Source organism: Trematomus bernacchii, unplaced genomic scaffold (assembly GCF_902827165.1).
Source record: "Trematomus bernacchii unplaced genomic scaffold, fTreBer1.1, whole genome shotgun sequence".
NCBI lineage: Eukaryota > Metazoa > Chordata > Actinopteri > Perciformes > Nototheniidae > Trematomus > Trematomus bernacchii.
Genome location: NW_022987720.1, coordinates 17,633,040 through 17,749,083, shown reverse-complemented (window position 1 = coordinate 17,749,083; position 116,044 = coordinate 17,633,040). Strand labels below are relative to the sequence as shown.

The window sequence follows — 116,044 nt, the reverse complement described above, 5'->3', positions numbered from 1 at the left end:
AATCCCATCGTCCTCGTTAATTCAAAAGCACAAGCCAGTTGAGCCAAATGAGCATTATGTAAACGCCCCGCCAGTGACAGGAAAATCTGAAGACCGTCCGCCTTTTGACATCTCAAGACCCTTGAGGGCATACCGTAACATGATAGAATTTAAAGCATGTTGTAGAGCTACAAACGCGAAGGCCTCGGAGCACTTCGCCTCTCCTCTCTGTGAGGAGCAGATTTCCTCCATACCAGGGGAAGTGAGTTCGTGAAGGTTTTTGAAATAACAACCAACATTTAGTGACTTTATTTTTGGTTTCTGATCGCTTAAAGGTGGGGTAGGTACGTTTGAGAAACCGGCTCGAGATACACTTTCTGTTATATTCCATGGAATGCTCTTAACATCCCGATAGCAATGAATATCTTAAGTGCTTTGACAAAAAATCCATAAAAAAATGTCATCTGTGGAAGCCGTAGTACTGTAAAAAGCACGACCAATCATTTTAGCCGGCCCGGCTAAAATAACTGGATGGCCTACCTGCCTGTCAGCCTTCCATCTGTGCACAAACTTATCTCGTGCCCTCATTGGTCTTGTGCGCGTTCGTGTGTGTTGGAGGAGGGGCTCTGTAAGGAAGTGGGAGATTTTCTCCGGTTGTGTACGCACTCGAGCTGGTTTCTCCGAAATTACCTACCCCACCTTTAAGTGGTGCTGGTAAGTCCTACGGGTTTAGCCTTCAGAACTAAATTAAAACATTTTCATCTGCTTTGGTTGTTTTGACATGAAACATGACAGCACAGTATGTTAGTCTTTTCTCTCCGTTCCCTTATTAAGTCTTGTTTTGTATATTAATAATAAAAAATGTCTCTATAGAACCAGAACTGGCACAGCAGGTGGTGTGTGGGACCCAGGGAGGCGCAGTTTGAAGTTGTTTGGATGAATGGTTTTTGAGAAAGCTGAATCATGAGCAGTCGGCTGGCTCTGAACAGGCCCATTTTGTAACTGCAATAGCGATAACAAAAAAGGGAAATATCTGATGTTTTTCGTCCATTTATTGTCATGTACAACTAAAGACTGTGATTCATTACATGCATTGTGTTCTGGCAGATGGACTGACCAACTGCAGAGCCCTTATTAGTTCTTACGGCACGGTGTCCTCCTACATGACGCTCAGCTCGGGACAGGGTTCTGGTGATGGAAGAGAGGGGTTAGAGTTGTGTTTGTATTGTTGACATTTATGTTTAGTGTTTCTTTTTTTGTTTTTGTTCTATTATAACGCCTTGTGCGGAAGGCTTTGGCAGTACTATGTTTAAAATGTGGTCATGCCAATAAAGCCCCTTTGTATTGTTAACTCAGTCCAACAAGGTGAAAAACACAACATTGTAATTGTTTGTATCTGCATAATTGTTTGTATATTGTTTGAAATCCTAGTTACCTTGGTAATCTTCCTTGGCTGGGAGACTTTCAGCCAATCACAAAGCTGATTCCTGTGGGTTCGTACTGTTTCAAGGTCGCTCTCCCTGGAATAAACACCAAACACATCAATGTGTCCTATACATACCAAATGCATTTAACAACACAAGGATATGTATTAATCATCCAATGTGACCACTCACCAGTTAGCATCGCTGAGCAGAGTCATGACATCATCCAACACTTCTGGATCTATGACATCATCGTAGGTCAGCAGCATCTCGTACATCTGGCCGGCCGTCGTCTTTCTGATCTACACGTGACAGAGAGGATGTTATTTTTTATGTTTTTTTAGATGTGGTTACAAAAAGCAAACCAGACTAGTGCTGTATCTCAGTTTGGATAACTCCGTTAGCACACTTCCATGTGATACACCATGTCTCAAATCGAACACATCTGGTGCAAAATGTACCAGTTTTTTCTTCAGTAAAGTAAAACTTGCAACGGGATGAAGCCTTTGACCGCACTTGGCGACCATTGAAGTTAAGAAGTGTCCAGCGTTCTACACTCACCTTTTTAAGCGTCATGAATGCACCATGAAGGTACTCACACCGTGCTGCATTTTTCATAATTGTCAGAGTTAACACACCTGTTCACTCAAGATAGCGAGAGTTAATACGGATTAACACTAAATGAGACACGGTAAGCCATGCTGGTGGTTTTGTACAGTTTTGTAAATGCCCAAAATGATAATGCTAACAGTCTCATGTAAAGCAGTTATACTGTTTACCATGTTCACTATCTCCACAACATTAGCATTCTTACATTTGCTAATTAGTACTATAAACAAATTAAAGCTAAAGGAACCAGTTGACAAATTAAAATCTGATGATGGTGCCCGGTGATCACTTAGGATGGGGGTTTATTTAGATTTTTTAAGAAAGATTATTTTAGATTTTTTTGCTCAATGACGCTAAAAATAACCTACTCCAGCTTTAAGGCTGTCTAGTGAACTTACCACGGGGAAGGGGTGGCAGAGCAGCATCAGCAGCTGGGCCAGAACTCTCTTCCTCACCTCCCCTTGGAACTGGATCAAACCACAGAAGCTGGGAAACACAAAATAGCTTTGTCAACACGGGGGGGTGATTTCTTCCTCAGTCGAGTAAATAATGTGTCACTGAGATGAAGACTTACACAGATATAGAAATGCGCAACTTGGCGATAACTTTGGACTTCTTGAATTCTTTGCAAAGATCCAAAATGTCCACACAGAACTGATGACTGTTGAAAAGAGACAGAAAAGTTCAGCCCTCACATCACATTCAAACAAACAGTACTAATGGAAGCTGTTGCATTACTCACTTCTCTTGTGTGGCGAAGATTTCAAAGCAGCTGTTAGCAAGCATCTGATTGAGCATCCCAAGGAAAGGAATAGACACCCTGCAAAAAGGAAAGGAAATATCAGTTACTGAAGGCTAAAGACTGTTGTGAGAATATTAAACTATATCGCTGATGGCTTGCGAGAATACAAAAAAACCTAAAATATTGCAACACATCTGGCCAAAGGTAAAACATAATAAACCTAAAAGACACAAAACAATTGTATAAAAGTTAATTGACACATTATTCCACAATCTAACACCAGGTTTGTGTAAAAGTTGACATCTACAGACTACAGTAGGCTATTTAAGGCATTACGTTCCTCAGCAGCTGCCAGCTGGTACTGGCAATATAAACGCCAACAGGGTGATCAAGAACCCAAAGAGAAAAGCCTGTTTGATAACAAATAGGTCAATACGCTCTTTTTACTTGTATGATAGAAAACTATATTTCCAATAGGCTGATTTGCAGCCATGAAGTAATTTCCTGTATAGCGTAGGATCTATAAAAAAAAAGTACATATACAGTATAGACACGTTATGAAGAGATCTCTGTGGTGCCATTTCTCCCCTGACTGGAGCAGCCACAATGCTAACGGTCCGCATACATGTTCAATGTAGCCTGAAGTCCTGTAGCAAGGTGAAGAAGAAAAGGATGTTTGTTTGTTTACATGTCATTGCGGAGATTGTCTCTGAAGACGCTCAGCAGCGTGTCTCCAAACTGTGTCAGGGCAGCATTGTTCTCCTGGATCCCTCGCAGATATTCAAACAACGACTGGGAGGAAAAATGCACCTGGAGGGAAGCAGCGGAGAGCAGCAGTTCAATAAGAGCAGCCGGATGTTGAAACAGAGGACTGAAACACTGACTGGAGGTCAGTGCTAGCTATGTCTGGTAATCTAATTCCATGGTTTTTAAGGACATTTGAGAATTTCCCTCAACAATAACGCTGCAATGATTACGAAGTGTGTCCATGTTCTTTAATACAAAGTCAGTCAGTTTTAGTATAACATTCTGATAGAAACATAAAACCAGTCTGTGATAGCACAAGTTCATTATGCCTATGAGTGAGTGAGTGAGTGTGAACCTGAAGGGCCTTGGAAAAACAAAACTGTGAAAATGATATAATCAGGCAACAGGAAAAAGAAAGTGCTGAATCTCCACATCTGCAACATAGCAACGAACATAGCAACACAATGTGCTATGGGTAAACAAAGTAACACGGAAACCACTTTCTCATATACATTAACAGGAACATTTTATGTTTTAAGTTGTGTGTTTAAACGGTTTAACGTTATTTCAAGCATTTAAAATATGCACATCAATAAATGAAAGCATCATTGGGTTATCAGTCTTGGTACTCTCGGACTGAATAACTGTAAACATGATAACATCAAGCTGCTCTGGTAATATGTAATCTCAAAACTTGAAATAACCTTTAACCATAGAAACACACACACACACTATTTTCCATGTAGATGAGGAAATCATTTTGTTGCCATGTTTGACACATAAACACTGTGATGGAATGATGTTTCTTAGTGTTGTGACTCTGACAGGTTCTGCTGTTTTACTTTGGCACGGCCTTATGATCTCTCTACACTGAGGCTGGCCTTGAAGGCAGTTCCTGGAAAGTCAGTGTACGCTCCGTCTCTCTGGCCTGTGTGAATATATGCCTGTGGTGTGAGAATGGTAATCTTGGCTCACGTATTGATGCAGTATTGGCTCAGTTTCCTGCATGCAACCCTGTACAAACAGATCAGTCTTCCCGTCTCTGAGGATGTATCTGGGGCAGAGAGAGGCTGGAGGAGGTAAAGCAAGACGAGAGCCAGGTCGGGGGAGGGGGGGAATACTGTCTGCAGCAACCTCCACTGGCAGAGGAGCTCAACTTCACTGCTGCTATTTTAGGCTTTAAACTTATTTTTCTTTTAAAACATCCAAAAGCCCCTAATGTTAAAAATAACCCAATCATCTTGTGAGTGATTTGTTTTACAAGGTTGGGTCACAGCAATGCAGGGAGAACTTGACCAACCCTGATGTTGTTAGTGTTGAGCCTCCTGGGGGATGGGGTAAGGGGTCAGGAGTGGAAAATATCAGACACGCTTTTTAGCTGTTATTTAGCAATGGATTGCAAAGATTCAACTGTTGGAAACTTCTCGCATGCCAGGACCACGAGGGACCCGTCAGATCAATTTGTTCTGGATAAGTCTGATCATAGCCTCAAGCTAGGGGGGTTGCCAAAGCATCGCAAGCAGGGACAGGGTGGAGATAGGCCAGAGTAACAAAGCTGATATTTGTGATATTGTGAAATAATTGAGACTAAGGCATTCTACAGAGTAGGAGGAAGATAAGGGATTAGAGAGAAGAGGGTTGCGGTTGAATAGTCCATTTAGCTTAGGAACCTTCCTAACGCAGTGAAATGACCCGGAAGTACGTCAGTGGCAGCCATGATAAGTGCCGTTCGAATTCTCTAGTCTAGATGATAGGAAAGGAGGTTTCAAACTTCCTTTATAACCTCCTTTAGCTTAGGAACCACTGGACCTTCCTTTACGAAAGGAGAGGAGGAAATGCTGCCCCACAATGCCTTGCGGCCGCGGCATTTGCCGTCACACAACAGTCGGCCGTTCACGAAACAACCGATTATGACCGAGAAATGATATCATGAAAGTTACGGTGCTTATTAAGCATTTAAAAACGTATGTGGTAACTTGCCAAAAGTGCTTTGTTTTGAACGTTCATCAGTATTATAATCAAAAAGAGAAATATGAACGTTACTTTTTACTGAAATGATCAAATAAAGTCAACATTTCACAGTCTTTACTGAGCTGTGTGGGGTTTGTTCAACTTTTAAAAGATGTTTGAATGGTGATATACACAGTGATAGATGTTAAGGACTAACGTTTATAATAAATACATTTGTATTGATTTTAAGAGCTTTTCATACAATCATACGTATTGGGATCATTTGTATTAATGTGGACCGGAGGGAGAGGGTGACGAGCATAAGTTTAACTTTCCTTTTTTATTTAAATTCCAACTTTGGTCATGAAGAATATGTTTCTCTGTTGTCCACGTTCATAAAGCATAAAACAACAGCATCAGAGCACGGTGCAGAGTCTCTAGATGAGTTTACAGTAGTCCCTCGTTCTTATTATACATCCCTGTTGTAGTCCGCTGTATAGAAAACTGTAGTTTCCATAGTTTCCCCACAGCAGCAGACGCACATTTATGACCTCCGCTGGCGCATCATAAACACGTCGGATAGTGAAAGTGCAGTCGGATTCTCAAAGCACCGCAGTCTCTTCTCCTAAAACCTTTTGAATTCTCCCATCCACTATCCCTTAACCCCGTGACGTTTCACACAGAGGTTAAGGAATAGACGATAGGGATAGACGTTAGGAGCTGATTTTTGGACTATCCGACTGCAACCGAGGATTGAGTAGACTTCTCTGGACTAATGGCTCCCCCTGTTGGCCCACACTGCTCCTCAATAACAACCTGACTTTGCAGACTGATGACTGACAGCAGGATTTACCACCACCCAAATAGTCTGGCTCTATTGTGTGATAAATATGTTATTTCTACAATGACATTTACATAATTGGGATCAATAAAGTACTATCTTATCTTATCTTATCTTAATGCATTTCGATTCTGTAAATACTTACATCCCAGCTGTCTAAATAGCAAAGTACACCGTGAAGTTTTGAATGCACCTGCCAATTGCCTGGTCAAGTTAGATGCTGCGTATCACAGTGCACTGAGATTTGTGACAAACTGTAAAGCATTAACCCATCACTGTACCCTGTATGCAAGGGCTGGTCTGCCTTCACTAACTGTACGGAGGCTCAGTCACTGGTACATTTTTATATACAAAGCCATGTTAGGGAAACTTCCATCCTACATCTGCTCCCTGATCTCACGGCGAATTGTAAGTGGCTACTGCCTGAGATCGCATGCTGTGGTTTTATTAAATGTGCCAACTGCTAGGACTGTCTTAGGGAAGATAGCATTTAGATGCGCAGCTCCACTGTCCTGGAATAGTCTGCAATTAAAATGGAAACTGAGCAATCTGGTGCCACTAAATGTTTTTAAAGCTTGGTTGGATGCTACTGAATCGGAAGCTGTTGGTACCTGTGCATGTGGATAGTTATGTAAATTGTAATCCCTGTAATGATACTGTATGATGTCCTTTTTGTTGCTCTGTTTATGTTTTTAATGTTTCATGTGGAACCTACTTGAGCAGGTCTCCCTTGAAAAAGAGATCAATGATCTCAATGGGATACAACCTGGATAAATAAAGGTTTGAAATGAAATGAAATGAAGTGTCTCTATTTAATTGAATTTTTAGAAGTTCTTAATTTAAAACCAGCAGTAAATGTTGAAACAACATCCTTTTTAAGAGCTGTGAAATGAACAGATTAAGTTCTTTTTTCATCTTTATTCCATGCACTAGTGTTTTATTCATGTTCATCATTATGTGAACTTCTTATAGCATGACATTTGAATATATGTATGAAGTGAGAGGGAAGTTTTCTAGAATACAAATAGGTAACAAACATCGATTGTCCTAATAAAGATGTGGGTCAACCATGCCAGAATACATTCAGTGCCTTATCATAGATTTTACAAGCAACTGGAAAGATGGAAAACCATTGTTCACATTTTTCCTCATTTAGTATTTTGGTGACGACTGTGGAGTCCTAAATCACCCTAGGTGTTCAACTGGGATGAGATCTGATAAACACAGAAGCAATAGCATATGATTCATACTTGTAGTATTCAGTAACCCTTGCGTCTGCTTTTGGATTTGTTTTCTTTAAAATGTTTCACCTATCTGTACATCATACTGCTCTGATTTGTGAGATGACCTACTGTGGACTCGGTGATTCCTCCCACTGACACGGTGAGGCCCAGCAGGGTGTGGTACTGATACTGGGGCAGTCCCAGCAGCTGGGTGATATACTGGAAGGCCTGGGATGGAGCACTCCAGTTCAGACTGGTTGTGGTCTCACTGAAAGACATATAAAAAGACTAAATATCACAAGTTGTTCAGACAAAAGTGCCACATCAAACAGTCCAGCATATAAGTTTGCTTCACTTCAGCTGTTGGAGCTATTAATGCAGGGTGGGGGGGGACACTCACAAAGGAAAGATGCGCAGCAGCTCCTCCTGGTGGGGGATGTGAGGCACTGCAGGCTCTTTGCTGTGGAGGAGGCAGAGGAAGACGTTTCCAGCGTGGGCTCTGTAGCGGTCGATCTTCTCGGCCGCCTGCTGAGCCAGGCAGCACATCACTCTCTTCACCCTGCACAGAGAACAGTTAGCACCTTGTTAGCTAGGGTGCTGGAGTCAAATATTAAGATATGTCAACAAATGTACATAAGTAAATCACTCTTGTAGTTTGAATAAGCCAAAAGGCGACATTGGGTGTTCATTCTAGCATGCTAGTGTTAAAGAAAATGTGACGCAATGATTACGTTTTATACTGTTCCTCTATTATAATAACTTGATCCAAGCTGAATTGACTTAGGCTGTAAGTATTGCAGCCACACCTTGAGATATCCAACACTAAAGATTACTCAGACCAATGGATAAACAACAAGTCTGAGACTCAAATTACAACTTTTTACTTTGTTGTGAAACACAGTGTGAAATTCCTCTAGATGTGTATGGCAAAGTAAAAAAGAAAATGCAGGATTTAGTGTTAATCAGAGTTTTCTGTTTGCTACTCACAGGTCTGGGAGGAGGATCTCTGGAGCGCTGATGGCCACCAGCAAGGTCACATCCATGATACTCGTCATCGCTGCCTCTCTCACCCTGGGAATATCACAGAGGGTAAAGACTTGGGTTTACCTTGCATACATTAACCCGGGTCATTAACAACCTCCTGAAGCTCCTTCAAAAGAATCCTTTGAAGCAAACATATTAAATGAATCAGGATCAGAATCAAGTTTATTAGCAGGTCAAATACACATACAAGGAATTTGCTTTGGTATCTGGTGGTGCGAACATAAACAATTAAGTATTAAGTAAAGAATATGTATTTTTAAGAAACAATTTAGCATAAGAAAAGGATGCTAAAGACAAGTATTTACAACTTATTTAAATGTAACTATACAAATAACCTTAAAAGCTAAACAACTAAAACACTTAGTGCAAAAAGCAGTCAGAGAGTTGAGCATGAACAGTAATAAAAAAGAACAAGGTGTTGTTCACATGATGTACATTTATGCAATGACTAATGTTTTTGGGGTGGATACAAAGTTTCACTTGTACAAATTAAGCACAGGCTAGAGCTTGCCATCCTCTGAAGATTGTATCTCAGTGTCACTAGATCTGGCAGTGTTATAGTCAAATGAGCTTCATGGCTGCAGGGCACAATTTGTTTAATTGAAATAGTAATGCACATATTCAAGAGTCACACCCTAAAAACAGGTGAGAAACATGTCCTAGTGTGGGTGTGAGCTTGACAAAAAAAAGACAAAAAGTCTGGTACAAAAATGAAAACAAAGAGTCGAGATAATAGCATGTTAAAAAGAAGAAAAATAACTAGATTACTAGAGTAGACAGCGTACAGGAAGCCGCCTGGCCTATTGTGAAGACATGTGACAAGCTTGGTGACATTCCTGGCGAGACGGTAAGCATGGCCTGGGGATACTAGTGACACAGGCACGCATGCCATGTCTTTGTGTCCCTAGGTTAAGCGACAGAAACACACCAGAGGCCTCAGGTCGGGGAGCATTTGTAATCCTTGAGGCGAATTGAAAGGCTGCGGGTGTATTTTTGAGCTTGTTTATTATGTGCGGTTACCAATAAGTGAACTTACCAAGCACCTACGTCCCCTCTGCTGTCTATCGTGTAGTCAGTCATGCAGTGGAGCAGAACGCCATACACCTCTGCAACATTCTCCGAGCACAGGGCAGAGTCAGGGGAGCCGTGGGCACAAACACCCACCTTCAGACACACTCTGATGGAGGTTGGAAAAGAAATACATGTTAAAAAAAAATGACTACAAGAAGAGCTATAGTAACTGATGACCTGAGATAATAAGAACTTATTTTGAGGGAAAATGCAACAGTTGTAAGAAGACCACTAATCGGACTCGTCCTTCAGGTCGTGCAGGTAAAGTCAGGAATGTTTATTTTAGCATTACACAACACCGCAGATAAGCTAACAGAGGAGGCCTTCACACATCAGGCATGAACGGTTGCGTAACAACTTAATCAAATAAGAATATATAAGAAAAAGGCAATAGAAGGAAGTAGTTCCTTATAGCGTGAAGCTTTAAAGCTCAAAGCAAACATTAAAATGCTTTTCCTTTAATAATTCTCTTTATTCTATTTACACCCAGTATGTCTGCACAGTTGCAGATAAAGGATACAGAATATAATCATTCATTTATACAATTCAACTCCTGTTGTGGCTGCAAAGTAGTGATGTGCGATCCACCCACCCACAGTTTGAGCAGGTTTGGGTAGAAAATATCTAAACATTTAAAATATATATAGATACTCACTGAGATATTGCTTTGACTGCATCTCTCCGTGCCTCTGTAAATTTCTCCTCACTCTGGCTGACAGTGCACATCTGCAGCAGGCCTTCAAGGATCTAACGGACACATGCACACAGGTACACTCTGGTTTTTAAACACCGATGCAGTGAGATGTAAATTGTCTAGAAATTGTACACATCCTCCACACACACACACCTGCTTCACTTTGCCATGGATCATAAATCTTGGCAGACAGCCGAGGGCGAGGGCCGATCCGCAACGAGTGAGCATCTGCGGACTCTTCAGCCCCTCGATGTACTGAGACACCAGGACATCTACACACAACGCCATGCAGAGGTTACCTTCATATTCAGATCTACAGAATAATTAGCTGAACTATATACTGTATGAATTTAAAACTCACCCTGAATTTGTAAGTCCGCTTGGCCCGGTTCGGCCTGGTAGAACTCATCACACAGGGCGGACAAGGCCGATACCAAGGAAACCTGCAGACAAAAGAGGATGAAGATCATGACTAGTAAACTACAAAAGGTGTTTCTGAATGAAAAGCAGCATGTTATATAATATTAGTGTCAGTCTTTACATTAACCTTTTTGAATTTGTTAAGAGCAGCCACTTTGTTTATGCATTTGTTTAACTAGTGTTTAATTTGCAGGAGAAAAGGAAATTTGGCACACACTGTGACCCAGGATGTGACACCCATTTTATAAATCTTACCACAATGCTATCCTTCACACCTCTAGAAACAAGATGGAGGGTCTTTATAGTGTCGTCAATCAGCCACTGCCAGCCAGCTGAAACACAATGTCACAACATGAGAGACGTTAAGCTAAAGAAGCTGAATGAAACACAGAAGTTTCAAAGCACAATATCAAGAATGAACTTACTGATCACAGGGTCGTTCTTAAAAGGCATTTTGGAGAGGGACAGCTTTTCAATAAGACAGCACACTGTGGAAAAGACAAACTGATCACATCTGCTGTTCAATGAGAAAATAGCATTTCCTTTTACAGAATGTCTTCTACCATAAACTCATGAATAACAACCACTCTTAAATATAATGAATTGCATTGCTTTTTGATCTGCTCTTAGACTTACCTGCTGGCCTCATTAGCGCTCCACCAAAACCCCTACAAAAAGAAAACATAATAATGATAAAAAGTCAAGAGTATTTTTGATGTATTACCGTACTGCTTCAAAACACCACCTCTCCACCTACCTGTACTGCTTTCTGTCATTCAGCTGAAAGTAAATAAACAAATCAACATCAGCAAAAGAGAACATTTGGATTACAGTTAATCGACTACACATGTTGTGCTCACTTACCTTCTGGTGGATGTTTTTTAAAGCATCAACACATTCTGAAGAAATCATGTCCACCACAGCCCTGTAGGACAAATGCAGGAGGAAAACATATGAGATTCATACACGGACAAAACGACAATTTAGAAAACAGAATTATAAATGACCTAAGAATGCACCTTTTCATTTGTTTCCTATAGTAACTGCATGATCAGTTCAGTTGACAGTGTTCTCATACAGTTCCATAATGTTCTCATTTCTAAATCAACATTTAAATAATACGCAACTTTTTTGTGTGCATGCAGTTGCAGAAAGGTTTAACTGTATTATTACTTTTACTTCTTTCAATTTCACATCACACAAATTGCTAAAGAGAAGCTCTTCCTCTGAGCATATCACCATTGTTAAGGTTAAGGTTTAGAACAATTAAATTCAAAGTTTCATTGACTGGGTATGAAAGTCTACCTGTTGGTCTGAAGGCCCAGTTTGTGGAGAGCGTGTGTAATCTCTGCACAGGCCAGGATGGCTCCATGGCGACCATGAAGGTCAATCCCCACTGCAATGGGCAACAGCTTTGGCAAAACTGTAACCAACAAAGAAGAAAGTGCATGGTAAATCTACTCATGATCAATAATTATAGGTTTCTGGATATTCCCTAAAGGCATTTCACATAAGCCATTTTCTTTCTCCCTTGCATGTGAAACAGGTCAGGTGACATTGTTTACCTGTTGTTGCCATATAATCGGCGGCCTGAGGCGTCAGGTTGTGGAGCGCTTTAGTGGCGAGCTCTCGGATCACACTAGAAAACAAGTCAAAAATATGGTTTTGTGTTTAAAAAGTTAGTATACATATACCCTCCCTCTTATTTGTCATGTATGAAGACCTGGGACCTGTTCTTACCTATCCCAGTGGTTGATCTTCATGGCTATCAAATGATCTATCATGGCCTTGGTGTACTCCGGGAAACTGGCTATGAAGACACTTTGAGCACAAAAAAGAAAGCTTTAGCTGCTTGTATGAACAGAAAATGAATACCAGTTTCAGACTTTCTCTCAAGTGTGTGTGGGGGGGATCCATTTCAGCGAGCTTTTTTCCATACATCTTTATTCTGTTGTCCTTGTTTTGTTCAGTTCTATAGTCAGTCATATCCTGAGGCTAGCATCTTGAATATTTGCTCAGCTGGTGGTGACACATTCCTAAAACGTATGTCTGTGTTTGTTGAGACGCACACATTTCTTTTCTTACATGGCTGATGTGTTTACTAAAGGTTAAAAACATTCATTAATTGAATTGGAACACATGTCCTTCTCAAGCGGTAAACTACAAATATATACCAGCAACATAACGGCTATATTCTGGGAGAGATTTAAAATCAATACCAGATTTTAAGAGTTTTATTTAAGAACCACATTACATTTTTTTTAACCTTATGATTTTTTTATTAAGTTGAATCAGTTAAAAGCTGCATACTTCTGGGTACTTGACTACCTAGAATTCAGGATGGGACATTACCTGTCGTTCCAAGCATTTGCCAAGTGCAGCTTCACTTGAGTATTGTGTGGCTAAGAGCAATGTGGCTGGGAAGGGCAAGGCCTAAAGATCTGCTATTGTGTAAAAAAACAGTTTTTCTTACGTGATGTTTAGATAGCAGTTGCTGATATTCCCAACAGCAAAGTAGTCTGCTGCAGTCAAGATGTCAATACCATGAGGAAACGTCCCCTGTTGATACAAAAGCAAGCAACACACAGCGTTGTGCATTGTGTAAGACTTACCATTACTGAGCAGATAAATATGAGATGGATACAATTCTGATTTAGCGTGAGGATGAGTTATGGCTCAATGACTGTTGGCAAATCACTTGTTTGCTGGTGCCCTGTAGCTGCACTTGGAGGCAATTTCTTTGTTTTAATAAGCTTGGAAATCAAGGCAAGTTTGAGCAAGAAATAGATGATTGGCAGCAAATATACGACAAATCACAGTCATTTTGTTACTCATCATACACAAGTAGTCAAGGCTGCGGTGACAAACCTGTCTGCCGACATTCTCCTGGAAGGCAGCCTGGGACAAAATGAGACAAATTAACTTCTGTCATGTTACTGAAAAACTTCAGAAATATTTGGAGGGTGTTGTCCTGAAAATCTTCAGTATTTCTATGGTGTTGACCGGAGGACTTACAGAGGCGGCTCTGCGGCAGTTGACATTCCGGTCGAACACAGCAGTGATCAGCAGAGCGCTGCAGAGAGAAACACAAAGAGTGGGTTGGAAAGGAGACATTCACTGAGCAAAGAAGTCAACATAACATTTCTCACTGAATGCAATAAAGAGAGGATTAGACAAGGATTACACAATAAAAAAACGTGTTATGGTTTAGACATGATACTGTACAATTTGAAAAAAGCAAGTATCAGTGCTTCCACTAGCTTTGTAAGTGAAAGTTTAAAACTTGTTTTCTGATATTTAAAGGTTTCAATATTTCATTTTCTTATTCTGTTATTATAGTTTCAGTAAAATATTTATCTTGGTTGTAGGAGAAAAAATGAAGGGAAGAAGGTGTATCACATTTTGCAGCTTTAAAAACATATTTACACAACAAAGGTTTTTAAAACCTACATAGTAAGGTTTCACTCACATTCTGACATTCACCAAAGTCTTTTTACGGAACTTGTGCACACTCAAGCACACCTATGCACATTTCAGTGCCGACATGTTTGTGCAAAATAATAGTTTATTGCTTTTTTACATTTATGGAATAAAGGATTTAAATATTTATATTATTTTATAATTTGTAATAATTCATTATCATTTTCTTAAAAAGCATTACGGTCTTTTAAAACCATACCTCGGAGAGCGAGCCCCTCCACTTAGGAACTACACACTCTCAAAAGTCTGGGCATCCTTATCTTAACTTTTCTTCATCATTTCTGGTGTGCACACAGCCCGGCCGTCGCATGCCCTTTTATAGTCAGGATGTCTCTCAAGAACAATTTAAGAAAATAATTACATTTGGAAGACATGGGTAAATGAAGCCCATTGTCTTCGTCTTTGAAACATTTATTTTACTGAGATCCTAACTTTGTATACCTCTGTTCTATTAGTATCTCAACATCTCAATAGAGTCTTTGACTCAGATTAAAGTAAGTTCTAAATCTAGATCACATCAACACCACAACACTGATTTTAAATGAGGTGCACAGGTTCCTGGAACAGTATGTAGATTCAGCCAAAACATGAATAACAATGACTTTCTTACAATGCTGGAAGTTATGCCTGATTATGATTGTTACCTCAATAACCCTCACACTGCCTCTACAAGTCTCAAGGGTGTGTGTGAATATCAGTTGTTAGAGGGGGGCTTTGCCAACTGATACATCATACAGTGACAGCCTCAGATTCTGTTTGCTCTCTTTCCAGGTTCCTTCCCTCCCACAGCAACAGTCAGGCCTGGAGCGTTACTAACTGCCCTGCTATGGCTTCCCTAATTGCCCCAGCCCTGAGGGCTTTGAAACATAAACAGCGCTCTCTTGATAATACAGGAAAGGATATGATGAATTATAAGTATGGCTACTACAATTAAGATATACAGTTGATTTTAACTGTGAAACAGAAATACAAAGGTTTGTGTGTGGTCCAAAGTCACACTATCTAAAAAGTGTGTTTTCTGATAATGTCATCAAGCTGTGATGAACAGAGCAGGAACCAGCTTGTCTGAGCTCTGCTGCCAAACGGCGACCGAAACCTACAGCAGCAGGCGAAACCTGGCAATCCTGTAGGCTAAGGAAAGGTAGGGTGTTGTCACGACTGCTGATGATATTGGTAGTCGCAGGGGTTCAAACTGACACTGCAGAGCTGGTCTGCACAGTCAGAGGGCGCAGGTTCATACATGCAAACCGAGAGAAGAGAGATCAAGGAGGACGCAAACCGTTACTGTTGACTAAGACTGAGCGTAAGTCACTGGATGATGTTGCACCTTAGTTTCTATACACTCTCTTACAATTTACTAATTGTTACGTACGTTAGCATTTCTTATGCGCAAATTCTGGGAACATAAGTTGTTAGATATTCTGCATTATAGCATAGGCCAAAATATATGTTTAAATATGTTTTTTGACCCTAATAAAAAACTAAAATGACTGAGTCAGATCTCAGACAAGACTGGCAATTGAACCTGTCTGTCTCATGTCTGAAAAAAGCAACCTGGTCACTTTTACGCAATAGTCTTGCAGCAATCTAATATCATGAACAAGTGGCTGAATGTGCAAATAGGGCAATACTCTTTACTCCAAATCTCACTTCCCATTTTATGCAACTGTTTTTTTCTAACACATTTTTAAAACAATGTAATCATGCAGTCACCACACTTACTGTAGACTAAAAAACACTCCCTTCTAAACTTAAATAATATTGTCTTCACCCCTGACTTAGTTCACATCTTACTTTCACAACATGGAGACCTTGGATTTAGTCCAGTATTGGGGCTCTATGAAATCATTTGGTATATTATTACAGTGTCAGACAGGGAGAAAGGGAACAAAAGAACAACTGACACTGACAGGGTGATCAACGGTAGGGTTTGGCAGCAGTAACAGTTTTGTAGAAAGAGAAAATGTAAACAAGGAAATGTAAGCATCTCAAAATGATTGTCATTGAAGAAAGCCTTTTCTATGAATTACCTTCAGACAATTGTGTTAACCACTTCACTTCCTTGTGAAAATATAACCTACTGAAGCCTAATTCAATATGTAGGCCCGAAAGTAGCACACCCATATATCTGCTGGTTGTGTGGGGACATGTATGATTGAAAACTGGTTTAATTAAGCAGTAAATAACTGCTCAGAGGCAAACCATGCAACTTCTTGGCAATTCAAAATGTTAATTTAAAATCAAGTGCTCCTATTGAAATCTCACTGACTTACAAAACGTTTCTCTCTCTCCTCTTGATTTTAGCGGTTTTGAATACAGGTTAGGAACACATTCACAGTATGTACATATTGATGCGTTTCCCCTGATAGTAGGCTTAATGTAAAAAGCTCTTTATGGGCTGCAACTCCCAGTTATCTTCGTCAGTACAGAGAAGGGATATTGTTATGGGATAATTAACATGTACCTGTGATGTTATGCTAATGTGAATAATGCTCAAAAAAATATACGTGATAAAACATACATAAGGAGGAAATGTGTTTGCACTATAAACTAACAGCAGCAGCAATTAATGAAATCAGTATTAATATTCATTTCAGCCACTTTTTCATCACAAGTTTCACCTTCATGTCACGAAAAGGGTGAACTTGACGGATATAAATATGTCATTGGTGTGGTTTTATACCTGTGAAGTTTTCATAGCAAGGAGAGGGAGGTTACCTGGAAATCTGAGTCACATAAGGCTCGAGCTCCTTGGGTTCATAAGCCCGGGCGAAGGACCAGCACACGTAGCAGGCAGCGTCTCGCACATTGGAACCCACGCTGCACGCTCCTCGCTTTTCCTCGTAGGTCAGGGATTTGACAATGAGTGGCACAACTGCAAGTAGACAACAGAAACAGAAACGTGGTTTGATTTTAAGAATAAGAAATACAAATGTCAAAAACATATTACATATACCGTTTGCAATCTTTGTGGTGAGTTCATGTCACAATTTAAACATCATTGATTAATCAAAATCATTGAACTGAAACCAGTAACAACTAGCTGCATTATAGATTATGTGTGCTCAATTTATTTACTAAAGATTAAGTCCTTTTTTTCTCCTGATGGTACAGCCAGTACTGGCACTTTGCATATTTATAACCTATTTGGTGTGATTTATGCTAAGTAGGAAGTGTGGTTCCTGAAGTGAGATGGGCCACTTGAAGCCCATACCCATACCCATACCCATACCCATACCCATACCCATACCCATACCCATACCCATACCCATACCCATACCCATATCCATACCACTTCCTGGTTAGCTTCTGAGGGAGCCTGATTGGAGCGGCAGGCAGTCCAGTCCTCCAATCACAGAGGTTCAATTCTGGCGGACAGGGTATAAAAACTTGGCCAGCTTTTTAGCCATTGGTGTTACTATTTCAATTGTGAAGCATGGCACCCGGTTCCTATTAGTGTTCAGCCCGATACATCTCAACCCATGTAGAGTTTGTGTTCATACCAAATCCAACTGGTTTTATGTTTGTTCCCTTTCCACATGAACACATTTTAACTTGAGCAAATAATGGAGTGAAAGTCTGAAATAACAGGTGTCAATTATAATCAGTGGTATATATAATAAGTGGTTAGTAATAAAGTCATCTCAGTTAAGTTCAAGTCAAGTTTTAGATGTGTAACACTTCTTTGAACACTGCTCTAATTGACCAAGTTCAGCTAAATGTTATCTACATGTGTCGAGCGTAACACGTTATTGACAGAAATGATGCCTGTGTGGTCATTTCCACAAAAGACAGAGATAAGGCACTTAAGTGGTCGAAGGAGTGAGAGCCCCCACCCCACCCCATCATGTAAATCATCGCTCGAGGCTGGACTAATATCAGGTACATCGGTGTTGCCTGAGGGCCCTGCTGTTGGAGCTGAAGCCCCGCCCACTGGTGAGACAACATCTTAGAGAGAGAAACTCACCACACAACTAGCATTAACAAGAACAGCACACACATGCTTCATCACACACATACTCTGAACTTTTAGCACGTATAGGAGAGACATCCTGACTAACGCTGGCTGCGGACGGTGCAGCAGCTCTCTGCAGGCTGAACACTCAGGAGACGACACTGTTGCTACAACCAGAGCAGGTAATTTGAGTTTATTTAAATTCTCCCTTAATTAAAAAGGAAGCTGCATTGAGTTACATTTGTAGCAGTCGGCCAAAGCCGGAACACTGTTCTGTGTTATAGGACATGTCTATTTAAAAAAGTACTATTGACTATGTAGTTTGTAATATTAAGGGAAGCTATAAGCTACGTATGCACCTGTTACCTATTGATTTAAATGAGCTCTAACTTGAACTGCAATGACTGATGCACAGGAAATGCTTAAAGCACCTGGCCTCTGCAGACCTCTCAATAAGTTAAATATACTTTGTAAGATGAATTAGTTGGATTAACTACTTTTTAAAATTAAAACAGACTCTCAGTGAAAAAAGAAAATCATCATCTGAGCTCAAAACAACCAATAAAATATGTTTATGACAGAATAATAAAAGGTTCCTGGCTTAATATTTTCAAAGTGAGAATCATACGATGTTAAAAATGGATTTTCAAATGAATTTAGTTCTTAAGAAAGGAGTGGCTTTGCATGCTACAACAGTTGGACAGAAACTTGAGTGACAACTTCTTGCGACAGCGCATGACAAGCAGGTTCCTCGACGCGGCACCCAGCTACACTTAACTCACAGCTTTAGGTGATGTTTCATTGAAGGCGAGCCTGCAGTGTTTCAGATCAAGTTTACTTCACTGTTATTTCCTTGAAAAGGCTTTCTACAATTACTGCTTTACACTTACAATTATTAAAGAACAGCTCATTCTCATGCATCTACAGCGCTAGTGAGCTCATGAAAAGATGATTTGGGAATCGAGTGCATCCCGCAGGTGTAGTCATGGGAAGCAGGTGGCTTGTGGTTCCCACGCCGACAGCAAAGAGTTGAGTTGGGTTGATAGAGAAATCAAGTCTTGTCATGCCCTTGAGGTCTGCGTTAGTAAGCACCACGTCTGCCCAACACCTGCCTGCCTGGTGCTTTAGCAGCTCTAACAATACAGGGCAAATGAGCGATATCAAAACAAATAGTCAGGTGAACAGGCAGGTATTGTAGAGGTGTCAGTAAGCCGCCGTCAATGAACCAAAACCATACAGAGACAGGAGTGCACCCCTGCAAAAAGGTCGGTACACTTTTGCATACAGTGGACGAGTTTTCATATTTAATTATTTATCTTCGGGGTCCAGTCCACTGTGAAGTAACAGTTGTGGAAATACATTAGCCTGAGGGTGCAGTGTTTTGTGCAGATAGAGATTTTTGTTGGCGCAAGCAGTTCCAAAAAAAACGTTCCAAAGAGAGAAACTCCCCACCTGAACCAGTCAAACGACTCCAACAGCCGGATGGCAGTCAGCTCAGTGAGAATCTGCTGCAAAAGCTGCAATGATTCATGAGATTCTTTACAGAGTCCCTAGCAGCTTACAGTATGCGACTAGAGGAACCTTTAAAAACCTGAACTTCTACTAATTCCTTAACTGTAATGCGTTTATTTTTCTATCAGATAACAGCCGTTAGAATAAAGATGGAGACTGCTCAGGAACGGAAGCCAAAAAGGCCCCACTACATTCCCCGACCGCCAGGCAAGCCTTACAAGTACCAGTGTTTCCAGTGTCCTTTCACCTGCAACGAAAAGTCCCATCTCTTCAACCACATGAAATACAACTTGTGTAAAAACTCCATCTCCCTGATGTCGCAGAAAAATGGACAGACAGCCCGACAGGTCAAGGCTGTAGTAAAGGGAGTCCCTGCCAAATCTAAGGACTGCCCAAGCCCCGTGCCAGCAGCTGAGAACAATAGTCCTGACAAACAGGAAAATGAGAAAAAGGCTGAGAACACAGACACAGAAGAAGTAGATGTTGGGTGTGACAGTGCGGTCAATAAGGAAAACCAGAGTGGGACAATATCAAATACAGAAACAGAGGGAGGGAACAAGGAGAACACTGAGGGCATGTCTCTGCCACGCCCTTCTGCCTTCTACCCCGTCACACCCAAAAGTGACGGAGCAGAAGCCTTCGAGTCGTCTGTGCCACAGTCAGAGGATTCACAAGCTGCTGCTCCCACTTTCAGCCACCCAGGCTTCCCATGGGGTACGCTTTCATCCTCCATTCCCCTAAAACCATTCCCCCCTCCCATGGTTCCTGAATACTCTCCTTATCTCCTTCATGACCGACCCCTGTATCCTCCATACTACCTCCCAGCTAACCACCCTGCGAGTGAGCCAAATTCTTCTTCTTTCCGGCCAGAGTTGATCAATCCCCAAAGGCCTGTGGTTCCACAACCTATTGCCCCACATTACACTTCTCTCTTTCCCTCGTACCTAAACAGATACTGCCTCCCTATTCACCCGGGCCCCCCTCTGCATTATACTCTGTACAGACCCCATGAGCTCTCCATGCATATAAGGGAATCAAGATATCTTCCTTTGGATCTGTATGGCCCGGCCCCAGGGCCAAAGGATTATGATTTATACATGCATTCACAGCCCAGTACCAACATCCTCAACACATCTACAGAAGAGGGGAGCAACCACGGGCAAAGGGGAGACAAGGAAACAAGGCTGAGTCCTAAAGAGGGCTGTTCAGCCTTTGGGGTCCCCCGACAGGCCTTGTCCAACACACAACATCCAGAGAGACGCAGAGGCCCCACATTACACCAACAAGGGAGACTCACAGACAACAACCCGACTAGGACCAACAGCTACAGCCGTGCAACCCTTCAACTGTGACCAACGGCACGAAGAGTCTGCAGAAAGCTTACTGCAGTTGAAACACATTAATGTGGATGGAGGGTATGTACAAATCTGTCTTTCTTTGTGTGATTGGGCAACAGTTTATTGTTCTTTAAATGTGGTAATGTATGGTAGTCAGTCCTTTCATTCTTTATTTTGTCTGGTCTCTTTCAGATTAGCTGAGAGCAGCAGATATTCCTCTACACCACCCCAAGATGAAGAGGACAACAGAGAAGACCTGGCCCCCCTCAACCTCTCAACGAGGAACCAGGACAAAGAGCCTACAGACCACAGATTGAGGTGGTCAGACAATCAGACACTAAAGGGGGAAGAGTTACCTCTGAACCTCAGCCTACGAGCTTCGTATAGCAGTCCTGTTCCCATCTCTGCCCCGAGCACTTCTGAAGATCTTCAGCAGAGGCCAGACACTGAGCTGGACGAAGAGCCATGTGACCAGAGGCAGACTGCAGCACTGGCACTGTGTCAACTAGCCATTGCTAGCTCTGTTGCCTCTTCATGCAAATTCAGCACTACAGAAAGGCCCTCAGAGGACTCAGACAGCTCTTGCTCTCCAAAGAAAAGCAAACACATAACTGAGGCTAAAACAACAAGCAAGAAAAGAGCAAACCGCAGTGAGGCTGAGAGCAAGTGCCATAAAGCCACCAAGAGGGCAAAAGCATCAGGGCGGGCTCTCAGGAGGAGGCCTCGCTGCTGCTGAACACTGACTCTTATCATATTTGGTCACTTTCGCCACAACAAGCATCAACTGACAAAGATCAAATGATTGAAAATGTATAAAATGTATATTGCAGTGCCACAAGTTCAACATTAAAATAATTGTTAAATGTAAAGATTATTTGCATATATTGTATATATAAAACTAAACTTTTATAAGGGCTGTTTATATTTAAACCTGGACATTCTTTGCAATGTTGACAATGTGACAATGAAATGTGGGGATGTACTGTAAATGTCAATATGTTGAATAAATAAAGAAGTCATATTTGATGGTGTCGTCATTAAATGAAAACAGACTGCAAGAAAATCCTTCATTTGAATAAAGTGCTTAGTCGAATAACAAGAGTAAAAACATTTCTTTATCAAAACAATATATTTAACTTGGTAGTTTCATCAACATAACTATGTGGTGGACTGAGCTCTGTTGCGTGTGAGTGTTTTTTCTAGTAAGCTTACCCAAACTCGAATCACTACTATGCAGCCACCACTGAAATCTTTCGCCTAAAAGTATAAAACTAATAATAATTTAATGTAGCCTACTTTCTATCTGAAATTCGGCAGCAATATTGTAAGTTCATTTTAAGTTTCAAACAGAATAAAAATATATTTTATAGTAATCATTCAGATGTTGATAAAGATTCTGAATGTCGATGTTATACTACTCTGAAGCTTCCAACTTTTCCGTGCAGCACTACCAGCGCACAACAGTCCTGTAAGAGTATCTTAGGATAACATTGTCAGTGTTAGATGTTGTCACATACCATCAGTAAGCCTTGAAGGCAGCAGCAGGCCTCTCCTGCCAAGCTCTGCCAGTGCCAGGCAGCCTCCATGCCAAGCATTGTCAGTTTCCTGGAAACTGGAAACACACAACACAGCATAGCATTACAAACTCAAAGTATAAACTTAATTAGTTAAAGGAGCATGAAAATGTGTCCCTGTGTGACAGGTGCTTTGAGAAAAATAAAATAAACATATAAAGAAATGATGGATGGCATAGTGTGACTGATGGAGAGCCAATGTGCCCCCAGCAGGAGCCTACCTGAAGCAGTCCAGCACTGATCCAACCACCTCATCTGCCAGCTCCTTGGGAAGCCTCCCAGTCACCCTCCCAATTCTGAGGGAGTGAATAGAAAGGATAATTATTGCAACGCTGAAACTCTTTTGCCCGGAGATGTTTTTGAATACAAATAAAAACTAAAACTAAAAGCAACAAGGACAACTTTTCACTCAGATTGTTACCCCTTCGCTGCAGACCAGCGCACAATTGTTTCCTTATCTTTCAGTCCCACCAGCAGATACTCTGTAAAGAGAAATATGATTCAGATTAGATTTCCTTAGCAGAGGTAGTGCAATAAAACACTTTTAGAAAAGAGTGGAGCCTGAAACTGACCAATAACCGTCTCCACTTCCTCAGGAATATCATAGTCTTCCTCCAGTTCTTGTATCTCCACTTCAGGAGTGGCAGCCGTGGCAGATTGGGAGGCGGACAGGTTTGCTGCAAGGGAGCGGTTGCCTCTCTGGTACCTGAAGAAAACATGGATATAAACCTTTTTTAAGGTACTTAACTTGGTGCTACAAAAGACCCATAATTGGATTGTTTTGTTATTAACAATATTATTTCAATTGCTGTTATGCATGCTTAAGGTTTAACAAGATGTTCTAATCTGTACACATACATATTGGAATTCTGCATCGATGTGTTGGACAGATAAAGATTGTGACAGCTTATTTTAGTAGGAAGCATAGTTTTCACAATGTTGGATATAATTAGCTGTTCTTATGACTGACCTCCAAGCAGCCAGACGTGGCTTCAGGAAGGTGAGGCCGAGCCTCTGGGTGAGTTTGACGCCCTGCTTCCGCAGCTTGGCCTGGTTGCTCTCCGAAAGATGTTTCTTCTCCAGACACTGCATTATCGTAGGAGCTGAAACCAATAAAGACATCAAAAGTGTCAACACTTTTATAAGAAATACATTGATTAATATACTAAGGAATACATTATATATATGTACATACATTTGATATTTTTAAAGGTATCCTGCTAGAGGCATAAACAGATAAATGTGACTCATCTCATTATGCTGACAACTCTGAATTATTCATATTAACAGTGTTTTTTATATCACAGGTAGGACACAATAATTTGTAAAGACAAACACTTAAAGCTTGAAGTTGCATTTGGTAAAATATTTGCAAATCATTTTGACATTATTATGATTTTTGAGAGGATTTGTACCAAACAAAGAGTGTTTTCTTAAGACACACAGTTCCCTTTAACAAGTATTGTGACTTCTGCGATTACATAAATTGTAGGAGGCTATGTTGTGATTTTGACAACATTTTGAATGTTACCACCTATTTCCAGGTAACTTAACAACACCCAACTGCTTTTGACCAGGTTCACATGTCAGCTATGACTGAACAGTCTCTACCTAAGAGAGTTAGAAATGTGCATTGGAAAGCTTATATATTTATGTATGGAAATGCTCTGTTTTCATACTAAAAATGAACATATCCTGCATTCAAATATCTCCCCTTTGGCAAAGGACATTTAGATAATGATCTGTAACAACAAATAATGATGTTACCACAAGCAAAACTGACCAAAAGCTACAAATGCAACAATTATTTCATTACTTGCTGAATGTATTAACAGGGGAAAGAAAACCTACCATACTGCAGGAGGTCATCTCTTTTTCCATGTTTGAAAAGCTTCCCCTAGGTGGACATTAAAAAGATGACCAAATCAATTCCAGATACTGAAGGGGAACCATGATTGCACTAACACTTGCAGCATCACGCAATGATTGTTGCACTGACAAAACACACATTATTATTATCTCAAAAACCAATGCGTGTAAGTTAATATTATTTTTTGGAATGTCTTGATTCTTTGCAGCACTTTACGCTGAATCTACAAACACAAACAAACAAGCAAGGGTCCCGAAGCTTGTTGACTGAACACACCAGCCAGTTTTAAACGCCCTAAGCACCACATAGGCAGGGAGCAGCTTCACATCACAGAGTAAGTACAAACACACTCTTTCTAAAACATGTCATGCAAGTTTATGTGCCAAGGACATGACTGTAATGTTCTTGCTTGAGGGCTGCATAACTTTACCTTAGTTAGGAAGTGATTGATAAAGATTTATAGTGAGAACAGGTGTATCTAAGAGTCTTCCAGTGGAAAAGGAGTTAATTAAAACCCCTTCGTTCAAAGTCCCCTCAATGTTGTTGTCATTTGATAAAGAACCGTTTGGCTTAAAGCAGTGGATAAAACTGACGCAGGTGACTTGAAACAGCAGATCGCACACACGCAGCAGGTGCATTACACACCTGCCAAAACCACATGAGGCATTGTGTGAGGCATACCAGTCATGTCAGCTCTTGTAAACTATCACCTGCAGGCTTTAATACAGTGGTGAACACAGATTACACTGGCTTTTAATATACACACACAGGCAGTCATGAATACATGCAGGTTTGAGTGGGATAGGGGAGTGTGTGTGTTTACCAGAGACTGCAGCGCACCATCCAGCATCCCAATGCCTAACGGTGACAGCTCATTAGTTTGGGTTATGGTGGTCAGGCTATAGTCCAAAAAGTCTCCAAGGCGCTTCATTTTGACATCAGGGCGTGTCATGAACCTGTACAGTCACGTACATAAGACAAAAAAAGGTCTCTTGTGGGTAAACAAATGCAGACACCAGTGAAGACGCGGAAAGAACAACAATGCCCTCTATTGACTGGAAAACTAATTACAGTTAATGACCTAATAACTCTATATTGTACCTTGTCTTTACTGCAAGTTGCCATATTTTTTTAATAATAACACCAGTTTTTGGTCATGGTTGACACAGGCTTTCCTAATAGACATACAGTAGACATTGTGTATGTTCACCATGTATGCAACAAGATTTTTTATTTAAAAAAACAACAGGAATGTTGATGTTTTTTCTTTTGTTTTGTATTTTAAAGCTTTTGGTTTATGTACACTTCATGGCAATTGTAAACATGAAGTAAAAGAAAAAACATGGAGGTGGATGGCTACATCAATTTATCTGAGTTGAAGACTCTCATCACACAGCAAGTCTAAGAAAACCTGCTCAGTTTCTTTGTTGTCCAAGACTAAATGATATGTAATAAGTGTAAGAGCTGCCAGCAGGAGAGTGTTAGTCAGTTACTTACAGCCGTCTGGATTCACAGACACAATGACTGAGACATTAGTGACACTGATGCAGTTCTCTTGCAGTCCGAAGTCTATCCTGTGACACTTATTTGCTATTTGTACCTGATTATTAGTTTACAAGGACTTTGTCGTGAGATACACCCAAAGTTCTGTGTGATCAGTTTCTTTCTCCATACTTGATAACACTGGTTTGTTGTCATTTCTTTCATTGAGAGGGCCTTAAAGAGACAACTATATTCAGGCAGATAGTATTAGAATAATTAAGGCTTTTTTGAACATTGCAGCATTCAAAATGACCTAAACAGTGGCATAATATATCATTTTTAACTAAATATTGGCCTGTGCAGTATTCACCTGTTTAATAATATTGACCATCTTTGCCCCGTGGAAAAATTACATATGTATTTGGCCATGTATGTATATTGAAGTTATTTTTTTTTTTAAATCGAACAGTTTTCATGACAAACTGCAGATTTCTTTTACAAAGAAATATGTGTAAAATAGAAGGTGGTCTAAAATCATATCAAAGAGGTGTGTCCCACTCTTGTGTGGTAATAACACAATGCTGCATTGAGGAGGAGTCATTGGGCCACATGACATGGAAGCTATTGAAAATAAATGTGACTTTTAAACAACAACAAAAAACTGCTGAATTGAAAAACTTGAACTTTTCTTTTGTAAGGAGCATTATTATTCAATTTGTTCAAAGGTTATACAAATTTGAATAAAACCACAAAATCAAAATACAAGGTTATCGTTAATAGGAGGGGGTTGAGCACTTACTTTGATACCAGTACACACGCTGCATCTCTGGAGCTGTCAGAGACCAGAAGATAGGACTGGAAAAGAATACGGTATGAAAACATGACTGCACAAGATGATAACATTCTTAACACTAGATCCGCCACATCACAATCGCAACAGCGTCATCACTCACAGAGATGTAGATCTTCTTGACAGATTTTTGTATTAAATACTGGCTTTTAGCTCATAAGGAAAAACCCAAAAGAGCCAGCTTACTAGCTGTTACCAAATGATTGTCTTTTAAGATTTGTCTTATTAGAAAGTGCTTCATCAAGGGATATTAATGGGGTCCCAAATTATAGAGTATCATAACCTCGTCACCTCTCACAACATGTTGTTGAACCAGGTGGCCAACCTATTTTCTTAACTTCAGCTTACTCTCTCTCGACCTGATCTCTCTCCCTATTCTCATTCTCCTCACCACCAACAGCGTCCAGCTGTAGATGGCCCTGCACCTGCAGCAAACATGTGTGTCACTTTTACACAATCGGCAGCATCTGCATGAAGGGCCTTCTTTTTCTTCGCCCGCAGTTTCTCTGCGCCTCCTTTACACTTTGACTTCTTGATTTCTCACTCAAACTTTTTGTCGATGCACAATTTAATGATGACGCAGGAGCCCAAAGGGGAGGTGACAGATTGTGTGATTTGGCCAGCCCAGCATAAATTAACAAAAAATATGAAAACAATTGGCAGGTCTACCTGAACGGGCGTCTTTAAGTTGTGTCTGCCCACCGGGAAAGTGCCTGGTATGCCAGATGGCCAGTCCAGCCCTGCACACTAGCTAGTTGTTGATGTTATAATAATATAATGTATAATATGTTACCTTTGTGCCGTAATGGCATGTGTGAATGTGTTGCACGCATCGCCAGCAGGTGGTGCCTTTGGGTAAATTTGCAATTTGGAGTGTGCCCCAACAAGGGTGACTGAGTCAAACGTAGAGCTCCGCCCACATTGAGGTACGCCCCGATATTGCACACTGATACAGATCTATATCTCTTACACAAAACTGCTAAACAACACCAAAATAATTTGCTATACTTTACTTGCCTTTGCAATAGCTAGAATACGGTCCATGGTGGACTCTTTGGCCTTGCCGCCGTCTGAATCCAGATGACCATCCAGACGACAAAGGTCAAAGGGTATGAGGCAGGTCATGGAAAGCCACAACAACAACATGTAGCGAGTTTCCCAAGTCTGGAAAAAGTATGGAAAACACACTAATGTTAAATAGTTGAAAAAGCCAACAACAAAAAGATTATACATTCAACCAAATAGGAGGTCAATGCAGAGAGGTGTGGTTGTAAAATTCCCCATGAGAAATAATATCAGTGTTACCGCAGTGTCTTTGGGATCCTGCCTGGACAGCAGGTCCAGTACTGGATGGACATCTGCCACTTCATGGGGCAAAAGCTGCATGAAGATTTTATAGCCTCTGACCTGCCAAGAAAAAGATACATTACGCAATTGCCATGAATGTCATATATATATAAACTATAGGGCTACCACTATGGGCCCTGCCTGTACCTATTCGCTCTGCCATCGCGTGAAGGGTCTGCTAACAAGCGACCAACAGAAAGGTTAATGTTAATGTTGTTGCACGTCACAAAGGCACGTCCCCGCTACCACCACCCCCCAAGTATATTTCAGATCTGTGGGAAACACTGTAAACCATTTCTGATAGCAAACAAATGACACAATTCAGCCTTTTGAATTCAAACAATAAACACAATTCTGTTTATATTCTTCTCTTTAGTGCAGTCTGGTGGGTTTTCACTGACATAGTAGTGAAGACACCGCCAATGTGAACACTGACCTTACAGATGATGTAGAGAAACTTGAAACTCAAATGAACTAATGAAGGCGGGGACGTATCACTCCTCACAAACTCCAGCATCATGTTAACCATCCATTCTGAAACAAAGTATGAAATATGTTATCATAAATATATTCTTCTATATAGATTGTGTGTGTGCTGTCATCACAGTGCACGTTACCCAAGTGAGGGTCCAGGAGATGAGGCTGCTCTTGGTATCTGTCCATTGTCACTGTAGGAGGAAACAGTGTGAGGAATTGCGAACAAGCCACGGTTAAAATGACATGCTATGCTTCATGTTGTCTGTGGATGCCTGTCTCACCTAAGAACTTCTCTGTGGCGCGCTCTATTGTCTTCATGTCCCCGTGGACCTCAGGCAGGCTGGCGATGAGAGCTTTGGTCTCGCTGCTATCACTGAAGCCCTCCAACACGCACAGTTTTACAAAAGACTCTCCTTCTTCACCACCGGGACACCCACTGTCTGTCTCCGATGAGGCCATCCTGTCAGACTTCTCACGTTGATGCAGAGGCTAACGTTAGCGTTATAACGGTTCTAACACACTTAGCTAGCTACTATTAGCATTCAACACAAGCAAAAGTAACACGTTTGGCATACAAAATTGCTTGAGAAACGATGTAATGTATTGAACTCAAATAGCTACGACACGGACTTGGATAGACGGTAATGGCGTGAAAAAAGACTACACAAAAAATGAATTTAATAGCATTAAACTAAACCCAGTCATTAGTCTTCAGCTCTTCTGTTGTGATGTACGCAGTCAAACACAAACTCGCGCCCCGCCCCAGAAATGCTTCTTCTTTGGTTTATTTCCGGCAGAGTAGACACACGTTGGTGTATTGCTGCCTCTCATCGGTGTAGAAACGTCATTGTTCTTGACCTTTGTGGTCTTGAGGAAGTGTATTACTTTTCCTTTGAATCGATACAGCCGGTCGCCAAGCCGTGTTATAAGGGGAAAACGTTTTAATCCCAGTTTTCTTAATTATATGAACAAAATCCTCCTTTCCCCGGCCTTGTCAATGTGATTTCATCCTTCTGAGGGATGTTTACATACCGACAGGTTACACTTGTGGTTGGATGTCATTTGTCATTTGTCATTTTTCACTGCCGTCTGCATCCCACTTTTTCTTGCTATTTAAATCAATGAAAAGCAAACTAGCCTACATGTTTCAGGCGTTGATATCTTAGATGTTATTCTTCATATTTTATTGATTATGTTTGGTTTATGTTAATACGTGCATTTGCTAGGAGACTAGACAAGACAGTGAAAAACAGCCTGGGAGAGGAGATATAGTTGATTCTGGTGGCGCTGGTCCAACAGACAGTAAGAAGAGCTCTTTATGACGAGTAAGAGGAAAGTGTTACAGTCAACTTTAATACCTTTCATTATCAGGTGGATAACAAATACAGCAGCTCAGAGCTAAGCATTTGGTTCATCCAAGGATTAATTATTGGTTTAGCAGTGGACATATAATATTGCAAGAGTCTATTAAAATACAGATTTTCTAGTGAATGCTTCAGTCTGCATGTATCAACAGTCAGACTATAATGATATTGACAAAGTATAAAGCATTGCAAACTCTGGGAATATGATCAATTCAATTGATCGTATGCAGGCAATGTTAAATAATACTTAAGAAGAATTAAGAAAAAGCTAGCAGCAGACTAAAGAAGCATATAGAGCTTTGGACCAACTTGAAACTTCTAGGCATATATAATTATAACTCAAAAACGATCTTAAATACCCGGTACTCGTAGCCTGCCTTTATACTTTAAAGCTCCCATGTCATGCTTTTCCGGTTATTACCCGTCCCCTTGTGTGTTATGAAGGTTTTTATGCATGTAAACGGTGTGCAGAGTCAAAACCCTCAAAGTACACCCTGTAGCGAGTAAAACTCTAACACAGAAAATACCTCCCCAAAACGCCTCGTTGGAGATACGTCACTGCCCATTTGAGTCTTCCATTTAGTTCCGGGTACCGCCTGATGTCATGCCGTACCCGGAACGAAATGGACCAATCCCGAAGAGCTATGGCCACACCAGCAGCGGCGTGTTCCTCCTCCAGAGGTTCGAAGAACCGGCATTTCACAGACGAAAGCTTCCAAAACATTGCCCAGTTTGAGGCCGGATATGCACAGCTTGTTTGGACCGTTTGGAGCAGGGGAAGATCTGGGTATACAACCTGTAAGTTTGCATTGTTATTTGTGTATTTATCAAACAAGACTGTTTAAATGTGTAAACTGTGTTGGACTGCTAAGCCATTGACACAGTGCTAACTGTGCTAACTAAGTTGCTAGAGTTTCCATATATCAACTCTAATATCAGCAGATGGCCTTGCATACATGTATCTCATAGCAGGAGAATGTCTGCATTCACACACAAAATACCTATTGACAGTATACTCCGGGTGATTTGCCGGTCAGTCGCGAAACGTAATTACATTATAGCTGGCGTAGCGATCTAACACACGGAGCTAGAGCTAGTTTTGGTCAGAAAAACATTTTTGTGATGCTACGTTGCTAGCGTTTAAATATATCAACTACAATGTCAGCAGATGGCCTTACATGTTTGTCATGGCAGGAGAATGTCTGCAGTCACACACACGGAATACTCATACAGTATACTGTACTGTGATTTACCGTACATTGTGACCGTACATATACTGCATGTAGCTAACGAGGCTAGCTGTATGCTAGCGCAAAACAATGTATTCATGCAAGTTACATTGTATGACCGAACGTAGCAGAATACCCGTATACGATTGCAATTATAAACACGTTATTGCTAGCCTAATATGAACCACTAGCTTTTGTTCATAGTAGTTTTATTACACTGCATTATAGTTGCCTTTCCTCCAAGCTAACGTTCATATCGTGTTAGCTACCAAGGTAAACAAAGCTAGGTTAGCATATTAGCAGGCAAGCTGTTCATTACACAACTACTACTAACGAATCTAAAACAACTAAGTTTCTCTAATATTTTGTGATTTGCATTTGATTTCGTCCAGCCAGATCCTGGCGGACAATCCATGACGGGGAAGGGATTCTACTACTACTGAGGGTGCTAAAAGGCACCGCACCGACTGTGCGCAGGCAAGATGCGAGGAGGAGGAATGGATGATATACCGTGTATATATGTATATTTATGTTCATTTTGTACATTTCTAAAATAAAGTTTAATGGAAATACTTAGTAGGCCTATCCTTTCTTCCCTGAATTCATATATAGCAAACCATGATTTGATTTCTCATCAAACAGTAGTAGTTTATAACGGGTAAAAATAACTTACTCTTTGTTATGAGAGTAGCTCGTAGGCCACAACGGAAAGACAAGGAGACATACACGAGTTTACAAAACCACGGCACATTTATTGTGGTAAATGCAGAGACAGGTGGTTGAGAGGATCGCAGAGTTAGTCTTCCTGCAGCCGCTTTGGAGAGAGACTGTGTCCGGAGGTGTCCGTGATCGTGCTGATTAGCCTCTTCAGCTCCACCCCATCGTAAGACAAAGGCCCTGGGGCCGTCACACTCTTCTATAACAACAGTTAAAAATATATATGTATATAAAATATACCGCTGTACCGACGCCATGATAAGACTGATGTTACGCTGAGAGCAGCCGGGAAAAGCACTGACATGGGCGCAGCCTCTCTGGTGGTTGACTAATCAGAACGAGTGGCCGAGCTGACCAATCGGAGCACACTAGGCTCACAGGGAGGGGGGGGCAAGAGCTCCAACGAGTCGTTTAGTGGAGAAAGTGAATACTGCTGAATACACATGCTTGACAGAGATGCTGTATGCGAAACCAATGTGAGTTTGGAAAATTGCACAGTATAAATCTATTTTAGTATACCTCAACAATGTAATTATGATCAGTGGAAATGGCCATGACATGGGCCCTTTAAAGCAGGGGTAGCCAACACGGTGCCCGCGGGCACTTGGTCGCCCGCAGAGGCAACGTGAGTCGCCCGCGGGGCATGTTCTAAAAATAGCTCGCCAAGCAAATCCAAAATGTATAAAATACACAAAACAAAAAAGGAAATGTAATTAAAAGAATCTACCCTATGCATAAACGAAACCTAAATCATAGCGAACTCTATCTACTTACTACAACTCTATATCTATCTAACACCCCTCCTGCCCCCACCCCCAAAATTAATATCTACCAATCACGTTCTTGCTTGATTTGCGGGACCAGCGTTGCAGTCTGGAAGAAAAGCAATGTGGCACCTCCCCGCTGATTTCCCTTCTGGCAGAATCTACACAACATTAGCCTATCATGCCAGCCTATACAACACATGGGGGGCAGAGTTTTACTCTGTGTGTTGCAACTTGCATATCTTTATTGCACTTGACGCACACACGCATGGCGTAATTTCCACCTGGGACAGGGGGGAAATGTCCCCGCTCTTTTCGAAATCCCGTTTGTGCCCCCCCACTTTAAAAATATGTTTATTTTTATTTTTTAACGCAAGCCGTCGATCGCCACGGAGGAGCTCACAGCCTCTGTGAGCGAGCGAGACAGAGAGAGAGCGAGCGAGAGAGCTAGGGAGGGAGGGAGGGAGGGAGAGGGGGAGAGAGAGGGGGAGAGAGAGAGAGAGAGAGAGCTGGGGGGGGAGGGAGAGAGAGAGAGCTAGGGAGAGCATACCTTTATCTATTTAATATAGATAAAGTAAGAAATCATTCCAATGTGTACTAGGACAGTACAAAAAATCAAAAAACAGTTTGAAAGGGAAGTGATCAGTAAAATAAGCATACATAAAAAGAAAAAATGCTAGGTAACATAAGATAAGAATAAACCAGTTTAAATGATTTGTTATTGGTTGTGATCATATTCTAAAGATGTTTGGATTATTGAAAAGTATACAGCTCTCTTTCATCTGAGTGTTGAGAGCTGTATCCATCAATTCATGTTGTGCTCAAAGTGCTCCAGATTGATGCATTTCACTTCAACATTAAAAAATAATCTTCCTGGGGGTGCATGCCCCCCGACCCCCCTAGAGGAGGTGAGGACCCCCCTGGAGGAGGTGAGGCCCGTCCACCCCCAAATAAAGCAGGTTAAAATAATTAGATTGCATACATGTTCTTTTAGTAAACACTGAAAACGGGTACCACAGACCCAAACAGCAAACAAAGGTTAAAGGTCAGAATATCATAATGTTAAAATGTGCTAAATATATACACTGCAAAAAAAGAAAAGAAAAGAGGAGTAAAAGTAGCCCCCGACTTGTTTTATTTTTTAAAAGTAGCCCTCACCCTAAAAAAGGTTGGTGACCCCTGCTTTAAAGTATACAGTATATTCTTGTTCAAACATACAATGTAAGATAATTAGAAGATGTGAATTCTGTTTGTCATATTTTGGAAGCAGACTGGTACTGTAGGTGTAGCAGGCAAAGCAGAATTGTTTTGTGTTGTTGGTTCTGTATTGTCTACACACAATATAAACATTGCATTGTTTGAATATAATGTATGTCTCAACACTTAGCCATACAAGCTCTCTTAAAATGTGCATCTGTCGAAATACAGTAGAGGGACCAGTGTGAGTTTAACACTAAAGTTTTCTACAAGTTATTGTTAATGCAGTTATTTCAGAAGGTCCTTCATAATACTTATTGCAGAGCCTCTGTATCCCCCACCAAAGTGGTTCCAGTGATTCAGATAGTGGAAGAGTTGGTAAAGCTGGTTTCTCTTTGCAAAACCTGGTGCTTTAGGAATCTTTTCATGGTAAGCAGAGTAAAAAGAGCTGTCAAAGCCACCAAACATCCCGGCAATACCCAGCTCATATTCTGAATGACCATAGAAGGAGGCTGGGTCAAAGATAACTGGGTCTTCTCCACACTGTGCCACGTTGCCTCCCCATAAGTCTCCATGGAGGAAAGCAGGGACAATCTCCACATCTGTGAAAAACTGAGGGATCTTCAGCTGTAAATAACAGACACAATATGTAAGTTGCACTGTCAAATCATTGATACAAACATAGGGACATGTATACAATATATTTTGTTCTTGATGGGGTCAAAGTGGAGGTGCACCTGTAGCTTGGCCCATAGTTCACTGGCCTGTCTGTCTCCATAGGATTTCTCCACCATGTTAAGCTGGTGCTGCAGCCTTTGCTGGGAGTAAAACATCACCCAGTCATCCTGCCACTCATTTTCCTGTAGACATAAGGGGAAACAATACATGCAGTAACACTTAAACAGCACATAAATGTACTACACATAGATATTAGAGATTACAAGACAGTTTCGTTTTGACAGATTTGTATTTTTTACCTGCGGTAGATATCCACAGCATGTAGGTAAACTGAAGCCAAATGTGTCAACCACAGCAACCTCCATTTGTCCAGCTCCTTTTCCTGTGTACAGTAAAATACATTATACAATCCGCATTAAAATAGCATCATATTTTGAGAAGCAACTGTTATTCAGTGTAGTAATGGAAAAAGGATGATTGATTTTACTGTGGATGTGTATTTTTTGAATGTATGAAGGTGATGTTAAGTTGAATTACCCACTGTCTGCTGCTCTTTATTTAATTTGTCCAACTGTCTCTTGTTGTGAACATGCAGCTCTGCCAGCTGCTCGCCTAGGTCCTTTGAGTACCTAAACATTGCGTTTGGAAATAAGTAAAGTATTGTTTAAAAAAAAAAGATACATTTACGGCTATATTTTCATGATGATCTAGCTTTTTGGCAAGATATGTCAGAAATGTCTGTGTGCAAAGACAATGTACACACAGTTTGGATGGACTTAATGATGTGTTGAACTGATGAACTGGTGCTGTATCTTTGGTTCCATATAAATATGGCTACTGTTCAACAGTGTGAATGGGAAAGGAGATATATTAGTGATATCATGTCAGGATGCTATGATTATTAAGTACTATAACACTTGTTAAACCAAATAATACTGTATATCTTACCTAGAGTTAGTATTTTTATACTGGTCCCCTTTACCAATTAAATGCCACAGATATACATTTTCATTTTGCCCTCTATTTTACTGATAAAGTACCAAACACATTGTCGGAGGTAGCTCTTACTTGGTGAGACCTCTCATGTCCAGATGTTCCATCACAAATGCACATCCTCCTGTGTCAAGCTCAATCACCTTCACAGGCTTGGGGACTTTGACAGTTTCTGTCTTTAAAATTGCTTCCAAACTGGCCATCTCCCCATCGAACATCAATTTGGCCTAAATAAAAAATGAGTTTAGGCTGGTGACAAGTCCAGTAGCACAGATCTAAACATTATTTAGCATGATACATAATTATTGTAGTCTTAATAATTTCACAATGTGTGCATAAAGTTTAGTGGCAGTCTGTCTAGCTTTAAGAGGCTCTATCTACTGAGAACGTACCAACTGAATACAAGTCAGTATATTTAATTCAAATATAAAACAATGATAATCACATACCTCTTTCTTGTGATTGATCTTCACAAACACTCTCCCATTGTCAGTATCATAACTCTGGCCCTCGCTGATACATCCACCTCCCGAGTGACCCGTTGACTTCAGCATGGCTGTCCCCAGCTCTTTCTTTAATTTAGCTTCCATGGTTATTATTGCCACCAATTTGACAGGATAAAGTGTTGCTAATGCTAACAACAAACTGCACTTGCAGGGCCCGAAGTTAGGGGGGCGTTTTGACCAGGTTTTTGACAGCTTCCGGGGACGGTGATATTTTTTCTTCCGTAGTGGAATGGTCACCAATCAGAAAAACAGACAGAAGTGACTCATTCATATTTCGTCCTATCACAGCAACGAATGACGGCCACGTGAGTATTGCCTTGGTGGCAAGTGAAGCTATAACGACTACATGCTAGCATTAGCTTCGGTATGCTCCTGAACAGAAATGAACAGCAATGACATTTGTCTGCTTCTTGGAGCAACTGGCGTCGGGAAAACATTGTTGCTGAAACGTCTACAAAATATCCTTTGTGCACAGTAGAATGTTTTGAACTACATTTGAGAAAAGGTGGAAAATAACAATTAAAGTTAACTGGTTTATCTAGCTAACGTAGACTAATTTAGCTTGATGAGCTGGTGTAACGTTATTAATTCTAGGCAAGTTACAGAGTAAGTAATCCATAAACTATACAAGCGTTTTGTAGATAATTATTGGATGTGGCCTAATATCTAATCTTGCACCGGAAAAGTACACATTTAGTTGCAAAACAATATTTGTAGACTGGATTTGAGCAAATACATGACACGATACTGTCACACTGTATTTAAATAACATGCACATGTATCAAAACGATTAGTACAAACTGTGCCTTTTATAACGGATCAAACATGTCGTATGATATATCATAAACTGTTTAAATATGATATCGAAATAAGTTGCTTTCTCTAAAGCTGATGGTTATCACCAGTGGATATCTTCCATGACATATTTAGTTTACAGCTCAGTTTGCATGGATTGGAGGAACTGGGCGAACCTCCTTCTACCCTGCCTACAGTAAGTGTTATTGAAAGGTAGTTTTAATATATTCGCAGTTTTTATGAGACAAGGCCATCCATGTAATGCCCTCATTTTTTTGTAACCTCCACAGGTAGGAACCAACCTGACAGACCTGAAACTGAAAAAGAAGAAGGTGACATTGAGAGAACTGGGAGGCTGCATGGGTCCTATATGGCCGAGTTACTTCAAAGACTGCTCATCTGTAATTGTATGTTATTTTGACTGTGTTAATTTGCAACAGTTGACAAAAGACTGGTCGCATTATTTGTTTTGTTTTTTGGCTTTCTCATAGTTCATGGTGGACTCAGCCAACATTGCTCAGATATCCGCCTCCTGTATCCAGCTGCTGTCAGTTCTCTCTGCTGAGCCTTTGCACAATGCCTCTGTGCTTATTCTATTCAACAAGAGGTGACATTCACACACACATTGTTCACTAAATGTACTTGCCATAGCTGTAAGTTGTCAGTGTCAGCAGAAGGAACACAATATGTATCCATTATCTTAATTCCGTCTCTTGGTGGGGTTTGTTTGTGCCATTGTGTATTTTCTCATTTTATTTGTTATTTTTACCCTTGTCCAGGGACATGCCCTGCACTATGAGTCTCGTGGAGATAAAGTCGCTGTTCAGAATGGATGACATCATTGCATCTGCTACTCAGCCGATCACAACACAGGAACTCAGTGCCCGGTCTGGACAGGGACTTCAGGAGGTGCTGAGCTGGCTGGAGTCCATCATAGTCAAGTGAAATATCATATGTTTTTTCCTTATGAAAAGATGCTCCTCCCACAGGACTTGATCTAGCTTTTTGGCAAGATATGTCTGAAATATCTGTGTGCAAAGACAATGAACACACAGTTTGGATGGACTTAATGATGTGTTAAACTGATGAACTGGTGCTGTATCTTTGGTTCCATATACATATGGCTACTGTTCAACAGTGTGAATGGGAAAGGAGATATATTAGTGATATTATGGCAGGATGTTGTTGTGATTATTAAGTACCATAACTCTTGTTAAACCAAATAATACTGTAGATCTTACCTACAGTTAGTAGTTGTTATACTGGTATACTGCTGGAATGTATGACTAACTGCAGTTCGATTCTCATGTCTAAGTAAAGACTTGTTTTATATTCAAACAAAATAGTCTCTTACAATTACATTTGAATTGCTAGAAGAGCTTGGCTTGTCAGTGATTTCTGTAAGTGATGAAGCATAGTGGCAATTAGTCACTACCAGCAGGGGGCATAAAGTTAACAAATACTGGAACCACAACTAGCTGAGATTTCATAATTTCATTATAATGCATTGATATCACAGAAAAATTAGAACATACAAAATAATAAAACCAACTAAAGAATGACGCAGTGTTGCAATTACACCCTTATATTTGATGATTCAGTGGATCACAAGCAATTAATTAAACTCTTAATTATTACATTTTTCTCATGTTTCCTTGCTTATTGTGAATTTTGAAGCACTTCCAGTCCTCCAAAACTATAATTTCATTCAGTTAAGCCCAGCAATTAATTTCACTAGAGTATAATAATGTACACACTGATGTTTTTCATCAGTTCTGGCGCCAACAGAAATCCACAATCCATACAACTCTCTTGTCTCTTCACAGGAATAAAATAAATTCTATGTGCCTATGACAGCAGAAGTAGTGAGCAGAAGACGTGTTGCCTTCTTCTAAAGCCATAGTCAATTTGCCTGGTAATTGTGGCTAAGTGAACAATTAACAAACTATGCTTTTGTGTATGTTTTGTCTAAATTGAATTCGCAAAAGGTTAAAGAAGGTTAACATGACACTAACGGTTTCTAATAAAAAAGGTGTTATCAATTGTATATACCCTACTAATGCAATCATGACAAGAGTAGCAGGACAGATCGTTGCAGAGAAGAGTCGAACCAGCTTGCATCAATCTAAGGGTAACTACATTATAACACATTATAAAAACGACTAAGAAGTCATACAAGTCCTTGGGGCTGAAGTTCAGTCTTTGATTAGAATTATATTTCAAGAGCAAAATCTAATAGCGTTCCCCTTTTTCATAGATTATATTTCCAGTTTAGTTGGTCCTCATAAGAAAGGGTTCTGGCTGCTCTGTGCAGCCTGTGATCCGTCGGTGCTTCCTGAAGAGAAGGGCAACAAGGGCTCAGGGAGGGTCCCCGGCAGGCCGAAACCTGGCTGGGTGGGGTGAGTGAGGGACATAGGGAGGCTAGTAGGCTGGTGGCTCATTGGCAGGGGCAAGGAGGCACTGTATGGAAGGGAAGTGCCCTGAGGCGCCGAAGATATCGAGCCAGAGCCCAATTGATTCAGAGTTAGTTTGGGCTGCTCAGTTTGGAATGGATTGTTGGGTGAAGGAGCACTCAGTCCTAGACAGAAAGAAAACAACATAAAACTATTAAGTTTGCCCCAAAGGAATACTTCCCCCACAAATATTTTCATATTCTCAACACTTCTGCATTAACAATCACACACATGCCCAGGCACACTACTCGTATGTGCAAGTCAGTTTCATACAGAATGGTTTAAGGACCATGTGTTTGGTGAGTTGTGAGCAAACCAAGTGAATTAGACTGTGATTATACTGCAAGAGTTGTGCGAGAGTTTGTAAATGGATCATTGATATTAGTGATGGGAATTATGGCTCTTTGAAGGGAGCCGGATCTTATGGCTCCGTTCCTTTGCGAGAGCCGTTCAAAAGAGCCGTTTTTTTTAAGGGGGCGGGGTGAATAGGTTTATCTGCAAAATATACCTTTTATAATTCAATCAAATGTAGCCCTGTTTTGACTAATGATTTACATGTGTACATATATATCACTTACATTATTCAATACATCCTTTGTACTGAAGTATTCAAAAGTAAAAATTACATTTTTAATATAAATGATTTGCTGTGGCCAATTGTTTTCATTGCATTTACAGACCCTTGTAACTCTCTGATTGTAGAACCACGCTATAAAAAAGCAAATAGCAACACCTATACAAACTGACAACAAATCTTTGCTGAGCCTAATAAATATATTGCAATGCTCAAAACAGCAGCATCCAACAGTCTCTAATCCTTGGATATTACATGTCACTGCATGCATTCAAGGAGCACCCGTAGCGCGGAGATCATTACAAAAAAAAAATGTCTTGTTCGCGGGCGCGAGCCGGCTCCCGTCGTTTACTTTGAGCCGGCTCGTTCGCGACCGACACATCACTAATTGATATGGTTGTGCTACTATCAAACACAGCCCCAATATAATACATGAAGAATTACATTTTACTCTAGATTCTGCATGAATGTGAGAAAAATAACATTTTAATAGATCAGTCTACACAGAACTGATTTAAAGCTAGAGTTTCAGCTATTAAAGTCTCTTGACTTCCCTGGTCTTTCCCTTGTAAAACAAAAATAGTATTGTATCTTCAGCCAATAGTACAGATATTACCTGATAGGAAGGGGTTCATGATCTTGGCTGGGGGGTTTACTGGGATCAAGGCGTCCAGGTTCACCAAGGAAGCTGCTGTGGGGCCCAGGAAGGCCTCAGGTGTCCTGCATGAACGAGGGCTGGGGGCAGCCAAGCTTTCTCCAAGACGTGACAGGTCAAAAAGCTCAGGACTGCCCTCTCCTCGCCCATTCAAGTTCACCTGGCCTCCATCCATGGCCTCATCAAACAGATCGCCATCTAAAAGCGAAAAAATATTAAGTTCTTACATTGCAAATGTGTGGGATGCACAGAACCACAAAACAGTAAAATAATTCACTGTTTACCTGAGGGGCTTCCAGGTCGAGCACCGGGGTCCCTTGTAGCTCCCATGTGTGCTGAGAATGCATCCATTCGAGAGGAGGCTAGAAACATACCCACATACATTTCATTATATTATTTTAAATATGTCTTTGTAAATATCTATGGTGCATCTCCTATTTATTTTTCGGCTGAGCTGCATGGGAGCTTATATTACCTGTGCTGGGAGGGAAGGCCCATTCTTGGCCGGGGGCCTTCAGGTGGCTCTGAGGGTCATCCCAGGGGTCGACTGTGGGCTCCCATGGTGGAGGGGGGCTGTTGGAAGTTGGCGGTGCCATCCAGGGAGGATCTACCCTCGGGATGTTGGTGCTGCCTTTTTTAGTAACAGAGAGGTGAATGAGAGAGAGAGAGAGTCTTCTGTTTTAGCATGAACTAAAGGCAGAACGTGTTGTGCCGTAAATATGAAGAATGGGGGGGTTTCATTCCAACACTGCATTATCCATTTTGATAAAGAACACCTGAAATAAGGCAACAAATGTTTCTGACTATTATTTACTACACAACTTGGGCTCAAAGGTTCAGTTGGATACTTTTAAAGGAATATATTTCTTCATATTTGCTCTAACTGTCACATTTCCCTGACAGGGGGATTAGAGAAATAATAAGTAAAAAAACTAATTCTGGTTTCTCTGCCACCTCCTGTTCTGATTATATATCTCATCACAATATGGAAGGATACGGTAACAGTTCCTTTAAATATGATAAAAAGTTACTTTTATAAAATATAGGCAAGGCAAGGCAAGGCAAGTTTATGTATATAGCACTTTTCAGCACGCGACAATTCAAAGTGAATAATATACCAACTTATCCTTTGAACTCTCCTTCTTTAGTCATGGTAAGCTAACTCAAGTCTCACCCATTGTGTCCCAGGGATCCCTTATCTCATGAGGAGCAGCTGCCTGGGGGGGGGCATTATTCCATCGGTGGTCACGAGGAGGCTGAGCTGAGGGCAATGCGAAAACATCTACAAGGTCCATGAAGGCAGTCTGACAAAAACAAGAAAAACAGGGTCAATTTAGTATATTGCTTCTACTCTCAGACGGTTATCAAATCCTCAATGAAAAAGTTGAATTTAATTTTTTTTAAACTGTAATGTTATTCTGGAGATTTAAAACATGATTCCACCAAATAATCAAGCACCTAATCATTATCATAAGTCAATATAATTTGTAATTTTATTTTAGTCCTCGAAGCATGAGAAAAACACTAAACTACAATGTATGGTTGTATTTCACCACCCCCATTGAGATATTCCATACCCCAATATTTCATACCCCGCCTTTAGAATCCATCTCATGTTTGCTTTCCTCCAGAGCTTTCTTGAGCGTCAACTCATCTCCTTGGCGACTGAGCTGCTCCTGTCAACAGAAAGACACATGGTCGCCTTTGGGCATGACAGCTTCCGGCAAAATTCCCATATTGTAATTTGTCACTTCATAGTGTATTTATGACTCAACCCATGCTCACTAGCTCCAAAGCCAGCTTGTTTTTTTTTTCTTCTGGGTAACATATGACCCAGATATAGATGAGTGCGATGGGCACAAACCAACCAAATTCTGAGGTCAAACAGAAGAGAGATATCACTCCGATTTCTAACAGAGCAGCTCTATTGTGGCATAGAGGAAACAAGGGAGGAAAAGGACTGAGAGAGTGAGATAGGAGGAGAGAAGTTACACCAGATAAAACAACAGTGATAAGAAAGAAGCAAGTTTGCCGTTTTAAAGTGGTTGATAATTATTAGAGAAAACAATAAAACATGGAGGATGATTCCCTAATCTGTAACCTAAAATGAAAGGTAGGATCACATTATTTAATTCAAGGTGATAATCTTGAAGATTTCCATTTGAAAAAAAAGTCTATCAAGTAACACAATGGTCATTGAGCCAATGGTTCACCAATAAAAGCACTTGCATGTGTAGTATTTCAAACTTGATCTATGTGGGGACTTTTCCCAGAGTCACACGATAAGTGACCGTTTCATTCACCCAGCTGTGGTTGGTTAGGAGAGCCAGAAAGGTTCCCTAACTGTGAAGTTGCTTACAGTTATTTTGGTCTAGAAAAGCTGATAAACTATGAAACAAGCAATGACTACAACAATAATTGAAAAGAACTTCAAAAACAAAAAGTTGGATCCAAAGACCCATCATCATTTACTGTTTGTTGCCACAGGAAACAGTGACATGAGAATGTAAGTTGAAATCTCAGCATCTCCAAAAATAAAAAGTGTTTGCCTGCCCCCCCCCCCCCCCCCAGTGACAACAACAAACCCTACCTGCTGGTGCTCCTCCTTGCTCAGGCTCAGGGCTAACTGAAGCTGGGATTCTTCATCCATTTCCTGTGCCACAGGTGCAGGTTTGACTGGCTGGGTGGGGAGGGGGACCAGGGAGGAAATTACAATTAGTATTTGGTCAACAAAAGGGTAAATAATGCTTGGAAAAACAGACAATACATTGCATGCAATTATAAAGGTGTCCCAGTCCGGCAGAGTAAAAGGGTCCAACCTTCTGCCCTTCACTGATGCCACACCAGGAAAGTGTTTGGCATGATCTCATACTACTGAACTAAGAGGAGAGATATAATGGTTAGTTGAACAGAAGGATGAAGCCTCGTCTGATTAGTCGCTGTAAACAAAAAAATACATGTATTTTTCCTGTTCATGGTTAAGTGAAGCCAGATGTAGAAAGGAGAGTGAGTAGTGCATGCAGTCGTTTTTCTCAAAAGGGCTGAGACTCTATCGTGAGGTTGGTTTTTAGTGTGCTTCAGAGCAAAGGATGCAAAGGAAGAGTCATCCTATATCCCAGCATACTTGTACCTTCTTGGTCTCCTCCTTGCTGAGAGTCATAGCAATCTGGAGCTGGGTCTGTTCATCAATATCCACTGTAGGAGGCGGCTAGGGTCAAGCAGGAAGGATTAGGAGGAAGACTTTTTCAAAGGGAAAGGTAAAAGCTTGATTTTGCTTGAATGATTCTTAAAGAAATCTAACGATTTAAGGTGATTCAGATCAGAGAAGTATCACAGAAACTGCTGTGCACTACAACAAATTCCCATAGAAGCAGAGCAGGAGTCACAGTGGGCAACGACTGTCCTTGCCATGGAGACGAGGACAGGCTGTAGGAGTGGATCAATGCACACATCCTGTCTGGCTCCTCACTCACAGTTTCCTCGCTCCAAAGCATTGCTCACACGGATTTGTCAAAGAGCCATTATTGACCACATCAGAGACAGAATTGATGAGATCACTTTCTGTTAAAGGTTTCTGTGAAATGGCGGCCTAGTAGAGACAGGCACTTGTAGTGTGCAGTAGGGATGAGAGGTTTGTGTGTCCTCAGTGTGTGTGTCTGATATCTTAGTTAGAGGTACCTTTTCACTTTCTTCTCGGCTCATAGCCAGGGCCAGCTGCAGCTGCAGCTCCTCCTCTCCACTGGTTGATGGCAGAGCCTGCTCCATTTCTGGAGCAAGTCGAGGAGAGGAAGACGAGGCTACAGGGACAGAGGCAGAGAAGACGGGTGTGAACAGAAACATTAACAGATGAAAATAAACAGGAAAACAAAGAAGGAACCCTTTAGGCTGACACTGTTTTTGAATGTTAATTTGATTCCACTGCCCGTTGTTTAGGGCCTTTGCTGGCATTGCTTGCCACGGCCTGCCTAACTCTGCCTGCACCAAGAACAATGGGGCGCCTGTGTGGAGAGTTAGGGTGGTGGAGGGGCAAAGGAATGGACGGGTTGGAGTGGGGCCCACCTTATTACCCTGAATCCTTTGGGTGGGATCCAGGACGCATGTCCAGGTTTGGAGGAGGGGACTGGCCAGGGGGGCCGGCAGTAGACCAGTCTGGGCATCAGGCTGTGGGTCATGGGGCTAAAAGAGGGAAGCTGGCCACACGTTGGCAAAGTCAGGTCTCAGAAACCAATCATTTCCACTGTGCTGCCCCTCAATATCCCATTGTGAGCTGGAATGCTTGCTGGCAATTAGCTGCTGCCAACCTCTTGCCCGCCACCCAAGCCATCAGTATACCACCATGACGGGTTCCTGAAATCTAAAAGAGATCCACCACTATCCTCCCTCTAAAATCTTAAAACGTAAAATCATCCAGGGCAAAACGACAAAATTGCAAAAACAAAAAAAGAGAGTTGGAATTACAGCAGCAGACAAGTGGGCACGCATGCATTACGATCACAAATGTAAGGGTTTTTCTGAAAGCATTCCTTTCTGAATAAAAAACTACTCATTTCAAATATTTGCTTTGACTGTCAGAGTGTCTGATGATTTTAAACTTAGAAGTATATGTTTCTTCTGTTTACTACAAACACTGCTTCTATTGTAACATTACACCTGGTAACTGTTTCTACCACATGTTTCCACTGGCACACCCTCGTCTACAAAAAATATGCAAGAAACTTGTTTCACGTAAGAAATATATTGGAGTTTTGAGGGATTAGAGGAGATGAAACAGAAACCATCTGAGGGCATTTCTCTGTTTACACCATGAAACAGGCCTCAGATTGTTCTGTTGAAGCCACAGCTCTGCTACTGACTAACACCTTTGAATAAACACCATAAACCACACAGACAAATGCCAAAGTATATAGTGCACAGCAGGCATACCACACCTACAAAGGCCACACAATGCTTTTTCAAAATATGTTATACAAGTCAATGACATCACACTAACCCCTACACCCTCACTGAGGAATCACTTTGGTCCTATATTCTAGCCACCTAACCAACATCTCTACCGTAGCAGACAGATCGTACAGTTCTGTAAACATGGTATCCAGTTGTGTTTTCGCATTTGATTGAGACATGCACAAACAGGGCCTCCTCTCTTTTGTAAATCCAGTTTAGCTGACATTGCTGTAAACAGGAGAATGAAAGGAATGCAGTTGTCCTACCATCAGTGTCGAGCAAAACTGAAATAATGGAGGACAAAAAAGAAATGAAATACTCATCAGAGCTTATATGTTGGAAGGAGTTGCTGGTATTAAAATAGCGTCCAACCCATTGAGAAACGACAAGTGAGAATTCATTGATGTTGAGATCTCAAAAACTTGATCCCTTGATCTGGATGAATGGATCAATGTAATGACAGACAATCCATAATAGTGTGAAAACATCAATCACATCACCATCTTAAAGATACACCTATGTTTTAAAATGTCCATTGCTGTGTCATCATTTACAAGTCTTTTTATATATACATTTTTTTAAAGAATATATTGATTTTCATTTAAATGTCTAGGCAGACCAAATTGCAGTTTTTTTTTTACCCTAGTTAATTTAAAAGTAGAAATCCTATTTTAATAAAGCTCATATAAACACCACATTAACTGACAGTGTATCTATAAAATGGCTTTTTTGTTGGGATCAAATGGAAAACCTAGGCGAGGAATGCTTTTAATCTTTTCTTTCTTCTGCCTTCATCATTTATAAGGTTACATTTACTTTTATCTGATTAACTTTGACCTGTCATGGGTGCATTCCTGACAAATGACAGATCACATGCCAAAAACAAAAGTTATCATTCATAGTTATCAATGTTACTCACAGTGAAATGAGGATGGTGAGCCTCGGCACCTGCCAGCCTCCTCCGCATAGGCCCCTGCTGGCTGGCTTGTGCGACGTCCCGGGTACGGAGGAGGAATCGATCCGGAGCCTAAGCTACTGCTGGCCCCGGCCATGCGTGTCTTAGTCTTCAGTGCTTGGCTCCTCTCCTTCTTCAGCTTTTCATCATCCTTCAGCAGAGTCACTAGTTGCTTGGCCTTCTCCCGGACATTAACACCCTGGTCCCGTCCATCTCTATCTATGAACTGGAAGTCTCTTAGTGTCTGGATGGTGTAAATGTTCTCGCGGCACTCTTTGGCCACACGCTCGGAGCCTGATTTGATCAGGTAGTCCAGCAGGGTCATTGCCTTATATACGTGGCGCCAGTTTTTACCGTGGTCGTTAAGCCGCTTCCAGATCATACCCATAACCTCCTGAAAAGCCACTACATTAAAGGTCAGGTCTGAGATTTCAGACATAAGCGAGCTGGGAGGACCCCAGGGATCGTTGGAGGTGGCCTCCCGTACCTTGACCTCAGCCTCTGTGAAGTTGTTGACCATGTTTTTCACCTGGCGGCGCAGTGATGAGGTCTGCATGATGGCAGTAGCGTTTCACAGGTGGGGGAATAAAATAGTCTAACAGCAGGCCAGCCCACTGCTTTTGTTAGAAATCTGTTCAGTGGAGAAACGCAATGAAGCAGAACTCCTTTATTTCAGTGATGTCCACAAGTGTGTTCCTGAGGAAAGAAAAAATATATATTTACATTAATATTCGAATGTCAAATATTTATATAGAGAACTTTTTCACAGATAACACAAACACACACAACAATCTTCTTCAGTTACTCCTTTTGCTTGAGTTACAAACATCACTGCTGGCTAGAGCTGAACTCTTACACATTGTTTCACTCAGTAATTGTGTTTGGAAGGAGAGAGAAACCACCCAGCACCTTCCAGCAATGTGAAACACAACACCTGGGCTCAGTTTCCCCTGAAACAACTTGGTGAGTACATACCCAGCACTGTTCATAAGCAATGAGTAGCTTGAAAGAGCTATTCTAAAAATCAATTTCTCAAAATAAAGCAAACATTAGTTTCAGACAAAGGGACTTCAACCTAACCTGTCACTGTAGATATCTGTGTTTTACCTTTAAGCAAAAAAAACGGGAGGGGTGGGCGCTCCACCTCCACTATTTTTCTGACCTGATTACATCATCACAGCAGCAGTAGGGCTTCGAAGCATTCAAAGACTGACAAACATGTAACTACTACACACATATCCACACAGTAATCCACCAGAAAAACATAATTACTTTGCTGTTTTTTACTTTTATTTTACATCAATAGTCATATCTATTTGAATGCATATCACATTGTCCTGGACATTGGACTGCTTTTCCTCACAAAGGCGGGGCAGTGAGTCAGTTGAAAAGGTTTAACTCAAACGTCTGTCTTATCTATTTAACTTGGAAGTGAAATGCATAAACACAAATAATCAATCCCCTTTACTTAGAAGTAAAGTGCTGTGTCATGAGTAAGTATTTCCAGACTGTTACGAAGCCTGAGATGAGAGATATGCTTTAAAATGGTCGATATCCATCCCTATGACAAAACAGATTCATAACCGATGTAAAATACAGCCATGTTGATATTGTCACAAAATGTTTTCACTAAAAACCTTAGTGTTCAACTCTTTATAAACCTCAACATGCTGTGGGCATGCTATGAATAAAAGGTGACAGCACTTGGGTGGCCTGCATTATCAGTCATATCATGAGAGTGCTGTAAATAGATTGGAGAGTGGTAGTAAGAAAGAAAATGCTTGTGGCTCAGCGGACCACAGGTTAAATCTCAAGAGGTGACCAATGCTCGCCTTTCAGTCCCATTATCTCCTGATCCCTGGGGTCACTTGGCTGGAGAGGAAAAGATAACAGTTTCAAATGTTCTCTTCCAGTAATGCCTTTAAATCAAAGAGGAACTGAGCGTGGAGGTTTAATGCAAGTGTGACAATTAAACTGCTTCTTTGACTAGATTTCTAACACAATCTGGAGGCCTCCATGAAAGCTGTTCTTACAGACATAATATAGATAAACTAATGTCTGACACATCACTATCACTTCAGTTGGACTAAAAGGCAGTGATGAAAGAAGTAGTCAGATGTTGTACCTTAATAACAAGTAGTAGTAATGCCCCAGTGTAAATGAATAAGCATCATACTATGTTAAGTACCAATAGTAAAATTATACATGTTAAATCTAAATATAGCTACAGTATAATATAGTATTGTTTTACAGTTATTGATATACAATATTGCTTGTACAGCACTATCACATTGCCCTCGACATTGGACTGGAGCTGGTGTTTTTTTGGCTTTGATACAGTTGGGTAGCTTAATGTGTAATAATGTGTAATATATTATATTTTAGTTGGAATTTAAAGTACAATATTTCACTTTAAAATGTAGTGGAGTAGAAGTACACAGTACCATTCGATGGAAATACTCAATTTAAGTAAAAGTACCTGAAAATTGCAGAAGCCTTATTGAGTTAATGTACTTACTTACATTCCCCCTGCTAATAGTAGGTAGATAAGGGAAGCACCACTCCCTCACCACCACTACACACACATTATACTCCTATCAGTCATCCTATCTTTCATAAAAAAACGAATATTTCTCCAGCAGCTTGAGTGTAACTTGTGACCTTGACATGGTTACATACTGGAGTAAAGTATTTACTTTGTCTGATTCCACCTATGGAGACTGTATACTTTTGTAAAGCACATTCTCCAGTTAAAAAAAAAATCAAGCAAAGTTTAAAGTGAGCCCATCAATTCCTAACATATTTCATCATACTTTTGGGAATCAAACTGTTCCCGAACCAGGCCTACATGCCCTCCCAGGTGTGTTTGTTATGTCTTACAGATGTTTGGAAAAACACAAAAACCGCTGGATGAAAATACGGGTCTCGATTTCACTCGTGTCCTTTTTGTCCCAAAGTAGGACGAGTGGAGCCATTATAGTGCACGTTGCGTCAAATGATATGATCGGCTAGGTGAAAGTGACCGTGACTCAGCTATGTTCGGGAGTTAAAAAAGTTGGAACTTCGACAGAATAACAAGAACACGACCCCGATCCCCTCTGCGTCCACTTTCCCTCTTACCTTCATGTCAAAGCGCGTCAGTGGGGTCCCAACTTAGGGAGGCTTTGGGTGGAAAAAGAAACGCCTCCGTCTCTCGACATATCCCGTAGCTTTCGGGTAGAACAATTAAACTATAGTTAAAAAAGAAAGGTCACCTATTCAAAGCAGATGGAAGACGTGTGTGCTCAAAATGAATGCAAAACTAAACCCGGTAGTGCTGTTTTGTTATCAAACTTACTTGTGAGTGTATATCCCAATCCAGACTTGCAGATGTCACAGCCCTCCCCTAAAAAACACACACACAGTAAAAATGGATGGATAGGGAGAGAAGAGAAAGGGAGGGAGGGAGGGAGGGAGGCCTGCTCGGTGAATGCAGAGTCAGACTTAACCCCTTCACTGCCTGATGAAAAAGCACCTTAGCTCAGTGGAGCAGGTGATCACTGAAGAACTACACACAGCTTAACATAATGACAGACTGTGAGGTGTAAATGGAGACACACAGGTTAAATCTGATAATACCCTATCCTAAATAATTAAAAAAATAATAGTTATCCTATATAAGGCAGGATTTCAGCAGATCAAAAAAAATACTGCTAAATATTAATGTATTAAAGGAAGTACCCAAAACATATAGGATATGGGAGATAAAAACCACTGTGACCAGATGGGCCCAAATCTATAAGTGAATACTACAAACCCTTTTATTTCCCATAGAGCTATGCTGTTAAGAGTGAGTGAACATCCCAGAGGGATACAACAACAGACCGCATTTCCTTTTCAGCAACTTCCTCATTGCATCTCTGCTCTTTACTTATTCATTGGAGCTAATGGAACGTGTATGCATTATACAACACCCAAATTTTTGTTGTGTTTACCCTGGCTTACATCAGTCAAAAAGTGCTAAGTAATCTCTGTCTCTACTAAGTAATCTCTGTCTCTATGAGAGAAGTATCATGACGTCGAGGGGGTAATGATTAGCTAACTGGGGGAGAAGCAGAGAGCAGTGGGCTGGTTGACTGTGAGCAGGATATACAGGAAATACCAGCTCCACCTTGAAACCACAAAGCACAACTCTTGGAGTCAACACAAGGGCAACGTTTAGAGAATTTAAAAATGCATAAAGCAGTGAAACCTCTCAAACAGGATTGTTCTAGTTCTCAGAAAGTGTTTCAAATAAGTGTGTTGTGTGAGAGCATATGTCTTGTTGCAGCTCCTGTTTGATTTTTATGTGACTCTCATTGATCGGTCGGTGGAGCCAACTTCATATACCTCCTCCAGGCCCTCCTCCTCTGCCTGGCACCCTATGTCTTTATTTCTCCTGAAAACAGATGCCTGAACACTCTTTGTTTCCCAACAAAGGCCTGATGAGGTCAGCGCAGGGGGGACATGCAGGCGAGGCTTGGGAAAACAGAGGGGGAGGAGAAACAACTGATAAATAACACCAGCCTGCTACTGCATGCCAGTGATGTCACACAGGAGAGGAAATCTGACTTGTGTGTTTGTGTGTATGTGCCTAAAACCAACATTAGTGCTTGTGATGACTTTCTGTCCACTGAAGGATCATGTTTCTAAAACTTCACTGTATGGAATCTACCTCTCTTTGCTGTCCTCTAGTGGTTTTGTGTTTTATTTTCATGTGGGTTATGCAGTTTTTTTTTGGTTCTGTGATGAGAACATCAGTAAAGAATACCTAGGGCCCCAGGTTCATGACATATCAGCTGGCCCCCTATCATTTCATAAGAAATGTGCATCAATTAATTAATTCAAAACAAATGAAATAACCTTGAGTAAAGATTCATATTCAGTAGGAGTTTTGTAATGCAGCATCCTATGATACTATTCATAATCATTATGTCTGACAATTATTTTCTGAATATTAAGTATATCAAATGTCAGAAAATAGTAGAAAAGGCCAAAAAGAATTCCCCTAAAGCCCAGTTTAACACATTTAAATATATATTTCTTGCCTGACCAACATCTAAAAACCAGAATAAAATAAACAGAAAAATGCAATATAACAGAAGATATTTAGTTTACTATCATAAGAATGTTACCCCACTGATTAATTGGCTTAAAAATGACAAAAATATATAGTTTATTATGCAAATTAAACCTTACTAATTTTCTGCCAAACAACTTATCCATTAGACAATAAAGCCTTGCTAAATAATTAGAAGAAAATATTTTCTACCACATTTGCATGGTGTTTAAAAGCACCAAACAAACAAAAATACAAGAGTAAAGCAGTCAGGTGAAAAAGGAATCTGCCTGGCCCTGGAAACAAACAGACGGTCTGTTCAGATGATACAGTAAGTGTCAATCTGATAGGTTGATGACGTGTTCCAATTATTTCTATAAATACGAACATAGTAGAATATGTGACAGTGGTTTCTATATTTATACGTGTACCCATGGTGCGATCGAGTATGTAACAGCGTCTGTAAGTGTGATTACAAATGAAATCTACAGGCAGGACGTTGTAGTGACTAAGAGTGTTCAGCAAGGGAAATTATAGCAACGGTAGGGAGGATTAACCCTTGTGTTTTGTTGATATTAGGTTTCCTTTCTTATTGTTAGGGTTCCCATCAGCGTACAACGAAATATTACAATTATTTCTGCATGTTTGAGTATTTTTTTATTTTCTTCTGACCTTAATATAATCAATATGTAGGATATTCAAGTTTATCACAAACTTAAAGTGGACCTATCATGCTATATTTGAATAATATAGTGTAGGACCATACCTATATAAGGCATATTTATACTTTTTTTTTTTCAAAATACCAAACAGATGATGCATTTTAGCCATGCCTCATTTTGCTCATTTTGAAAAATGTTAGCTCTGTTTTTGCAAGGGCTGATTCTGTGAGAACAGCACCATCTACAGGCCTGGCATATGTACTACAGCGTCTCCAGCGCTTTCGAACGGCAATGGCCGTGGCTGTCTCCTCCTGATTGGTGGAGTTGGCCCAATAGCTGTAGCGCCACTGTCCTGTCAGGACAGTGTTCAAATCTGGATCAGTTTTTATCAGATCCGTTGCAGCCCCTTTTTTAGAGATTTGGGTATGGAGGAAAATAGAGAGGGTTGTGTTTTCTGACACTTGGTGAGTTTCCTGGAACACCGGGGACACATATTCATGTATAAAAGACGTACAAAAGTGCATTTTGCATGATAGGTCCCCTTTAAATCAAATAAAGTTAAGGTTTTACGTACAGAGTCTACATATACAATTGTTTTAAGGAGAGTTCATCAGTACTCCAAGAGATATAGAGGTGAGCAATTCTCTATTATGTTTCCCATCACGACATGGGATCTATTTTTGTATGATGTAGAGATTGCATTCTGCAATCAGTCTTTTCCTTTCTGTACTGTAAGTGAATTATCCAATCCTCTTCAGGTTTAGCAGATACAAACCTATTATGTGAAGTGTTCTTACAGAGTGGCCTTGGTTTGTAAAAGGGCTGGTTAAATGTAAAAAAGCTGCATTTATATAATATGTTCTGGCTTCTTGGTTTACTGCCAAGTACAGCTCAAATATTCAGTACTTTAAAGTCGGGGAGGAACGTGTTCTTCAGCCGTATCACGACTAAACCTTCACTCTTAAATATATATAAATGCATATATATTATTGACTATAAAGCAAAGGTAAATCTTTATGCCCTTAAAGTGATATCTCTTGCTATTTTCCAAACCCTTATATAGAAGGAAAAAAACATCCGATTGCATAACGAGGCATATGAGTTCTAGAGCAGATAGTGAGCTGTTTCTCAAGTCTTGATACTGAGAGCGTTGTGATCACTTCAGAAAAATGCAAGGTTTGCAAGTACTGTTCATGACAGCCTCACAAATAATGCAATCCCAGATTCACAGCTATGTCAGGTTACGTATAGGCACATCTTTTTGATAGGCTTATGCAACAAACAAAAAGTGTGAGGGTAATATGAACATAGTCAAATACTAAAAAGTGACAGGTCACAAATGAACTGGAAAACATACTAAATGTTAATTGAAATCCTGGCAGCATTGTAAACAGAGAGGAAGAAAACAAGTCTATATAATGCTCTCACATCCAGTGTCCATGGCAACAGGGGTTTTGTCAGTTATCTGTCATTCCTCTTTTATTTATAATGTGGACATCTAAACGTGAGGTGCTAAAACATAGTAGCCAACATAATGTACAGTAATTAAGTTTGAATACATCAGAATATAACAAGAATTTGTCTCAGGACAAAATGTACAAAAGCATAATTTAAGTCTGATTTGGACTATTTTAATGTATTTGTGCCCGCAACTAAAATTATTTGTCATTGAAACTGCTTTAAACACTTGGAAAACCTTCTTGCTTTTTTCCATGTCTGTTAAAGATTTAAAGACTCCAGGACAATACGAACTAAATGTGTGGCATTTTCCTTATCATACTCAATAGACTCTTTGGATACAAATAAACACATTTTGACAATTCTGTATTTCCAGATTTTTATAGTCAGGCTGAGCAGGAATATACAAGTCTCTTTTTTTTAAGAAACACCGTGATGGTTTTTCAAACATAATACAAACACATGAAAAAAAACAGGTTACCACAAAACTGCCAAAAAAATGATTATTATCAACATGACAGCATTGTTAGGAGAGGATAACCACAATTAGTAGGGTTCAAACCTTCAGTGTCCATCTTATTGATGCTTAACTGAAGGACTGCTAATTTATCATCCATAAAGACAACACCTGAACATGGCTAAAAATAGATCATTGATTAGGTTTGAACAGATCAGAATTTCCCAAGGGTTTGCCTCAGAACAAACGTCTGATTTGGTTTATTTGAGTCTTTGGACACAAACATATAGATTTGGGAAACTCCTCTCCCTTTGACTCCTCTCTCTTCCCACACTTATCGACCTAAATCCTTCAAAGGAAAACTGCAATAGTTAAAAAAGGAGATCGTGTGTGTTTTTTGTTTGTGGGCTGCATGCTGTGTCTTTCTATATAAGGAGCGTTTGCTCTGTGTGAAAGCGTGACGCAGGCACTGCGCTGTTTGTGGGTGTATATAAGAGGCACCTCTCGGCTCTGTTTCTACGCACACATGGGGAAGCAACTTGGGTCGGTAAGATTTTGATAGCCTCTGGTGTCTGGGGACGCTTGAAAGAAAACGGAGATGAACGCAACGATTTACCTTTCCGTTGATGGAATCCTCGAAACGTTCAACTCTCTCACCAGGCATCAACAATCAGGCATCACGCACCCAGTCATGCAGAGCTCAGCCCTTATCCCAGTACTCACGCACCCCAAAGTCTCAAATATATCCAAGACAGGCATGGGCATCATCAAAACGGTGAAAGGGCACTTGAGACAACACGGGGTTGAAAGTAGATCCAGTTCTGGAAATCGGCAGGTTTCAAGTGATCGACTCCCCTATAGGTCCGTGGATCTGATGGAGCTGGGTCTGGCCAAGCCCAAGAACTGTCACAGAATAGTGGTGCTTGGCGCGCCAAAAGTAGGTAAAACCAACATCCTTCAACGATTCTTGGGGAAACAATTTGAAGAACAATACGAACCCACAATCGAGGACTTCCACAGAAAACTCTTCTACATAGGAGGGGAGGCATACCAGATCGATATTCTGGACGCCCCGAGTGAGAGGGACTTCCCTGCAAAACGGAGGCTATCCATTCTGACAGGTGAGGCACTTGATGGTTAATCATTGCAGATTTTGATAAACTGTAGAATTCGGTTTTGTTTTAGGAATATAATATAACATGACATGCCTTAACAATCTCAATCTCTTTCTCTCCAGGTGACACCTTCCTGCTTGTGTTCAGTTTGGATGACAGAGAGTCCTTCAATAAAGTCTGTGAGTTTCTAAACGAGATCAAAGACGCTAAGGCGAAGTTACTGAAATGTAATCTCCCAAGAGTCCCACCAGTCGTGATATGTGGGAACAAAGCGGACTTGAAGGCGCAGAGAGTCGTCAGGCAGTCAGAGGTAGCAGAAGCCCTCGGTGAGGATGTGACATTCTTCGAAACCTCTGCTAAAGATGGTACTGGGATGGAAGCTGCGTTCAGGGGCCTAGCCTCTGTAGGCAGACTACCTGACGAGACAATTCCGTCACGGCATGAGATGATATCCCTCTTCACCTACCAGTCGATGTGCATCGGCCGGCGGGGCAGGAGAGGGAGCCGGGGTCTCTGTTCGCCCTGTGCCGCAGTGGACCCTCTGGCGTGCCGCCCGAGCTTCACCAGCGACCTGCGCCTGGTGCTGAAATCAAGCACCAAACACAACAAACCCGAGAGGTGTCAGATTCAATGAATTTCAAGCCTTCTCGATCAAACCAATTGTAGTAGTATGCTGCAATATCATATTATGTAAGGAGTTATACTCTGCGGCACATGGCTGGACCAGTGCATTCATTTCTTGTTTTTGTATGTAACTGAATTTATATTATCTTATGTTAATAAAAACAATATTTCCAATTGTCATATGTGTTTCTGGTCTAACATTCACTTTATTTCAAACATGCAGTTTATTAATGAGATGTAGATATTCTTAGATTGTGTTCACGTCAGCAATTAATTCAAGTGGATCTTGGGACCTCATTATAGTGAGGAGATGACTCACACTGATCTTAAACTTCTTCTTATATTCGTTCACAACACGTCAGTTAGCTCTAATTTTAAATCCTCCCACAGTGCTGTGAATGGTACCAAGAGCTGAGATGTAACAACGTTTTCTAATAATTATAAATAGCCTAAACACTCATGTGTCACCATAATGAGGGAAACAAAGAGTTAAAGCATCACGTATTACAGAGGGGAGAGAGTGAGAGACATGCTGGACTCTGAAATCAGCACCATGGAGAGAGCCCACACAAACCCTGATATACCACTGAGTAGCAATTCAATTTTAAAACACTCAGCCTTTTCTTTCCAATATATCAAACCCACTCCACGGGTTTCTTTGAAGAAACCATTGCGTAGGCTGTCTGTTCAGAGTGTCCTTCACTTGTGAAAAAGGATGGTGTGTGTCAGTTATCGAGTATACTGCATTGAACTGAAAAGGTTTGTGCCATATCAAGAGCAGCACTTTAAAGCTTGGCAGTGTATAACACATCCATTTGAACATTCTCTATCAAATTATTTGATGCAATTTTGCTCGCATTCCCAGCTGTATATAAATAAATGAAAACCATATTTCAGTTGCTGTAGCTGACAGAGGTGCTGCAGCAGACTCATCATCCTGCTTTATGAATCATAGAGCAGAGTGAGCTGTTCTCCAGACCTTAACCATGAGAGTCGTGACTACTACACAGCAGAGACTGTATCCATGCAGTCATCATTATAGCCTCATGAGTAACACACTCCCTATAGCAGATATACCAGGCGTATACTAAAGTGGCTACTGGTAAGAGAACACTGTATTCAGAACAATAGTTAATATATTTAATTCGCTTCCAGGTGCTTCCATTATTGCTACTCTGAGTCAGTAATTTCATTGTCATCTAAACATGATTACACAGGGAATTGTGTCTTCTTTGAAAAGACTCACATTCTCATTTGGAGTACAAATCCACTAATTAATCTTTACAAATATGTAAATGTTTTATAGTTAGTTATAAAATAATTACAGAATGGGGTTCCTCTGGAAATCTACCACTGCTTGTTAACTCTACAAACTAAAGTGACTGTCAAAGGACAATAAATATAGTATTACACATTTATATTTTGGCATTAGTTGTAGTTAAAGATATACACGTTGAAATGTTTTAAAGAAATTATGGAGAATAAAATCCAGTGTTAACAAAATGTTCCACTTGTGAAGGTGCATACACATTAACACTGCGACATTGTTAATTCAAATGTGAACTTTGCAAACTTCTAAACTAGATCCGTACATTTTCATGAATCTCTCTGGCTGTAACATTCATTTAAAAACAAATGTTCTTACCATCTTTCCTGCAAGATGTTTTTTTAGCGAGTTTAATTAAAATGTTGCTGAATGAGTCATACACATTTTCAAATAATAGCAGCTAATTAGATTTTATAACATTCATTTGATTCAGGTTTGTTGAACATATCAGCCGTAGATCTTCACTAATGTGTTCTAACACAAGGACATTACAGACCAGGGAAACAATTAACTCACAAAGATGAATCTCAAATGTATCCATGAATTAAAACTTTTATTCTCACAATATCCGGTGTACTGGGAGAGGAATAATCATATTGGAATGAAATGATCTATTAAGAAATGTTTCAGCGCAAGCAATAACTGCATGATAGCACCTCAAGGCCTTATGAAATATATTAGCATCAAATGTTCTTATCCAATCAGAGTGATGACGGTACTTACAGTGCGATAAAGATACAATATAATATAAAAGCCTGTGGGGCCTGTTATATTTCCATACAAACAAATAGGGGATTGTTGTGCTGCCAACTAAACAGCAAAGTAACACTAAAGAGAAAACAGTGTAAAATATGGCAAAGGCTTAAATAATTAATTTCAATACACAACATAAAACTTAAATATGTGGGGTTGTTTTAATAAATATCTGTCTGTTATGGGGATTTGTTTTACATGTCCAGTCCGCCAGACCCTCAATAAAGCTTTCTCCAAAGATATTGCCTTTGTTACCATTACTGTCACCGTGGGCTGGTCCTATTTGTTTGTCCTTTAGCATGCTCGTCCTCCTGTAGCCTCTGACTGACTCTTCTCTCCAGCTCCACCAGTAGAGCCGGCAGCAGGCTGTCCAGTAAGGCCAGTCCCTCCCAGGAGCAGCGCAGGCCTCTGATAACGGGGAAAGAAAAACAAAGACAGATAAGACATTCGAAAAATCAATTACAGGCATGCAACTACTAGCTGATAAATCAGGTGTGTGACAATTATATTCTCTAATATAACATGTATTATTATTAATAATGTTCTATAATAACGTGCAATTACGTATCTGCCACTACGTTTTTTTTTGCACTACTAAATACTGTTAATATGTACATTAATTATGTGACCGTCAATGTTTCCTGTAGATATTTAATTGCTCTTTTTACTGTCCGGTTAGTGTGTACAGTTTTATTATTAAGCTGCTGTGTTTATTGTATTTTTGTAACTCTGGCACAACAATTTCCTTGGGGTTAAATAAAGTCTTATCTTATTATTTCCAAAAGAATGCCAAACATTCCCTGGTTCCAGCTTTATCAATTTCCTAACTGAATTTGTAGTAAGTACGTTTTAGAGTGCTGAAAAGTAGAGCTGAAATGATTAGTTGATCAACAGAACAATTATTACGAACGGAATGCCTATTTTGATAGTGTCAGTTTGAGAGGTTGATGACGTGGTCCAATCATTTCTATAAATACGAACATTGTGGGATATGTGACAGTGGTTTCTATATTTAAACGTGTACCCATGGTGCGATCGAGTATGTGACAGCGTCTGTAAGTGTGATTACAATTGAAATCTATAGGCCCAGCAGGACGTTGTAGTGACTAAGAGTGTTTTGGAAACCTTCAGAAAGAGAAATTATAGTACCGGTAGGGAGGATTAACCCTGATGTTTTGTTGATATTAGGTTTCCTTTCTTATTGTTTCTTACTGTAGGTTTAAACATAATACAATTATTTCTGCATGTTTGAGTATTTTCTTCTGACCTTAAAAGGTCCCCTATTATACTGTTTTTCATCAATATATTATAGTTCTCAGATATATACAAAACGTCTCTGAAGTGTATGGCTCCAAATACCAAACAGAGCATTGCAGCATCCCATAATCCCCTCTGTTTCAGCCCTGTTTCAAAAGTGCTGATTCTGTGTCTTTTACTTTAGATGAAAATAAGGAGCCACTCCCCACGCCCCTCTGAGAGATATTTGGTTAAAAAGAACACCATGGTGCTTTAGGAGGAGATTCAGGTGATAAGGTGGGGGTGTTACCTTGGTTGGTTATTGGCTAATGGTAACACAAGCCAAAAAATCGTTATGACATCATAAAGAGGCAAACATCTGATTAGCTCTATGTTCTATGATGTAGAGATTGCATCTCCATGGCAATCAGTCTTTCCTTTCTCTACAAGTGCATTGTCCAACCCACTCTTCAGGTGTAGCAGAGAGGAACTATTATGTGAAGTGTTCTTACAGAGTGGCCTTGGTTTGAAAAAGGGCTGGTTAAATGTAGAAAAGCTGCATTTATATAATATGTTCTGGCTTCTGGGTTTACTGCCAAGTACAGCTCAAGTATTCAGTACTTTAAAGTCGGGGAGGAACGTGTTCTTCAGCCGTATCACGACTAAACCTTCACTCTTAAATATATTTATAATGCATATATATTATTTACTATAAAGCCAAGGTAAAACGTTATGCCCTTAAAGTGATGTCTCTTGCTATTTTCCAAAACTTTATATAGTAGGATAAAAACATCAGATCGCATCACCAGGGGTATGAGTTCAACCAAAAAAGAATTACTGACTAAATAACTATTTTGATAGTCAATCAACTGTAAATTTACATGCAAAATAAAAAACTGCTGTTTTTAGCCTTGCAAATAAGCCGATTTTCTTCCTTTTACTTTTCTTTTTTATATCAAATAAACTGATTATATTTGGGGTTTTAACTGAAAAAAACAGACATTTGAAGACATAACATTGGACTTTGATAAATAGGCATTGACATTTTGAACTATTTGTTGATACTTTTTAGACAAAACAATTAATCAAGAAAATAAGCAGCAGATAAATTGCCTCACACTCGCCTTACACAAGTCGCTATTGTCTTTCTTGTCAGGGGAAATTGCAAACTTCAAGTATTTAAAAATGATAATGATGAGTCACCTCTCATCAAGAATGAGTTGTCCTCTCTGTAGCAACTCTTGGACGTCGCTGGATGTACCAAAAACTTCATGGAGGCCCAGTTGAGGGCTAAACAACTCCCAATGCTGTTGAATATCAGAAAATGATCAATTATACATTTTTCAAGATGTGTTGAACACTGAACATCCCTTTTGTTGACAAAGAATATAACAAAGTAAAACATTTTTTTTTTTTTAAAGTTCTAATAGTGCATTTCATGTAAGTACAAAAGATCCACCTTGTGATTGATGCCCTCCGTCATTCTCATTCCCATCACCAACACCTCCTCCAATCTGCCAGAGAGAAATCTTTGAGAACAGATTCTCACAGTCGCCTTGACAGTTGTTAGGACGGAGTGAGTAAACAATTGGATAATAGAGTTTCACGAGGACAGAATATCTGAAAGAGCAAGAACATGTAAAATAACACCATGTTTCTCACACTGGGGTTGTAACATTTCACATGGACATGACAGCCCCACTTTCATTTACTAACCAATTACACTCATCACCAAACACAACACTATAGGTCGTGAAGCTTACAGTTCAAGATGGCTGAGTTGAATCCTCCTCCGTGTCGCATGTCCCTTCTGCTGGACCTCACGCATCCAGATGTCAGGCTCCAGAGTCTGGGTTCGGGCCTCGCGGAGGACCCCTCCCTCCCCCACAGGGACAAACCGTCCGTGAGCTCCTGCCAAAGACAACAATTTGAACTTTTCAACCAGTACAATATTCTCTATTGCACTGCCTTTATTCTAGGTAGTAGCTCACCTGGGCCGACCCCGATGTACTGCGTTCCCTTCCAGTAGCTCCTGTTGTGATGACTCACTGCGTTCTACGTAACACAAAGTGAAGTGTTATTGTGTTATTGTGACTGTTTCTCTCAGACACGAGGCAATATGGCGCAAAACAGAACAGACATCTGCCCTGTTGATGGAGTGATGCTTGAGACATTTCATTAGGAACAAACAGAAACTGGACTATTAGTCAGGCGGATCTCTCCGAATTATAATCATTTATTCTGAAGCAATGTCTTTTTGAACTCTTTACCTAATAATTTTTTGTATTTAAAGGTATTTTCCTTGTGGTTTATTAATTCTTTTTTTAATAAAATGTACATTTGAATTACACATGACTGATTTGTCAGAAATCTAAAAGAAAAATATTGACAGTTCAGCAAACACACATTTAAAATGATATATCATAATGTGCAACTACATAGAGGAATCTCCAACAATGAAAATAAATAAAAATACCCTTTAAATTTGTTTTGGTTTTAGCTAAATAAAAAATATCAGCACAGAACCATATCACCTTAGCTACATTTAAATAAGTAGTCATAGGAGCAATTTGTTTTGTCATAGTGCTGCCTTTACAAGGACCATTGCTGTAATTTGTTTACTCTTGGAGTCGATTTAATTAACTGTATCTATTTGTGTTTTAAACGTTGCAAACTTTCCTGTTATGTTAATAAAAGTTTTAATGTTTCCTAAGGAGCAGAGGACAATGAGAGTGCTGTCTTTCTGCTGAGGACTTACTTGTCTGGCAAAGTTAGACACCTCGTACTGCAGGAGGCCGTGCTGGTGGAGGGTCTTCCTGGCACACAGGTACATCTCTGCTGTCTCCTCTTCAGTGGGCAGGGTCACCTCTCCTTCCAGCACCTGTTTGAACAGCTGTGTGCCTCGCTCCAATGTTAGCTGGTACAGAGACACGTGGTCGTCGCACACCCTTAACAGCTCAGACAACTCATTCTCCCAGGATTCAACGCTCTGTTTGGGACGTCCAAACATGACGTCCACCGACACCCTCCCGGGACACAGCCTCCTGGCCTCTGCCACAGTTAGCAAAGCCTGCTGAGGGCTGTGGTCTCTTCCCAGGACTTTCAAATCTTCATCCTGCAAAGACTTGACCATGTACAACAGGTTACTTACAGTAAACTGAAAGTAAAACGCAAAAAAGCAGTGTAGAATATTGTTATGAAATGGTCAACTAAATAAAAAATGCTACCTTCAGGCAAAATTCAGCTGACACTATTTTGCCAGCTGACAACTAAAATAAGGTAACACAAGCTAAATGTATTTCAGTTTTTGATGATTAACTAACAAAGAAAAGGGCAAATTTTCTGTAAATGTTTGCAAAAATGAACTGCAGAAATGAAATGGACATAGCGCCAAAACTGAACATTTAGCATTATGTGTATTCTGGATGCATAAGTAAGTAAATACTTCAGAGATATTATAGCTGGACCCAAGGAAAAACAAACAATTACAAGCTAAAATAATCTAATCTTCTGTGAAAAGCATTTTATAGAGTATTCACCTGGACCCCGATGGAGAAACGGTTCACCCCTGCATGGAAGAAGTCCTCTAACTTTGACCTTCCCACAGGAGTAGGGTTGACCTCCAGTGTGACCTCAGCTGTATCTGAGAGGTTCGCCTGCCTGGAAACGGTTTCAAGGACTGCAGCAATGGTTGAGGGATGAGCCAGGCTTGGAGTCCCACCACCAAAAAACACTGATGTGATGCTGCAGGGAAACATTTAAATGTTAAGGGGGGTGAAGTCACATGTTCAAAGCTGATTTCAATCTGGAATTTAACAAGTCACCATACCAGGATACCTGACTGAGCTGCAGCAATGTCTCAGTCTCCCTCTGAAGGCACTCGGTCATCATGTGATCATTGTTCTGTCTGGGTATGTATTTGTTAAAGTTGCAGTAGGAACACCTTCTGAGACAGTAAGGCCACTGTGGAAGAGGAGAGGAGAAAGGACAAGTTTAAGTTAAGTCTTAGGTGGAAAATTCAACAGACATTCACTCTGGATCATCCATCAGTGTCTTCTTACTTTGTTTCACAGACTGTCAGTCAGAGGAGAATTAGTTCCCTGATAAGAAACTCTGTAGTTCACAGTGAGGGCTCGGGTGTGAGCTGACTGTCCTGGGAGAAGTACTCAGATCTTGTACTTACAAGATTATACTTCTTACTTAAGTAGAAGTAGAAGTACCAGAGTTTAGGAATACTCTGTTACAAGTACAAGTCCGGCATTGCAAATGTTACTCAAGTAAAAGTATTCATTACGCAAATGAACCCATTTCAGAATAATACATCATATATTTTGATTATATTTATTGATGCACGAATGTGTTTTTCAAAGCTGGTAAAGGTGCAGCTAGTTTTAATGGCTTTGCATACTGCAGGGTAGCTTAATTTTTATTTAAGTGTTGAATATAATTCAAATCATTAATCCAAATCTTCAAAGTAACTAAAGGTATTTAATACATGAGTTGTAGTGGGGCAGAAGTACAAAGTAGCGTAAACATGTAAATACTCAAGTAAAGTACTAGTATCTCAACATTGTACTTAAGTAGTGTACTTGAGTCAATTTACTAGTTACTTTACACCACAGCTCGGAGGTGAACTAACTTTCCTCTGACTGTCGACAGTCAGAAACTGAGGAAGAAGACGCTGATGGATCCAGAGCGAATGTTCTCCATTCTAAAACTAACTTCACATCTCAAGAGGGAGGTGAATGTGACAGTTTAGCAAACTTTCTATACATAGGTCGGTGAGTATGTGCAGTGGATTGGTGTGCACATTGCTTTGCATAAGGTACACTGATCAAATCAGCTCACGTGCACGTAGAGAGACGCCTCGTTTGTGAGGCGTGCAGAGTCTGTCCTTTGAAGAACATCCTCAATGACCTCTCCTCTAGTTTCCGAGAAGCTGCGCAGACAGAGGGCTCCTCTCCCTTCGTGCAGCGCGTGTCTCATCATTCTGATCATTCTGTCAGTAAACGTCTGTCTGTCTGGGTGTTTCCTTCACTTCAACACACGCTCCCGCAGAGCTGCAACAGGCTGGCTCCATCACGAAGACACGCTATGTCAATTTGCATGACAGCAATGTGGTTAAAGTTACTACAAAGTAGCGTAATGTTTACAAAGTGCTTCCTGCTTTTGCATGTGACGTTGCTCGAAACCGGAAATACGTACATGTGATTTCCTCTTTGTGTGTTATACAGTGTGACCACACAGTGGCGCTGTTTAATTGTTTTTTACTGGCGTGAGAGTCACTTGTTCACAAACACACACCACTGTGTGTTACTATGGGCGGTTTGCACTTGTGTAACATTTAAAATGCAAAATCTGATAAATTGGCAAAAGTGTAAATGCATGGTGAGTATTGAGTTTAAGTAAATCGAACATTTTCTGCATTCTCTTCTATGATGGTTAATAACTTCTCATGCACACTTTACTCATGTTAAATGCTTGAAATTGAAAAGAACATTAATTACCTTTTCAAAAAAACAAGACTGAATGTATTAATCTATATGAAAATATATATTTTAAAACATAAAATAACAATGCACCTGATGTAAAGCTGATTAAAAAACAAAAACACAATACTATAACACCCCTGACCACAGAGCTTACCATGTTTGTATCTATTCATGTTGGACATTTTGCATGTGATTAGTTATTTTAAACACATGTATTTTTTGTATAAGTGACAACACATAAGGACACGAGCCTATATTTAGAAAATAAATGTGTGCTCTGCAGGATGAACTACTTTAATTAGCTATTGATTTCTCTGAGGCCAGGAATAATACACTTTCTGGTTGGCTGGCAGTGAGATAAGCTTGCAAATGTCACCTTTAAAATCAGTGTTTATATATTCATAAAATAATTTACTAATCAAGGTTACAGTTAATTAAATGCCGACATCATTGTGAGGTAAGAGCCATCCTAGCTTTGCTGGAGGACCGACAACTCCTTAGTCTGTTCTTGTCCTCTTAAAATAATGACCTCTGATCAGTGGTGATTAACACTTGAGGGTTTGTTGTGATGACGATGATGATTATGACGATGATGATTATAAAAAAAACATTAAAAAGAAAAACACCTCATCCACCACAAAGAAAATATATAAATCCTGCTGTTATTTCACGCTTCAGTTTTTCCAAAGTACAAAGGTACATAACGCTGTAAATTATTACGAACTTTTAATTATTTAATTAGGGATGTCAATAAATGTTAATGTGGAATGTGCTCACTGCCAGCTTTTCACCCCTGTGGCCATTTTCCACTAATATTAAATCTGATACCTATTACCTAATCAAGAGAGAGAGGGAGAGAAAGAGGGGGATGTGTTTTCATTGAATACATGGCACAGTTATGGTGATGACCTCAGTCCAGTGAGAAGCTGCAAACTCTGTGAGAATCCAATTTGAAAGAGCGAATCTGTGCTGTAAAATCTACAAAATGGATAAGAGGAAGAAAGGTAAGGTCACTGCATTAGGATAAACAGGGGGTAAACAAATGACTCTGCTTCACTTTAACTAACAAAGCTAAAAAGCTGGGTTCATCAGTATGCATGCGATTTATCAACCTTTACAAGAAGTCTTGGTTTTAAGCCAAGCAGCATGGCAGTGTCAGTTTGTTCTCGGTTTATGATCTAATATTTGTAAAACTAACTTGTGGCGTTACCATTAGTCAGCCGTACTTTGTTTTGTGCTTATTAGCAACAGTTAGCATGGTGAGATAATCAGCATGTTCCGTTCGTGTTTATGTCAATAGCAATCAGCTCAAAGCACAGCCTCACATCATTGCTATGGATTGTAGAGAAATATTAATTAGCTACAAAAAAATGTCTCTGAATAAAATAGGATTGTTAGAAAAGCACAGCCTTAACCAATATCAAATAAAAATAAAAGCAACCAAACAAAAAAAAGCCATTAACATAGAGGAACAGCAATAACTGGCAGTTTTAATATATGGCACACAACCTAGTATGAGTTACTCTTTGAGTGTTAGAGATATGATTCATTTTCACTTAATGTTTACAATATGTCAGCCTCTCGTGCGACCTATTGCATATGAGATTGATGCATGTTCAATAACACTGATACATGTAAACAAATACACATTGCATGTACTGTATGTGTTGTTACTTCGATCTCACTTTCAACTGATCTCTTCGCAGGATCTCCTACAGAATTAAGGCTCATGCTGATCAGTAGCTGTGGACCTTCGCAGTTCCTACTAACAAACTACATACTTGGGAGGGAGGCCTTTACTAAGGATATCACCAGTATTTCTGAATGCACAAAGAATACTGGAGTGCTGTCTGGTAGACGAGTGGCTGTGATCAATGCACCAAACATCTATGACAAGGGTATATGTCAAGTCAAGAGGGAGATGGAGCTGAGGAAGTCTAAGTGCTTATGCTCTCCTGGTCCACATGCCTTTCTTGTCACCTTTGACTTGGAAAAAATCTCCAAAAATGAAATGAAAACCCCCAAAATGATGATGGAGCGGTATGGTAGACACTGTCTAAGGCATTGTATTGTCCTCCTGGCCTACGGAGGAAACCTGGAGCTACCTGCCCTGGAAGACAGGGCGGAGAAGACTGACTGGCTCCTGAGAGATTTGATCGAGCAGTACGGCGGACGCTTTCACATTTTCAGCAAGAACTGGAGGGATCGACGCTCGGACAGAGAGCTGCTGAAGAAGATAGAGAGGATGGTGGCGTCCCTGGGAGGGGCATTCTTCTCCAGCAGAACTTTCCAGAAGGCAGATGAATATGTTAAGAAGGAGGAGAAGAGGCTGAAGAAGCAGAGGGAAGGGGAGATAGAGAAGGCGTTGGTTGAGATGGAAAAGCAGTACATAGCGGGGGAGCTGTACCAACAGAAGGACACCTACGTCGCAAATGTAGGCGCAGAGATCAGAGCCATGGCAGAGATGGACAACGGATGGCTCAGAACATCCCTGGCTAGAGGACTTGGGACAGGTTTGGTTGTGGGAGCTGTCATGGGGGCACTGTTCGGGTCCATAGAGGGGCCAGGAGGGATGGTTCTTTATGGGATCATAGGTGGTGCAGTAGGTGGATCGGCCGGAGGAACAGCCCAGGTGGCTGTAGAGCACATGGAGGACAGAGTGGCTCCTCCTGCCAGACTCAACTTCAACTCAATCTTCATCAATCGCTTCTTTGTAAATACTCGTCCCTGTTAGCGTGCAGTAGACCAAGTATGAGTTTTACTAGCTTATGAAATACTTGAGAATTATGATTTGTACCTTCTACCCCACACAATTTAAGAGGTAAATCTAAAACATTTTACTCCACTGCATATGTCTTATATATTTAGTTACATTTCCAATTACAATTTCTCATACTTGTAACGTGTACTGTCCAGTAAACAAACAGAAAACTATTATCAGTAAGTGTTCCTTAAAGGTGGGGTATGTCATTTATTTCAGAAACACTTTTTGTTATATTCCATGGAATGCTCTTAACACCCCGATAGCAATGAATACATTAAATGCTTTGACAATAAATACATAAAAAAATGTCATCTGTGGAAGCTGTAGTACTGTAAAAAGCACGACCAATCATTTTAGCCGGCCCGGCTAAAATAACTGGATGGCCTACCTGCCTGCCAGCCTTCCATCTGTGCACAAACTTATCTCGTGCCCTCATTGGTCATGTGCGCGTTCGTGTGTGTTGGAGGAGGGGCTCTGTAAGGAAGTCTGAAGGAAGAGGTTGTGTATTTTCAAATTCTAGCGCACTCGAGCTGGTTTCTCCAAAATTACATACCCCACCTTTAATGGTCTAAGAAAATAAGTCCTACTTTTTGGGAAAGATAATTGATCACAACACAGTGACACTATAAAGAATAGTAAACAACTTTTAAAATGCATATATACATAAATACATCAGCAATAGGAATAGGCAAAACATCAGAGTAAAACACTGACTGCATAATGAATACTTTAGCTTAAAGTAAATGTAGCTGATAATACTTAGATATTTACTTTGCAGGATTTTACTTAGAATACATTTGGATACTGTAAGCATGCTATTGACTTATTAGGACCTGTTTGTCAGGACTAAAGTGACAATAAAATATGATCTTCTCTTGTATCTACCTGTACTATATGTAGCTTTAAGGCTGACTTCAACCAACGTAGATGGGAAATCTGAACAACTCCCTTTAGGTTGAAACTGGAACAAGACTTGTTTTATATGCAGCTGAAGGGAATAGTTAATGGATAACAAAAGTGAATCTAATGTCTGATTTAAACTGTAAATTAGTATTTTGGATACATTTAGTTTTTATTTTATTTGTGATAGCACACGTGAGAGTTAATTGTTTGATGGCCACATGACATTTTATTCAGCCTCTAACATTTCCTAGTGTCTTGCCATAGGTTAGTTGAAGAGAAGCTCAGATAACATCCAGGGTGGAGTTTCAACTGAGAGTGCCATTGTCTAAAAAGCACTACCCCTTTTCTAGACACAGAGACACACACACACACACACACCCTAATGCACCTGTTGAGTGTAAATCATTTGCAGTCTCTACCTGAAACTGGGAATAGAAGCAGTGTGGTGTGGCCGCTGTGTTATCTGGACAAGATCGACTTTGAAAGGTAAGATCACTCTCTGCTGAGTAAATGTTGTAACATTACATTCAGTTTCATTTTTGGAAGAGCTGCCCTATTTCCTAGGAAAACCAGATCAATCCTTCATGAATGTTTCAGAGGGTGTTTCCTGCTTTAATGTAGGAGTGCAATGTAGTCAGGGCTTAACATTTCAGTAATTGCTTTGTGTTGAGTTGTATTGTAGCTCAGGGTGTCAAACAAATAGTTTATCACTACTTGTTTGACCACATACTTCCAGTAATATTTGAGCTGCTTCCGTTCTCTGAAAGCATATCTGTACTTGATCACAAAGAAATACCTCTTGACACAAACATCTGTGACAATAACAATAAGAAGACAAGGGTAGGCTTCACTGTGGGGAGCTTTTCCACTGAATGAATGTAACTTCAGTGGATTAACAAGAAAAATCACATTTCCTGTCCTTTGTGTATCATTGCATAACACGACAGGAGGGCAATCTTCAAGAACATGGCGTCCCATTTATCTCGGGAAAGTGCTTTTCTTTCCTTATGCTTTAAAAGAAATGTAAGCAGTCACTGACAGGTTATTATAGTTCAAGATGGAATGTAATAATTTTTCCACAAGTGATGTGTTTTCAGTAACAAATACGACATTGTTCAACTATTAGCTTTCTAATGTTACTGCTCTTTTCCATAACAAATTATATTTCCTCATAAAATGGGAATCCATTTCAGAGGTACAGTACAACATCGCCCTCAGCTTACTGGTTCTTTATGTTTTATCTTTTTATCCAAACAAAACAACCCTTTAAGTGCAAGCTTATCTACCATAGGTACCACAATAGCTTCCTCATACTTTGTTAACATGTCATTGTTATTTACAGGGTATGGCCTCTACAATTAGCCTCCTGCCCGAAAAGCACTTCTTGTGCTCTCTGTGTAGAGACATCTTCACCAGTCCAGTGACCATACCATGTGGACACAGCTTCTGCTTGTCCTGTCTCTGCCAATACTGGACACGACACCAGTCCAAATACTGCCCGCACTGTAGGAGGCTGTTCTCCGACAGGCCCGACCTCAGTGTCAACCACATTCTGGCTGAGGTCTCGGACAACTACAGGAAGACTCGGCCAGAGAAACCACCTGATGAGGAATTGGTACTTTATTGTGTTTTCAAAAATTATTAATTAATGATCTGTCGGGTTTTGAATTGTTTTATTTAAAGCTGAAACGTGAGAAAAATCGATGTTTTCTTTAAGAATTCAAGGTAACACAGGATGAGCTAATGGTGGTGAAGTATTCCTTCAATAAATATATCTGTGTATGCTTATATTCCTCTTTTTTTAGCCTCTGAATGGTCTAAGGACATACAGTATGCCCCATAATTGTAAATGTGTGATATTGCTTTATATAAATGTATTTCTTTTGTATTTCTTACAGGTTATAAATGTTGAGCTAATGATTCAGGAAAGGCTGCAGAAAATAGAAAGGTTAAAATATGCTCTTGAGCTTCAAAAGGTGAGTTAAACAACTTTGCATCTTTCAAATCTATGTTTAAAGCAAATGTATTTAGTGTAATAATGCTTCATGACGATGTCCAATCAGAACTCTTACCTCAGAGAGGTGCGAGAGAGCCAGAAAGTCTTCTCTGCCCTCGTACAAGCTATGGAAAAGAATCACAAAGCAGTTGTTGACGCAATCGAGGGAAGGCAGAGGGAGGAGGAAAAGAAAGTAGAAACACTGGTGAAAGAGATCGAACAGGAGATTCAGACCCTAAAGAAGGAGACCCCTGAACCTGATCCCCAGGTTCCTGGAAACAGTGAGCAGGGCGATGATACAGAACAAGTTACAGTGGTAAGCATCCTCACCTTCTTCTACCCATATAATCATAATGGTAACTGTGTACCATTAGTTAAAACTTGGTTTATTTCATGCAGACCATTGTTCCCACAATGAGCCCGTCTGAGATGAAGGACTGGTCCAGGGTTACCATAGAAACTGACCCTTGTGTTGGGGTCACCAGACGAGCACTGGCAGACGTAATGGAAAAGATAAAGGTGGACGTCAATAGGCTCTCAAAATCTGGTGAGTAATGTGACTATTACCTTGTCTATTAAGTCATTAAATAAGCATTCTGCTATAATCTGATGGTGTTTCCTATTTTCTTGTTTCTACTCTTCTTTTACAGAACTTAAGAGAATAGAGAAATACGCAGGTAAGGCTTCATTTACACAGAAACAACGTCTACTCACATTGTTGATCACTGACACAAATGTTTGGTTTTACTCACAGCGATAAGCGTGTTCAAAACTGCTACTACTACCAAGTTTCACTTTTGAAACGTGCAATTATTTGCTGTTTGCTCATTTGGCCCATCCAAAGCATTATAATATAAATGATAGTGACTCATAGCAGCCATTTAATCAGCTGATACCAGGTTAGAGTTGAACCAACCCCAGTAGTTTCACAGTGCCAAGGATGTCAATGCTGTTTGACCTATTGTTGACCTTTTGTCCTTTGTTTTTCTTAGTGGATGTCAATCTGAGCGCTAAGACAGCCCACCCCTTCCTCTCTGTCTCAGAGGACAGAAAACAGGTGAGACACACGGACAAGCTTCGGGAGCTTCCAGATAACCCCAAACGGTTCGACCGTGTGGCGAACGTGCTGGCCAAAGAGAGTCTCAGCGGCGGGAGATGCTACTGGGAGGTGGAGGTTGGGGAGAAGATCGAGTGGAACCTGGGTGTTGTCAGACAATCGATAAACAGGAAGGGCAAGTTCACCGTGTGCCCTGCAAATGGTTTCTGGACTTTAAGCCTGAAGGCTGGCGGCCAGTTTATAGCCAACACTTCTCCTGTCACGCCGTTGGCTCTAGAGCAGAGACCCAGAAAGGTGGGCGTGTTTCTGGACTACACAGAAGGCCGTGTATCCTTCTACTGCGCAGAATCAGGAGTCCACATTTACACCTTCACAGATACATTTACCGACAGGCTTCATCCATTCTTCAGTCCTGGTCGCCTGCATGGCGGAAAAAACGATGCTCCCTTAATCATCTCTTCTAGTTTCTGCAGCATCTAAACTTCACACTTCTTATTTTATATTTATAAATCTCCAGTATCATTATTATAATTTGTCGTGATTATCTTTTCAGTTTCAATGAAGTGTGTCAAATATATTAATTTAATAACAGATCCATATGAACAATGAAATACATTTTTCTTGTCAGAACAGTGAACGAGAGGTTGCATAAGGACTGACTCCCTACACTCGAAAACTTCAATGAAACCCATAAACAGATTGAAAGGGAAAGAGGAGGGTAGAAGAAAAAAGAAGACTCTTATAAATGAACAAGTGAGTCAAAGTCACAAAAAGAGGAGAAACTGGGTGGCAGAGTTGGATGGATGCAGGGTTGGGACAGAGGTTGACGAAGAGCAGGGAAGGGAGGGCCGAGCCAAACAGCAGGGCATTGTGCTTGTACACCAGGCACTGGGAGACACACTCAAACACATTCACTCATTCACACACTTACATGGTCGTGCACACAAGCGCATGCTTCTGCCCACTGCCGCACAGACTTGCGCTGGCATCTCCGAGGGCAGCCCCATCTCCAGTCCAGTGCTGGGTGTCGAAGCTGATCGACCCTCTTCAGTTAAGCTGACCTCTGAGATAGAGCCTCCCCTGCTCTGCAGCCTTCCTGTGGACCGAACTGAATATCTCAGGGCCGTCATTCACAACTTTTGGGATCCAAACCCTCCACACAAGCAAAGGACCAGCAACAATAACCTGTGAACCAAGAGGAAGCGAGAGTCCGATAAACTTCATTGAGGTAATTATATTTTACAATATTCGTACATCTGTGACATTTCAAATATTAATTTCACAAAAAAAACGATTCTATTGTATCTAATTCCTTATGTTTAGCTGTATTGCAATTTGTATTTAAGTATTCTTGGTGTTGGAGCCAGGAGTTTAGCTCCTGCTTGCCACATTTCCTGAAAGGACTTAAATAGGAAAATGACTTGTTCAAATGTAATAGAAATCCCATCAGATGGGTATCAATTGGTTGTACATTTATCTCAAAAAGGGTCTATTGGGTAAAGCTTATTCTTTTGGCATTTTTCCATCAATCCTTGTCATGGAGCAACTCCTGGATTTATTGAGCTGGGAGGGTTTTATTCACTGAATTAGTCAAATGTGGACAACTGAGAGCTGTAATAAAAAGATGACATAGGTTCTCCTGGCCCACTCGACAAAGCCTTCATGAAAGATGCTTGTGTTCAGAATCTCCTCATGTTTTTTCTGAGATAATCCACTCACCAGGCAAGGCGTAGCTCGACACCCACAGCTGTGTCAAAGACAGCTATTCTCTGTGGTCCTCACTGGAATCCACTAAACATGGGCCTTGCAACAAACATATTTATGATAAATATATGCTTTACTTAGTGCTTTCATGCTTCACTAATGAAATGCTTGTTGTTGTTGTTAGAAGTTAAAAGTTTGAAATAATTTCTACCTGATTTGTTGCACTATATGTTTAAATTGTTTCTACCTTTTTTTGTAATTTCTGAATGTCAGGATACCTATCCTTGTCTCACCCAAGCTGAACTTCATCACCTGGAGACTGAGGACTGCAGTGGCGCACAACGTTTCCAGTACTGTAGACTGTCACATTTCGTCGTGGGACTGTATTATTAGTCTCTCTGCAACAAACAAAGACTGAAATAAAAACAGAGACAAATCCATCTGATTCAAACAACACCTTTCACCATGGCAACCACGGGTATGCAATTGCTGGGCCTGATCATGTCCATTGTTGGGTGGGTCGGTGGGTTTATAGTGTGTGTCATGCCCCTGTGGCGGGTCACTGCCTTCATCGGTAACAACATAGTGACGGCACAGATCATTTGGGAAGGTCTTTGGATGAATTGCATTGTTCAGAGCACAGGTCAGTTCCAGTGTAAGGTGTACGACAGCTTGCTGGCTCTGCCCAGTGACATGCAGGCTGCCCGAGGCCTCACTGTGCTCTCCATCCTGATGTGTGGCCTGGGTCTAGCTCTAGGGGTCCTGGGAGTCAAGTGCACCAAGTGCATTGGCGTAAGCAGTAGTAAGGCCCGTATTGCTCGTATCTCTGGCGCCATTTTTGCGATCGCAGGTTTCCTCTACCTAGTGCCCGTCTGCTGGACTGCCCACTCCATCATCAGAGATTTCTACGATCCACATGTCGCAGCCCCACACAAGCGTGAGCTGGGCCCTGCCCTTTACATCGGCTGGGGTGCATCAGCCTTGCTTCTCATTGGGGGGTCTCTGATCTACACTGGGTCAAGCCCCCCTGGCCTCCCAGGCTCTCCCACCTTCAGCAGTGGAGAGAGTAGTCCTCGCAGGGCACCCGCCAGCCAAGTCAAAGGTTATGTTTGAGTTTCCAACATTTCTGAAAGCCTTCAAGTCCCACAAATACACCCCAAACGATGACCAACCCATATTTCTCTTCTTTTGATCTTGCTCCTTGTAATTATTTTATATTTAGTGTTATTCCAGTTAGTTTTTTTCTCTCTGAAAAGCCACAGGAGGCTGTTTAGGGAGAATTGAACTTATTTTATTATTTCATATCTGATATCCTTCAATAACCTTGTTCTCTGTCTGTCACTGTAAAATACAATAAACGTTTTTGGTCCTCTACTGAGGGAAATTGTGTTTTTTCACATTTTTACGATACAAAATCTTATTGTGTGAGAGAAGCAGTAAGCTACAGTAGTTTTAAATAAAAATCTTTGTTTTGCTCCTTTGTTTAAACACTACTAGGGGTTCTGCTGAGTGGAGAGGAACAATAGAACAATGGAGATGTGTGTACATTTGCTTGTGGTGCCATATTGTTGTGCGTCGTCCTCTATCTCCTATCTTCCATCTCCTTTTCCCTGCCTCGGCTACCCGTACCAGGGACAAAGAAAAACAAATTATCTTTCTTTCACAACATATAAATGGTTAACAGCTCTCATAGTACAAGTTATTGCGGTATCTCAGAGAACCTCCTACTCTTTGTCAAAAACACATTAGTCAAGAATTGACTGATATTGCTAAAGATTACATCCAATCACCTATCTTGAATATCCAAAAAGTTATGATATTAAGTTAAATACAGATCAACACAGAATGTACAAGTTTGTAATACATGTGTGCGTGCCTATCTGTCAGTGTCTCTCTGTGTGAATGCATTTTATGTGGGATGTTACAAGCCACAGTGGAAAAAGCATCATCTTTATTCATGAGACATTGTTCAGATCCCTCGGATTCTGTGCTCCTTGCTGTGAAATGATAACATTAAATACACATCCAAAGAGAGTTTCAAAATACATTTTCAGTTCATTTAAACCATTAGATAACTTTATAGTTAGCACACTGCATATTCTGACATGAAATGCTGAATTTTCATACTTTTCCAATCTACCATATCATCATTAACTGCATATAAAATATACCCTAGTATTTCCTTTGTAATTGGTGTAAACAATGAAACGTTTTTTTGTCCGTCTCTAACAGCAGAGGACAGAGCAACACAATGCCACATTATAAAGCACTACAGCACCATGATAACAATGGGCACCAGTGTACCAAGTGCCAGGTAGTGACTCATATATGACCTAAGCAGGCATATACTAATGTAGAGTAGTGAATACAGTAAGGCGGACTGTGCTATTTTACTGAACAATGTAACGGGAAAATGTTGAGTAAGACAAATGCACTATTTACATTGTAAATAATCAGTGCAGTGGGTAAAAGAGCTAAACAAGGTTTGTTATAAGCCCACTTATAGTAATAATGTATCATACAAGTGTACTAATAAATCATTTATGATATAATTCTTAGTGAGGTAAAAACCCCTTGACATCAATACTCCAGCTGATGAAGATATTATGTTCTACATTAAATAAAACCTTGTATTAAGGTCAAAGTCAAAGTCAAAGTCAGCTTTATTGTCAAAAATTCTACATGTGTTATACATCCAGAAATATCGAAATATCGTTTCCCACAGTCCCACAGTGTGACATGTATACATAAAACAAAACAAAAAGGGCCTAGATAAACGTGGTATACATTAAACAAAACAAAAAGGGCCTAGATAACCGGGGTATACAGTTTAAAATGTTAATAATATATTTAAAGTGTTCAAAGTACAGTTGAACTGTCAGAGCAATGGTTACAGGTTTAAAGGGAGAAAGGGTTTGCTTCAAATAAATAAAGTAAAAAAGAGATGTAAAGCCAAGGGTGGAAATAGTTCTTGTTTTGAATGTAATTGAACTAAACTAAAAAGTGTACATTGTAACAATAAACATATTAACCAAAAAAAAAAAAAACCTAAGGCAAGTTTTTTCTGGAATTACAAAATGTATTACATAAACTGGCTACATTATATATGTATTGTATTATCAAAGCAATTAAGGTATTACACTTTAAATTCTTCTTTTTCTAATCATATACATGTACAGAGGACATGTCATGTGCCTTTTGTAAACATAATATATTCCACAAATAATAATAAAATGACTTAAATGACATGATAATGAACAACAACACAAGTAATAAGCATTTATGAAATAAGTTGTGACACATTTCCCTTGAAACCTGCTGTTTTTTATGTAGGCTTATCGTCTTTTAATATTTTGATTTTATGTTTTGCATTATGTATTTGTAGCCTATCTGTTCTGTATGTGCATCTATGTTTTACCATAACTATTGTATATAATGAATTTGTCAATTAAAACAAAAATAATTGTCAACATTATATAGCACATTTTAACTGTAGTCTTACTTGTTGTTGCATATATGAGTCGCTAGAGGGAGACATCCCTCCATGTTGTTGTTTCTGCGGCGGAAGTGGGAAGTAGGAAGAGCTGCACAGCTGTGGTGCTTCGTGGCTAACAGAGAGGCTAACAGAGGAGCTAACCTCAGCGGTGAAAATACCAGGATCCGTTCACTAAACAGGACGACTCGACAGCTACTGAGAGACTCCGAGTCCAATATGGGAAAAGGTGGAGGTACCTTTGAACGGCTTCTTGGTAAGTTATCATCAGACTTGTTAAGTTAATAGTATTAGCCAACTGTGAGTCAAAGTGCGATGTTTTCCAGCGTATTGTTTTGACAGACGCTGGGCTGTGGCTCAGTCTCAGGCCAGCTAATTTTAGCCTGCTAACAATTCACTCCTATTGTTTGGAGGCCCAGGGAGACTTAATTTAGCAACCCGATTATTTAAGTAACGAATACCATCTCATTAGACCCTTATTTTTGCTTTAACTCTAATCAAATCTGCGTTACCTTATTATCTCCGTGCTATCAGCCGGTTAATCCATGTTATTGGTTTTCTTTTAGGTTCATGTTCACACACGATCAAATGTTACCTGGTGAATAACGTCACTATAACTGATGACATGGCTCGACCGTCCAAGAAAGCCAAGCAGCCCAACATAACATTGTTATATCATTTCTGAGATAACAAACTTTATGTGTTGTTTTAAGTTTTTTTAAGTCAACAACAGGTTGATTAGCTAGCTTCTAATCGGCTCCCTGGGTAGATATTAAAACGTTACCTTGAATAAAAGACCTCCCATTAACAGCGCTGGTTAAGGTCACTTTAGAAGATGGCTAATTATCTTAGCCTCCACTACCACTAGCATAGGACATAAACTACTGTGTCATTGAAATGTCTAAAATGGACATTCACACGAGATAACACCAATATCTTAATTTGTAATAACCAACTGGGAGACAACACTAACACACTGTGTGAACATGCCATGTCGGTTGATACTGATGGCCACATAAAAAACTCCTTAAAAAAAGCTACTGGCCCTCAGGTGATAAACAACCCTCTTTGCATTTTTCAAATTTCCTATTTGTGTCATTTTGGCTCCTCAAACTAGATGTTGACACAGGGCCTCAACATTAGGTAAATAAACATATTCAAAGAAATTTAAAATAAAAGCATGTTTCAATTGAATTTAGTTGTTTTCCCTCATAAAATCATACACACAATCATGGTTGTTTGACATACAAATTAGGGTATTTTCTCATGACACAGTAATTACTGTAAAACTATTCACTAGAGAAAACATCACTGTTTGACTGCATCAATTCAAAATCACCCTTAAACAGATATATGACATGTATGTATATAGCTGTATGACATGTTTGTATAGTGATACACTGTATAAATAAAACAACATGGAATCACCTTTACATTTTACACAATATATATCAACTTCACCACATATTAAAGCCTTCAAAATGATTACAAAGGCGATTCAGTTCCCATCTAAAGCAGTTCTAACAAAACCTGCATATTATAACTCTTCTTGAAGGCAGGGTTTATTACAGACTGTCTCACTTTGGATGCTGTCGGTGCGTATCTAATAAACTGAGTGTGGATATAATTCATATCTATATAAAGAGCAGAAGAACATTGTTTTCATTAAGCATGTTTATAATACATCTAGGAGTGTAATGAGGAGAATGCAATGCCTCTTAAGAAATGTTGGTTTGGTGTAGCAGATACTCTGTAGTACAGAATAAATATGTTATTCACCATTTGTATGATTGCAGATAAAGCCACCAGTCAGCTGCTGCTGGAGACTGACTGGGAATCCATCCTGCAGATTTGTGATCTCATCCGACAAGGAGATGCACAGTGAGTGATTCTGCCCACTTCCCTTCCCTCTATATTTCGTATCATTTGTGGTAGTTGAATGGCACTAATTCCCAAAGGTTTTATTGCTTTTGTTTCGTTGCTGACTTTATTTATTGATTATTTTCTGTTGAGCAATATTTGTATTTGATCTTGCAGAGCAAAATATGCTGTTGGGGCCATCAAGAAGAAGCTTAGCGACAAAAATCCACATGTGGCTCTCTACGCACTTGAGGTATGTACAGCATTTTGATTGATAGTGTGCTGTTTTGACTTTTGGGTGAACTTTTGATAATTTTATGGATGAAAGGCAGTGTGTATTTGCTGCAAAATGAATTGACTGTTGATACACTTAGGAAAGACTCTTTAGTATAGTTTTTGGGAATACATCACTAAAAGTATAACTGCTGCCCAATGTATCATAGTATTTGATACATTTTCTAATAATAATAATACATTTTATTTATAGAGTGCTCTAAAAAGACACACTGAACTCTCTGTGATTTGAACATGGTTGCCCTTTCGCAACAATAGAAGAGGCATCATCAGTCACTGTTAATCATCACGCTTTAGCAATAAGGATTTCTGATCTGTCTTGCCAAAAATGGTTATTTGAATGATCTTGTGACCTCACCCCTCAGGTCCTGGAGTCAGTGGTGAAGAACTGTGGCCAGACAGTCCACGATGAGGTGGCAAGTAAAACAACTATGGAGGAGCTCAAGGATTTACTGAAGGTGACCTTTGTTCTATGCATTTCTTGCACTTCATAATTCTGCTCCGTTTAGTTTCCAATGTACTTTTTACAAATCTGCTTCTTTCACATACCACATTTAAATGAACATCTCATGAGTTCTGACCAACCTCAGTTATGGTCAATACTTTCTTTCCATTGTGAAGCTGAATTTGCTGACAAATGTTAACTTAAGTCATGATTTAGAGCTGTAGTTAAAGATATCTTTTTGTATCAGTTATTCTGTTTAATTCATTGTCAGATTAATCGACTAGGGTTATCTTAGATGTTTTGTTAAAAACCCAAAGATAGTCAGTTTACAATGATATAAAACATAAAATAAGCTCCAAATCCTTAAAAAAATATATTGTGGATGATGAATCCAGTAAATATTTGCCATCATTTTTTTGGGTAATCGACTGTTTAACCAAATCTTGTACAATTATATCGAAATAACATCATTGCAGCTTTAAGTAAACAAGCAGTTGACAGTTTCTATACAGTATATATTTGTTGCCCTGTTACATAGACAGTGGGATTTGTCTGACCATATTTATGACAAGGAGCCGTCAGGCAGCTGGCTGCACTGCAGCGTGAGCTAGCACTATTTGATTGGATCTTTGCTGTATCATGTGACACAAGCTCCTCCTGCCCTGACGGTTTCCACTTCCTGATGATGTCATAGCCTTGTGACAGGAGGCTTTTTTCAGACCATAACAAGGGACTTCCCACCTCAGCTCTTGTCATCAAACACATGTTGCTTGCCTCAGTATGTGTTGGAGGAGCTCAGTTATAACAATGTTTTGACAGACCCCAAATGTAGAATATGAGAAGGGTTCATAGAGCAATAATACAAGAAGGATTTAAAGGTGAAGAGACTTTTTTTCACTGTGTGGTTCCTTTACCACCAGACACAGACGGAGCCAAATGTCAGAAACAAAATCCTGTACCTGATCCAGGCCTGGTCTCACGCCTTCCGCAACGAACCCAAATACAAGGTGGTCCAAGACACCTATCAGATCATGAAAGTGGAAGGTAAGCAGACGCATGCTGTGTTTTACTTAAATGTATATCCCATCAAGCTGGCCTAAAGGGAAGCCTAATATTCTTTGAAAATATAAAACCCAGATAAAAGTTCCTCATCCGGTCTTAGCACCTACATTTGTATATTTGTGGTATTACAACTACATAAATCTCAGGAATATGCCTAAAATGTAATATTTTCTTGTGTTTCATTGACACAATCACTCATGTAAACTAAAAATATTTTAGTTTTTTAAATTAATAATCCTGTCATCGTATCTGTTGACACTTGGCGTCTCACACACGGGAAAAGAGGAGCCAGCTAAGCATTACATAATAATTATCAAGACATACAGTCAAAGTTAATATGGACAGCTGGTAAATAATGAAAGTATTTTCTGCATAGCAAAATCATTTCGGGAATTGCATTTATTGTAACAATTCAGGAGTAATGATTAATGCTTGACATGGGTTCTTTATCATGTATCATTGTTAACTTTTGTTGTACTGCCAGTGTGCTGCTACTGTACTGCTAGTTTCACACTGTGTTTAACACGCATGTTTTCCACTTATTTTCTTACAGGTCATGTGTTCCCTGAGTTTAAGGAGAGTGATGCGATGTTTGCAGCAGAGAGAGTAAGACATTGTGTGTTTCTTGTTTCACTGCTGTGTAGTTAGTGACTTTCACTGAGTTGCGTGGTGAATATACACCAAAATGTTGGATGCTTGCCATTTCCACTGAACTAATGGGTAGAGAGAATGACTTACCACTTAACGAAGCTGCAGTGGGCATATAGTATCTAACACTTGTCTGCTTTGTCCAGGCCCCGGACTGGGTTGATGCCGAGGAGTGCCACCGGTGCAGAGTCCAGTTTGGAGTCATGACAAGAAAGGTAGGCTGGGCTTTCTTTAAACTACGGCTCTTGGAGAATGTACGGTTTCCTTCATTCATTTACAGCACATTGTGTATGTTTTATAGCGCATGTGCGGAAGTTGATCTCAATTTGTGTTCTTTGTTTTTCCAGCACCATTGTCGAGCCTGTGGCCAGATCTTCTGTGGCAAGTGTTCGTCTAAGTACTCCACCATTCCCAAGTTCGGCATAGAGAAGGAAGTGCGTGTGTGTGAGCCCTGCTTTGAGCTGCTTAACAAGTGAGTCCCCGACGCTGGTATGGTATGGTAGTATGGGTTTCCTTCTCAGAGTTTGAAGTAAAGTGTCTCTCAACAGTGCGTCATATCTGTAGAGGACTTCATTAGCTGCAGTATGGCACTGGCATTGTAAATCATTCCCTTGCTCTCTTGCTAGTTTTGCTCTATTCTCTCGATCCTAAGCATCATATTGTTGATATGTTCCTTGACGTATTCTGTTTACTACTTCCACCAAGGAGGTCCTGTTTTTGGCCCTATTGTTCTGTTCTATCTCAATTTAGTTTTGTTCTTTTAATGTTCTGCATTGTATTCGGAAATCTGGTACACATCACATTAGATAACCTGAAAAAATAAATGGTTTCTTTTAATATGCCAGCTTTTTATAACTGCTTGCATGACCAACATGCTTTTGATTTGCAAACTCATTTTCAATGTATATATCTACTGTGAGCAATGCTTCAAAATGACTTTTTGGCCTTTTTAATGGCTCTTTTAGCAATGTGAACAATTGAAATGACCATCATTTTGTAGTAATGGTTCTGACTGACCTAAACCTTTTTAAAACCTGAACATAGGGCTGTGCGATTATGGCAAAAATCATAATCACGATTATTTTGGTCAATAATTGATATCACGATTATTAAATACGATTATTCATTGACTTTGAAAACATCTATTTATTGAACTTTAAAACAAATACAAATAATAATTTGAACAGTATCTTTTTAACTGTTGATTACCCTGAACGTATAATTCAACTGAAAAACCAATACTAAAATAAATAAAATAAATGATACATTTAAATAAATAATATCAAAATAATAAATACCAATAAACAAGATCAACAAATATTTTGGAGCGCACTTCCACAAGCTACTAAACATATATAAATATGATAAATACAAATAAATTAGACTAAAATAAATTAGATCCAATATGTTGCACTGTCACAACCTAGCAAAGCTAAATAATTGTTTTTTTCGATTATGTTGTTTTCGTAATTGTGGCAGGCCAAAATCGTAATTGCGATTAACATACGATTAATTGCACAGCCCTACCTGAACATGACTCTGCTTAAGCATCTGTGTTTTGATGATGATTCAAAAACACATCTGATGTATCATAATAGCCCATGTAGAAGATGTTGCATCATTAACAGTGTTGTGCATTTTCTCTGTAGAGATCTTGGTGTCTCAAGCAGCAGAATCCTCTCTCCTAATTGACACGTTGTTTGTCCTCCCTGTCCCTTTTCTTTCCCAGCCACCCCTCCCTCTCTCCTCCTCTCAGGAAAGCTGAGGGGAAAGCCCCTACCCCAAGTGCAGTCGAGCTGCCTCCTGAGTACCTGACCAGCCCGCTGTCCCAACAGTCCCAGGTAGAAGTGGAAAATGTAATGGCATAGTCATTCTGGTTACTTTTGAAATAAATGTATATATGATGTTTTGACACATTTCCTTGTTCTTTGTGCACTCACCCTGCACTGTATTTGAATGATTTTGTTCCACCATCCGTTAATGGATTTTGTGTGCTGTTTCTGGGTCTGCTCTCTCACCAGATGCCCCCGAAGAGAGACGAGGCCGCTCTGCAGGAGGAGGAGGAGCTGCAGATGGCCATCGCCCTCTCCCAAAGCGAGGCGGAGGAGAAGGAGCGCATGGTGGGTTGCACAGCTAAACCTCTCATTTGTATTTTTTCATCCTGTTTATAGACAGAAACTCATTCCTACATATATGTATTCTTACAGAGGCATAAGAGCTCCTACTCAATGTATCCCAAAGCTGATCCCACTCCAGTGACTTCCTCAGCACCGCCTGTCAGCACCCTCTACACCTCCCCTGTGGTAAGACTCCTTCCCAAGCTGCCTTTCTCTCTGGCAAACTGAATTATTTACCCACATATGTTTTTATCACTCATCAATGTGATCAATATGCTTTCTCCAGAACTCCTCTGCTCCATCAGCTGAAGATGTTGACCCTGAGGTACTATGATGTGCTATCTCTCTTTTCCTACACCCATATTAAGATATACTACTATAAGTGTTGCATTGTGTTCATAATACTGATGGTAGCATTTCACAATCTTCCAGCTGGCCCGCTACCTGAACAGAACCTACTGGGAGAAGAAACAAGAAGAGGCTCGCAAGAGTCCCACCCCCTCAGCCCCGGCCCCCGTGCCTCTGGCTGAGCCCGCTCCACCCATCAGTCAGCCAGTAGAAACTCATGTCCCTGTGCAGCCAGTCAGCATAGTGGAGGTATGTTGTAACTCTGAGTTTAAAGCAAATGTGTGTAGTACCATTCTTTACGTCTATCTAAACTTGAATGTGCAGACAACAAATGACTTTCTGCGTTTTGCCTCCCGCTCGTCCCCACCTTCAGCAGCCGTACCAGAACGGGGAGTCGGAGGAGAACCATGAGCAGTTTCTGAAGGCTCTGCAGAACTCTGTCACCACCTTCCTTAACCGCATGAAGAGCAACCACATGCGTGGGCGCAGCATCACCAACGACAGCGCTGTGCTCTCACTCTTCCAGTCCATCAACAACATGCATCCTCAGCTGTTGGATATCCTCAACCAGCTGGATGAGAAGCGATGTGAGTGTGCATGAAGTCATGTTTACCAATTGAATCTCACACATGCTTAGCGTTCAGTCTCTGACCCATCACATCATGTTTGTTGTCCGCAGTGTATTACGAGGGGCTGCAGGACAAGTTGGCTCAGGTGCGAGATGCTCGGGCTGCCCTCAACTCACTGCGGGACGAACACAGAGAGAAGCTGCGCCGCGCCGCCGAGGAGTCAGAGAGACAGAGGCAGATCCAGCTGGCTCAGAAACTGGAGATCATGAGGCAGAAGAAACAGGTATTGAAATGAGCCTCTCCACTTATAATGCCCATATTGTTAGACTATTCATTATCATGCTCACAAGTGTTTGTCTTTGATCTGCAGGAGTACCTGGAAATGCAGAGACAGCTGGCCATTCAGCGCCTCCAGGACCAGGAGAAGGAGAGGCAGATGCGTCTGGAGCAGCAGAAACACACAATCCAGATGAGAGCACAAATGCCTGCTTTCTCTCTGCCATACGCCCAGGTACACACCGCATGCTCCATGGTCAGCTGTCAGGCTAATTTACTGCAGTACATAGTGCACAGTACATTTAATTTCATTGGTCATGTTTTCACATTCCAATGAAAAGCGACTAAGACAGAATATTCACCTCTTCATAAGTATGTTGGAGTAAATGTCTGATATTATGTGATTGTGCTGCAGATGCAGTCTTTGCCCCCCAATGTGGCGGGAGGGGTGGTGTACCAGCCTGGTGCTCCACCCAGCTACCCGGGCACCTTCAGCCCTGCTGGTTCTGTGGAGGGTTCACCTATGCACAACATCTATATGAACCAGTCAGGGCAGAATGCACCTCCACAGTACCAGGCCATGCCCAATGTTGCCCCAGGTGAGGAGATGTGCTTTTGATAGCTTAAGAAATAAAAGAATCTTCTATTATTGTTTGCCTGACTGCAATATATTAATTTACAAATGATACTCAAGTGTTTTTAAATCAAGTGTCCTTCTGTTTCTGAATGATTGTCTTCTTTCCCAGATCCAAATATGGTTAATGCATACATGTACCAGGCTGCAGGCACCAACGGGCAGCCTGCTCCTCCTCCCGGTCAAGCTCCGCCCACTACAAGTCCACCTTACTCCAACTATCAGCCCACACCCACACAGGGCTACCAGGTAAGAATTACTCCCAGTTAAAAGCAGAAACGGAGCGTTTACCAATCTCTTTCTGTTTTATTTTATACCAACTGCACACAACACACTGTATTTGTTTCTAAATAAATAGGGACATAATGCATAGATGATATGCATTCAGCTTTTTCCTGTAGAATACGCTGGAGCTAATCTATCCTAACCTTTTATTAAACAATTATTGAACTGTTGCAAACTTACATTGTTGCAAGTATGAATCATGTTGTGATATTTTGGCAGTTGAGTATTTTCGTGTGGTTTCATTTTTTTCATTCATAAAGCCTACTAACTGTTGTGCTCTTTTCAGCAGAATGTGGTCTCGCAGGCACAGAGTTTGCCCCCCATGTCGCAGCCTGCTCCCACTAACGGTATGGGCTACATGGGCTACCAGCCTTACCCCATGCAGAACATGATTTCAGCATTGCCAGGACAGGACCCCAACATGCCCCCCCAACAGTACATGCAAGGACAGCCGCCCATGTACCAACAGGTCAGCTCCTTTTCTTTGTTCTCAGCCACCAGCAGTAGAGCTGTAATGATTAGTCGATGAAGAGAAAAATGATCCACAACTATTTTGTTTATTATATAAACATTTTTCAGCATCTTAGATATGGAGATTTACTGCTTTTCTAGTTTTTATGTAAAAATAAACAAGACAAAGACATCACCTTTGACTTTTGGACACTGGTTTGTCTTCTAAACAGATATAAGCAGCGCTATCTCAATGATTTTTGGGTATTTTTACTTATTTTTCAGGTTACTTTAAGCCAAATCTTAATTTGTATCCATGTGAACCTTCTTTTCTTACTAGGTGGCCCCCCCTGGAGGCCAGCAGCAGCAACAACAACAGCAGCAGCAGCAGCAGCAGCATCAGCAGCAGCAGCAGCAGCATGTTCCTCAGGCTGTGCCCGGCAGTGCAGAGGCTCAGCTCATCTCCTTCGACTAAAAGCCTGCAGGCTGCAGTCCCACACACTACACCCTCTCCTCTCTTTCACCTCACTCTCCGGACTCTCTGCCCCCTGGAAACACACCCCCCCTCACCTCCGACCTTGCTGTGATGTTGTGGCAATGTAAAATATTGTGATGATGTTGCAGAACTCTCTCCCTCTTTGCATCACCGCCATTGAAGAATGGAAATGTCGGGTGACGCTGCAAAAAGAGGGCACCATAACCCCGACCCTTTCGACCTCTTCTCCCCTTTTTCCTGCTGATATGTATGTCGTTTTTCCTTATTAAATGAATAACTGAAGCTCAGAAATAGTCAGTGGTGTCAAGGTAAAAAAAAAAAATGAATACGAAAATATAATAATTGAGGAGAAAAAAGGACAAGACATAACCATCCTTTGTCTCATATTTTTCTAAATCAAAACTGTGCATGTTCAATTTTCATTATTTTATGGAATGGAAGTGAATTGCTGCAACTATCGAACAGTTAGGGCAGTGATTGAGAGAGATTGTGGGTGTGAGGATAAAGGGAGATGTCTAGGGGTAGGAAATAAATGGCACGAACTCACATCTCCGTCAGTTCGCCATTCCAGCTGAACTAGTTGTATTTTCATCCTTTCTCATGAGCACACAAACTAGGGTTATCTTCTACTGTTTTGGCATTTTATTCGTTGTGCACTGCTTGGAATTTCGGATGTCGTAATGTAGTAGGGCTGTGCGATTATGGCAAAAATCATAATCACGATTATGTTGGTCAATAATTGATATCACGATTATTAAAAACGATTATCCATTTACTTTGAAAACATCCATATATTGAAAAAAAAATTGAACAGTATGTTTTTAACAGTTGATTACCCTGAACTTTAAGTATAATTCAACTGAAAAACCAATACAAATAATAATCGTTTTATTTCGATTACATTGTTTTCGTAATCGTTGCAAGCCAAAATCGTAATCGAGATTAAAATACGATTAATTGCACAGCCCTATAATGTAGTTTCCTAAATGACAAAACACGTTGCAGGGATTGTACATTGTATGAAGAGTGTCTTAAAATTACTTGGGTAGTTGTTTAATCCCCAATAAATATATAATTTCATATAGTTTAATCATTGAAATGACATAACTAGTGACTAAAAAAAGCTACTAAAAGCTATACAGCAACTCTAATATAATTCTGCATCTGTTTATTAAAAATGATTTGTGTTGCCGATGATAACGCACTGTCACAAGATAAGACCAGACTGAAAAAACCATAGGGCTTCAAACCTAATAATAACAACTGCACCCATCCTAAGAGCAAATGTCCCAGATCATAATATACATAGTAAGTACAATTGGGGACTCTTTTCTAAAGTGTACTCTGCTCTCAACAAATGTGGAATTGCTTGCTGAGGGAAAATGATGTGCCGCATGTATGTATGTATGTATGTATCACGCACCCAATCAGTGATTTCTGTAACCCTTCAGTTGCCATCTGTGAACTTCTTTATTCCATCATACTGATCTGTCTGACTTTAAAGGTAATTTTAAAACTATATTTAATAAATATCTGGTTCTTATTGTCCACTTGCTTTATCGTCTTTGTAACTTTCCATGTCATATTCAAACATGTTCCAATAAGAGGGGTAAAGGCCATAGCATGACATGGACTCATGATGAAAAATAACGTTTTGTTTTTATTCTTCAAGCAGTTTGGTTCTTCTCAAGTTTTCTGAAGATGAGGCATTTGTAGAATTCTTCCATCTCAATCTGAAAATTAGAAAAAATACATGTTTTAAGTAATTCATAGTAGTTGTATTAAAATATAGATACCGCAAGCTACAGAATGTGACTCACAATCCGCTCCATACGCATCTCGTTCCCATAGGCCAACTGTCTCAACACGTCGATATCTGGAAGACCCCACTCTGGATTCCTGTGTAACAGCATTCAATAAGTATTTACTCTAGACATATTGTTGCCATGCTGTACTGGAGGGAAAAAACGGCACTCACTTTTGTCGAATCTCTGCATCCAGGTGTTCGTTACAACTTGGTGTAATGATGCCATTAATAGCATACACCTAGAACATGTTTAGGATTGTTAAAGGTCTCAATTCACAGTTTCATGGTGACATATATAGCCATTCTGAGTGCATAATAAACGTAATAACTAAAGGTTACCCCGTATGTAATCAAAAGACCGTTTTGTCGAAGGATCTTCCCTGCTCCATTGAAAACACCCTTGGAAAATAATCAGAAAAATGAACGCCACATTTTGATCATTTTGAGATCTGTGTTTTAATAATTTTTTTGTTTAGGTAATCAGACGCACCTGTGCCGTTTTGAAGGAGCTGTATTGCAGTAAGTTGATGGCAACAACAACATCACAGGATTTGTTAGAAAGGCCTGCCCATTTCTCACACGGTTCGCTGGCATCCAGGTGAACAGGCTGCAGCACATTCTTTGCATGGGTTGCAGCAATATATGCCTTAATACTGTAAATGAGTATGCAGAATTAAGCTTACATTTTGTTTGTAAAATCACCTTTTAATATATCTCTTGCTGCTATTTCAGATCTTTTTTTTGGTCAGGAATATAATAAATTAATATATGAAAAAAATGTTCTAACATGGAAAATGCTGGATTATTTCAAAATAAAAGTTTAAAAGTAATGCACCTTATACTAACACTGGACGCAGCCACAAAAAACTTACGTTTCACAAAAGGCATTGAGCATTCAAAGTTGGCCAAATCAAGTTATCTTTAACATTGTTAATCCTAAATATTACTGGCACAAACTACAGGTGTACTTTGCGAGCAAAAATATAAGAATACTTTTTTCTATAAGGCACAAACCTGTCCCTTGACTCTTCATTGATGTCTGATGGCTGCCAGGTAACAAAGGGCATCTTCGGGGCAAAGCGTATGACGTGCTGCCCAGTTCCAGAGCCCAGCTCTAAGGCAAACAGCTGCCTGTGGGACTGGTCATCCAGCACCTCTTCAAGCACTGAACACAGATCCTCCCAGTTCCTCTCCGCCAGAGGGGAAAGCAGCATGGTCTGTTGGAGAAAAACAGAAGGACATGTTACCCTGTCATCTTGTATTTCCAGCCTATGCAATTATATTCTGTCTCAGAGGATTCCTCTTACCATAACTTGTGCTGGTTGACAGAGACTAGCTGGGAAATGGCATATTTGTGGAGGCTGTTTGTGGTTTATGAACGTGACAGCAGATGGGTACAGAGATTACCTGGTTAAGAGGATTCCCTATGAGCTCATCCCCGGTGTTCAGCACTACACTACAGGTAGGACAGAGAAAACACAGGGAGAAATCAATTAATACTATAAGTCTGTGTCTGAAGAGCAATACCAGTCAACATGAACACGTCATGAAGCATGGTATCATATTGTCATGTGCTTTATCATATTGAACCCGAATGTGTTTGAATCATGAGTTTTCACTGCAAATTTGTGGTCATGGTCATGACAAGATACAAAATCTTAAAATATGCTAAGAATGCAAAGGTAAGAACAGAACCAGACTGAATTTACCCAACTTAACAGGAGAGCAAAAACAACAAAAATCTTTCCCTGACTTTATTTAATAAATCCAGTATTTATTTTGATTTCCATTTGGCAAAATTATGAAACTTCGTTTATGATAAAAACAATGCTATAAATTAAATAAATGCTGAATATGCAGCATTATTAGCATTTTGTTTTTAAATGTTTTGAGCTTGTTAGTGATAAAAAAACTGAATTTTTTAGCTCACTTCATTTTTGTTGTAAAGGCTAGGGTGCAATATTTTCAATGTTTGATTTTTAAGTAATCCAAAATTATGTGTGATTAGATGACATTGCTTTCAACCAATAATGAATTATGTTACTTACTACAAAAAATGCCAAGTAATTTGTTCTCAGGAACTGCATCATTTCAGAGTCACCTCTTCCGAAAATACGTGTATGTAATTAATGCAGGTAATGTTCATGAAAGTACTTACTTTGAATAAACGTATACACCTTTAAAGAGCATTACTTTAATCTGTACAATGTCAGCATTACATTTATTTATATATGGTTTTCTTTTGTCCCTCCTCGGTTCCCGTAGGTTTTCTACCAGGTCACGACTCCCGCAATGCATTGCGGGTAGGTCAGGATCGGAAAGGACGCCATGTGCTTTTGAGGCAGAGGGACTGAGAGGAGACATCGAAGTGACAGACTTGTTTTATTTTTGAGGGACACCGGAATATACGGCTTCAGTTACCGCAAGCATGTACTGCACCAGACACTGCCTCCGGACCGCGCTGCGGGCTGTGGCGACCACTCAACGGTACGTAACGTTACAGAGCAGCAGCCAGTCTGTCACGTATCACCGGCAGCGGTTAACGGTACATCAGGGTCTGACTGCCTGCATCTTCAAGGGCAGACAGCCGGTGACTGCTGCCGGTTATTCTTGATGTAACACATGCAGTTGTCACTGTAGTTTGTCTGAATGCTGAAGATGCATGGCTGTGAAGTCCGTAGCAATGCGCTAAGTAAGTCAGCTAGCGTTAGCTTTAGCCAGCAGCAGTTACTTAAACCTTACAGCCTTAAACTGCTTTAACACAATAGTAAGCATTTAGTCGCATTAAGAAGCGTTGTCCTCGTCTTAAGTGTGGTTGTAAAATCTAAAAGTAGCAGCAGTTTGACATTTTCTTCCGGCTAACTTCTCCAAGGTCACACTCGTGTGCCTTGTAATTCGTGTTTATGATGGTCAAATAACCGCAAGCTACATCTCCTTAGTAAACACGAATAACAGGTTACATGATCAGCGATCAACCGTGTGCAAGTGCAGCCAACAAAACTATCAGTAGTAGATGATGTCTGTACAACAAAGCATTCATCTCAGAGCATTGCTTCCCATCTTAATGTATGTGTAACCCCCCCACCCTCTATAAAGGGTCAAATGGTATATGTGAGTGGTCACAAGGTGGTTAGCAGGTTAGCATAACAAAGTAATTCTGGTTTAATGGCAGACTTTCTTCTAATATCTCTTTTGAGGACTTTAACTCAAACACTTACAAGTGCATTTACTCTGTCCTGTTCTTAAGATAACATTTGAGGTACTTTGAGTACTTCTATTTTCTATGACTTTTTTTCCCACTGCATCTCAGTGAACCATCTATCTGAAAACCAAATTATTAATGTAAAATAATCTAGTACAGTATGGTGTTTTTCAAATTGAACTATCTATCAGCATAACAAGTAGACAAAATAAGCTCCACCATTGATGAAGACATTAATGCATCACAATTTATATTCCAGTAATTACATTTACATTATTCAGAAAGGGGGCCATTCTGCATTCAAATTAGTACTTTTATTTTTGATGGTTTAAGTATATTTCCATGCTAACACTGTTGTACTTCACCTTCTAGTATGAATATCAATGCAGGACTTTTTCTTGTAACAGTATTTATTACAGTGTGGTGTTGGTATTTTAACCCAAGTAAATTATCTAAATATTTCATCCACCTCCGAAAGACACGGGAAAAAGGCAACTTCTTACAACTCAGAAGCTTAGGAATGTTGGTTATTTTTGCCTGAAATTAAAAAAGAAGAAATAGATGGTCAGTAGCTAGTAATCAGAATAGGTGCTAATTTAATTATTTGTCTTACCAACAGTCGATAAGCTAATACACATTTGGTTTCATTAATACTTTTGTCTTTTAAATAACTGCATTATTTGACCTCACCAACCTCTTAAAAGTATTCAAATCAGTTTTATAAAGAGTAATCATTTAAACAGGTCTTGTATAAGGTTTCTCTAAACTACACACTTTTTAAAGGAGTCACAAACATACATAATGTGCAGATATAAATAGCAAGATTGGCATTAACTGGTCAGTGGTACATTGGTAATTCAAATGCATCCATTAAATACATGTTGGAGTGCATGTCTGGCATGTGAGATACATCCCAAACATTTGGTGTGCTGATGCCAGATGTTTTGCTGCAGATGCTCTCAGTTGACTCTGTCCTTCATCTGAAACTCTGAATAATTATTTTCAATATATTGTATTTTTCCAGGTCACAGCTTCAGCGGCAAACACCAGCCTGGTGTGCTCTCAGACTCCTGAAGACCAGTCCTGCCACACATTCAGAAACCATCGCCTCCCCTCCACTAGACGGAGCACCCAAACAGTACCCTTCCAAAATCCAACAGCTGGTCAACGACATAGCCAATCTCACTTTATTAGAGGTGTCGGACCTTAATGAGCTCCTCAAGGTTAGTGGAATAAGTCACTGAATCTAACCCATCTTACCCCCTGTAAGATATTGTTTGTGATATATCTGTGGTGACATGTTGGGTAATGATCTGTTTGTGTTGGTTGCAGAAAACTCTGAACATTCAGGATGTTGGGATGATGCCGATGGGGGCGATGCATGCCTCAGCTATATCTGCGCCAGTAAGTACAGAGAGTAGAGGAAATTGAAACACCTAACAGTATAACTTTGTCTGCTACAACACAATCATAAACTACTACTTTGAATGAACACTTCAGACTTGTTATGATAAAACATGTAGGTCCTTTGTCAGATTTGTTGTCATGTAAGAGAACTAATACATTTGCTAATTTTTTTTTCTTTGTGTGAAACTAGGCCGCAGAAGAGGACGACGTACCAGTCAAGAAAGAGCAGACCCACTTCATAGTAAAACTGACAGAATTAAAGGCAGCTGACAAAGTGAAACTTATAAAGGAAGTGAAGAACTGCATCCAAGGCTTGAATCTTGTGCAGGTAAGTCTCATGACCAGTCCTCAGTCCAGTCTGATCATAGTCTTTAAAGGTTGGTGCCCTGTGGAGCTTTGGTCCACTGGTAAGGTAACGCTACCCAGCAGTGACGTGCGGTGAGGTTCATGGCTGGTGAGGCACTGACTCTTTCAGAGTCAGATTTACAAATATTATATTTTGACCTTAATCGAAATATTCTGTTATTTTCAAAAGCTTTTTTAGTCTGATGTTTCGATTAATTTTAAACAGACCCTTCAACAAAAGGATACCCAAAATCTAAATATTGGATTGTTCTCTCTTAGTAAGATCCCATTTTCTTTACAATTGTGGTCTTACCTTGACTTGAAGATGAAGTCCATGCTATCCTTCTGGACAACAATCTCTATTACTTTTTTGTAAAAGTCCTCCTTATCTTCCTCTAGTTTCTTTTTTCTTTTTTTTTTCTTTTTTTTTTTTTACAAGTCTTTTTATTTCATTATAGTGTACAATAATTGATGTCATTTCATTTATATTGTAATATCACAGTACACTCACTACACTCCCCCCTCCCTCCCTTCACCCACACATACCCGCACAGGCAAAACCAAAAAATGCTTATCAATATAACTTAAACAACAGAGCCATGAAAATAAACATAAAAAGGAAAAGGAAAAAATAAATAAAAATAGAACCAAACAAGTAAAACAAACAAATAATTATACAATACAGTGACAATGTAGACAATGACAACACCATAGCACGTATTTCCGGCCGTCAGGACAAATAGCCACAGAATGCACCATTCCATCACTGGTCATATCTCGGATATGTTTTCCAAATAAGAAAACAATGGCAACCACAGAGCTTGAAAAATATGTCCACGATTATATTTTTCCAATGTCATTTTCTCCAGAGGTAAAAAATGTGTTATCTGATCAATGAAAAGTTTAAATGTTGGGGGACGTTCATTCTTCCAGAATAAAAGTATACATTTCTTGGCAAAATATGTTATTGTGATTAGTATTCTGTAATGTTTTGGGTTCAGTTTAAAGTTTGGCATGTCATTTAACAGGAAAAAACATGGATTTAGGCTAATTTCGATGTCTAAAACGGCTTTTGTGAGAGCATGAATCGAATCCCAGAGATGTTTCAAGAGATCACAATCCCAAAACAGATGCATAAATGTTCCTTCTTTTATTTTACATCTCGGACATTTTGGAGAGTTTTCTTTGGAAATGTTATGCATCTTTATGGGTGTGAGGTCAAATTTGTTGATACATTTAAAGTTTGCTTCTTTGATTTTATTGCTTGTGAATGGAAAATGTGTTCTTTCACAAATATTCAGCCAAGTAGTTTCATCTATCTGTATCCCTAAGTCCTTTTCCCAGATCTTTTTTAAAGTTAGAAATGATGACTGAGCTCTTTTAGAAAAAACTGCATTAAATTCACTAATTTTACCTTTGATCGTGCTCGATGACATCAATATCTCCTCCTCTTCTTCCTCTAGTTTCTAAAGTCTAGTTTGTTGTTTGCATCTACCGTCTCTGCGTAGAATAACAGTAGCAACAAGAACCTGTGGGCTCACGTGCGCCCCCTTCAGTGCGGCAGAGGTTATGGCTGCCTCCCCTGGTGCTTTTTTCATCGCCGTTGTATGATGAGACCAGCGAGTCTAAATATCATATATACGTGAAATAAGTTCTTTAGAGACTATGGATGGTGAGGATAAATGTAATAAAGGGATCTACAAACATTACATTGGTGACCTACCGTGAGATGGGAACAGGCATGCGCTTAGGGCCCGCTTTCCAGCCAGTTTCTGTGGGGTGACGCATTCTGAGGTGAGGCAGAGCTCATCTGTGCCTCACCTTACCCCACTAACTGGCTGGAGCGCGGGCACAAAATAAGTGCCCCCGCTAAATTAGTGCCCGTGCTCCAGCCAGTTACTGTAGGGTTACGTGAGGCAGAGCTCGTCCCTGCCTCACTTCTCATCGTGTAGCTGTAGCGGAGCTTGGCAAATTTGGCGATTTTGACTATAAAAAGCGATTGGAATCATACAGAAATCACATTTACAACACAGATCAGTGGAGACATTTTATTATTATTTAGTTTTTTTCCCGTTACATTGGAGTATGACAATGACTGCACGTCGCTGCTACCCAGTCATTCCTGCAGATTGACAGTAGTTGGCGATAACATGCCAAGAAATGCAGAAAGGAACCAACACACCGAGAGGAGGGCTACATGTTAGCAAACACTGTTTTAAACAATGAAGGATCTGTCATTTTCATTACAGTTTTCTTTGCAAGTACAAATACAGTAAACAATTTAGTTAGACCTAAGGTCAGAAACTTTAGCTTCAAGAAAGCTTCGCAGGGCACCTTTTTATTAAAAAAATAAAAGTATAAAATATATTTTGGAATTTAGCTCAGGACAATGCCATATTTCTGGTTTTCACAGATTGGGTAACCTTTTACTAAATTATCTTTTTCATCTGTCATCCCACACCAGGCAAAAAAACTAGTGGAGGCTCTCCCCCAGGAAATCCGAGCCAATGTATCCAAAGAAGAGGCAGAAAAACTGAAAGCATCCCTGGAGGCAGCAGGCGGCACAGTTGTGTTTGTGTAGATCTGTGTGGCCACCTATTCTCCAAAATGTCGCTGCTTGTGCACTTCATCCTTCGTTCTCTTCAATCTTTTTATTTTTTACACGACAAAGAGGAGGATCCCTGGAAACAAAGAAATGCCTTCTGACTTTAACATTGTCTCTTGACGGCGTCAGATAGGGCGGTTCAACTCGGACTGAACTCTTAGGAACACACCCTGCACAAGTGGCTTCCCCACTGTGTGCTTGTCCTTTGTCTGCTCATGTGTCTGTCTGATACTTGTGTAGCCAACAAGCTACAGAAATAATGGCCTTGGTGCCAAGTTATTGTGTTGGTCATTCTGTGTGTGTACGTTTAACTTTTCACAGAAAGAAAGATTATGCTGTAGGGATATGGAAACCATTCCCTATGTTAAAGAATACCAGATACTGTATCTAGTTCGGGGGATGAATGGGCTGAGTCTTTATTACTTCTAGAATTGTTAATAATGTGATTAAAGTTGAAAATTCCACTTTTGTCTTCATGTTTTCTTGTGGGTGATTTTATGCATTATGTTGTATATGCAAACTTAAAAAACAAGACAGAATGAATATTAATGTAATGTGTGATGCCTTTAATCATACGCAGTTATAGGACTGAACATCTTTTGATGGAGGAAGGAAATATTTTAACCCATTTAATCCCACATTTTTCCCAGACATGAAAATATCCATATATTGTGTCATCAGTAACCCTTTGAAAAAATCAATCATTGTTTTAAAAAAAATTCATGGGAAAGTAGTTTAAAAATTATGTTTTATTGCCGGTCACAATTGTGACCGGTGGGATTATGTGTTGCCGTGAAAATACATATATGGAATTGGCATACTTCTCCTATGCAGTCATCCACATTTGTATACATCCAAGCCTAGTTATCTACACATTTAAAACTGTCACGGCAATCCCCATCAAATTCTAGTTAGACTTTTTACATATCAAAATTCCTGATACAACACCAATATCAACAACCATCAACGTGTTTCAACATTTCTATTTTAGTGCAACACGTATTGAAACATTAATATTATACATCTGTTGTAACATTTGAACTTTTACTTTAGTACAATATTCTTTGTAACATTGTCTTTCTGTTATTTTAGTGCAACATTCACAAACAACTGTACAGCCACTTGTGTGATTCATTCACATAGAACATAAAAGGTAACATTTAGAAAAGGTAGCATGTAGAATAGGCAAAAATGCAATCTATATATCATAGGCTTTAGAACCAAGTGCACGATTAGTTTGTGCATCACTATTTTGAACTACAATCTACTGTTTGATTAACTTGAACTTCTTTTCCAAAACCATCCAGTCATTTTGGACTTTTCCCCTTTGTCATGGACTTGTCCTTCGTACTGCATCTCCACAGCCTTTATTGGGTCTGCTTTAAAAAAAAAATGTTATAGCTATTACAGCCTCTTTGCATTCACTTATAGTTCCCTTTCTACTGTCCATGGTACATCTTGAAGCACTGAATGTGCAGTGGTGCTTTGCATTTCTCACTTGCATAGGTAGTGCGTTTGTCACAGTGACGACATCTCTGCATCGTGTTGATTGGCCAGTGAGAAGCTTTGTCATATCTTCCCTGATGTTCAACAGTAGCTGCCAGCAGAGATCTCCTGCCCTGGCTCAGTGGTTTTGTGCCACACTTTTGCATAAGTGACTGTGCCACTATCCTTGAGAAGGTGAGCAGATCAATAGGCGCTTTCACACCGGAGTACTTTTCCCAGGAATAGTTCTGATAGTTCTTGGGATTTTGCTTTCACACCAAAAAGATCTGGAACTAGAACTTAGTTCATGCAAAACTTTTCACCCCTTTTCAGTGCATTCCCACTAGCAATTTCTTCAGGAATTGCATTCTCTAGTTGATAACGTTGTTCCTGTCATGATCAGTTTGCTGAAGTTCAGCATATGCATTCAAGCGCTTGGCTGGCAAATGGCCTGACTCCCCCTCATAGTCCATATCTGACCCATCGCTATCACAATCACTGAGGAAAGCATCTTTCTCAGTTTGAGGGATAACTGTAATGTTGCATGCCTTATCTGGGCTGTCACCTAGATCCAACATATCCAGAACCTGACTCAAGGTAAAGCTAAAAGAAACAACACAGTAAGAAATTAGGTTAAAAGACTCTGTATGTGTAAATCTGTATACCTAGAAGATGCACTGTGTTATCCCGCCGGTCACTATTATTGCCATCAACATGTTTAATCTTTCTGTTTCCACATTGAAAAAAGTTAAGTTATTGCAAAAGCATGTATCTATACTAGATACCTTAAAGATTATGTTTACCAAAAATCATTGTACTATCTTTACGTTAAAGGTGGGATAGGTAATTTTGGAGAAACCAGCTCGAGATCGCTAGAATTTGAAAAATGTTTCCACAGCCGGAAAAAATCTGCCACTTCCTTACAGAGCCCCTCCTCCAACACACACGAACGCGCACATGACCAATGAGGGCACGAGATAAGTTTGTGCACAGATGGAAGGCTGACAGGCAGGTAGGCCATCCAGTTATTTTAGCCGGGCCGGCTAAAATGATTGGTCGTGCTTTTTACAGTACTACGGCTTCCACAGATGACATTTTTGTATGGATTTTTTGTCAAAGCACTTAAAATATTCATTGCTATCGGGGTGTTAAGAGCATTCCATGGAATATAACAAAAAGTGTATCTCGAGCCGGTTTCTCAAACTTACCTACCCCACCTTTAACATTCTTTACTAACCGTTTTTCTGGGAGCTTTGAGGCAGCCATCCTCTTCACTTGGTGCAACCAGGAAGTGAACAGCTCCAGTCATGTGACAATTTACACTAAACATGTGACACTGCACATATTTCATTGAGACCCTTTATTTATCCAATATTTTCTGGAAATACATTGATATAGAATTCAGTAACATTTATAGAGCCTTATAAGTGAAAATATGTTTTACGGTCACTATTGTGACCAATGGGATTAAATGGGTTAACTAGATTTTTGGACTACTATAGGTTATAAAATCTCTCTTAATCACCTCAGTGATGTTTGAACCACTAATTGGTCTGATAATTACTTACAAATGTGTATTAATTATGCTATTTAGTTGAAGGAATCCAATTGGTGTCCTGGAAGAGGGCAGAGTAATTCCATGCGTTGAAAAGACCTATGTGTTGTTTCACATGACTATCTTTCTCGAGGGAATTTCGGTATAGAACTTCGGTATATTGGTACAGCAGCCTCTTCAGATATCACCTTCTTTCAGACCACGGTGCTAATTCAGAAACTTTCGGCCCAAAATAGTCGTTCCCTGACCGGGAATCGAACCCGGGCCGCGGCGGTGAGAGCGCCGAATCCTAACCACTAGACCACCAGGGAAGTAATAAAGTGTGTCACTTTTCAGAATATTTTTTACTTTATTATTTATAAATGGAGGAGTTTTGTTTTGAATACCATGATGTGCCACAATTAGCCAGACACTTTTCACATCATAGTGACAAAAATGTATTATGTGAAAGAAAGGCCTACTCGTCATCATTAGTCAAAAAGAGTACAACATATATAATTTAAAGGCCCTCTTCAGCCCCGTGTAAACCCCCAAACATGTTCAAAAGTGATTTTGATTGATCAGAACCATGTGGGTGACAACCGATTATTTTACACAGTCTATGGTAGGTTAAATACTTGATATTGGTGGTTAAACATGTACTGACCTGACGTTTTGTAGATTTCCACCAGGTGGTGTAGTAGTCCATATTTAAGGCTGTTTGTTTTATTCATGTGATAGGCCAATGCCTTAGATAAGACAAAAGCATGGTAAATATTTAAAAGATGGAAATATACTGTAGTGTTTGTGCTTTAAATAATTGGCCATTTTACTTTGGATGTAAGTAAATATAACCTCAACCAGGTGAATGGCGATAAAAGCATCAACAACGTGCAGTTTTTATTAAATGCTCTGTGCCTGGTAAACTGTCTTTCAAAAACGTTCAAAAAGCAAAATGCTACCTGTATCCATTGCATTTTTAAAGTGATTCTCTTTTTGAGATTTCATTACAGGTTTGGCTAAATTGCAAGGCAGATTACGAAGAGGTTGATAAATGGATAGGAGCGTGGAGGAAGATTGCATGCAGAAAAGCTCTCAGGTTGATAAAAGTAAATATTTGGTGTATGTCAGTGGACTCCCTCAAAAGACGGCAAGATCTGAAACCATAAGAAATGTCATACTGATGCTGAATTACTTTCCTTTTTCATAATCAATGGAAAACATATTGAAGAGCATGTTTAAGTGTGTTTTCCAAAAGGTGAGGAGGAGAATAATAATCATAACATACAACTGAATAAATAAGAAAACACATTCTCTCAGAAAAAAATATTCATGGAGAAGACAGAAAACGAAAGAGAGTACATCCAATACTCTTCCCTTGCTTAGAGACAGTAAACACCATGAATATTTCCAAGAAGAGTAAAATGTAAGAATAACAACATACATTTTGATATTGAAAAAAACAGTCTATGAACTGGCAACTTGAATGGAAAGGGACATTTGGAGAATTCAAATCAAAGTACTCAAATAAAAAGTGAAATGCAAATTCATAATCATCAAAAATTGCCAAATGGCTATAAAATGCAAATTGAAGTGGAAAGTTTCAAAAGAGCATAAAAATAAATCCTCAAATAAAATGTTGAAATGGAAAGGCTTGTATTAACAATTAGTAACATCCTTTCATTTTAATCAACATGTTTTAACCTCACCTACCCTACTTAAATAAATCTATAAAAATAGTATGGCAAAAAAACAGGCACTCATATTGTTAAGGATAAAATGTCCTCATTGAAAGGCATTACGGTTCACTTTTTTGACCACCATTATTGTATTGAACTATTTTCTTGACATTTCTCAAAAATGTAAATCTTTTAAATGTTACACCAGACTGAGTCGTGTTCTTATGTTTGCCCTGTGGGGGCAATGCATGCTAGTTTCTATATTCAACACTAGAGGCAATGCAGCTGTATTATTTGATTTAAAAGATTGAACTCAGTGAAAGAAGAGAATGATGTTAATGTATAGTGTATTCTTACGGCAGTTCTTTGACAACTCTTTTGACGTTGTTTGTCTTCCACAACTTTAGAGCCAGTTTTCTAAAGTGAGACACAAGGGTTGATCATAATATAATTGGATATGACAGATAATCATCTGTAATCCCTATTGTGATTGGGTCTTGCAAAAAGTATAGATTTAAAGGAGTAGTTTTGTGTGCAACAACAAAGTTATTGTCTGGACTTACGGCAACCCAGACTCAGGAGAGAAACCTGATTGAGAACACGAACCATCATTAGCGGTTATCACATATGTCTACAGTGTAAGATCCTACAGCAGGGATCGTTTGCTAATGTCTTGCCTTTGCTCTGACTTGCAGCCTCCTTAACTCCAGTTACTGTTTCAGTCTTCAGTCATGAGCCCCCCTCCCTCTATGTGAGTCAGCACACAGTGCCGTGCCAGGCTGCCCATTCATACCATGATGCACTACTCATTTGAAATCATGTCATCCTTAACAAACAAAAGAGACACTTAGGCTTCCAGAAACATTGTATGCACTTGTATGACCTCATATCCCTTATTGTAACCCTGAGTGTAAAATTGGAAGGCAGCATCTATTCTTGATAAAAATGCATTTGAACTGAATGACCTTTTGATTTGTGTTCGTTAATCCCTGGGATGCTGGCAGATCATGTTCACAAAAGAATAGCAGCAGTCAAACTGTTTTACTAATTTTATATACATACACTTTCTTCCACAAACAAACAGCACCTCTTCCTTGGCACAGAAAGAAGGAGAGAGTATAGGAAGGCTCTGCACTGACTCTATATGTTGATCCACAATGTATAGCTCTTTCTGAGATACAATAATGAAGGTTTACTGGCACTAAATGTGTATATTTGGCGTTGAATGGAGCAGCATCAAACCGACACAAGCAGCAGGATAAAGAGTGCAGCTAAAATTATGCCAGCAACCAGCAGGAGCTCATTTTTCATTGGTAATTTGGTGAATTTTCCTCCAGCATGACTGCGAAGAACACCCACTGGATCTATTTAAGGTCAGAAAGAATTGTTTTTTAATCTCATTACCACTGCAGCATAAATATCACTTTGGGAAATTAGAAAATAATCAAATTGTGCCTCATCGATCCGTCAGGCGTGCATCTTGATTGCATTGTGCATTGTGGTAAATCATATTTTTTATTTTCCTGTTATACTGACTTTTTAGAATAGCATAATGTTTTATGGTAATGTTTAAATTTACCCAATTTCCTCAAATATTAATAAGTTGGCGAGCCACTTTGGGCCATGGTGTGCCTAAAAGGACTTGATAATGACTGTAAATGTGTTTGTTTGGTTGAAAGGCATAAAATGATGATGGAAACATCTACTGGTACAATTGTGTATTTCCTACAGCTATTATCTGGCTATTGAATTGAGTTTCTTTAATTCAGCAGGCTAGCTGAATGTTAGTGGTGTCGCTTAGAAATAGGCTGCTAAATATCCAGTCAGTTTGAATATCACCTGAAGTTTTTCAGCTATAATTTTACACTCACCAAATCAGTTTGCTTGACTGATTGTGGTGCTTGTGATAGTAGCATTTGTTGAAATCATTACCAGGTGCACTTACACACGCTACAGGAGGTGAGGGTGAAGATGATTGGGAGGTCTGTTACGTGGTGAGGTGAGAAGGTTATCTGTCTCTGCTGACAGGTGGAGAACCACACACAACAGATCACTTCTGAACGCCTGAACATCAGTTGTTGTATTTAAAAAATATTTGTAAAGAAACATGTTCCACATGTCAGTGCGAGTTTAAACTGACTCTTGTCTAAAACCTCTATTTTATTTCAGTTTATTAAAGTCTCTGTTTAATAGACTGAATAAAACCTGTAGAAAATGTATTGTCTTTAATAACTTTTTCCCTGCAAAACTTCTCCTTAAATATTGTAATTGTATCTTCTTCCAAGAATATGTTAAATTGATGGATGGATGGATGGAAAATGAGAAAAAGACACAACCAAAACAGACATTAATCATTTTCAGTGAGAAGCTTTTGTTTTCTCATAATGGCATTCAGTGATTCTCATTTGACACACACACACACACACACACACACACACACACACACACACACACACACACACACACACACACACACACACACACACACACACACACACACACACACACACACACACACACACACACACACACACACACACACACACACACACACACACACACACATGAATTTGTCAGGAATGAGAAGGGAAGAACAAATGACTCGTTTCTCTCTACCAAAAAGTTTTGCTAGGTGCCTTTGGAGGTATGTTGTGTTGTTAGTCTATTTTTTATTTGACTATTTCATGTGTTTGCAGCCGGTTTCATAGGGACACCAGCCGCCTTAGTGATTGAACAGTGTGTTACATTTGGTCAAAGTAATAGAAGAAGCTGCAACCTTTTGTGCTCCCCCTTGAAGTTCAAATAGCCATTTTTCAGTAACATGTGTATAGCAATTATTCTGACAGAGAGTTGGAAATATGTCAATCTTTCATCTGTGCAGGATGCAGAAGGAAGTCAAGCTGCCAGGAGAGATCAGGAGAAAGGGGACATTTATTTTATGTGATGAAAATGTTCCTTATTATCTAAATCAACGAATTGTGAGACTTTCTTTCTTCATGTACGTGCAAGACCAACTTTTATGTGTTTGGAAGCACGGTAAAATGAATCAAAGCTTTCTATCTTAACATGAATGCTTTCTTCGTTCATTGCCTGCGCACTGACAAATGACCCAAAAAAGGTTCTTCAACTGCAAGTAAGACTTTTTATAACTAACATTTCAAAATGTGAGAGAAATTGAAAGAAAATTGAGCATTTCTTCAGCAGAATGCTTTTAACCTGTGTGTAGGCCTCTTTTCATGTCACATGTCAGCACTTGAGAACCTTACATTACAACCTTACATTTTCTCAAAAGCATCTCTTGTAAATATACTCAAATAAGCTCACCTGAGAGTCTAGAGCTGTAGGTATTTTAAGTTTCAACATGTTCAAAGTTAAACTGGCTCTGTTTTCAGGTCTTGTTTTTCAATGCAGGTAATACATTATTTTGTCTTGGTCACATTGATTTTATTGCCTGTTAATTGGACACCTTGTTGGAAGGGCTTTAGTGTGGCAGGCGGCTTAAACTAATGTTTAATACATACTGACAGTTTCTCTGTACAGTCTGGTTTTTAAAATTGCTTTGGGAATCTCTTTTGGGTTCCTCTCATCACTCTGACGTGTATGATTTATTCATCGACTGAGAGTTAAACAGTTGCCTTAGTTTTTGTGTCTCCTTGGTGCAGGGTGTGTTTCACTGTCGGAAACAGCAAAATAGGCCCCAAAGCATTTTGCAATGTAGATGTCATTTTGACCTTGGTGTTTCCCTGCTTACATAACTATAATCTTATGTGTAGATGTTTGCTCTGAACGATTTACTAAAAATGATCCTTTCATATTTGTTGAGGGTCTTCACGCAGCTATCCATCTCATCCCTCAAATAGTTTTCTCCTTAATATTCTTCGAACAACTACCTCTCTAGATCCCTCAAGGACAAGAACCAAGAAGATAACACCTGCCAATGTACCTCTAGAAAAACATGTATTCATCTATAACACAAAATGAAAGTGACTCTTGTTATCACACAAGACACAGATAAGACATTGCAATGATATATAATAGAGGCTGTGTCTCCCCCAGCAAAACAACAAAATATGACTTGGATTATCAGGTTGTGTACCAGGAAATTACACTTTTCAATACTAAGCCCTCTTTGCCCTCTGGGGGACAGTGTTACACTAAATACATAATGCCTATATTTATATACAATGTAATTGTTTATAGAGTTGCAGAATTATTATTGGACAGTGTTTGGTAACCACTGCCAAAATATGATTTATTTTTCATATTTTAGAAAGGATTTAAAGAAAATGCAATTTGGTGTCTTAATAATCTATTGATAGGATGTTTCTTAACTGTGCGCTTAGGAAGAAATAGTGTAGTCAAGACAACAATCTCTTATCTGCTTGAGGTCCACAGCCTTGTGGATTATTGGTTTGCATTTTTACAGACTTTACCGTCAGTCTGAGCGCTGTGAGGGGCTGGCAGGTCCTCTATCTCTTTAACAGAAATAACTATTTAAACTGGCTGGTTCAGCACGTACAGACTGAACAAAAGCTCCCAATTAGGAACACTTTAATACAATGTTAAAGGGCTTTTATGAGGAGAATCAGAAGCTTTTTGTTCATGTAAAGATTTCGCTCCTAAATTATGAGAAAAGCTCTGCAAGTCTTGGTTTGGTAGCAGTATGTTGATGTGTGGCTTTTTCTTATAAATTGTTCCAGGTGCTTCTTTCCAATTCTTTTCTTTTAACAGTGAAGAAACAATCCATCATGTTCAGCTTAAACATCATGTTCAGACACCTGATATTTTTCCATGCCCCACAGTTTTCGTGCTGTCTATACCGATGTCAGTGTTTGAGTGATGATAGTCGTTTTCAGGGTCAAACTCATGACAGTCCTCTTATTTTATTTAAGCAAAAAGAAACATTTCCTATATTGCAACTTGTTGAAAGACAAATATCTAAAAGAGATGGGTGGCCATGCAGGAATATTGATCCAAAGCAGATCTGTTGTTGCTTATACTTAATGGAAAAGTTACATAACCCGCAAAAAAAGCAATCTAATGGCGAGACAGTCATCATCTGTGCTTATCATGGGACTCGGTAAAATAGCCAAGACAATGTATACATCCTTCTTTTTAAGTGTACGCTCTGGTTTACTTTGTAGTGAAGCCACAGACGCAGGTTTTTGTTTGTAGTTTGTTCTTTATCAGGCACTCTATCAAGGTTAGAATACAGACTGACCACCTGGAAAAAAGTCCATTAGGGATGCAGTTAATGATGCACACACACACACACACACACACACACACACACACACACACACACACACACACACACACACACACACACACACACACACACACACACACACACACACACACACACACGTAAGAATATATCTTCTTTCTCTTTATCGTTGTTTCTGGCAAACGAGAAGAAAGTGACCTCAAACTCTGACAAAATATTTTGGAAGAGAATTTGAGCTTTGAAACTGGAATACTTGATATACCATGTGCTGCAGGTACATAACCAAGAGGAAGGAACATGTATTTCTACCTTTTACCGTGATATAAGTGACTAACATGCTTTGTAGCTTTTTTTTATTACATTGTCTGAAAACGTTTTAGTCAAGGTCTTATCAAACAAAGCACATTTCTCTCTCACACAGAAACATGGCCTGTACAAATAGAAGACCACATACAGTACTGTTTAATGAAAAACATGGGAAGGGCAGGCATTTAATTTCATGGTAGAGACGGCAGCATTAACAAGGTTTACTGTTCCACTGTTATAATGGTAAACACTCATGAGATACTTGTCTTTTAATGGAAAGTCAACACCAAAACAGCATATGACGCATGTCTCGCAGCAGTATGTCACAGGCTTAGAAGAGACGAAAATGTAATCTATGAAAAGAAAAATATTGAACATGCTTATTTTAATACTACTACATCATTAGGATCAGCTGTTTACAGTGAACCTAGTTATACTTAACCTGACCTTTTTTATTTTATATGACAATATAATTTGTATAATAAAAAAAAATATATATATTAAGTTCACTTCTTTAAAAATGGCAAAGGGACCTCTTAGTTAGCTATCCTCTTCAAACTCCTTAGTAGCCCTTAAAGAATAACATTTGCTGCTAAGAAAACAATGTTTGTCTTGTGACAATTTATACGATTCCCCATCCGTTTATAAATGTGTGTTTACTTTTTGCATCCACATGTAAAATGTTCTGGCTCACAAAATGTGTTGTAAAATGAATAAGCATGAGAAAGCAGCATGTGGTTTTATGTTTTCCACATCAGCGTTGGTTTAATAAACATTGGCCTGCACCTGTTAACAATTTAATGCAATGAAGATTAATGTAATTACGCTGCATTTCCACATTCCCATGTGTGTGATAACAGCAAGGGAGACACCAAACAGGGATTCAAATGTGACCTAAACATAAGTGACCTGCTCCATCGAAATCAGTCGCATTGACCCGAAGACACATTTTGAGTTGTATACACTGTTGGAAAGAGCTTTCTAATGATATCAGGATTGTTTTTGTACTCCAAATATTAAGCAAAATATGTCACATTATATAATGACTGTCACCGAGTCATCATTTTGAGAAAAAGGCCTTCAAAGTTTCCTCTTCTCTGGAATCCATCGATCTGATCGAATATTAGCGTAGCAAATGATCAAAATACAAAGGGGAGATATTTTCATTTGGATTACTGGTCTGGGGGAAGCTCGCTCGCTCGCTCGTGTGTGTGTGTGTGTGTGTGTGTGTGTGTGTGTGTGTGTGTGTGTGTGTGTGTGTGTGTGTGTGTGTGCGCTCGCGTGCGTGCGTGCGTGTGTCTGTATACGTGTGTGTTTGTTTGTGTAATTTTGCGTTTGTGTGTATTGTGTTTGTTTCCCGGGGAAAACACTCACGAGAAACACCGGCTGTTGTTATGCGTGCTGTGACGTCAAGTTACTCTGTTCTCCGCTTGTAATTATGCCGTTACAAGCTGAGTCAATCGAGGCCAGCTTCTCAATGAACCTTATGAACCCCTACCTTGTCAACCCAATGTTCTTTGTGGCTCGAGAAGATCTTAGTCTTCCTTTTTATCCACGTCTGCAGTATCTCTACTTGTGCAGCACTTTGTCATAGCAACACCTGTATGAAAGCCTTGCCACTTTTCCAAAGTGTTTTAAATTGGCTTGGATGTGTGCAACGGAGAAGCCATGTGAAAATAACAGGAAAATAACCAGGTTTACCTTGACAACAACCTCTTTTCTCTTGTGGGGTTTTGTTGTTGTTCGCAGTGGGTGGTAACAGTGCCGATACCTTTGGTTTGGAACAATGACACATCTGAGAGGATGAAATGTGGTTTCATATTATGGAAAAGTTTGTGGGTTGAAGACTGGGAGCCAGGCTTTTCTCTCGAGGTTCAACTGGGAATCTAATCCTTAGTACGTTCACTCTCTGCTTTGGCCTTGAGCCTTTTGCAGACAGCAAGTGTTGATTTTCACACAAACAGAAACTAAAGGCAAAAGGAAGGACATCAGAAATATGTTACACAATAATCATAGGGAGTCTTGTGACTGGCTGAGTAGAGCATCAGTCTGATTTCAGCATTTGGTCTGCAAACAAGCACAGCAGGAAAAATAAAGTTCAGTGATAATTTCTTACCAGCTGCACATCAGTTTTATACAATTCTGAGCGCAGTGTGTTACGTTTATATTATACATTTAAATCTAGACCTGAAATGAGTCTAAACGACTAACAAAATATGTTGGATTGTGTTAATATCTGTTTGATTTCTCTAATTGTGAAGCTAACAAGTTCTTTCACTCTTGGGGCAAAACTCTAGAGATAACTCAGAGTCAGTGATAAGTATGGAGGGAAAGATTCTGCTGCTCGCTAATGATAAAGAGGAAGAAACAGCAGGACCAACAACGCTGTGTTCTCTGTGAAACACTTAGTATTAAACAGATCATCAGAGAGCAACACTTGGGCATTTAGACTATTTTTTTAACCAAAGCCTCCTGCTAACAAAGGATATTAGCCCACCGTGGTTTTGTCATTGAGCCTCCATAAATGTCAGACTTCACCATCCAAAATAACAGCTGCAGCAATGGGGACATGTTATGTCTTATATCCAAATGTTCAATGCCCATGTTCCCTGTCAGAGCAATTTAGTGTGTGCTTTAATTTCAGCAGGAAGTGAAGGTACGAACAAACCTGATGACTAAACTATGGGGGTTTACCATTTATCACAATGTTTAATAACATCAGTAGACGTACAGAAGCTATTAGTGGACGAGATAATCATATTGCTTATCAACCCGATATAGCCTAGACACTGAGTCAGTGACACTGAGCCCTGTTACCTTGGCTGCCCTATAATAGAGGCACGACAACAGAGTCAAAAGTGGGAAATAACAACCAAAACATTCTTTAAATCTAATGACGTAATCAACTTGTTTTGCTCCAAATCTAATTTGAGATTATGGGCAAGTTTGTAATAAAAGTCAAAGTTCACTCATGCAGAGCTGTAGCTCCTCTGAAGGAGGAAGTTATTTCATGCTTTATTCTCTTTTGTTTTTCCTAGGGGGATGGCATTACATAAATATTCATATTAAAGTTGCAACATATCACATCAATTTCTTCAGCCGCCCGTAAAAGCAGTTTGCATGATTATTTCCTTCAAATAAGAATACAATAAGGGCATTTGTGTATAGCTATGCAACCTGTAATTTGACATAATGAGTACTTCTTTTGTACTAAATGTACACTGTAGTCTTGCTATTTTACTTATTCTACTAGTAAAAAAAGATCTGAGTGCTTCTCTCACCACTAATGTTAATTCTGACAGCTAAATAAGCCCCTGTTAAAAATCAGCCAGTGTACAGCGGGGAGTTATTTTGATAATCAATGGGACGTTATTGCATTAAAGGCATTAATGTTGAAGGCTGCCAAGTGACAAGTGGTTTCCAGCAGCTGGTATACTTTGGAGAGCGCAGAGACATTCGCTCTGATAGTCGTGTGCTCTGCCAGCTCCTGATGTCCGAGCAGTTTTCTCTTCCAGGCTACACTTTTAAAACAATTGTCAATGCATGTTGAAAAGTGTGGGCTTTGGACAGTTTTGTCATGTAATGATGATAAGACTTTGATTACCATTGTTTTCACATATAAGAAACAATTGAATGGCTAGACTTGGAATTACAGCAATGCAGAAAATAAATATTGATTGATAAGGACCAAACCAACAGCTACATTTAAACAAATATATCCACTCAAATGAATACATGGTGTCTCGGGCTTGTGACGCAGACTCGGAATCTTCTTGGGTGACTCAGACTTGAGCAATGATATCTCTGACTCAGACTCGACTTGGACTCTTCTTGGAGGACTCGGACTTGGACTCGGACTCGAGCACAGGTAATGATCAATCTGACTCAAACTCGGACTCGACTCGGACTCTTCCTAGGTGACTCGGACTCGAAAAGTGGGGACTCGTGAGTGACTAGGATTAAAGAATTGGTGACTTGACTACAACACTGCTTAATGGCAAATGACTCTCAAACCGTTTTCCAAATCACATATAGATATTTTGGACTGATGAATGTGTTCTTGTTGCAGGGGTGATGATCCAATATGATGAATATTCATGTATCTTGTTCTTTGTATTTAATTTGTAATCATTAAATGGTAATGGATGTATCTTGCAGATGGGTGAATCCCTGTGATGGTGAATAACTATGGCTTCAGTATCATTGAGAACAGCATCTTTAAATCCAAAAGGCCACAATTTAGATTATTAAACCATTTTGAATATTTCTTTAACAAAACAAATACTAAAAGCAGCCCAAATAATAACTTAGCATTAGTCATGTCTCATACCAACCCCATATGAATCATGTAAAGTGCAACCTGTTACTAAAAAAAGTGAGTCCCTTCTGCGATAATCAGAATGGGAAAACATGTCCTGTGACATAGACATTTTTATATTGCAATTACATACTAAAGTTTATGTGCTCAATTCAAAAAGTGAATAAGCACATAGAAAATGGATTTATAAGAAATAAGTATCATGATAGAAAGCACTGCATCCCCAGGAGTGTATACATCTCCCCGTATTTAATTACTCAACTAAGTTGTTAGTTAAAACATATCCAACATTACGGATTCTTCTTTTAAAATGTTTAGCAACAAAATGCCAGTTCTAATGGAGCATGAAACCACAGACTATTCAATAATACATTTCTGTTACATTTCAGGGAGGAAACTAAATTCACATCGTCTAAATGGCCTTTATCTTACCATGTCTCTGGCTCTCTAAAAAGGTTATGAGTTAAATGAAAACAAACACAGCAATGTTCCCCTTCACTTAGGCCTTGTTTCTTTGTAAATGGGTCTGACATTTAGTCCAAATAGATCTCTAAAATAAAGTCCCATTTCCCCGTTTCTGCCTGCCAGTAACTCCCTTTTATGTTTTGCATGGATGTGCCTGGGGACAGCTCTTAGTCCATTAGCACACATGTAGAGTCAAATATCGTTTCGTGGCCACAAAACAATTGCTTTCATTTCCTTTCGTTGTGTGTTTTGTCCCTGTGGCCAAATTGACGTGATTTAAAATAAACGATTCACAAATAAATGCGAATGTAAGGTGGTAGAAATAACACCTGGCATTACAGCTGAGACACTTTTTTGGACGCTGCTTGTTGCTGATGTCTTTATCGAGTTATTACAAACCTAATGTGACTTCTCTATCAAAGAGCGGAAGAACAGAGTGAGTAGGATGTTGTTCTGCTCTCACCTTGGCCTCAGATGTAGAAGCTGTCCTGAGGGAGGCGGATGTCAGTAATTAGCAGAGCAGCGTTTCATCAACAGGGGACTGGACATGTTCTCCCAAAAATGTGACAGGTGAATAGGTCTCGACACTCTGATGACACACCGAGCTGCCACAGGTAAAAAGGTGACACCTCATTTCAGTGTGTTTCCATGCAGCAGGCACACAATTTGCAAAAGAGTGTTTTATGCTTCTTTATAAATATTCCATTACATTTCGAAGGGAAACCTTAACCTTTCCACCCGACTACATCTGTATCTTTCAGCTATAGTCACTGGATACCTATCAGATTGAAAAATTACAAAATAAAATACAATTAAACTCACAAAAAACAATGCATTATATAAGATATAACCAGTCTTTGGGTGTTGTGATCCCCTTGCAGTGCAGTGTAACTTAGGACATCAGACATTTCGTCTCTATACTTTTTTAATGTTTTTTAGTTTAAAACAATTTGAGACCAAGAGAAGTAAAATGTACCAATACAACTCAAATATTAAGGAATCGCTAAGGAAAATAATGAAGAATTTCAGAACCTTTTTTACACTAACTGTTGCCACATTTCTGTGTAATCCATTTAATTGTATATCTTAAGTAATACAAACAAGAGATGATTGTTATGTCTTTAAATGTTGTAATTTGGCTGATTCATTGCTGTGTTTAGATAACACTTAAGCGCTGGTGCCTCATGTTTGATGTTGGTTTAACTAAGGAGCTACCCTTTGTTTTTCTGTCGAAAATGTGTCCAGAAAAGGTGAAGGAATGTGGCGTACTCTGTGCATGTTTCCCACTGCGGCTCTTGCTGACAGTCATTTAGATGCAGGAGTGTCTGGAATCGAGGACATGATTGCCTCTGCAGCCGAACATCAGCCACTTTCATCGCTGGATATTCACATTTTATGTCCAGTGATTCTCAGATGAAAAAAGTATTGAGGGGTGGGGGGGCTAAAGTGGAACAGGTAAATGATCCAGAGAAATGACACAAGAGGAATAGGACAGGGGCTGAATGGGAACACTGCCAGTGCTTATTCAGGTAAAGCCAACAGAACATGATTATAACAGACTCGCAGACCAATAAGAAGGTGATTTAAACAGTGCAGCTCGGAAGCAACCTTGCCATGGTTTTGTCAATAAACACAGCTTCAGAGTCCCCGGTGAAAACCTCATCATATAAATGGGCCCATTAAACCCACTCATCAGAGGACAACAAGCCTCTTGAATCTGTAATTGATTATTAATCCCTGGTGAGGTTCACTCTCAGAGATCATTCAACTAGTGATAAATGAGAATGTCAAAAACATTAACAAGGGCTTGTTGTGTACATCTAAGTGTGCTTGAGTGGTTTTTATCACTCTGTAGACTTCTGTAATAAAACTTTGATCCCAAGCTCAGCAAGAGGTGGAAGGACATTACCTCCTGGCAGTCTCTTTTAACTTCCAGCACTAGATAATGATTCCCAGCTGGCAGACTTTTACAGCTGGTGTGGTTGGAGTGAGCAGAAATGCAGACAGGAGCTCTCACTGTACTGTACTGTAAATCAACTTTGCTTTTCTAATTATGCGTTCCCAAATGCTGTGTTCACTTCCCTATCAGAGTCCTCATGCAAATAACACATATTCATTAAACACTGGTGAAAACCACTTTTCAGTCACCACTTGTGTTTAAAGGGAACAGGAAAACCCCATCAACTCCCTACTAATCATTCTGCTGCCCTGCTGCTGTTTTCATCAGCGTCTCCACCGTGCCAGTGTTTTTCATGAGGGCAGAGCACCTCGCGCTGTCAACCACAGCAAGCTAAAAAGATTAATAACATCTTAGCACCACCTTCCTTGCCTTCACATTCGACCAGAATCATTTAGCATTCACGGTGTTGAATGAAAACAATCTGAACCCTTGTATAATCAAACAATCTTTAGCTGACAGGGCAATCATCCTGTCAGGGAGGAAGCTGGTGCCATGGCACGACCTGCAGTGTTAACACTGGAGCACAGAGGGGAAACAGCCCGGAGAAAAGCCTCCTTATAATTCCAAGTAGGAAGGGGTTTTTGAGGGTCTGAAGTGGTGGTGAGGATAGGGATTGCTGAAAGTTGACCTTTGCAAAATGGAATGCAGATGAGGAAGCATGAGCTACTCCGCAGTGTTTGTGGAACAACTAAAAGGTCACCTAACAATGCTGTTCTCTTCTATTTCTTAGAGATATTGGATGGATTCATTGCAGTCTGTAATTGTTTGCAAATGGTCAACTTGGTGGTGTGTGTGTGCGTGCGTGTGTGTGTGTGTGTGTGTGTGTGTGTGTGTGTGTGTGTGTGTGTGTGTGTGTGTGTGTGTGTGTGTGTGTGTGTGTGGGTGTGTGTGTGTGTGTGTGTGTGTGTGTGTGTGTGTGTGTGTGTGTGTCAAATGAGAATCACTGAATGCCATTATGAGAAAACAAAGGTTTCTCACTGAAAATGATTAATGTCTGTTTTGGTTGTGTCTTTTTCTCATTTCTGGATGTTATCCATCCATCCATCCATCCATTTAACATATTCTTGGAAGAAGATACAATTAAAATATTTAAGGAGAAGTTTTGCAGGGAAAAAGTTATTAAAGACAATACATTTTCTACAGGTTTTATTCAGTTTATTAAACAGAGACTTTAATAAACTGAAATAAAAGAGAGGTTTATAGAGAGTCAGTTTAAACTCGCACTGACATGCAGAACATGTTTCTTTACAAATATTTTTTTAAATACAACAACTGATGTTCAGGTGTTCAGAAGTGATCTGCAATTCAAAGTTGAATTAACTAATAAAATATACATTTATGTTAGAATAACGAGAAATCATTAGTTATTTCCTCCAAATTCCTGCACCATGTTTCAAAGAGTCTGAACAGGAAACAGGCATCCATCTCCTGTTAGATAGTTTATTCAAACCACAGCAAGCATCACTTCTTAATCTTACAGTTATTCCAGACATTTTGAATGTTCCCGAGTAATGCTGATGATGTAACACGCCTCTAAATTAGCAAGGCCTCTGTTACAACCGGCTCTAATTTAAACTGACACAGAGCTGACCATGCGGGGTCATGCCTTAAGGTTAACATGTTAGACCTGAATACGAGATACATCCGCTCGTGGGTTTTACTCCGTGGTTCTGCATGCTGGCGATGTGTTAATCTTTGTTCCTTCCTAATGTGTTTGTATAAGTTTGATTCACGTCACACAACCATATCAAGCACAACAACTCCAAAGACGTGTTGGAGGAAACCATGCCACCCTGGTACGTTTTTTTTTTTTAAATCAACATTATTATGGAATGTTAATGGCTGGTGAGTCCAGAAATATCAATACTGAATGTTCATAAAGCATGCAATGTTTCCCTTTTTATCCGAAAACATCTTGAAACAAGGAGTTTTGAAGCCTAAAGCTATGAGGGAAAAAATCACCAGAGATTTTTCATATGGTTTAGATTATTTTCAAAGTGATTTGATATGATTTTTAAAGACACATAAAAAAACAAGTATTGGTGGGTAAGTGTTATTCCAGACGGCACAGACAATCAATGTATTTTGTCATTTAATTTGAAAGTCTTATTGTAAAAGATAGTGTGACATTGAACAATACATTTTTTTATCAAATCAAATCAAATCAAGTTTTATTTATAAAGCACATTTAAAAGCGATTTTTGGTCGAGCCAAAGTGCTGTACATGTAATAAAAACACATTACTACAATCACAATAAAAGACAATAAATTACAACAGATATATATAAAAAACACAGGGAAAAGTCAGGAGTCGTGCTCCGCTCTAACTAGAAGGCCAGAGAGAAGAAGTGAGTTTTTAGTGTAGATTTAAAAACCCCTAGGGTCTGGGCCGACCTCACATGGAGGGGCAGAGTGTTCCAGAGCCTAGGGCCAGCTGCTGCGAAGGCTCGGTGCCCTCGGGTTTTAAGCCTGGTCTTGGGCACTATCAGCAGCAGCTGGTCAGCAGACCTTGAAGCTCTGGCTGGGGTGTAGCGCTGGAGGAGTTCAGCTATATAGGCCGGAGCCAGCCCATTTAGGGCTTTGAAAACAAATAAAAGGATTTTAAAATTAATTCTGAACCTAACTGGAAGCCAGTGTAGTGAGGCCAGAATTGGGGTGATGTGGTCACGCTTTTTGTGGCCAGTCAGCAAACGTGCAGCTGTGTTTGGGACTATTGTTATAGATATTCAAAGACAGCAGATAATAAGTCCCGGTGATTTTTGGTTACCCCCAACCTTTCATAAATCACCACTTCTAGGTCAAACTTTCCATTTAAAAATGTATTACAATCCATTTTTAAAAACTCCACTCAGTTTCAGTTTAAAAAGAAGTTGGATGATCCCTGTGTCTTGGGTATAGAATATGCTCAAAACCCTGATTATAACCAGATTATGATGGTTTGAGCCATAGGGACAAATTACTTTTGTTAGAATAATGACAAAGTTAAAATAAAAACATTCTTCTAGCTACACACAGCGGGTAAATCAAATGAATTACAGTTTGTGGTTGCACAGATGGCCAGGAGAGGACAGATGTTGAAGCAGTGGATTGGCAGAGACACACATCATAGAAGTGTTTGGACTCCCGTCCTCTTCTCTTCTCCCTGTTTGATCAGCTGCCGGACATTATCCTGCTCTCCTTTTCCACTACACACTTCTCTGACTGCTCACCTAATTCCAATCAGTCTGCACTGAGGTGTGAATCACACCGTTTCCTGTGCCAGCGCTGACTTATTACAGCTTGCCTTCCAAAGATAACTGCTCTGCCTACTTTCCCCCTTCTTGCTCCCATCACCACAATACTCCCACATGCAATGCAAACTCTGAGTCCAACCGCCACAGCTGTTTTTTAATGTCAGTTTCATGTTCACTCAGCTTTATAAGCAATATGGAAACCACAGAGCCTGAGGAAACGGCTGTGTTGTCCGAATAAGGATTATTGGGAATTTACAATGTCAGCAGATTAAGAACAACTTGGACTATCTCACATACATTTTCCATTGACGTAATGAGCCACAAAGGGATATTCTTTCCATACATAATTATTTGTTTTCTTTGATTTGATACACTGTATGCACTCTTGATCCTCCTCCATTCAGGTTGGTGGTTCGA

The 116,044-nt window shown here is 39.8% G+C and overlaps 13 protein-coding genes and 1 non-coding gene across 27 annotated transcripts; 8 read left to right on the top strand and 6 right to left on the bottom strand.

The window, feature by feature from the left end:
* Nucleotides 1–1,013: 1,013 nt before the first annotated feature.
* On the bottom strand, nt 1,014–29,390 carry tbcd (tubulin folding cofactor D). The gene is made up of 39 exons (XM_034142850.1): nt 28,910–29,390; nt 28,769–28,819; nt 28,588–28,685; nt 28,110–28,211; nt 27,822–27,968; nt 26,754–26,809; nt 25,296–25,428; nt 24,454–24,499; nt 23,573–23,705; nt 23,175–23,308; nt 23,024–23,084; nt 22,824–22,898; nt 22,546–22,640; nt 16,943–17,099; nt 13,760–13,817; nt 13,613–13,642; nt 13,218–13,303; nt 12,485–12,565; nt 12,310–12,383; nt 12,050–12,167; nt 11,609–11,669; nt 11,502–11,524; nt 11,381–11,412; nt 11,170–11,232; nt 11,000–11,076; nt 10,686–10,767; nt 10,478–10,596; nt 10,286–10,377; nt 9,596–9,736; nt 8,503–8,586; nt 7,916–8,074; nt 7,645–7,783; nt 3,443–3,564; nt 2,755–2,832; nt 2,587–2,673; nt 2,411–2,498; nt 1,596–1,705; nt 1,415–1,499; nt 1,014–1,167 (listed from the first exon to the last, which is right to left on the bottom strand). The coding sequence occupies exons 1-39, from the start codon at nt 29,085–29,087 to the stop codon at nt 1,150–1,152; spliced, it is 3,573 nt and encodes a 1,190-aa protein (XP_033998741.1). The 5' UTR covers nt 29,088–29,390; the 3' UTR covers nt 1,014–1,149.
* znf750 (zinc finger protein 750) lies at nt 18,198–22,054 on the top strand. Its single transcript, XM_034142851.1, is given in 4 exon segments — nt 18,198–18,361; nt 19,820–20,902; nt 20,904–21,106; nt 21,221–22,054. Coding segments are annotated over 3 exon segments (1,809 nt in total). The 5' UTR covers nt 18,198–18,361; nt 19,820–19,840; the 3' UTR covers nt 21,765–22,054.
* Nucleotides 29,391–33,820: 4,430 nt separating the features above from the next.
* fn3krp (fructosamine 3 kinase related protein) lies at nt 33,821–36,258 on the bottom strand. Its single transcript, XM_034142631.1, has 6 exons — nt 36,020–36,258; nt 35,646–35,797; nt 35,115–35,206; nt 34,877–34,959; nt 34,637–34,759; nt 33,821–34,526 (listed from the first exon to the last, which is right to left on the bottom strand). The coding sequence occupies exons 1-6, from the start codon at nt 36,158–36,160 to the stop codon at nt 34,188–34,190; spliced, it is 930 nt and encodes a 309-aa protein (XP_033998522.1). The 5' UTR covers nt 36,161–36,258; the 3' UTR covers nt 33,821–34,187.
* Nucleotides 36,259–36,362: 104 nt separating this feature from the next.
* arl16 (ADP-ribosylation factor-like 16) lies at nt 36,363–38,433 on the top strand. 2 transcript variants are annotated; one of them, XM_034142633.1, is made up of 5 exons: nt 36,363–36,534; nt 37,012–37,067; nt 37,162–37,203; nt 37,363–37,478; nt 37,651–38,433. In XM_034142633.1, exons 1-5 carry the CDS (start codon nt 36,459–36,461, stop codon nt 37,814–37,816), a joined length of 456 nt encoding a protein of 151 aa, XP_033998524.1. In that variant the 5' UTR covers nt 36,363–36,458; the 3' UTR covers nt 37,817–38,433. The 2 variants fall into 2 exon arrangements, with proteins under 2 accessions (XP_033998524.1, XP_033998523.1); XM_034142632.1 differs by having other exon boundaries at nt 36,369–36,534; nt 37,162–37,278.
* On the bottom strand, nt 38,351–49,885 carry epn3a (epsin 3a). 6 transcript variants are annotated; one of them, XM_034142626.1, is made up of 12 exons: nt 49,790–49,885; nt 49,573–49,661; nt 46,417–47,148; nt 44,232–44,350; nt 43,684–43,761; nt 43,144–43,233; nt 42,146–42,229; nt 41,728–41,857; nt 41,029–41,184; nt 40,838–40,915; nt 40,515–40,751; nt 39,154–39,449 (listed from the first exon to the last, which is right to left on the bottom strand). In XM_034142626.1, exons 3-12 carry the CDS (start codon nt 47,006–47,008, stop codon nt 39,154–39,156), a joined length of 1,860 nt encoding a protein of 619 aa, XP_033998517.1. In that variant the 5' UTR covers nt 47,009–47,148; nt 49,573–49,661; nt 49,790–49,885. The 6 variants fall into 6 exon arrangements, with proteins under 6 accessions (XP_033998520.1, XP_033998517.1, XP_033998518.1 ...); XM_034142627.1 differs by having other exon boundaries at nt 49,573–49,682; nt 49,790–49,813; XM_034142625.1 differs by having other exon boundaries at nt 49,573–49,853.
* A 4,141-nt stretch (nt 49,886–54,026) lies between these two features.
* rasd2 (RASD family member 2) lies at nt 54,027–56,021 on the top strand. The gene is made up of 2 exons (XM_034142624.1): nt 54,027–55,227; nt 55,344–56,021. Exons 1-2 carry the CDS (start codon nt 54,705–54,707, stop codon nt 55,853–55,855), a joined length of 1,035 nt encoding a protein of 344 aa, XP_033998515.1. The 5' UTR covers nt 54,027–54,704; the 3' UTR covers nt 55,856–56,021.
* On the bottom strand, nt 55,661–64,444 carry rsad1 (radical S-adenosyl methionine domain containing 1). Of its 2 annotated transcripts, XM_034142623.1 has the most exons (10): nt 64,010–64,444; nt 62,991–63,124; nt 62,701–62,905; nt 61,920–62,285; nt 61,153–61,216; nt 60,925–61,072; nt 60,621–60,675; nt 60,365–60,468; nt 58,181–58,333; nt 55,661–55,804 (listed from the first exon to the last, which is right to left on the bottom strand). In XM_034142623.1, the coding sequence occupies exons 1-9, from the start codon at nt 64,157–64,159 to the stop codon at nt 58,189–58,191; spliced, it is 1,371 nt and encodes a 456-aa protein (XP_033998514.1). In that variant the 5' UTR covers nt 64,160–64,444; the 3' UTR covers nt 55,661–55,804; nt 58,181–58,188. The 2 variants fall into 2 exon arrangements, with proteins under 2 accessions (XP_033998514.1, XP_033998513.1); XM_034142622.1 differs by lacking the exon at nt 55,661–55,804 and having other exon boundaries at nt 57,713–58,333; nt 64,010–64,442.
* Nucleotides 64,445–65,638: 1,194 nt separating this feature from the next.
* On the top strand, nt 65,639–67,418 carry LOC117492249 (GTPase IMAP family member 4). Its single transcript, XM_034142399.1, has 2 exons — nt 65,639–65,657; nt 66,360–67,418. Exons 1-2 carry the CDS (start codon nt 65,639–65,641, stop codon nt 67,385–67,387), a joined length of 1,047 nt encoding a protein of 348 aa, XP_033998290.1. The 3' UTR covers nt 67,388–67,418.
* Nucleotides 67,419–68,665: 1,247 nt separating this feature from the next.
* Nucleotides 68,666–71,878, top strand: btr02 (bloodthirsty-related gene family, member 2). Of its 3 annotated transcripts, none has more exons than XM_034142395.1 (8): nt 68,666–68,806; nt 69,268–69,343; nt 69,663–69,935; nt 70,219–70,296; nt 70,384–70,632; nt 70,716–70,863; nt 70,967–70,993; nt 71,309–71,878. In XM_034142395.1, exons 1-8 carry the CDS (start codon nt 68,703–68,705, stop codon nt 71,851–71,853), a joined length of 1,500 nt encoding a protein of 499 aa, XP_033998286.1. In that variant the 5' UTR covers nt 68,666–68,702; the 3' UTR covers nt 71,854–71,878. The 3 variants fall into 3 exon arrangements, with proteins under 3 accessions (XP_033998286.1, XP_033998287.1, XP_033998288.1); XM_034142397.1 differs by having other exon boundaries at nt 68,786–68,806; nt 69,268–69,361; XM_034142396.1 differs by lacking the exon at nt 69,268–69,343 and having other exon boundaries at nt 68,719–68,806.
* Nucleotides 71,879–72,304: 426 nt separating this feature from the next.
* cldnk (claudin k) lies at nt 72,305–74,461 on the top strand. The gene is made up of 2 exons (XM_034142398.1): nt 72,305–72,601; nt 73,351–74,461. The coding sequence occupies exon 2, from the start codon at nt 73,543–73,545 to the stop codon at nt 74,188–74,190; it is 648 nt and encodes a 215-aa protein (XP_033998289.1). The 5' UTR covers nt 72,305–72,601; nt 73,351–73,542; the 3' UTR covers nt 74,191–74,461.
* A 2,169-nt stretch (nt 74,462–76,630) lies between these two features.
* Nucleotides 76,631–87,602, top strand: hgs (hepatocyte growth factor-regulated tyrosine kinase substrate). Of its 4 annotated transcripts, none has more exons than XM_034142392.1 (20): nt 76,631–76,826; nt 78,367–78,451; nt 78,608–78,683; nt 79,090–79,182; nt 80,096–80,213; nt 80,785–80,837; nt 81,026–81,094; nt 81,227–81,351; nt 82,609–82,720; nt 82,901–82,999; nt 83,087–83,182; nt 83,283–83,321; nt 83,429–83,593; nt 83,718–83,931; nt 84,024–84,196; nt 84,284–84,424; nt 84,605–84,788; nt 84,936–85,072; nt 85,398–85,577; nt 85,899–87,602. In XM_034142392.1, the coding sequence occupies exons 1-20, from the start codon at nt 76,790–76,792 to the stop codon at nt 86,031–86,033; spliced, it is 2,331 nt and encodes a 776-aa protein (XP_033998283.1). In that variant the 5' UTR covers nt 76,631–76,789; the 3' UTR covers nt 86,034–87,602. The 4 variants fall into 4 exon arrangements, with proteins under 4 accessions (XP_033998283.1, XP_033998282.1, XP_033998281.1 ...); XM_034142391.1 differs by having other exon boundaries at nt 85,395–85,577; XM_034142390.1 differs by having other exon boundaries at nt 82,609–82,735.
* Nucleotides 87,211–89,075, bottom strand: zgc:103625 (methyltransferase-like 26 B). The gene is made up of 6 exons (XM_034142393.1): nt 88,876–89,075; nt 88,352–88,514; nt 88,201–88,260; nt 88,033–88,100; nt 87,875–87,953; nt 87,211–87,787 (listed from the first exon to the last, which is right to left on the bottom strand). Exons 1-6 carry the CDS (start codon nt 89,073–89,075, stop codon nt 87,722–87,724), a joined length of 636 nt encoding a protein of 211 aa, XP_033998284.1. The 3' UTR covers nt 87,211–87,721.
* Nucleotides 89,076–90,126: 1,051 nt separating this feature from the next.
* Nucleotides 90,127–95,884, top strand: mrpl12 (mitochondrial ribosomal protein L12). Of its 2 annotated transcripts, XM_034144176.1 has the most exons (6): nt 90,127–90,348; nt 92,088–92,286; nt 92,396–92,467; nt 92,661–92,798; nt 95,280–95,410; nt 95,446–95,884. In XM_034144176.1, the coding sequence occupies exons 1-5, from the start codon at nt 90,290–90,292 to the stop codon at nt 95,394–95,396; spliced, it is 585 nt and encodes a 194-aa protein (XP_034000067.1). In that variant the 5' UTR covers nt 90,127–90,289; the 3' UTR covers nt 95,397–95,410; nt 95,446–95,884. The 2 variants fall into 2 exon arrangements, with proteins under 2 accessions (XP_034000067.1, XP_034000066.1); XM_034144175.1 differs by having other exon boundaries at nt 95,280–95,884.
* Nucleotides 95,885–98,699: 2,815 nt separating this feature from the next.
* On the bottom strand, nt 98,700–98,771 carry trnae-cuc. The gene has a single exon. It is a non-coding gene; the product is annotated as a tRNA-Glu (tRNA).
* Between the last annotated feature and the right edge of the window lie 17,273 nt (nt 98,772–116,044).

Coding starts and splice junctions, on each gene's coding strand:
- btr02 (XM_034142395.1), top strand. CDS start 68,703: ATGCACCTGTTGAGTGTAAATCATTTGCAGTCTCTACCTGAAACTGGG. Junction 70,297..70,383: donor ATGCTCTTGAGCTTCAAAAG/GTGAGTTAAACA, acceptor ATGTCCAATCAG/AACTCTTACCTCAGAGAGGT. Junction 70,994..71,308: donor GAGAATAGAGAAATACGCAG/GTAAGGCTTCAT, acceptor TGTTTTTCTTAG/TGGATGTCAATCTGAGCGCT.
- tbcd (XM_034142850.1), bottom strand. CDS start 29,087: ATGGCCTCATCGGAGACAGACAGTGGGTGTCCCGGTGGTGAAGAAGGA. Junction 23,085..23,174: donor GGAAGTGGAGACGGTTATTG/GTCAGTTTCAGG, acceptor TTCTCTTTACAG/AGTATCTGCTGGTGGGACTG. Junction 22,899..23,023: donor CGCTGGTCTGCAGCGAAGGG/GTAACAATCTGA, acceptor TCACTCCCTCAG/AATTGGGAGGGTGACTGGGA.
- rsad1 (XM_034142623.1), bottom strand. CDS start 64,159: ATGATCAGAATGATGAGACACGCGCTGCACGAAGGGAGAGGAGCCCTC. Junction 61,217..61,919: donor TGTCTAACTTTGCCAGACAA/GTAAGTCCTCAG, acceptor TGTGTTACGTAG/AACGCAGTGAGTCATCACAA. Junction 60,469..60,620: donor CGGAGGGCATCAATCACAAG/GTGGATCTTTTG, acceptor GATATTCAACAG/CATTGGGAGTTGTTTAGCCC.
- fn3krp (XM_034142631.1), bottom strand. CDS start 36,160: ATGGAAGCTAAATTAAAGAAAGAGCTGGGGACAGCCATGCTGAAGTCA. Junction 35,207..35,645: donor GACATGAGAGGTCTCACCAA/GTAAGAGCTACC, acceptor CGCAATGTTTAG/GTACTCAAAGGACCTAGGCG. Junction 34,960..35,114: donor TAAAGAGCAGCAGACAGTGG/GTAATTCAACTT, acceptor TACTGTACACAG/GAAAAGGAGCTGGACAAATG.
- cldnk (XM_034142398.1), top strand. CDS start 73,543: ATGGCAACCACGGGTATGCAATTGCTGGGCCTGATCATGTCCATTGTT.
- arl16 (XM_034142632.1), top strand. CDS start 36,459: ATGAACAGCAATGACATTTGTCTGCTTCTTGGAGCAACTGGCGTCGGG. Junction 37,068..37,161: donor CTCCTTCTACCCTGCCTACA/GTAAGTGTTATT, acceptor TAACCTCCACAG/GTAGGAACCAACCTGACAGA. Junction 37,479..37,650: donor CTTATTCTATTCAACAAGAG/GTGACATTCACA, acceptor ACCCTTGTCCAG/GGACATGCCCTGCACTATGA.
- zgc:103625 (XM_034142393.1), bottom strand. CDS start 89,075: ATGCTGCTTTCCCCTCTGGCGGAGAGGAACTGGGAGGATCTGTGTTCA. Junction 88,261..88,351: donor GCTCCTTCAAAACGGCACAG/GTGCGTCTGATT, acceptor TTATTTTCCAAG/GGTGTTTTCAATGGAGCAGG. Junction 88,101..88,200: donor GTCTTTTGATTACATACGGG/GTAACCTTTAGT, acceptor AACATGTTCTAG/GTGTATGCTATTAATGGCAT.
- rasd2 (XM_034142624.1), top strand. CDS start 54,705: ATGAACGCAACGATTTACCTTTCCGTTGATGGAATCCTCGAAACGTTC. Junction 55,228..55,343: donor GAGGCTATCCATTCTGACAG/GTGAGGCACTTG, acceptor CTTTCTCTCCAG/GTGACACCTTCCTGCTTGTG.
- epn3a (XM_034142626.1), bottom strand. CDS start 47,008: ATGCAGACCTCATCACTGCGCCGCCAGGTGAAAAACATGGTCAACAAC. Junction 44,351..46,416: donor CTCACCATCCTCATTTCACT/GTGAGTAACATT, acceptor CTGTCCCTGTAG/CCTCGTCTTCCTCTCCTCGA. Junction 41,185..41,727: donor GGATCCCTGGGACACAATGG/GTGAGACTTGAG, acceptor TTACTAAAAAAG/GCAGCACCAACATCCCGAGG.
- hgs (XM_034142389.1), top strand. CDS start 76,790: ATGGGAAAAGGTGGAGGTACCTTTGAACGGCTTCTTG. Junction 84,425..84,604: donor TCTCTCTGCCATACGCCCAG/GTACACACCGCA, acceptor ATTGTGCTGCAG/ATGCAGTCTTTGCCCCCCAA. Junction 85,578..85,898: donor AGCCGCCCATGTACCAACAG/GTCAGCTCCTTT, acceptor TTTTCTTACTAG/GTGGCCCCCCCTGGAGGCCA.
- mrpl12 (XM_034144176.1), top strand. CDS start 90,290: ATGTACTGCACCAGACACTGCCTCCGGACCGCGCTGCGGGCTGTGGCG. Junction 90,349..92,087: donor GCTGTGGCGACCACTCAACG/GTACGTAACGTT, acceptor GTATTTTTCCAG/GTCACAGCTTCAGCGGCAAA. Junction 92,799..95,279: donor AAGGCTTGAATCTTGTGCAG/GTAAGTCTCATG, acceptor ATCCCACACCAG/GCAAAAAAACTAGTGGAGGC.